Source organism: Pan troglodytes, chromosome 5 (genome assembly GCF_028858775.2).
Source record: "Pan troglodytes isolate AG18354 chromosome 5, NHGRI_mPanTro3-v2.0_pri, whole genome shotgun sequence".
Lineage (NCBI taxonomy): Eukaryota > Metazoa > Chordata > Mammalia > Primates > Hominidae > Pan > Pan troglodytes.
In genome coordinates, this window is record NC_072403.2 from 49,856,216 (window position 1) to 49,978,111 (window position 121,896).

General features: G+C 50.4%; 1 protein-coding gene and 3 long non-coding RNA genes across 7 annotated transcripts; 2 read left to right on the forward strand and 2 right to left on the reverse strand.

Annotated features, from left to right (window-relative positions):
• The first annotated feature begins 13,336 nt into the window (after positions 1 to 13,336).
• Positions 13,337 to 14,433, forward strand: LOC107975284 (uncharacterized). The gene is made up of 2 exons (XR_001718701.2): positions 13,337 to 13,450; positions 14,218 to 14,433. It is a non-coding gene; the product is annotated as an uncharacterized LOC107975284 (long non-coding RNA).
• A 21,583-nt stretch (positions 14,434 to 36,016) lies between these two features.
• LOC104006851 (uncharacterized) lies at positions 36,017 to 41,397 on the reverse strand. The gene is made up of 4 exons (XR_010158021.1): positions 41,320 to 41,397; positions 40,868 to 40,992; positions 39,496 to 39,785; positions 36,017 to 37,600 (listed from the first exon to the last, which is right to left on the reverse strand). It is a non-coding gene; the product is annotated as an uncharacterized LOC104006851 (long non-coding RNA).
• LINC03040 (long intergenic non-protein coding RNA 3040) lies at positions 40,836 to 46,354 on the forward strand. Of its 3 annotated transcripts, none has more exons than XM_003950854.6 (4): positions 40,836 to 40,977; positions 41,294 to 41,420; positions 42,329 to 42,403; positions 42,956 to 46,354. In XM_003950854.6, exons 1-4 carry the CDS (start codon positions 40,897 to 40,899, stop codon positions 43,387 to 43,389), a joined length of 717 nt encoding a protein of 238 aa, XP_003950903.4. In that variant the 5' UTR covers positions 40,836 to 40,896; the 3' UTR covers positions 43,390 to 46,354. The 3 variants fall into 3 exon arrangements, with proteins under 3 accessions (XP_003950903.4, XP_063669122.1, XP_063669123.1); XM_063813052.1 differs by having other exon boundaries at positions 40,854 to 40,977; positions 41,297 to 41,420; XM_063813053.1 differs by having other exon boundaries at positions 40,855 to 40,977; positions 41,251 to 41,420.
• A 14,004-nt stretch (positions 46,355 to 60,358) lies between these two features.
• LOC134810301 (uncharacterized) lies at positions 60,359 to 115,207 on the reverse strand. Of its 2 annotated transcripts, XR_010158022.1 has the most exons (6): positions 115,033 to 115,207; positions 83,951 to 84,054; positions 83,113 to 83,208; positions 82,285 to 82,392; positions 61,633 to 61,809; positions 60,359 to 61,081 (listed from the first exon to the last, which is right to left on the reverse strand). It is a non-coding gene; the product is annotated as an uncharacterized LOC134810301 (long non-coding RNA). The 2 variants fall into 2 exon arrangements; XR_010158023.1 differs by lacking the exon at positions 82,285 to 82,392.
• Between the last annotated feature and the right edge of the window lie 6,689 nt (positions 115,208 to 121,896).

A 121,896-nucleotide genomic window follows, 5' to 3' on the forward strand; every position in this document is an offset into this window, starting at 1 on the left:
TATATAAGCATATATATAAACTTATATATGTATTATATATAAGCATATATATAAACTTATATATGTATTATATATAAGCATATATATAAACTTATATATGTATTATATATAAGCATATATATAAACTTATATATGTATTATATATAAGCATATATATAAACTTATATATGTATTATATATAAGCATATATATAAACTTATATATGTATTATATATAAGCATATATATAAACTTATATATGTATTATATATAAGCATATATATAAACTTATATATGTATTATATATAAGCATATATATAAACATATATGTATTATATATAAGCATATATATAAACTTATATATGTATTATATATAAGCATATATATAAACTTATATATGTATTATATATAAGCATATATACTTATATATGTATTATATATAAGCATATATACTTATATATGTATTATATATAAGCATATATACTTATATATGTATTATATATAAGCATATATACTTATATATGTATTATATATAAGTATATATACTTATATATGTATTATATATAAGTATATATACTTATATATGTATTATATATAAGTATATATACTTATATATGTATTATATATAAGTATATATACTTATATATGTATTATATATGTATATATACTTATATATGTATTATATATAAGTATATATACTTATATATGTATTATATATAAGTATATATACTTATATATGTATTATATATAAGTATATATACTTATATATGTATTATATATAAGTATATATACTTATATATGTATTATATATAAGTATATATACTTATATATGTATTATATATAAGTATATATACTTATATATGTATTATATATAAGTATATATACTTATATATGTATTATATATAAGTATATATACTTATATATGTATTATATATAAGTATATATACTTATATATGTATTATATATATGTATATATACTTATATATGTATTATATATACGTATATATACTTATATATGTATTATATATACGTATATATACTTATATATGTATTATATATACGTATATATACTTATATATGTATTATATATATGTATATATACTTATATATGTATTATATATGTATATATACATATATGTATTATATATAAGTATATATACTTATATATGTATTATATATAAGTATATATACATATATGTATTATATATAAGTATATATACTTATATATGTATTATATATGTATATATACTTATATATGTATTATATATGTATATATACTTATATATATTATAAGTATATATACTTATATATGTATTATATATGTATATATACTTATATATATTATAAGTATATATACTTATATATGTATTATCTATAAGTATATATACTTATATATGTATTATCTATAAGTATATATACTTATATATGTATTATCTATAAGTATATATGAACTTATATATGTATTATCTATAAGTATATATGAACTTATATATGTATTATCTATAAGTATATATGAACTTATATATGTATTATCTATAAGTATATATGAACTTATATATGTATTATCTATAAGTATATATGAACTTATATATGTATTATCTATAAGTATATATGAACTTATATATGTATTATCTATAAGTATATATGAACTTATATATGTATTATCTATACGTATATATGAACTTATATATGTATTATCTATACGTATATATGAACTTATATATGTATTATCTACATGTATATATGAACTTATATATGTATTATCTACACGTATATATGAACTTATATATGTATTATCTACACGTATATATGAACTTATATGTGTATTATCTACACGTATATATGAACTTATATGTGTATTATCTATACGTATATATGAACTTATATGTGTATTATCTATACGTATATATGAACTTATATATGTATTATCTATACGTATATATGAACTTATATATGTATTATCTATACGTATATATGAACTTATATATGTATTATCTATACGTATAGATACTTATATATGTATTATCTATACGTATACTTATATATGTTTTATCTATACGTATACTTATATATGTTTTATCTATACGTATACTTATATATGTTTTATCTATACGTATAGATACTTATATATGTTTTATCTATACGTATAGATACTTATATATGTATTATCTATATACGTATAGATACTTATATATGTATTATATATATGTATAGATACTTATATATGTATTATATACACGTATAGATACTTATATATGTATTATATACAAGTATAGATACTTATATATGTATTATATACAAGTATAGATACTTATATATGTATTATATACAAGTATAGATACTTATATATGTATTATATACAAGTGTATAGATACTTATATATGTATTATATACAAGTGTATAGATACTTATATATGTATTACATACAAGTGTATAGATACTTATATATGTATTACATACAAGTGTATAGATACTTATATATGTATTACATACAAGTGTATAGATACTTATATATGTATTACATACAAGTGTATAGATACTTATATATGTATTACATACAAGTGTATAGATACTTATATATGTATTACATACAAGTGTATAGATACTTATATATGTATTACATACAGGTGTATGTAAACTTATATATGTATTACATACAGGTGTATGTAAACTTATATATGTATTACATACAGGTGTATGTAAACTTATATATGTATTACATACAGGTGTATGTAAACTTATATATGTATTACATACAGGTGTATGTAAACTTATATATGTATTACATACAGGTGTATGTAAACTTATATATGTATTACATACAGGTGTATGTAAACTTATATATGTATTACATACAGGTGTATGTAAACTTATATATGTATTACATACAGGTGTATGTAAACTTATATATGTATTATATACAGGTGTATGTAAACTTATATATGTATTATATATAAGTGTATGTAAACTTATATGTGTATTATATATGTGTATGTAAACTTATATGTGTATTATATATAAGTGTATGTAAACTTATATGTGTATTATATATAATATATATAAACATATATATGTATTATATATAAGTTTATGTACATAAACTCATGTATGTATGATATATGTTTATGTACATAAACTCATATATGTATGATACATAAGTTTATGTACATAAACTCATATATGTATGATACATAAGTTTATGTACATAAACTCATATATGTATGATACATAAGTTTATGTACATAAACTCATATATGTATGATACATAAGTTTATGTACATAAACTCATATATGTATGATACATAAGTTTATGTACATAAACTCATATATGTATGATACATAAGTTTATGTACATAAACTCATATATGTATGATACATAAGTTTATGTACATAAACTCATATATGTATGATACATAAGTTTATGTACATAAACTCATATATGTATGATACATAAGTTTATGTACATAAACTCATATATGTATGATACATAAGTTTATGTACATAAACTCATATATGTATGATACATAAGTTTATGTACATAAACTCATATATGTATGATACATAAGTTTATGTACATAAACTCATATATGTATGATACATAAGTTTATGTACATAAACTCATATATGTATGATATATAAGTTTATGTACATAAACTCATATATGTATGATATATATGTTTCTGTATATAAACTTATATATGTATTATATATATTTATGTATATAAACTTACATATGTATTATATGTTTATGTATATAAACTTATACATAAACTTATATATGTATTGTATATATCACTTATATATGTATTATATATAGTTTATATATAATATATATAATTATATATAAATAATATATAATATATAATATATATTATTATATATATTATATATAGTATATATAAGATATTATATATAAGATATTATATAATATATGTTATATATAAAGTATATATAATAGATATTATATAATATATGTTATATAGAAAGTATACATAATATATATTATATATATTATATAATATATATAACTTATATATTATATAATATATATAACTTATATATTATATAATATATATAACTTATATATTATATATAATATATATAACTTATATATTATATATAATATATATAACTTATATATTATATATAATATATATAACTTATATATTATATATAATATATATAACTTATATATTATATATAATATATATAACTTATATATATTATATATAATATATATAACTTATATATATTATAAACTTATATATATGTATTATGTGTATATAAGCTCTTCCCACTTTGGAAATCATTGACTTCAACTACAAGGAAGGGCATGTCGTCCAGCGGTTAAGTTTGTGGGCCCTGGAGCCAGGCTGCCTGAGTTCAAATCTTGGCTCTGCCACATACTAGCTGAGGGACTTCGGGGAAGCAATGTAACCTCTTCCGGGTTGGTCTTTCATTTGTAAAATGGGATGATGAGTATAATAGCAATTAAGTAGAATAGCCAGGGGCTCCTTGAAAGGACAAAGACAGCATGGCCACTCCCATACCATCCCTAGGATGACCACTGGGTGCAAGCCCATTGCCCCTTAGAAGATTCCTCATCCCCAACTTCCAGGCAAGCTAGACTCACCAACCAATCCATAAAGCACCTACTGTGTGCTTAGCACCAAGCGGGTAGGTTTGAAGGATGATGCTCCCCTGACCCCAGACATACACAATATGCAGACTGCTTAATGGGTTCACAGAGTCTCGTGAGAACTTCTCTCCATTGTGCAGGATGGGGTAACTGAGGGCCAAAGAGAGGACACTAGGTCTTTAGAACACAAGCAGGACTTGCTTCCCAGGGCCGGAAAGAACTTTGAAAAGGAAATGTCAAAAGCACAATGGCAATTCTGAGCCGAGCAGGGAGGAAGGAGAGAGGGGAGCTGAGAGGGAATGATAGTGCATGGAGGAGCAGGCTGTGGATGTGGGAGTGTATAAGCTGCAGCCTGGTGCTCTGCGAGGAGCTGCCAGTGAGCCACCAGCCTTTGCAGAGCAGAGAACTCAGGTGGTGGGAGAGCTGAGCCCAACTCTTGCAGATCACTTGGTTGCGGGGAGGACTCACTGGCTATCCTGGCTCCCTGGCCAAGCCCCATCCCCACGTCCACCCACTCCCACCTACCTTGCCCAATCTGCACTGGGCCCTGGAGGATGTTGCCAAACACTAGGTCATTGACCTTGGGTGTGGGGTAGGCACAGCAGGGAAGGTGGGGGGTGGGAGAGGGGCCAGCAATCCCTGTTTGACTGGAGCTGTTCCAGGGCTGCTTGGGCTGACCCGACTGCTCCCATGTCATTGCTGAGCTGTCGGGGCTGTAGAGTCACTAGCCTTACAAATCTGGAGGCAGCAGGCTGTGTGGACTCTGGCCTGGTGCCCCCTCTCTGTGGCAGTACCTGGTGTGTGTGTGTGGGGCCTTCCAGGTGCCTGACCCCTGCCCACCCCAACTTGCTGCACCCTCTCCCGGGAACATTCTCAGTGGAAGCTCATAATCTCCTTTTAAAAATCCTGGTTCACCCCAAACTGACTTGTAGAGGCCACTCCAACCTCCCACCTCGCCCACATTAGGATTCCAACCAGATAATTTCAAATGACACCCCACCCCCCAACCTCCTGCTGCTGACAGCTTCCTCCTTCTTCCTAGCTAGCTCATCCTCCATTCATTGTCCCCTCCTAACTCTCCCCCATCTCCCTCCCTCTTAGCCAGCTCACAGGCAGGACAGGGCAGAGATTCAGGAGGGCAAAGTCTTCACCCCAGGAATGAGGTGGTTTGAGTTCCCAGTTTTGTCCCTTATTGCTGTGAGACCTTGGACAAGTTATTCAATGTGTGTCTTAGTTTCTTCATCTATGAAGTGGGATTAATAATAGTACCAATCTCTTGGAGTCATCAGAAAGACTAGAGGGAGTGGTCATTATTATTAATTCCTTACCAACCTCCCTTCCCCCACACCCCTCCTCATCCAGCCTTCACCCTCTCTACTCCCCCAACCCCCAATATACACACAGGAATCGGGAATTACATAGAGGGTGAGACGTATACCAATGGCACTTCATCAGAACTACTGCCTTTCTGAGACCTGAGGGCAGTAGTGTGTTGGAGCCAGTCTGCTGCAGCTTGGACAGTTGTAAACTTTTCTTCCCAACTGCTTATCCATTGACTTCAGGTTGGTAGTCTGAAGTCAGCCATGGTGGGAGTATTTACACCACAGAAATTGGCAAATGCTACAAAAGAGGACTTTTTCACCCAGAGAGCTGGTCGTGAAACAATAACCAGCCACTGCCTGGGGGTCAGGGTACCCTGAACATTGACCACAGCAGCAAGCACCTGGGAAAGGGCTAGAAAGGCCCTGGATGGGGGGTGTGGGTAGAGCTACTCAGCCCCATCTCCTTTTTCCTCCCCTCCAGCCCCCTTCAGCCCTGTGCCTGGACCACTAAGGTTGCTTCCTGACTGAGGACCCTGTACCCACTCAGCCCCCTCCACTCTCCTCTCTACTATCTTGAAATAAAAACCAACCTTAGGCCCTCCTCTTAGGGTGAGGGTGAGCCCCCCAGGCCATGTAGGCTCTGGCCCCTTTCTTCCTGCTCTTCCTCTGAGTGCCTCCACCCTTATTCACAGGCTCACTCTTGTCTCAGAGCCTCTGCCTAGACTGCTCTTCCCAGCCTCCAAACCCACTTTCCAGGGCTGATCTGCATTCACACTTCAATGTTCTTCTCTGATCACCCACCCACCCCACCTCAAGAACAATGCTTATCACAGTTTTTATCATTTTTGTGTGTGCAGTTATTTCAAGTTTTTCTCACCCACAGAGATGGAAAGCTTCAGGAAGGGAACAGGTTCTGGCTTGTTCAGCACTAATCTCCCACACAGGGCCTAAAATATAGTAGGTGCCTGATAAATATTTACCAAATGGATGAATGAACTATCCCGTTGGAACACTGATGTTAAGCAGTAAGGGAATGCTTTTAAACCAGGAGGGAGGGCTGTGCTTACAGTGGAGACCTGAGCACAGTGCGGAAGTGCAAGTCCCTGTCCCATCTTTACTTACTGTGTGATGTGGGAATCTCCATTTCCTCTCCTGTAGGATGGGATCATAATAATGACAATCACACACTTGGCAAAACCCTGAGGTTGCTACGCCATCAAATGCAACAACAGACGTGAGAATCTTCTACGAACTGCCCAGCCAAGTCTGCAGAGGACTGACAATGGGCTTGGATTCAGATCCCAGCACTGCTGCTTAGTAGCTGGGTCAGCTTGGAGAAGTGACTCAATCTCTTTGAGTGTCAGTCTCCTCAAAGATGCAGTGCAATCTCTACCTCATAGGGAAGTAGGAGAGAGACAGTGTGTCTCAAGCACTCAACACCAAGTCTAGCACGGAGTAAGCCTGAAGCTCAAGTGGGCATCCACTGTGACTATTACCTTTATCGCCAAACATATTTTATACAGGAGCTGTGTAGCATTGCTTATTGAGAAACCAAAGAATGATGTTATAGTATATGTTTTTATAATACCCCTAGGACAGGAGGGTGGGGCAGACTTTGGGGAGAGACCTCCTTGAGCATCTCTTCATGCTAGGCACTGGGCTGTACACACATGGGGAGCTGCCAGCCATCTCCGCCTGCCCTAAGGTGGTTCATTCTACAGGCTCATTCATCTCTGGAAAGTAAAACCAGCCACAGTGGAAGGAGCATCTGAGGCAGATCCTGGCCACAGGCAGAACCCTGTGGGAATCAGGCCATAGGACATTTATGCAATATGGTTGAACAGGAACAGGGTAGTGGCCTCTTAGAGCTCAGCTTCAGATCACAGGGAAATGGGGTTTCCCATAGGGCCAGGGTAGGTTCAGGATGGAGGCCAAAACCACTTGGGTAGGCTGGGCTGAGCACTTGATTGGGGGGTCAGGAGAGGGAGGTACCACAATCTGAGCACCTCCTATTAATACTTGGCAGGCTGTGGCCTGGGCACTTTAAACAGCATCAAAGCAATCCTACCAGGTAGGTGCTACTAGCCCATTTTCCAAAGGAAGAAACTAAGGCTCAGAGAAGTGAGGCCAAAATATGCTGAACCAGAATTCTACTCCTTGAGCAGGCAGCTTTCCACTGACCCAGCCTGCCTCCCCCGGGGAAGGAACCTAGGTGCTGACGGGACCTGTCCTGGGCTGTCTCCAAGGAGAGAAAGCAAGCAACAGGGCCCAGGACCCTGGACTCTCTCCCCCAAGTCTCCTCCACTTCCAAGTAGAAGTGGAGACCTCTGTATGCCTCTAGAAGAATAATATTATTAAGAATGTTATTAGCTATAATTTAATGAGCGATTATTATGTGCCAGTGAGCTTTCATTAACTCATTTAATGCTCACAACAGCCCGGTGGCTGGGTCCCTGTCTACCTTTATATATGGATGAGAAACCAAAGTCCAGAAAAGCTAGCATTGATTCCTCTGGCGCCTCTTCTACTTTTTTGGAAAATAAAAATGCGTTGTTGCAATACTTTGGAGCATCAACCCAGAATCACATAACAAGAACAGAGGAATTAGTCAGTTGCAAAGTCCTCCCTTGTGTCTACCCCAAGTCCCTCAGGCTGCAGTGAGAGCTTGACATTCCCCAGCTTCTCTGGGCCAGCCAGCAGCCACCCCCTACCATGTGGCCTTGGCCCCTCCTCTGCTGGGAATCAGGAGGGGGGTGGTCCTCCTTTGTTCCCCAGGCTTGGGGGAGCATTCCTACCCCAGAGAGGCCAGCTGAGGTCACGGGTCTATGCCCCCTCCCCAGGCCAGCCTGACCAAGCTGGCAGCCCCGTCAATCAGGTGCAGCCTGCTCAGCAGCCAGCCTTTTATTTCCTAAATTAAAAGGGCTTGTGATTCCTGATTGAATTAAAGGCGGGAAGGTCAGCTCTGAGACCAGCAGGGAGATTTCAATCACGGGAGACCGGAGGCAGCCAGGGTGGGCAGGGGGGCAAGGCAGGGAGCAGACAAGGCTGGGAGCAAGAGTAGGGACGGGCACCACCGCTTCTCTCCCAGGCCAGACCAGTCAAAGCATGGTACAAGGGTGGCTAGTCCACAGCACCCACCCCCACAACCCTTTTGAAAATGTCAGTTTGAATTAAAGAAATTTCATCCTCTGATACAGCAGACAACCTGAACTGCTGGACTAGGCAGACTTGCTTGCGTATCTGTTAGTTAAAATGCCCTCAGAAAAGTGAATTCCACAGTTTCCCTCATTTCCTACTGTCAACAGGTTCTTTCTGACTTCTCTCTTAAACTCCATGTTGGATCTTAAGGAGACAAAGATGACGCTACTTGCTTTGAAGTTATAAAGGACAGTCAATCAGCTGCTTTTTCGGCACCTATGGCTCAGGCTCAGGGATCCTGCAAACTGCCAGTGCTTTCCTGCGACCTGGGTAGACTGGGGAGAGGACTGCAATGAACACAGTCTTCCTGGCTGTGTGCTTGGGGGAAAGCTCCTCATTTGCCCAGGGACTCAGTTTCCCCATCTGTGCAATGGGCAGCATAGTCCGTACAGGATTTGCTGGAGTACTAGCCTTCCCTGGATAGTCAGGGTTGAGATGTGCCTTTTTGCTTGGGCTAGCACTGAGTCTACCTTATATATAACCCTGGAGTCCCCCTGCCAAGAGTCAAGTCAGGAAGTACAAGGGCTTGATTCCTATCTCTGCAGGGCAGATATGGAAGCCCTGGGGTAAATGCCCCATGTCCTCCAAGGATAGGCAGGAAGAACAGGCTTGACCCATGGTGGGGCTAAAGTTAAATATCAGGATGAACTGACTTCCTCAGTGAGAGTGGTTTCTGGAACTAGATCACGGAGAAGCCTTTTCCCCTCTCCCTACCCGCTACCCCCTCCGGTCCCGTGCTATCTCCATGCAGGCAGCCTTAGATATAGGGGTTGCACCACAAGTGGTGGGACTGAGATCAGACGTGAGAAAGGACTTCCTAATGGTGGGCGAGATAAGGCAGTAATATACATCATCTAAGGAGGGGTGCCTGTGGGGCACGTTTAAGGAAATAGGGAATCATGGGCACCACCTAAGGCAGTGGAGGTAAGCTCTGGGCCTGGAGCCAGAGAGCTGGTTCCCTTCTCAAACCTTGCTGGTCTTGAGCAGGTCCTTTGCCTCTTCTGCGGAAGGGAGGTGATGATGCCATCTTAGCAAACAAGGCACGCACAGGCTTCTAATGGCAGAGTGACATGGGCGGCTGAGGGTCGGTTGTGTGGGTGGCTTTTTCCTGTATATATGAATTTTATATTCCCTTCCAAAAAGTCAGTAATATCTTTTTAATGCCTTGGCATAGCTGTGTCTTTCTCTACCAGCAGATTCACAATTCCTGTTCCATGTTCCAGACACTGTTTTAAGTACTTTACATATATTTAACTCATTTAACCTTCTCAATAACTGTCATGATCCCCATTTAGAGATGGGGAAACTGAGGCACAGAGCAGTCCAGTAATTTGCCCAAACTTAGCAGTAGCAGAGTGATGGTTTGAATCGGGGCAGCCAGGCTCTGGAACAACGCTAGCACTCAAGCTAGAACTCTCTGTGATGAAAGAGTCCTTCTGTATCTGTGCTATGCAGTGTGGCAGCCATGAGCATTTGCCATATGACTTATGTGACCAAGAAACTGGATTTTACTTTTACTTCATTTTAACTTAAGTAGCTACATGGGGCTAGTGGCTGCTGTATGGGACAGTACAGCTCTAGAGACCCTGGGAACACCAGGCAGGCAGGACGAGGTCATCACTGAAGATCATTCAGATTTGTCCCTCTCATCCTCCCGTTACCCTCCTCCTGCTACTTCCAGCCTAGACTTCCAGGAAAGTTCTCCCTTTCTCCCACATTCCCCTGTGAGAGCTTCCTTGTCCATCAGCAGGTGTGTGTTCCACCCACAGCTGCCTCCTTGTTCCTGACATGCTTGAAGCTGTCTTGGAAGACCAGGACAGCCCCATGCAGGGGCCTGGCCTGGTCCCTGGTGTCTGAGTGAGCTCCCTGTAGGGCCTGGCCTATTGGTGCTGGCAACCTCTCTTGACACCAGGGAGAGACCACTTCTCCCACGAAGGGGGCCCATCCCTCCTCGGTGGACACTTTGTGACCTGAGTCCACTGGGGAGACATATATGGACAGCACTCCCACACCAGGACCTCAAGCTGGAAGCTCCCTTCTAGGTCACACCCTGTCCTGAGACCTGAGGTCTCTGCAACTGATGGGGTGTCCTGACAGCTTCCTGCTCTGCCCCTCAGGGGCTGAGGCCCAATAGAGCGCTAGATGCTAGAACCGCAAGGAGTCAGTGGTGCTACGGAGGGCTGGAACTCATTCTGAGCCTTGAAGTAGGAAAAGTTGTAGGTGAGCTAAGCCTGTGGTAGGGGGCATATCCTGCAGAAAGAAGAGTAAGGTCAGAGGGGTAGAGGCACAAAGGTTTGGCTGCATTATCATATAGGAACAAGGCAAGAGTTGAAGCCACAGGGAGCTTGGGGAGAAGAAGCAGCTAGTAACGCTAACACCCCTGTTTTAGCACCTCTGCAGGCCAGCACAGTTCTAGACCCATTATGTGTGTTATCTCATATGGCTCTCAGAACTGCCCTAGGAGGTAGACAGACCTTACAAAGAAGGAAAAGGAGACTCAAGAGGGGAGAGGCACTTGCCCAAGTCACACAGCCAGCAGCCTGGCTTCACCGGCACTGCGCATACCTGGCCTGCTTCCAAAAGACACGTGGACTTGCTTCTGCAAACAACAGATTTTCAGGAGGATCATGCCAGGCTTGTACTTTCTTATTCTTTTCTTTTCTTTTGAGACAGGGTCTCACTCTGTCACCCGTGTTAGAGTGCAGTGGTGTGATCATAGCTCAGTGCAGCCTCAACCTCCCAGGCTCAAGCAGTCCTCCCACCTCAGCCTCCAGAGTAGTTGGGATTACAGGCCTGAGCCACCACACCCGGCCCAGGTTTGTACTTTGAAAAGCTCCCTGGGGCTGCTGAATGAGAATGAATGGGAATGGGAAAGGCAGGAGACAGGAGCTGGGCAGGAAGTGGTGGCAGTAATTGAGAAAAAGAGGGCCTGGCCTGCTATGTGTAGGAAGCTAAGTCAGCAGAGAGAGGGAGAAGGCCCCAAACTGCAAAGTGGATCCACAGGGTGCTGTTGGCTGGGGTGGAGCTGAGGAGGGACTGCCAGAGAAAGTGATGACTTGCGTTTAGATCATGTCACTTTTGAGGGGCCCGTGAGAACTTCAGGGATCTGGAGCTCAGGAAGGAAAACCTGAGGTAGAGGAATGGATTTGGGGGCCAGTGTTGATGGTTGAGACCTTGAGTGGGTTCTGGGAGAAGAGAAGCAGCCCCCATCTTACCCTGAGGACTCCCAACCTCCCAGGGACCAGCAGAGGGTTGGGAGCCCTTCAAGAACACAAAAACAGAGACCCAGGAGGACGGGCATCCTAGTAATGAGGGAGGTCAACATGGGGAGACCCAGGAGGACGGCCATCCTAGTAATGAGGGAGGTCAGCATGGGGAGGCCCTGAGCAGGCCAAGGAAATAAAAACTCAAACTGGACCCTCCAGATTTGGTGCCCAGGAGGTTCTAGCAGGGACAGCAGAGGGCAGGAACCAGGTTGGGCTGTGGGGTGAGGACAGCATGGAAGGCAGGCCATGGGGAAGGGGCGCAGCTCTCCAGGAAAAGGGAGAAGATGAGGCAGTGGTTAGAAGGGAGGTGGAAGAGCACCTCTGGGGTCCCTGGGTACACCCTGCCACATGAGTAGTCCCTGGAGCTTCAGGTCTGCGTGCCCTGGCTCCTTTATGCCAAGTGTGGCTTCTCTGACTTCCTCCCTCACACGCTCCGCAAAGCACTCAAAAAAGTGCTGAGCCCACTGCTGGCCCTGGAAAGGGTTTGCTGATTCACGGAGGTGGAGAGTCTGGCAGCCTGAAGATGGCAGAGGACTCCACCCTGCCTTGGGGAAAGAAAGCAGCCTGGAAGATGTAGGAGAGGCCACAACATTCTACTCATATACATCCTGTGCAGGGTGCAGGGCCAGAGATGGGCAAGAGCCGGTGCCAAGAACATATCCCTAGCTGGCCATCCTCTGAGGCAGAGGGAGCAGAGAGGTCCCAGAACTACTGTAGTTTTATACTAACTCTTAAAATTAGGTAGTGTAGTTCTCTAGCAGGTGAGGAATGAAGGAGGGTTCCTTGGGGGAGGTGCATTAGTGCTGGGCCCAGCGGATGGGTTCAGTTTTGCCCAGTGGAAATGGAAAGGGAAAGGACATTCCCGACAGCATGCACACAAGCAGGAAATCGAGAGGCCTTGTAGGCATCTGGCAAGGAGCCTGGGCTGGCTGGCTCCTCCAGCATCAGCTGTGGAGAGACATGACGCTGAAGGGAAGCTGGCCTCCAAGTCAGGGAGAGCTCTGAATGTGCAAGTAAAAGAGTTGGAGCTTTATTCTGCAGACAGTGGTGAGCCCTTGCAGGTTTTGCAGCAGGAGAGATCTCTGAGGGTATCTCCTCTGGCTGGGGCAGCTGTGGGAAGACCAATTGGTTCTTGATGGGAGGGAGGGGAGGGAATGTCCGTCAGGGTCTCCCACAGGGCAAGAACCCCAACCCCACAGTCAAGGCCAGGCTGGTAAAAATAGCTGGGAATCCCGCTAGATAAAAATAGCTGTGGGCAGGGGAACTCACCTGCACCAACAGGTAGGAAAAGTAGGTCATGGCTATGGGCCACCTGGGAGGTGAGCAGGAGGGAACAGAGCTCCTTCAGAGCCTACCACTTCCTCCTTCACCCGTGAAGACTCAGCCTCCTGGGCAGCTCTGAGCAAGGTCTGACAATGGAAGAAGGTCTGGAATTAGCTCTCTAGGCCTGTGGGCCACGTGCTATCTTTCCCTCTGGGGGCATTTCTACCTCCCAGCTAGCTTTGAGCATCTTCTGGCACCCTGCTTTGACTTCAGGAATCCACTTCCCAGCAGAATCTAGTGATTCGTTTCTTGGCGACATCACTTTCTAGACTCACTGAATTCAGAATCTATTAACCTCTTTATTGTAACTGTTGATTTATTGAGCATTTATGAAGTTCTATGCGTGGTGCTAACTTTTTCACAGTACAAGAATAACCTCTCTGAAATATGAATCTGTTCTCCAAGAGCCAAGCATCTCTCTCTCGGAACTTTTGTCCACACTACTGGGTTTTTAAAATTATCATACAGTAAAATTTACTGTTTTTCTTCAGGTATACAGTTCTATGGATCTGAACATGTGCAGATGTGTGTATCCTCCACCACCATCAGGATACGGGAAAACTCCATCATCCCCTAAAAACGCACTCATGCTGTTGTTTTATAGTTATATCCTCACCCCACCCATAGTCCTGGCAAATACTAATATGTTTTCCATCACCATAATTTTGTCTTTTTGAGAGTATCAAGTAAATGAAATTACAGTGTGTGACATCTTGACTGGCTTCTCTCATTTAGTATGAAAGTCTTTGACATTTATCCAAATATTGTTGCATTTATCAATATTGTTCCTTTGTACTATTCAGTGGTATTTCATTGTTAACCATTAACCCATTGAAGGACATCTGAGCAGTTTGCAGATTTTGGCTATTACAAATAAAGTTGCTATGAACATTCAGGTACAGGTTTTCATGTGAAGAGATGTTTTCATTGCTCTAGGGTAACTACATTAGGAGGGGGATTACTGGGTCACATGGTAAGTGTATACTCAAAGATGTAACTTTACAAGAAAGCGACGAACCATTTTACAAAGTGTCTGTACCATTTTACATTCCCATCAGCAATGTATGAGAGTACTAGTTTCTCTGTGTTCTTGTCAGCTCTTGGTTTTACATTTTTTAATGTGCTATTCTAACAGGTATGTAGAGGTATCCCATCATGGATTCAATTCACATTTCCCTGAGTGTTAGTAATGTTGAATATCTTTTCATGTGTTCGTTTGTCATTTTTATATCCTCTTTGGTGAAGTGTCTGTACAAGTCCTTTACCCATTTTTTTAATGAGATGGCTTGTTTTCTTGCTTTTGAGTTTTGAGAGTCCTTCGTATATTCTGCATACAAGTAATTTGTCAGATATGTGGTTTGCAAATATTTTTTTCCCAGTCTGTACGTTGTCTCTTTACTTTCTTGACAGTGTCTTTCTTTGACAGAGCAAAAGTTTTTAATTTTGATGCAGTTTGGTTTATGAATATTTCCTTCATGGATGAATCATGCTCTTGGTATCATTTTAGAGCTCTTCACCCAGCCCCAGGTCATAAAGATTTTCATATATGTTGTCTTCTAACAATTTTATAGTTTACATTTTACATTTTGATCTATGATTCATTTGGGGTTAATCTTTGTATTTAGGTCAAAGGTTTTTCTTTGTTTATGGATGACTAGTTGTTCCAAATTCATTTGTTGAAAAGATTATTTTTTCTCCATTGAATTGCCTTTGTACATATTATTCATATTTGTGTAGATCAATTTCTGAACCTTCTGTTCTGTTTTACTGATCTGTATATTCATCTTTTTGCAAATTTCACACTCTCTTGATGACTACTGTAGTTTTGAACTAAGTCTTAAAATTAGGTAGCATAAACTGGGCAAGGTAGCGTGCATCTGTAATCCCAGCTACTCAGGAGGCTGAAGCAAGAGGATTGCTTGAGCCCAGGAGTTTGAGGCCAGCCTGAGCAACATAAGAGAGACCTCATTTCAAAAGACAAAACAACTGTCCCCCTCAAAAAAAAAAAAAAAAAAAAAGAAGAAGAAGAAAGGAGATTGGGTAGTATGATTCCTCACACTTTATTCTTTTTCTCCCCAAAATTGTTTTAGCTATTCTAGTTCCTCTGTCCTTCCACAATGTTTTAGAATCTGCTTGTTAATATCTAACAAAAAAATCCTGCTGGGATTTTGATTGATATTGTGTTAAATCTATAGTCCACTCTGGGAAATTGACATCTTTATGTTGAATCTTCTGTCCATAAATATGGTATACCTTTCCATTTGTTTAGGTCTTCATTATTTATTGCAACAGCATTTTGTAGTTTTCAGCATACAGATCCTGCACATCACACTCGTCTCCTCCACTAGACTACCAGCCCCATGAGGCAGGGACCATGTCTGTATTACATACCACTGCGTTTACTGAGCTTCCAGAGGGCCTGCCTGGCATGCAGTTGGTCCTCACTAAATATCTCTGAGTGAATAACAGCACTTTTGCATTTGTCATCTAATTTAATCTACCCACAATCAGGTTAGAGATTACACTTCTTACTTCATGGAGGAGAAAACTGAGGCTTGGAAAGGAGGTATAGTGAACATATCTAGGATGTTCCTCAAGATTCTCGCCTCCTGGTGTACATGCCCTATAAAATTCCCTCCCTTGAGTGTGGAAAAAGGACCTATGAATACGATGAGATATCATTCCCGTGATTCGTTCACATTATAGAGCAAAGGTGGAGGAGTTTTGTAGATGTAATTAAGGTCCCTAATCAGTTGACTCTGAAGTTATCGCAAAGGAGATTTTCCCAGATCAGTCTGACCTAATCAGGTCAGACCTTTTAAATGAGAGTCTGGAGGACACAAGGTGGAAAAGTCAGAGGGATTCAAAGCAGCAGAGCTGCTCTTCTATTGGCCTTGAAGAAGCTAACTGCCATGTTATGGAGAGGGTCACATGATAGAGAACAGCAATATCCTGTAGTAGTTGAGGCCCTCAGTCCCACAAGGAACTTGGGAGAGAACCTCAAGCCTCAAATGAGATCACAGTCCAGCCAACACCTTGACTTAAGCCTGGCAAGACCCTGAGCAGAGAACAAACTTGTGGTAATTTGTTACACAACAATAGAAAATTAATATGGAAGCCTTTCCTAGGGACCCAGAGTTGGGACTCAAACAACTCCTGGGTTGCTGAGCTATGCTCTCAACTACTTATCTGTCTCCCAATGCCTTCTCCTCTTGGGGGGCTTGAGCCTTTTTGTTTATGCCTTTTGTTTTGTTTTATCTTTGTTTGGATATCAGGATTACAGAATCCTTGGTCTATGACAGTCTTATTAATGGTACATGCACAGCCCACTTTTATTTATGTTGGTTCGTTAGTTGGTTTTACTAATGCAATAAGCACCCTTAAACCCACCACCCAGAATAGCTAGTCCTTGACAATAACCCACATCTAACCACTGCCCCACATCCTGCCCCCGATTCCCCATCTGCAGAAATTGTCATATGAGTCCTGTGTTCATCATTCCCTTGCTTTATGAAGTTTAATGGCATAAAATTATTTTTTAAAGTGTAATGTTTTTTAATTTTATAAAAAGGGTATCATGCAGTACGTAATCTATTGGGACTTTTTCATCTCAATTTTCTGTTGCCAAGCTTCATCCATATTGCTCTGTGTTAGAGTATGTCATTCATTTTGACTGCTATGTAACATTTCACTATGTGACCACATCCCCACAACTCATCCATTCACTCTGCTCCTCATGGGCATTTGGGCAGTTTCCAGGTTTTTGCTATTGTGAACAGTGCTACTCTGAACGTTCTTGTGTAAGTCTCCTGGTTCAGTAATTTACCTCTCAGAGTCAATTTCTGCCTAAATAAACTAAAGGGGAAGGATTTTGTTTCTTTGCCACAGAAGATCCAAAAGACTAATAAAGCTTCTTGCTAGGAGCCTGCCCTTAACTGCACTCACCCCCAAACTGCTGCTTTCAGCAGATCCATCCAAATGTTGTCTGCCCCAGACACCCAAATCTGGGTCCACAAACCCCAGCCATCCACCAGGGGAGCATCAAGAGCACACAAGACAACTCCTCCTGGACTAAAGTTTCAATATCGAGAACTGGCTCTGAGGAAGTGTGCTGACCACAGGCATGGCTCATTCGCAGTTATGGGCAGGACTTTGGTCCCAAAGATATCTCATGTCACTGTGCACTCGGAATCTGCTATTCTGGAAAGCCCCCCAGCCTAAACCACAGCAGAGCATGCGATGACAGCGAGTGTGGTGACAAGTTAGCAGAGTGGGAAGTGAAACACAGCCATAGGCTGGTCCCTGCCCTGCCTGGCCTCGAGGGAGACCCTGATTGAGTCCCTGATCCCTCTTGGGCCAAAGTCTCCTCACATAGCTGAGGGGGGATGCACACTTAGTGAGATAAGAGGTTGATATCTGGTTAGATCTGGTTAGAAAGTGCGAGAGGGTGGAGAAAGTGACATCTGGTTAGAAGGTGTGAGAGGGTGGAAGGGGCTAAGAGGGTGGCCAGGGAGAACCCTGCCCAGGGCTGAATGGGAGGGCCCACATTGAGGGCTGATCTTCCCCACCTAGTCCACTCAGACTCACATGCTAATCTCCTCTGGAAACGCCCTCATAGACACACCCAAGAATAATGCCTCACCAGATTTCTAGGTACTTCTTAGTCCAGTCAAATGGACATGTAAAATAAAGCATCACACCATAGACACTTTCTTCAAACCCTTGGGGGTCAGCTATTAGTTCCAGAGGCACAACTGGAAAGGGCTCACAGGGAGACAGACCCAGGGTGGATTCCAGGGGCTTCCCTTGCTCCAGGCCTCTGCAAATGGATGCCTTGGGAAGGGCATGAGTGAGCCTCACAGCAGCAGGGAGGGCTCAGCCTGTTCATCTCTGAGGTCCTCCCACCTGGGTTTCTGTGGCTCTACAAAGGCTTTAGCCCATATCTGCCCCACACGCGTACCTCCCAGGCAGGCCTTCCCTCCATCCTCATCTTCTCTTTCCTTCCTTCTCATTCACTCAGCACGCCTTGAGAGAAGCACAGGGATTGGGGCAGTTAGTGTGGGGAGCGTGTACAGCAAGTTACACAGAAGAGTAGGAAGAACTCAGAATGGAGATGATGAGGCTGAAGGCCAAGGCTTCCTCTTAGGCTCCAGCCAGAAGCTGGGCTTGCCAGAAATTGATGCTTCTGGAGAAGGAGGAGGTGCTGATGACTCAGTGCCAGCCTGAAAGTCATGAAGGACGGGGGAACCAGCGTTTCCTCATACCCCAAAGGTCAGAAGGATGCATGGCTATCCCTGTAGTGGGTTCAGGCTATAGTCCCCGGTCAATCTAGCTTCCCACCCTTGTGTGTCCCTGGGTCCTGGCTGTAAGCTAACTGAGCCCGGTTTCCCGCACAGCAGCCCTGCTGTCCCACTAGCATCAGAAGAGGAAAGCAGGACTGTCTAAGAAGCCCTGTCTGCGGCGGTGTCCACAGGGGGCGTCTGCATGGGCTCCTCACTCCTGCATGAGCCCCGAGTAGAACAGTCTCTGAGCTTGTACTGCCTGCAGAAAGAATCGGAGGAGGTCAGTCTCTGCTCCTGAAGTTATGCATCAGGGAATGAGCAAGGCTGGGTGGGTCCTGTGAGTGAGAGGATGTGCTTGCACAAGGGACCAGCGTAAAATATGCTACTTATTTGGCGCACCAGCCTTGAGGTACACCCTCAGGCGTCAAGGTCTGGGGAGGTGCTCACATCTGGTAGAGTCTGCGCAGGCCAGTGAGGCAAATATCAGGTCATCACTATTTTGGGTTTCTGTGCAGGAAGGGAGCCAGCCGCGACCTGTGCTTTCACCATAGAAGGATAGAGAGCTTCCTTCTGTAGCCCAAGTTCCTACTCACCTCCCATCCTGGCCCCCACAAATTGGACTCTTTCAGAACAGAGGCCTCTGTCTTAGCCTAGTTTCCCCTAAAAGTGGAACCTGTGGGAGCTTTGGTCTCAGGGGCAACTAAGCTGATTTGGGAAGTGATACCAGGAACAGGATCAAAAGATGAGGGTGGGGAAAGAGTGAACAGGGTGTCAACCAATACAAGGATATGTTATCTAGTTGGCCACCCCTGTGATGGGTGTTGACCCCACAGAGATCTATTTAAGAGACTTACGAAATGTGTTTCAAAACAGTCTACCCAGAAGGGCAAAAAGGGATCCTTTAGCTCCTGTATCCCCCATTGCACAAAGGTGACTCCAAGGGAGTCCCTTCTGGTGTGCACTACTTAAGTGCTAAGCAGTTCCACAGGTGTCCACCCGTAGGACATCAGAGAAGTCTCTGGCAGGAAGTAGGAGGTTCTAGGCCAAGGCAAAGTGCCATTTAATTGCACCTTTGCAGAGCCCACGAAGCTTGCATGGAACTGGCCTCTAAAGCAGAGGTCAGAGTAAGCGATGGGCACAGAGAAATTTGGACCAAAGTGTCCAGTAAAGGTCCTTTCTTTGTGCCTTCACCAAGCCATCAGCAGCATCAGCAGCGTGTTACACGGCCAGCTTTTCAGAGTTGAAAAATATTTTCATAGAGTCAGAGAAAGCTCGGAGGTGGGACGTCATGGTGGGAGTCAGCAAATTCCAAGTACCTAGCAAGGTTTCAGAGCTCTGCTCCGCTTTGTCCAGCCTGAGGACCAGTCTGCCTTCTCTCCTTAAGGGCTTCCCTAGCCAGGGGGCCGGGAGCCAGAATGAAGCAAAGGCCATTCAGCCTGAAACTGCAGCCAGACCTCTCCCTGAAGAGCCTCCCTGCGCCCAGCCCTGCTGAGCCCTCTCTCCGCACACATTTCTTTCCTGCCCAGCCGGCCTCAGTTCATTTCTCAAGCAGCGCATGTGGGCTCCTCCACTTTCTCCCTGTTCAATGTCTTAGCTCCACTTTTTCCTGGGCTGCACCCCAGCCCCCTCCTGCATGCCCACCCACCCCCAGACATTGGCGCTGGCTTTCCAGGCCCCCTGTTGCTTGGCCCTTTCCAAGGCTGTTTGGGACCCAGCCCAAATCAGCAATTACAAGTACCCACTTTTCCTCCTCACTCACACAAGGTAGCCATTGTCCACTGTACAAGGGAGAACCATCTGTGCTCATGTTGCAGTAAAAAAGGTTGTTTACCCAGGGTCGTCAGCACAGCCTTCATGCTGTGTCCCCCCACTGCATGGCAAGTGCAGGCCAAACACGTGTGGGCCTCATGGGCCCACAGGTTAGGTGCAGAGGACAGACATGCAAGGCCTGGAACAGACACAAGATGGGCACAGAATGGGGATGCAGGCTTAGAACAGATACACGGGCAGCTACCACTTGAGGCCTTAGCAGGTATGGTCCTTTCTCAGCTGTGAGTTCCCTCTGCTCAGGCCCTTAGATGGATGCTCCCTCCATTCCTCCTTCCTACCTCCTCACTTAATCCTTACTATAAGGCCAGGAGAGTGGTTCACGCCTGTAATCCCATACTCTGGGAGGCCAAGATGGAAAGACTGCTTAAGGCCAGGAGTGTGAGACCAGCCTAGGCAACATAGTGAGACCCTGTCTCTAAAAAAATTAAAATTAGCCAGGCATGGTGGTGCGTACCTACAGTCTCAGCTACTCGCTTAGGCAGGAGGATCACTTGAGCCCAAGTTTGAGGCTGCAGTGAGCTATGATCTATGATCATACCACTATAGAGCAAGACCCTGATTCTAAAAAAAAAAAAAGTTCACAACCCTCTGCCCTCCAAGGTGGGTCTGATGATCCCATTTAATAGACAAGGATATAGGGGCTCAGAGATGTTCCTTAACTTATCCAAGGGGAGAGAGGAAGAAGGAAGGATGCAACAAGGTACCTATAGAGAACCCCAGGATAGCAGAGCTGGGAGAGCTAGACCTGAAGAAGTTTCTATTCTTCTTTATGGGAGAGGGGACAGTGAGTTGGTTAGGTTGTGTGGAGAATTCCTCACTGAGCTGGAACTTGGGGATTTGGCTCCAGGCAGGTGGGGCCAGCCAGAAGGGTTGCCCTGAGGGGCAGATGGTGACCTATGAAACACTCTCCCCTCCGCATTAGGGAAGGGAGATTTTCAGCCAGGACATCCCTGCCCTGGAGACAGTGATATGTGTAAGACACCTCTTGGGGGCATAGCTGCCCATATCTGGCTTCCCCACAGCCATGATCACCCTGGTGGGCTCCTGGGTGGGGAAGGGATTGGCAGGAGGATCACTTGCAAGGGAAGTCAGAGCTGTTTCCAACATTCACAGCAGTGTCCCAAGGCCCAGAAGCCCCCAGAAGGAGCCAAAGAGACTTAGTCCCCACAGGGCAAAGGTAACCCAGGGAGCCTGGGTGGTCCTGAGTGACCACCCATGGGCAGGCCGGGCATTTTTGTTCTTGGGAAACCCTGTAACTGAGATCCTGGGGGTCCAAAGGGACCTCCAGGGTCACGTCTCTCACAGCCCAGGCCCTGCCCTGAGGACATGGGTCGCAGTGAGAAGGCCCTCCCCTGTACAACCCCCAGGCCAGTTGCCAGAACAGCAGAGTGAATATGGTATCAAGAGGTCAGGCTCAAGCCTACACTGTCCAGCCTCCCCAGCCCTTCAAGATAGCCCAGGCCACAGAAACACCAAACCAGCAAACTTGGGAAAGGCCATTGTCCTCTGCAATGGAGCTTGAATCAGCATTACCCTCTCCAGTGTTGATACCTCATAGCCTTCTCTGTCCTCTGCAAAAGGCTGAACACCAGAACATTCCAGAGCAGGACACAAGCATCCGCCGCCCTTGTTATGCCTCCCGCAGCCCAGGCCTGGCTGCCCTGCATGGTCTTGACATCTTCTGACATCTCTGGGCAGCATCTGTAACAGGATGTTTCACCAGCAGCCTCTTCACCCAGCTGACCTTGATGGGGGGGCACATGGAGAGAGAGGAGACTGCCAGCCACCCCAGACAAAGCTTGCTGGTTCTGCCCCTACACTCTGCCCAGGCTCTACAAGCCTGAGCCAGAGCGGAAACTGGTTGGAGGCTGGAAAGTTTGGAGGAAAGCTTTCTGATGGGAGGTGATGGGGAGAGCAGCTGAGAAGGGGCTGGGCATGGTCTCCCTGGGTGTCAAAATTCTAGAATCAGTGAATCCCTGCAGCTCAAGACCTTGTGCCTACAGTGTCTGAGATGTGTGTTGCTCCATATGCCCTGGGGAACCAGCTTCTAGGTAAGCTCTCAGAAATCTCACAGTGTTGGAGTCACAAGACCTCTGAGATACAGCCCTCCAAGTTTTCTATGGCTGCAAAACAAACCATTCCCAAACATAGTGCCTTAAAACAATAATGGCTTAATTTCTCACAATTCTGGTGGTAGTCCTGGCTGTTCTGCAAGTCTAACCTGGGATTAGGCCACTTAATCAGCTGCATTCAGCTGGAAGGTCCAGAGTGGCCTCAATGGCAACTCTGAAGCCTCCGTGCTATCAACCGGCTTCCTTGCGCCTCCTCTTAGTGCCTGATCCTCCAGAGTCTCTCTCTCCAGCAGAATAGCCTGGACTTCGTTACAGCGTGGTGCCTGGCTTGGAGGAAGAGGAGACAGGGAGAGAAGGCAGTCAGGCCTCTCTAGGGTTGAGCCTGGGACTGGCACAGCATCATTGCATTTTTTTCAGTCAAAGCAAGTCATAAGGCCAAGCCAGATTCAAGGAGAGGGAAAATAGAAACCAACTCCTGGCAGTAGGAGTAGCAAAGACTCTGTGGACATCTCTCACCCACCTCGGACATTTATCAGTCTCTGGAGAGTCAGGACAGAGCCAGATTGCCTGACACAGACCTGGAAACTTAGAGATGGATGAAGTCCCCATTCCTGCCCCTGGGACTCTCTGCCCTCAGCCCCCAAACCATGACCTTCCTGAGTCCCTCTGCTCACAGTGATCCTGGAGGCCTGGCCTGGGGGTGGGAAGGGCTGGGATCGGAGCTGCACAGGGTGGTGGGGAGGAATTAGGTCCCTTTTCATACCAACTGTTGAGGCATCTGAACTTGATCTAGGGATGGGACTTTGGCTATGGGATGTGGGGAGAGGGTGCCCCCTCCACGCAGAGGCCCATCCCACAAAGGCTTGAGCAGAGCCTGAATGTGGACACAAGGCAGGCTCCACTTAGCTCTCCACGTTCACCTGTCCACAGGTAAGGCTGTGACAGATGAACTGAGGCCACCTGTCCTGGGGAGGCTGGTCCTAAGGGACCCCAGCTCTTCCTCTCCTCTTCCAGGTGATCTCCTGCACAGGTGCCAAGTTCCCACCACACTGAGCTGCATTCAGCAGGCCCAGATGTTGGGCAGCCAAGTCGGTCCCCTGAGGACCCACCCCTCCTGTCTGCTTTCATCTAATTTATTCACTCAGCCACTTGACAAATATTTACTCAGCACCCGTAAGATAACAGGCACTGTGTTCGTCGCAGGGGATATATCAAGTGAGCAAAAGAAAAAAAAACCCTATCCTCTTGGAGCTCAGATTCATGAGATGGTGGGAGGCAGTGTGTCTGTAGACAATAAACTAAATAAATCAGTAAATTACGGAGTCTTGTGGCTGCCATAACAAATCACCCACTTGGTGGCTTACAACCAACAGAAATGTGTTCTCTCACAGTTCCGGAGGGCACGCATCTGAGCATCACTGCTATCTCTGCCTCCATCTTCAGGTGGCCTTCTTCCCTCTGTCTCTCTGTGTCTCCTCTTCTCATAAGGACATTAGTAATTGGACTTAGGGCCCACTCTAAATCAAGAGAGCCTCATCTTGAGATACTTAATTATATCCGCAAAGACACTATTTCCAAATAAGGTCACATTGTGAGGTTCCTGGTGAACACGAAGTTTGGAGGGAGACACTATTCAACTCACTGTGGCCATATGCACAGGTTCTAGGGGTTAGAACATGGACATTTTGGGGTACCACCATTCAACCCACTGCAAACATATTAGAGATTTGGAGAAAAATAAAGCAGGGTAATACAGAAGAGGGGCCCTGTGGTGGGATTGGGAAGGCAGGCCGAGCATTCAATAGGATGGTTAGGAAAGACCTCACTGAGAAGGTGATATTCAAATAATGACCTCAAGGAAGTGAGGGGGTGACGCATATGGCTATCTGAAGGAAAAGCATCCAGGCAGAGGGAACAGGTAGCACAAAGGCCCTGAGGCAGGAGCGTGCCCAGTACATCTGAGGAATAGGAGGCTGGAGCAGAGTGAGCGAGGGCTAGACTGGTGGTAGGGTGGGATTGCTGGGGACTTGCAGGCCACACTTAGGACTCTGCCTTCACCCAGAGGGATATGGGAGCTGAGGCAGAAGAGAAACTTTGTTTTCATTCTCACTGCAGAGCTGAGCGTAGACTGTCTGGGGCCACTGGCTGAAGTGTAAATGCCCACTCCCCCGCCCCGCCAGGGCTGGACATGGGCAGCACGCCCTCCACGGCTCTGGGGTGGCTTCCCAGGACTGTGTCATAGACAGGCGCCTCCGATCCCCTGCCACTGGACCCCCCGCCTGCCCACAGGGCTCAGGTTTCTCCTCATCAGCTGTATCCACCAGAGCTTGGGAAAGTCGGCTTTCCAGGAAGATTTCATCATTTTCCATTCGGAAAAGTTTGCTGCTCCCACCACTCCCTCCTCTACTCCCAAGGCTGAGAAACAAGCACTGAGACTTTCTGGAGCTCAGAAAGGCCCATGGGCTGGGGCAGGTGAAGCTTCCAGCCTGCCTCATGGCCACCTGCAACCAGAACCACCCCATTCCCCAGCTGGCCAGACTCCCATCTCCTGGGGGATCCTCACCTGCCCCCACCCCATGCTTGCCCCCCATGGGATTCTCTGTGGACTCCCCCATCATAGTCTTCTGCCCTGGCACCTCTGTGGCCTGCTAAGGGGGAGGCCACCCCACCAGGCAGAGAAGGCACTGGAGAGAGCTGCGAGAGGAGGGAAGAGGGCTAGGCTACCCACCTCCAGGACTCTCTCATGAAGGCAGAGCCACTGATGGGAACCAAGCACATGCCTTGGCTTCTAAGGTGAGTGGAAAATTCCCTTAGCGCCTCTGCACCAGTGTTTTCCCCTCACCTCTATTGCCATTGTGGGATCTGTCAACAAATATAGAGTCTGTCAGTGTTTGCAGAGCCTACCAGCGTTTGCAGAGCCTGCCTGGTCACAAAGCCTATTGTTATTTGCTGAGATAGTTTCTTTCATTGCTCCAGGGGGCCCCACCCACTGCACAATGGTGACCAGTAAAGTTTCCTCTCTCCCTCACCCCTACCCTGCCCCACACTCCTCCCTGAGGTCTCCCCAAGTATCCACAAGGCATTTCCCCAAAGGCCCTGAGACTTAGACCTACAGACACCCCACAGCAAATCCACACACTCCCCATTGGACCTTCACTCATGAGCCCTGTATAAGCCAAGGTGTGGGGGGCCAGATGGGGCTCCAACCCCAAGAAAACAGAGAGGCCACCCCCTCCTGAGCTCAGGCCTGAAGGAAAGCATAATTTGAAGCCAAGCGGAAATGAACCTCTGTCATTTTGTAGCTATGGCATTTGGGCATCCACTCGAGTTTCTGAGTCTCAGTTTCCTCATCTATAAAACAGGGATGCATCAAGGCATATGGCTGAGGTAAGCTCAGCTGAAAGAAGACGGAGAGTCAATTGGCTGCCAGTGACACATCTAGTTGTGCCAGGCATGGGGCTCAGTTCATCCGCAAAAAATCTTCCAAGAGGTGAAAGAAACCCCAGGCTTTCCTGATATTAGCTCTGAGAGGTGAAAATAAGTCTATATGAGTCTGAGCAGGGACTCAGCTCACCCTGACCCTGACAGGGCAGAAATGTGTCAGGAACTTGGAGAGGGCTGATGTGGAAGCCCTCAGCCATTAACCCTTCTCCTCTGGCCATTCTCAATGTTGCTTTGACAGTGAGTGCAGGCGGAGGGATAGCTCTCCCTTACTGACTGTGAGCATGCTGAGGAAGGGGCTGTGTGTTCCCCTCAGACTGGGGCTCCCTGAGGATGGGGCCAAGTCTCCCCTCAGACTGGGGTTCCCTAAGGATGGGGCTGCGTCTCCCCTCAGACTGGAGATCCCTGAGGACAGGCCATGTCTCCCTTCTGAGACTGAGGCTCCGTTTGCTCTCAGCCCCTAGGCTCTCCAGCTGTACTCCTGTCTCACGGAACAACCACCCAAGAGAACAGGGTGATAGGGTCTGCTGAGCAGAAGTGCACAGGGCAGGTTGCGGGTACTCCTGAGGAGGGACGTGCTGATAAAGGGTAATCTCCCTGAGCACTTGGCTCAGGATAGACAAAGGCTGCAATCAGAGGGTTCTGTTTCGAGCTTCCAGCCAACTGTCTCTATCAAGTGCCTGCTGTGTGCAAACCCACTGACAGGTACTTTGGGAGGACCAAGAGGACTTATGCACGGTGTTTGAGCTCTTGGGAGAGAGGCTGATGCCTGGTAGGGGATGCACAGACACTCAGGGCTCCTGGGAGAAGAAAGGGAGTGAGTTCCTCAGTCAGGCAGTCTTCTCAAAGGAGACCCTGTTAGGGTCCAGTTTAGGGCAGCGGTCAGTGGCTTTGGAGCTTTGGGCCTGGGGGAGCTCCTGAAGACCCTTTTCCCATCCTGCCACCTCTCCCCCTCCCATGCTTATCTGGCAACCTTGCTCCATGTTTTCCCTGGAACATGTTCTTCCTGCTCCCCTCAGCCCCTACTTAAGGTTAAGCCCTCTCTTTTGCTTCTGTCCAGCAAGTCCAAGGCTGGGTACTAGGGCGCAGGGGAAGGAGCTTGCTCAAGAGCCCGTGGAGGGCCCCTTGGGAGCCACCTCCTGGCTCCTGAGCCTAGGAGTGTCTAGGAGCATCTTACAAGAAGCGTAGATGATGAGGTGTTCTAGAGAAGGAAGGGGGAGCCCAGGAGGAAGCTGTCTCTTCCATCTTCTGCCTCCATGCCCAAATCCTTTAGAGGGAGCAGGTTCTGTAACCCATCCAGCAGTGGGCTCTCACCAAATTGTCCCATTTCCTCTCCCCTCTCAGTAAGGTGAAACCAACTCATTCTCTTCTCAGCCCTGCCCTGGGTTCTGGAGCAATGAGGAACTGGGTATCCTCAGTTGGGGCTCCCCACTCAGCCCAGCAGGGCAGAATGGGCCCTGAGGGGCAATGATGATAGGGAAGGTGAATGTGACCCATCCTCACAGATCCCCAGTCCAAGGGGAGACGCAGCCCCATCCTCAGGGAGCCCCAGTCTGAGGGGAGACACAGACCCATCCTCAGTGGGCCTCAGTCTGAGGGAGACACAGCCCTGTTCTCATGGGGCCCCAGACTGAGGGGAGACCCAGCTCTGCCCCTTCAGGGCTGGTCTGACTTGACCTTCAACGTCTCAATCCCTATTCAGGGAGTGATGACCAAGAGGTCACCTGAGCCACCTCCTGTCTTAAGTCAGGGTCCTTTCACTCACCCCATGAACTGAGGACAGAACAGGCATGGGACAGGAAGGAGGCCTAGAGACCCCTGATCTAACTGGCCACTGCTTGGCAGGCCCCTTTGTTGTCACCTGTGGGTCCCCAGACTCTCCCAACATCCTGCTAAATAGCATTTCTCTCCATTTAGGAGTGACCCCCGGGAATGGCCTTGCCCTGTCCCGTCAACCCCTTCCCTTGCCCCAGACACTGATAGTGGCTGAAAAGCAGGCCCATGGGGTGAGGGAGTAAGGGAATCCTGATAAGCTGACCTTCCTCAGCTCCTGTTTTGGCTGAGGCAGGCTGGTGGGCTGTTTGGTCTGGTGGGCCCATGGTGGAGAGGGTCCCCTGTGAGGTAGGGGGTCGCAGGCTCAAGGTCTCACTGGGTTGAGACAGCCCATACCTTGACAGGAAGGCCAGGCATGAGAGCCCTGCTGAGGTTCCTTCCGCCAGGACATGGCCCCTCTCTGGCCCATCAGGACATCCACCTCACTCCATGGTCACCATCCCAGGAGATAAGGGGCTCCCCTGAGCCTCCCTCACAGCTTCTAGCACCCCACAGGGTCCCTCGGGTCCCCGTCACTCTCCTGTCCAGAAACCTTGCCCCAGCAAGGAAAAGAGGAGAAGGTAAGAGTTGCGTCCCCACAGGAAACTGAGGCACAGAGACTGGCAGAGACCTCCCCAAACCCCATCTGCCCACTCCTCAATGGTAGTGTGGTAGAGTGATGAAAATCTGGGGGACCGATTGGGGGAATTGAACATGAGCTGCATATTAGATATTGCAAACTGTTTTGTTCAATGTAAGAATGGCATGCTGGTTTATATAGAAAATTTGGTTTATTTTTTAGAGATGCATTCTTAAATGAGTAGAGGTGACATGCTATATGTCTATAATTTACTTTTTAATATTTCAGCACAGAAAAGATGAAGCAAATCTGGCAAACAAAATGTTCATTATGCTATTCTGGTAATTGGTACTTGTAGTTTCGTTGTACTGCTCTCTCCATTTGTCTGAATGTTTAAAATTTCTCATTAGAAAAAGACAAATGCTGTTCTAACCTAGGTTTGAATACCAATTCTACTTCTTTGCTGTGTGACCTTAGGCAAGTCACTTAACCTCTCTGGGCCCCATTCTCTTTAAACACCACTGTTGTGATGTTTAAACACAGTAATGGATGGGGTGCACTAGTACAGTGCCTCAGACATAGTAAGTGCTCAGTTAAAAATGGTTGTTTTTTATAGCCTGGGAAAGTAGCTCATGCCTGTAATCCCAGCACTTTAGGAAGCCAAGGCAGGAGGATCTCTTGAAGCCAGGAGTTTGAGATCAGCCTAGGCAACATAGCAAGACCCCATTTCTACAAAAGATAAAAAATAAAAATAATAGAAAAGGGTCATTATTTGTGAAATGAATGGAAAAGGTGTCTGTGCTTGTGTGTGTGTGTGTGTGTGTGTTAGAAGGAGTGGCTTCTCAAACTCTCAGCCTCAGTTTCTCAGCCCTCAGGAAGCAGTAGTTAATTACTTGGGTCAACAGCCACACCCTCAGTCCCTACTCCATGTCACGGGCTGTGATGGGTGCTGGCAGAGGGGAAGGATTTGGGGTGCAGGGCCCCTCTTCACAGGACCAGTGGACACTAGTTCCTTAGAAGGAACACTGAAGTTAGTGGAGCCCCTCCTCATTTTGCATCCAGCCTAGGAACAGAGCAACTCCGTTTGGCCATGTGCAGTCGCCAGCTTTGGGGACAGGCAGAGCTGAGGGGCTGCCCCCTCAACACCCCACACAAAGGAGCAGAGCAGGGAGGAGTGAAAGCCCCGTCCCGAGGACAAGGGCAGTGGGGCATGTGCCGGTAACGGGAGAAGGCCAGCCCTTTCTTATTTTGGGAGGCAGGAGGCAGCAGGTGGCTGGCTGGTGCTGGGACATGTGAACCCTCCTGTCGGGGGCCATGTGGTCAGCAGCAGGGCAGCCTGGCAGTGCCGGGCTCAGCCTAGGCCCCACATGAGCCCATCAGCCAGACACATTTGTGGCCACAGAGGGAGGGAGATCCAGTTTCTCCACAAGGGCATCCTCTGTAGCACAGCTTGGAACTGGGGGAAAGGACACCTGGCACCTGCCCCACCCCCATATTCCCCAAGGAAGCTAACTCCAGGGACCTGAGTGTTCGGAGGAACTCCCAGTCTGAGTGGGGAGATGCAATCTTTATACCCCAGGAGTTTCTAATCCATGGGAGACACAGCCTCTGCCCTGAGGCAGCCCTCAGTCTGAGGGAGAAAACACAGACCTGGCATCAGAGAGCTCCAAATCTGAGTGGAGAGGCCCATTCTGAGGAGGGGGTTGGCCACAGTGAGGGCACGGGGGCTGCAAGGGCTGGAGCACTCCATTAGGCTGGTGGAAGCCACAATGTTGCAGGTTCCTGCAGGAGCCAAGTTATTTTGGGTGGGCAGGAGGAGCAGGCAACTTTCCAGATTAAAATAGCTTTCCCTGGGTGTCATTCCTGAGACGTGTTCAGATCCCAGCAGCATGCTCGTCACACGGTTATGTTCCTCCTGTCCCTCCCAGTCGGGTGGGCAGGGCCAGGTTGGCAGTCCTGCCCAGGCTGGAGGAGGTAGGAAAGTAGAGATGAGCCTTGCTTCCTAATCAGGGCAGCACGGAAATGTGAATCCAGTCTCCGGGGCCACTGAAAGCTGCCCACCACTTGCCCAACTCCTTCTAAAGGGCCTGCAGTTCTAAGAACAGGACACAGTCTGAGCACTGCACGGTAGCGCTCACCCCCTCTTTCCCCTTCGCCATTCCTGCAGCTCTTGCCTTCTTCCATGGGCCACCAGCTCCAGCTATCTCTGATCCCTGCCCCCATGAACTCTCTGCCTTTCCTGCCCTCCCCCACCCACCACACAGAGGAATCCAGATGCCTTGCACACGTGACTCCTCTGAGCTGGGCAGAGGACCCTGGCCAGGCCCAGACAACATAAATACATCCTGAGAGTTTACATTGTGTGGGCCATGAGTACACAGCAGTCGGCCGGCTGCTGCCCCTGTTTACCCCTGTTTATTCCCTGGGGGTTCACGGACAGGGCGCCACCGTAGGAGGAGGGTGAGGGAATCCTTGGGTGGCTGCAGCTGTGTGGATGTCAACGTACTAAGAACCCCAGGAAAGCTTGTAGGCCTCACAGGCCACTCCCTCCTACCACGTCCCAGCTGCCCTCCCTGTTCCAATGAAGATGCCGTGATGCACGTGGGAGTCTGAGTACAGAGTGGCCTCCCTGAGTCTGTGGTTGGGGGGCCCCCTGGCCGTCCTTCCCCTTGGCCCTCAGCCCTGCCCCAGGAACCCAGCTCAAGCTTTCGTGGATTTTCTGAGGTCAGGCCAAGCTGGGCCTGGCTTGGGTTAATCATTATTCATGCTGTCTCTGGAACTTTTCCAGGATGTTTTCATTTTCTGAGCACTTCTGATCTCTCAGCATCTTCCCCACTGGCTCTGAAAAGCAAATTCTGCTGGGATTGTCCATTGTGTGCATGGGAAGGTTGAGGCCCAAAGGGTATGCCAGTCCTGAGTCCCACCATAGCTGTCTGCGGTGCTTGCGTTCAAAATCAGTGAGAAGCCAGCAGAGATGACTGCCTCATAGTGACCCTGCACAGAGATCCACTTTACAGATGAGAAACTGAGGCTCAAAGTGGTTCACTGACTTGCCCACAGTTACTCAGCTGGTGAAGTCGCCATTCAAACTCAGCTCTGTCTGGCTCTAACTTCCCTGCATGGTCCTTCTCACCCACAGCCCACCTCTTACCCAGAGAGCTCAGATGAGCAGGCAGGGAGACAAGACGGTTTTCCAAAAGCTCCACCCTTCCCTAAGATATTTCTATTGGAAAGCCAGAGTGCATTCATTCCTGTGAATTCTTTCTCATTGGTAGTGTAAACTCCTGTGCCAAAAATTGGTGGGGTCGGGGTCGGGGGGGGGGGGGGGGGCGGGGGGAGAGACTAATAATAATAATAATAAAAATAACAAAAGCTAATGTTTATTGAGCACTTGCTGTATGCATGCTTCTAGTCTAAGTGCTATATAGTAAATACAATATCTCACGGAATCCTCACTACAACTCTGTAAGACATGATATTATTCAGTCCTGTTTACAGCTGAGAAGACTGAGGCACAAAGAGGTATGGTGACTTGTCCAAGGTCAGGTATCAGAGCCAGGATTGGAACCCAGAGCCACTGTGCTGTGTGTAGGAGATCTGGGTGATGACTGACTTTGCAGAGTAGTTTAAATAGCATGGTTGTGCACAGAGGCACACACACAGAGCAAATAGTGAGGGGACAGGTGAAGCTGAGCCACGGTGTCTGGGAGTAACGTGAGTAGTGCAGGGTGGATTAGGGAAGGGTTCCTGGTGGAGATGGGATGTGTGGCAGGGCTTAAAGGATGTGAGAGATATAGACCATGCCCAACAGTGTGGGGGCCTGGGGCAGGATTATCCACAAAGAGTCACCCACATGACCTGAACATAGTAGGTGTTGAGTAACTGTTATTGGATGATTGGTGATAGCAACATGGTGGTTGTGATGGAAGTAGCAACAGAGGAGGGAGTGGTCTGATGGTGCTGGTGGCAATGGTAGCTATGTCAGTGCTGGAGGAAGTAGCGATGACGGTGTGACAGTGGAGGTGTTAGGTGGTGTTGGTGATGAAGATGGGAATGGAATTATCAATAAAGGCAAGAACATAGACACCTTTTACTTTACCAACCTGTACAATCCTTTGCAGCAGACACCAGCCTCACATATTCTTAATCCTCACAGCTACCTTCAGGTGGTATCCTCATTTTACAAACGATGACACTGAACCACAAGCAAGTCAAATCCTGCTTGTGCAAGGTCACAAGGCCAGTAAGTAGCAGAAACCCGATTGGCTCAGGCTCTCTGCCTTCAGGGCCAGTGGCTCTCAGCTTCCTCCCCACTCGGAGGGAGGGCAGTGTCATGATGCCATGGGTGGGTATCAAGGCGAGGGCATTCTGCACTCCCAACACAGCAGGCTCAGCTGTGCTCGGTTTGGAGGAGTGGGGTGGAGCAAGACTGAGTGAGAGCAAATGCAGTTCTAATCCTGGCCCCACCACCCATGTGCTGTGTGACCTTCTCTGGGCAGTGGCCAAGGTAGATGCCAGCTGCCAGGTGACAGCAGGCCTGCCGGGCAGAGCCAGTGGAGCCTGGCAGGAGCCACACACACCAAGGGGATGAAGTCAGGGGTGAGAAATAATCTTGGAGTCAGAGGAAGGCTTGCTCTGGGTGACATTCCTGGAAAGTTCTGCTCTGATTGGCTTGAGATTGGGGTTTCTGCATAGGCCTTTCCAGTCAGGAACAAGTTTATTAATAAACCCTGTGTCTGCCCCCTGCCCTCACCCTGGGGAAAAGGCAGGGCTTCCTGGAGCTCCTGGGGTGGTGAGTTCCATTGAGGGGGACAGGGATTGAGCCCTTTAATGGAGTGCAAATGCCCTGCAGCTCCCAGATGACATGCTTCTGCCATAGACGCGGGGGCTTAGGAGAAATGCCAACAGGAGTGGGTGGCATGCATGTGAGCACATGGGTGTGCAAGCATGCATGAATGACTGCACGCATAGCGAGGTGTGTACACATGAGTTCCTGAACAAGGTTATCAGGTTATCACGGTAATAATAGACTCCTGGGGGCTCCTGGGTGTATGGGTATATATGGATTGGCCTGTAAGAATGTAAACCTACGCTAGGTGTGGTGGCTCACACCTGTAATCCCAGCACTTTGGGTGGTCAAAGCAGGAGGATCTCTTGAGTTCAGGAGTTCAAGACCAGCCTGGGCAACATAGTAAGACCCCCTTCTCTACAAAAAAAAAAAAAAAAAAAAATTGTTAAATTAGCCAGGCATGATGACACATGACTGTGTTCTCAGCCACTCAGGAGGCTGAGGCCGGAGGATCACTTGAGTCCAGAAGGTCAAGCCTACAGTGAACTAAGATTGTGCCACCGCACTCCATCCTGAGTGACAGAGTGAGACCCTGTCTCTAAAAAATAAAAATTAAGAGTGTAAACCTGTGTCTCAGCTGCTGGTGAGTGTATTCTTCATGTGCCCTTGTGAGCACCTAGGTGATGTGCGGGCGGCTGTGGGAGGAGGACTGAGTCTGAGGGTTGCCAAGGCCCTCCCAGGCACTTCCCTCTGCAGCTCATTAGCACCCAAAGCCTAAATTTACTGCATTTGCTCCCCCACCCGTGGGCTCTGACCTCATTAGGCCCCTGCTCCTTTCCTCAGACAGTGGGGCTGGGAAGGAGGGATGGCTCCTCTATCCGCAGTGTAGGATCCCTTCAGGGAGGAGGGAAAGTCCTGGGGGCAGGGGCAGGGGAATGCCAGGGCACAAAACTTAATATAGTCACAGGGCAGGCCGAGGAGGATGTTGTCTCCTATTACACCTGCCACCTGGCCCCCATCACATGATCAGCTCTTGCTGGCAAGTCATGGGCAGAGTGAGGAGCATCTACTCCTGGACATTGCAGGAGGCCGCACTCCACTCTGCCCCCTCCACAAATGGAGCCCTTCTCCCAGCTGATCCTCCTGGGAAGGGCAGGGTCCAGCCAGCCCTCTGCTCAGTGTGGCTCTGGCATGGATCAGCTGGGTGGTCCTGACCCCCAGTGGACCTGGTCAGGAAGGGAGGGAAGCTGTGGGGACATCCCACTGATCTTAGCATGGCCACCAAGGGACAGCTTCCTCTGGTGCATACCCTCCCCCACTTCCCTTTTGGTCAGAACCATGGCCCCACACTATGGCATTCCTGTAGGCAGAGCCCTAGGCTAGAACTAGGGGTGACAGCCAGGGTGAGAAAGAGCAGGGGTAGCCAGGTCAGCAGCCCCTCCAAGACTCTCCAGGAGACCAGTGTGGATGCAAAAGAAGGCAGGTTCAAGGCCAGCTCCTCCTCTAAGCCCCTCCTAGATAGGGCTCAGACTGAGGGGAGACACAGCCCTTACTCAGGGAGCCCCAGTCTGAGGGGAGATGCAGCCCTGTCCTCAGGGATCCCCAGTCTGAGGGGAGACGCAGCCCCGTCCTCAGGGACCCCCAGTCGGAAGGAACTATCATGCTACTTGTCCTCTCTTGAGTTTCTTGTGTAACCCTGGGAGTTTTACTCAATATCTCAGAGCCTCTGTTTTCTTGTCTGTGTAATGGCAACATGGCCACACACCTCAAAGATGTTTGGTTCATGCCAGTCAGATCACAAAACCTGAGTAAAATGTAGCTATTCTTTTTCATTTGGAGTTTTCTTGTGGAAGAAATCATCGCATTTAGTCTTTCTTTGGAGAAGCCAATTGCAGTGGGATCTTGTGTACCTCCCAGTCCTCTCCCAAAGACTAATGTCATGATGGTCTGGCTGTCTTGACACACCTGGCCTTCCCAGGCAGCCCCAGGCTGGACATTTATAGTCAACAAATGTTATGGAAAGTCAGCCATACAAGAGGCCCCAGGCCTGAGGACACCAGTGCAGCAGGGGTCAAGGCAAGCCCTGCAGCCACCCACCCCAAGCCAGTTCACTCCACAGCTATGGATAAAGGGGGGAGGAAGGCTCCCCCTTCCTCTCACTAGCTACCTGCCCCCCACCACTTGTCTGTTGACTTGGGGGACCCTCGACAGCTTCAGAGACTGGCTTCAGGGTACCTGGGGGATATACCCTCTCAAACCTGCAACTGTCAATGAGGATGGGAAGCTGCCAAGAGGTATACATGTGTGTGTGTGTCCAGCCCTGTCACAACTGAAGAGTGGAATTCCCTCCCACATGCACTGAACGATGATACCATACATGGCTGTCCCAGGGACCAAGCCTTTCTGTCCCTGGGACAGAGGGCCTAGAGGGCCCAGACTCTAGCTATAAATGCCTCCAGAAAACAGTCTGGTGGCTTCTGGTCATTTGCTTCTTAGGTACTTTGTAAAATTTCTTTCTTATTGAGATGTTAGATTTGTGCATCAAATTGTACAAATCGTTAAGGGTGCAGCTTGGTGAATTTTATGTAATGCCCACATAACCACCACCCGGTGCAAGCACAGAATGTTTTCAGCACCCCAGGAGGTTCCCTGAAGCCCCTCCCAGTCAATTCCACCTTCCAGAGGTAACCACTATTCTGACTTCTATCCCCATAGATCTGCTTTGCCTGTTCTTGAATCTCATGTAAATGGAATCATAGCATATGCACACTTTTGTGTCTGCCTCATGCTGTGCAATATTATGTCTGTGAAGTTCATCCATGTTGCTCAAGTAACACTAGGTTTTCCTTTTGTATTGCTGAGTAGTATTCCATTAAGTGGATATGCCACAGTTTATGTACCTATTCTGGGACATTTAGGTTATTTCCAGTTTTTAATTAATATGATGCAAGCAGACACAGCATTCCTGTACGTTTTCTGGTGCTCCTAAATATGGCAACCCAAATCTTGAGAGCAGATTTTGAGGGCAACGCATGGTTAAGAACTCCAGGGAAGAGGAATTAAAAATGACTGGGCTCCTGCTCTGGGCCATGAGCTTTTGTGGATCCACTGGACCAATCACTAAGGAAGGAAGACAGAGAAAGAGCAGCTCCCAAGGGGAACTCCTCTGAGCTCATCACTGAGCCTGGAGCCAGCCGTGTGTGTGTGTGTGTGTGTGTGTGTGTGTGTGTGTGTGTGTGTCTGATTGGATTTGTTGCCGGGGCTGCCATAACACAGTACCACAGACTTGGTGACTCAGTAGTTTAAAACAACAGAAACGTATTCTCGCACAGTGAAGGAGGCCAAAAGTCTGAAATCAAGGTGTTGGCAGAGTCTGTTTCTTCCAGAGGCTCTGATGGAGATTGTTCCTTGCCTCTCTCCTTGCTTCTGGGGGCTGCCAGCACCTTGGTATTTCTCGGCTCGTAGCTGCATCACTCCAATCTCTGACTCCATCATCACATGGCCTTCTGCTCTGTGTCTCCATGTCTCTGTTTTCAAATCTTTTTCTCCTTATAAGGACACCAGTCACTGGATTTAAGCCCACTCTAATCCAGTAAGGTCTCATCTTAATTTGATTACATCTACAAACACCCTATTTCCAACTACGGTCACATCCCCAGGTACTGGGGGTTAGGACTCCAACTTATCTTTTTGGTGGGGATGGGGGGGCACAATTCAACCAACAACAGTGGTTATGGCTGTGTGTCTGTGTGTGTAAGACTGAGTGTGCATGAGTGTGTGTATTAATGTGTATACGCGTGAGGGGTAGTGAGTGTGTTATGCGCATGTGCTTGCGAGAACATGTCTGCGATGGTGTTTCTCGGTGTGCTTATGTGGCTGTGGGCATGTACATATGAGCATGTGTGTATATGTGCTTCTGTTTCCATGACTTGGAGACCCTGCTGGATGAGCTGAGAAGGGCAGCAAGGCAGGACGGTGGCAACAGGTTGAAGAGGTGCTTGGGGCCAGCCAGGTGAGCAGGCAGGCCTTGCCTCATGAATCTGGAAGAGTAGCTGGTGGATACAGACTCTGAGAAACAAGGACAAGGATGTTTGTTGAGCTGGGGTACAGGCTGGTAGGCCCAGGCAGTAGCTCCTGACAGCAGTGCCTGTTCCCAGGTCTTCTTTCAGGAATATTCCTAGAAACCCCCTCCACCCATGCTCCTGACCCTTGCATCCCATTTGCCTGGACAGAGAGGCACTGCCTGACTCCTCCCTTCCCAGGAATAAAAGTCAGCACTCAGTTACCTGTTGTGCCAGCCAGGTAGGGGCGGGGCAGGTAGCCAGTCCTTCCCTAGACCCACCCCCAGCCTAGTCCAAAGTAGCACCCAATCACCCATCCCTATGCCCTGCCATGCCTCTCAACTTGCATCTTGCACCTTGGCTGGGGCTGGACCCCAGAAATCAAAGAAAAACGGGGGGAGCATGTAGCAGTCAGGTAAGGTCCAGAATGAGGGCTTCTTATCTCCCTAGGGCAGCTCTCTTAGGCAAGCCCACCATCAAGTGACAGGATATTGGGAAGGTCTCCTCATAGTAATGTCAACTCAGGGCCTGCTCTGAGCCGGGTTATCTCATTTAAATTTCACAATCAGGCCAGGTGTGGTGGCTTTTGCCTATAAGCCCAGTATTTTGGGGGAGTGAGAGGTGACAGGGTGCTGGCAGTCCTCACAGCCCTCGCTCACTCTCGGCGCCTCCTCTGCCTGGGCTCCCACTTTGGCCACACTTGAGGAGCCCTTCAGCCCGCCGCTGCACTGTGGAAGCCCCTTTCTGGGCTGGCCAAGGCCGAAGCCGGCTCCCTCAGCTTGCGAGGAGGTGTGGAGGGAGAGGGGCGGGCGGGAACCGGGGCTGCGCGCGGTGCTTGCGGGCCAGCGCAAGTTCCAGGTGGGCGTGGGCTCTCGGAGCAGCCCGCCGGGCCCCAGCGGCCCTGGGCAGTGAGGGGCTTAGCACCTGGGCCAGCAGCTGCTGTGCTCAATTTCTCCCCGGGCCTTAGCTGCCTTCCCGCGGGGCAGGGCTCGGGACCTGCAGCCTGCCATGCCTGAGACTCCCCCCAGCTCCGTGGGCTCCTGTGCGGCCAGAGCCTCCCCGACGAGCGCCACCCCCTGCTCCATGGCGCCCAGTCCCATCCACCACCCAAGGGCTGAGGAGTGCGGGCGCACGGCGCCGGACTGGCAGGCAGCTCCACCTGCAGCCCCGGTGCAGGATCCACTGGGTGTAGCCAGCTGGGCTCCTGAGTCTGGTGGGGACGTGGAGAACCTTTATGTCTAGCTCAGGGATTGTAAATACACCAATCGGCACTCTGTATCTAGCTCAAGGTTTGTAAACACACCAATCAGCACTGTGAATGCACCAATCGACACTGTACCTAGCTACTCTGGTGGGGACTTGGAGAACCTTTGTGTCAACACTCTGTATCTAGCTAATCTAGTGGGGACATGGAGAACCTTTGTGTCTAGCTCGGATTGTAAACGCACCAATCAGCACCCTGTCAAAACAGACCACTGGGCTCTACCAATCAGCAGGATGTGGGTGGGGCCAGATAAGAGAATAAAAGCAGGCTGCCCCAGCCCGCAGTGGCAACCCGCTGGGGTCCCTTTCCACATTGTGGAAGCTTTGTTCTTTTGCTCTTTGCAATAAATCTTGCTACTGCTCACTCTTTAGGTCCATGCTGCCTTTATGAGCTGTAACACTCACCGCGAAGGTCTGCAGCTTCACTCCTGAAGCCAGCGAGACTACGAGCCCACCGGGAGGAACAAACAACTCCAGACGTGCCACCTTAAGAACTGTAACACTCACCGCGAAGGTCTGCAGCTTCACTCCTAAGCCAGCGAGACCACGAACCCACCAGAAGGAAGAAACTCTGAACACATCTGAACATCAGAAGGAACAAACTCTGGACACGCTGTCTTTAAGAACTGTAACACTCACCGCGAGGGTCCGCGGCTTCATTCTTGAAGTCAGTGAGACCAAGAACCCACCAATTCCGGACACAGGAGGATCGCTTGAGCCCAGGAATTCAAGACCAGCCTGGGCAACACAGCAACACTCCATCTCTACAGAAGTTGTAAAATTAGCTGGGCGTGATGGGGCGCATCTGTAGTCCTAGCTACTTATCCTAGCCTTGGCGAGAGGATCACTTAGCCCAGGAGGTTAAGGCTGCAGTGAGCCATGATTGCACCACTGCACTCCAGCCCGGGTAACAAAGTCAGACCGTGTCTCTAAAAATAAATAAATAAATAAAAATAAAATAAATTTGACAACCAAGTTTAAATGGTGTTCTCATTATTCCCATTTTACAGATGCAGTCACTGGGGCCCCCAAGAAGTTAAGTGATCTGCCTAAGATCACATGCCTTTGTTTATATGTGTTGGAATTTTTCAATTCTCTCCGGAAATCCACATCCTCCACCCCCAACCCAGACTCCAACACAACTGCTTCCACCACGGCCCACCTGCGTAGCCCACACATATCCCTGAAGTGCAGACTTCCTCCCATCCTTCCCCAGGAAGATTCCCTGGTCTGTGGGGTAGCGAGTGTTGGGGTGGTCTCTCCTTCCCTCCCATGCTTCTAGATTCCTCTGTAGGGTCCCGGTTTTGTTTTTGGTGTGGCAGCAAGCTCACTGCCTTTTTGAGTACTGTATGTCAGTGAGTTTGCACGCACACACCTGGAGGAGGGATGTGTGGGCATGAGGGGTATCTGGGCAAGTGGGCTTACTTGCCCACCTGGGGCACATGTGGGTACAGTGCAGTGGAGCATACATTGCCTAGATTGTAACCGTGTGTGTGCCTAGACACAGGCAAATGAGCCCATGTGGGTGTTCATGAAGGGCCTGCCCCCTGCATGTCTGGGGGTCTGTAGAATGAGTCCCCATTTCTCTCCCCTTCCCAAATAACTGCCACCATCTTCAGTTCAGACTCCTGGGCCCCAGGTAAGGGGCTGGTGAAAACCGCCTCTGACTGGGGACAGAGACACCTGAGTCTTAAGCCCCACCCAGGCTGCTAGTGCCCTTGAGCAGGCATCACCCCACCCAGGCAGCGGGAGTGTCCTCACCCAATGGGATAGGGTGACATGGGGGAGGAGGTTTGAAGCGGGGAGAAGGCAGCGAGGCTTTCAGCTCCCTAGATGGGAGGCTCATTACCCTAGCACTCAGTAGGTTGTAGGGAAGGGGGACTGAGCCAGGACTTGGCACTGACTACAAAGGGTAGGGGCAGCCCCCAGCACTCCCGCCGCGGCAGGCCAGGGGAGGGGCTGTGACGTTTGGTGGCCTCATGCAGCTGAGAGGAAGTAGCTAATTGCCAACCTGATGACTGGCGGCTGAGGAGTGGGGTGATGATGCCACTGGCAGAAGCAGGCGCCCTGGCCCAAGGAGGAGGCCCTTCAGCAACGGAGTGGGCCTGCATTCTGCGGAGGGTGAGACTGAGGTGGCTGCAGTCAAAGGAGAAGGGGGCAGGGGTTTGTTGAGGCTGTGACCGTGGGAAAGCGCTTCTCCAGGGCTTCCCTCAGCTTCAAGGAGAAAGAGTTCAGAGGCCCTGAGGGGATGAAGGGACTTGTGAAGGGGCTTCAGGGGGATGGGTTGGGGGGAAGGAGGTTCCTATTCTTACTCCCCTTCTGCCTATGCTCCCCCAATGTTCCTGTCTCTCCCCTCCCCCACCTTGGCCCCCTCTTTGGCCCCTGTGGCCAAAGTTGTTGAGGAAGGAGGGAGTAGATGGAGGGCTCTTTTCACCAGAAGACCCCCAGGCACAAGCAGCCCACCTTACCGATGGTCAGAGCATCCAGAAGAAGTGGCGAGACTTCAGCTGTCCTCAAAGCAGGAAGACAGAGTATTTCTGGCAGAAAGAACAGCACAAGCAAAGGTTAGGCAGTGGGGTCTGGAGAGGCTGGTGGAGGACTGGGGCTTGGCTTCAATGGTTATGAGAGGAGGTGGGCAGGATGTTCTGTACCAAGGGCCACACTGTCCCTTCCTGGAAGAAACAGTGGGTACCCAGCACCCAGAGCTTCTCCCACATGCTGGCCACCGCCTCTGGCCCCAGTAGACCTGGCCCTCAACTGCCTCAGCAAGCCTCACAGGTTGGGGACCCCACCCTCATTATTCTCAAGTGCATCAACCCCGAAGGACTGAAGCCCCGAGTCCCAATAAACAGGTCCCATCCATCCGTAGGCCAGTCCGCTGGGCCCCTAGCACCCTCTATGGGCAGGAAGCAACACTAATGGAGGAGGAGCCTCCAGCAGCCTGGGGTGGGGTGGGGGTGGGAGAGTGAGACGTGAGGGAGGAGACAGACTTGCCCTCTAGGAAGCGGACAGACCATGCCTCAGGAAACCCCAGTGTCACAGGTCACAGACACTGACCTTGAAGCGTTACTCTCATGGGTGAAATTTAGCCCTGTCCTCAGGAAGCTCCCAGTCTGACGGGGGACACATATAGTGCTCTCAGAGCTGCCTTCTTTAGGGTGAAACTCAGTATCTGGGCTTCAGGAAACTCCCAGTGTAAGGGGAGAGACACGACCCTGCCCTTAGGGATCTCTCAAATGAGGGATACCCACTGGACTTTCGGGAACCATCAATCTGTTTCCAGACATGGATTAGACATTTCAATGCCTCAAGGGCTGCCAGGAAAAAAAATACAAGACGTCCAATTAAATTGAATATCAGATAAACAACGAATAATATTTTAGCATAAGTCTGTCCCATACAATATTTGGGACAGACTTACACTATTTAAAGTATCCAGTTTAACTGGAAGTCTTGTGTTTTTATTTGCCAGATCTGGTAACCCTAGGTGCCTCCAGTTTGAGGGAGGAGAGAGGACACCCCCTCCACCCCGGACATAGGAAAGCAGGTAAACACCTCAGCGTGCTCCGGAGGGCAGGGGTGGGGCAGGAGGAGAGTCCTGGGGCTCCGGCTCGCGGCAGTTTAAAATTCCTTCCAGGCCAGAGCCCTAATCCCTCGGTGCACAATGGCCGCCTTCTCCCCCGCCGCCCGCGCCCACGCCCTCCCCCGCGGGGCCGTGGCAGTGCCACCAAGGGCCTCTTTAAGCCCCTTTGAAGCCGCGGAGCCCCGCGCCGCGGGAGGCCCCGCCGCTATGCCAGCTATGCCAGCTATGTCCCTGCTGCCGCCGGCCGCCACCGCTCCCCATTAATGCTGGCTAATCTGGCTAATAAATAAACTCCCCTCCCAGCCCCAGCCCCGCGCCGACTCCTCCCCGCCCCCGCAGAATCGATGTCAGGGCTCGACTAGAGCAAGCGGCCGCACTCCACCCCACTCCCTCGAGATGTAGCTGACGTTTTTTCTTATGGCTGCCCTAGGTCTGTAGCCCGTCTGGGATTCTCGGGGAGACGTGGGATTTGGGAGGTCTCCGCCTAGCCACTGCGTTTGCCTTCCTCTTTTCCAGTCCACCTGCGCACCAGGGGCAGGACACGTGGCTGGGTGCAGACGCTGGCCCGGATGTCGCGGAGGACTCGCGGGCCGGTAGAGCGCGCGGCGGCGGCGGCGGGAGGAGACGCAGGTCACGCCCCCTTCCCACCACCTCCCGCCGCCGACGGGGCGCGCGCGCCGAGGAGCCCGGGACAGGTGACTCCTAGAGGACTGCGTCTGCGCCTCCCCCGGCGGGAGTCCCTTCTTCGCGGCCTCTGCCGCCCCCTGCGTCCCCTCCTGGGCTTCCGAGAGTCTGACTCAGCCAAGCCGGCATCGCTTCGCCTCCTACAACACACCCCGAGCGCGAGAAGAAATTACAGGATTGCAGGGGCACGGCTAATGCGCTCTAATTACCCACCGCCGCTGTCATCCGCGGCGCTCCGCGGCGCTGGGCCAACGCGCCGTAATTAAGACGCCGCTCCCCGGTCCCGGAACCCTCCCTTCGCCACCCCCACCCACCCACCTCGCGGTCCCCAGGACCACTGGCTGCCGACTCCTGCCGCCCTCTGGGACTGGCCCTCAGTCCCAGGAGAGCTATGAGGCCTCACTGGGGGCAGAACTTGGGGAGACCGAAGCCGGCCCTTCCACTCCCCTAAACCTACAGTCCTGGAAGGTCTCTGCTGGAAGAGACTGGGAGAGTGGGGAGGGGCCAGGGACCTATTTCGTTGACAGAAACACTGAGGTCTATTGGAAAGTTAGCCTTCAGTGGGAGGAGTGGCAAAGGCACGCAGGGCAGCAGTACCCCCGTTTGGCACTTGAGGCACGGAGAAGGGAAGGGAAGTCCGCCCAGCCAGAACTCCCAGACCCGCTCGTTTAACAGTGGCTTTATGAGCAGCACGACGGACTCCCTCCCCTGGCGGGGAAATTACCTTCCTGCGAAGAAAGGTGACATCCCCGCCACAGACAGGGAGGCCCCGCCTACTGGCCAGCTGTGGCCTGCTGGTCACAGGGGAGCTGGTGAGGAGTGAGGTGGCTCTGGCCTCCCATGTCGGGTAGGGTGAGAGAGGCCCTGAAGATAGAAGCCAGGCCCGAAGGCCAGAATTAAAGGGGTAGCTTGGCCATCAGCTCCTTCCCCCAAAACCAGGCTCAGAGCTCTCCTCTATCAGCAATTCTTTCCTGAGGTCCAGGGTGTTGCAAACTCATGGCCTTGGGCCACGTTTTACCTTCAGTGAGGTTTTGTTTGGCTTGCAATGAGTACATGGGTTTTAGGTTGAATGTGAGAGTCTGCAGACGATGTGGGTTCTCCGACTGCCCTCCCAGTGAAGGTGGACCTCTGATTTAGACCGGCCCGCTGGGCCCGTGCCTTCATCCTTTTCCTCAGCGGCAGGATCTTAGTCCCCATGATTGCTGCCCCTTTGTGGTCTGCACGTTTCTTGGTAAGGGTGCCCAGTCAAGTGTCTCTGGGAGCCCCCTCTTCTCTGTCATCGTCAGGCTCCCCACTTGCAGTGGCCGTGGTGGCTGCACATGCTCCCGGATACCCCTCCAGCACTCCCTTTTGTCATCTTGAGTTTCAGTCCGTGACTTGGGTGACACCCTATCTTCTCCATCAGGGATGGCAGCTATTTTTCTGCCATGAGACTAGAGGTTGCTTGAGAACAGGAAATTGGATCTCTCCCTTCAGGCTGGGATTTCACTAAGGGCTGGAGAAGTGGGGAATATGGGAGGTTTATCTCCTATCACTGGGAGCGCTCTGAGGGCAAGGCTGTGTCTCCAATTCAGACTGATGGTTCCCTGAGGATGGGGCTGTTTCTACCCTCCGACTGGGGCTCCCTGAGGGCAGGGCTGTGTCTCCGATTCAGACTGATGGTTCCCTGAGGATGGGGCTGTTTCTACCCTCCGACTGGGGCTCCCTGAGGGCAGGGCTGTGTCTCCGATTCAGACTGATGGTTCCCTGAGGATGGGGCTGTTTCTCCCCTCCGACTGGGGCTCCCTGAGGACAGGGCTGTGTCTCCCCTCAGCCTGGGGCTCCCTGAGTCAGGGCTGTGTCTCCCCTCAGACTGGGGCTCCCTGAGGACGGGGCTGTGTCTGCCTCAGACTGGGAATCCCTGAGGATGGGGCCGTGTCTCCCTCAAAGTGGGGCTCCCTCAGGACAGCGTTGTGTCTCCCCTCAGACTGTGGCTCCCTGAGGACGGGGCTGTGTCTCCCTCAGACTGGGGCTCCCTGAAGAAAGGGCTGCTTCTCCCTCAGACTGGAGCTCCCTGAAGATGGGGCTGTGTCCCCCTCAGACTGGGGCTCCCTGAGGACGAGGCTGCATCTCCCCTCAGACTGGAGCTCCCTGAGGGCAAGGCTGTCTCCCCCCTTCAGATTGGGGCCTCCCCCAGAGGACAGGGACTGTGTCTCCCCTGGGACTAGGTTCTTTGTGTCTTCTGCATCAGACAGATTCCCATGAGGACAGGGCTGTCTCCCCCTCCAACTGGAGCTCCCCGAAGGCAATAGCCTCTCCCCTCAAATGGGACATTTGCACCCCACCCCACCCTCTGGCTCCCATGGCGCCCAGGCATTCCTCCCAGGACACCATTTGTCACGCTTTGATGAATGAAACTTACTAAGAATAACTCAGTCCTTGTAGACTCTAAAGGACAGGGGGAGGGAGAGGGAGGAGGCTGGTGATTGTGGGGGTGCTGGGGGAGGAAGGACACAATCCATTTATTCAATAGCATTTCCTGAGTCCCCAGCTGGGCACTGGGGGAGACACAGTGAGTGCCACAGAGCCCCCTACTGTGCCATTTCTGCCACTGACTGCCAGGGGTGTCCACAGGACCCCTGAGACAGAAAGTTCAGGTCCCTGCTTCAGAGCCTCCCCACCCCAGCAGTCATTACCTCAGGGCCAGCCAGCCCCCTCCATGCCAGTCATGAGCTCCCTCTGCCCCTCCCTTCAGTGGAGGGGAGACTTTGAAATCAGGTGCTTGGGGTGGGGGCGCTGCTCCCAGTGGGGGTGTGAGGAACCTGGAGGATGAATCCCTGTCCCCCGCCCTCCCCCTACTCTATTCTTCCTTACCCTGCCCCTTTCCACTCCAAAACCTCAAGCCTCTGGTTCACATTTGAGTGACCTTTCCAAAGCAACTGTTCTCAGGGGGTCCTTGGGAGCCGGGAGGCTGTGACCTTAACCCACTTCTTTGGACAGTGCCTTCCTGGCACTCCGCCCCCACCTGCCACCTCCTGAGAGGAACATTTCGGCTGGTCTTGGCAAAAACATCAGTCTATGATCCAGGCAGCCTGGTACAGTACCAGCTCTGCCACTGACACCACTGTGACCTTGGGAAGCCATTTACACATATGGGTCTCAGTTTCTCCATATGTAAAATGACTTTTGTTTAGTTTTCCTGATTTTCAAACCTTTTTTTCAAACAGTGAATCCTCTTGTTTAAATTGTAAATCATGTGGCACCTCTGTTCTCTGTGGTAACATAGGAAAAAGGTTGGGGGTTCTTTGGTCAAAATAGGGGTAGGCTTCATGCCCCAGCGGTTAGTCCATGACACACGAATGCACACATACGTGTGCACACAGATCAGCTCCTAGGCACTGCAGAGTCCACTTCACAAACGTATGAACTCTGAAATCCTTTCCTGCTCAAACATTCTGGGACCCTGACAGGACCGGGAGCTCTAGAACCAGGGGTGCCGACAGCTCTAAGGAGGAGGCTGTGATTTCAGACCCCTGGGCCTGGGGCTGGGGCTTGAGCCAGCAGGAGTTCCTTTCCACATTTGGGTCCAAAGTCACTGCCTGGGCAAACCCTCACTGCTCTCTGCCCTCCCCACCCATCCAAGCCAGAGGTCAGATAGGCTTGTCTGATGCTGAGCCCCCTTAGAGGGGTGGCGGGGGCCAAGTGGAGACAGAGTGTCCTTCCTCAGTGGGGAGGGGCAGCAGGTTGGGTGGCAGGCTCTGGGAGTTCTTCTCTGGAATCCCTCTCACATGCCTCGGAGGAGGGTCCGAGTGGTAGGGTGGGAGGGCCAGCAGGGCCCTGCAGTGGCTGAGGGCTGGGGGCTGACCCCAGGAAGCCCAAGGCGGGCAGCATAGGTAGGGGAGACTCAGGGAGCTGCACCACTCCATCCACAAGTGTGAGAATATGATGCCAACAGGGAACGCAGGTAGGACAGGGCCCATCAGACACTGATGACAGGAAGGCAAGAGTGAAGAGAGGAGCAAGTACAGCCCAGGGAAGAAAAAAGTCACCAATAAGAGGCAGGCCTAGGCCTGGGCTCCCAGCTTGGGGCAGCAGAGCAGATCCCTTCAAGGGAGAAACCACAGATATGCCCCAGCCTCTCCTTGATGCTGTGAGTCAGGGGTGCTTAGAAAGGTTCGTGTTCAGTTCCAAATGCCCAGGGTCACCACGAAGGAGGTGCTGCCCCCTCCCCTGCACCCCAAGCAACCTGCATCTGCATGGCCCTGGAGAGGCCATTGCTCCTGATTTCCCTCAGGAAACATGGCCAGAGAGCTGCTGTGAGAGTTTTCCCCGAGTCCCCACCTCCCTGAGATGTACAATGAGGGAAGGGAAGAGGTATCTCACCGACTTCTGTCCTTCCATCTCAAACAAAGACACACACACACACTCTCTCTCTCTCTCTCTCTGTCTCTCTCTCTTTCTGGCATTTGTCCCCAGAGAGTGCCTAGAGACTTCACAGCCTTGGCCCTGGAAACCCCTAGACAGCCGCTATGTTGCCAGGCACGGCTCTGGGCACTGAGGCTACAGCAATGAAAAAATCAGCCAAGTTCTCTGCCTTCATGGTGCTCACATTCTAGGCAGAGAAAGACAGATGATCAACAAGTGAAAAAATCATAAAGCTCAGGTCATGGTGTGGCAAGTATTAGAGTGGAGAGCGATGGGGTGGGGTGGGGGCGCTGTTTTATATGGGGTGGTCCAAAAATATCTTGGTGAGGTGGTGACATTTGAGTGGAAACCTGGACAGCAAGAAGCTAGTCGTGCTTTGGGGTCAAAAGGACTCCAAAATTTCAGTTTTTTAAACAGAAAACATGTGTTTACCCATAAACATTAAAGAGCAGGGAAATTAGAACTATGTTTCTGGAGCACCTATTATATGTCTAGCACCGTGATGGAAAATTCATAGACATCATTTCCCACCGCCCTCTTCAGAACCCTGTGTGTCACATAGCATTGTTTTCATTTTACAGATATCAAATGAGAAATCCATAGAGATTATTTCACACATTTAATAAGATTTATTGAGTATTCACCTCTGAAAACACTGTAATAAATCCCATATGGACCCTGCCCTCCTAGAGCCTACAGTCTGTGACAGCGAGGAGAAGGGTCAGGGAGGGCTTCCTGGAGAAGCCCATGTCTAAACTGAGCCCGAAAGGATGAGGAGGGGGTGACAATTGAAGTGAGTTGGCGGGGCCAGAATTTTAGGCAGAAGGAGCAGCCTGCACAAAGGCCTGGAGCCTGGAGCACACGGCTCCCTGCAGTTATAGCAGGGAAGTGAGAGTCGTGCAGGATGGCCCAGCCTGGAGCGGGAGTGGGGCAAGCTAAGGCTGGGGGGTTGGCTGGGGCTGGGCAAGAGGGGCAGGGTAGGTCTGGACTTCCTTCATGGGAGACCATGCTACGAAAGGGTTATAAACAGAGAAGTAGCAGGGCCAGGTGTCTCTTTAAAAGGCTTCCTGTGGGGGCTGAGGCAAGGAGTGGGCTGGGGGCTGGGAGAGGGGGTGTGGCACCAGCAGCAGTGAGACTGGTGGGCAGAAGTAAAGGACTGAGGAGGGGGTCCTGGCCAGGTTCCTGAGGAGGCTGGGGTGGTGAGTAGGACCCTGCAGGCAGGGTGGATGAGCCACTTGGTGTGGCTGTTAGGCGGGGCAGGTGAGTGGAGCCCTAGCCAGAGCTCTGATGACCTGGCTACCTCCAAGTGACAGGGTTACCAATGGCAAAAGGTGGATGCCAGCCAACAGCAAGGCCTATCAGGTGATTCCTACAGGCTCACACACTGTACCCACATGTACACACAGGTGTGTGCACACCACACAGACACACAAATACACATGCATCTGGCCCCACTCCCCCATCTGTATTGATAATGGGCTGGGAAGGGGCACGGGAGCTGGGGCAGAGATCACAGAACAGCAGCACCTTGCTTAGCTCAAGCCTCAGGCCCTGTGCACCTCTTTCTGGAGCCCCAGGGCAGATGCCATTCCATAGCTCAGGCCTGTAAGTCCCCCAACTCCTCATATTCCCTGAGAACCTGCTTGTAGGTACCTAATCTAGGATAAGCAGACTCCCTCCTGGTCACATTAACAGGGAATGCATCCCTAAGCTTCACAGCCAGCAGCAGAATCCAGACTCAAACAGACCCTGATGGGTGGAGGGAATAGGCCATACCAGAGAGATGAGCATTCACAGGACCAGCGCGAGGACGCGAGCTCAAGGTGAGACACTCAACAGCTCAAACACAGTCTGGGGGAGGCCACACGTAAGAACAATTTGTGTGAACATTACTGGGAGGAGCCTTGCCCCTCAGGGAGCAATGAGCGTGCAGACTTGGGCTGCACTAATGGGAGGGCTGAGTCCAACCAGAGAGGGGCTGCTCCCTGGGCACCAAGCTGGCCAGGCCCTCCTGGAGCAGTGGGTCCAGACCTGGGGACCTCCTCAAGGGGACAGTGACAAAAAGAGTGACAGGGTGAGGAGGAGTCCAGAAACCCCATCATCTAAGGAAGTGCCACAGGGGTGTTTCACCTCAAGAAAGAAAGCCCTTTCTGTGGATGCTATCCCACTTTTACATGCTCTACCTGATGCCTCGCCCTGGTCTTGGGGTTGCACTTAATAGAGGCAGCTTTGCAGGTACCCATTTGGTTGATCTGTGGTGCCTCCCTAACTAGGCTGTAAGTTGCGTGAGGTCAGGGGCTGTATATGCTTTTTACCATTGTTTTCCTGGTGCCTGTCCCATACTGGAAGCTCAATAACTGTCTATACATGGAAAGAAGAAGGAAAGAGGGAAGGAAGAAAAAGGAAGGAAGGAAGGGAGGAAGAAAGGAAGGGAGGAAGGGAGGAAGGGAGGAAGGGAAGAGGGAGGAAGGGAGGTAGGAAGGAGGGAGGAGGGAAGGAGGGAAGGAGGGAGGGAGAAAGGGAGGGAGGAAGGGAGAAGGGAAGGAGGGAGGAAAGTGGGGAGGTAGGAAGGGAGGGAGGGCGGAGGGGAGGAGAAGGGAAAGGGAAGGGGGGAAGAAAGGAAGAAAGAGAGTTGAGCATGCCTTGAATGCTCTGAAGGCTGCCATGCAAAGGAGGGTTAAACTGGTTCTCCAGGAGCAGAAGAAATGCCAGCAGAAGGTGAACTTAGGGAGTCAGTTTTTAAATCACCGACAGTAGGAAATCTTAAAAGTCAGATGGTCACAATGTCGATTGGATGATCCTAAAAGACTACGAGCTTCTCAGGAATGAGTTTAAGCAGAAGCAAAAGTAGTGCTTCACAGAGGTGCTGTTGCTTCAATGAAGGAACCAATGAATGGTGAGTGAATTAATTAATGAATGAAACTTTACCACTGAATACTACAGAGAATTTCACATGCTGGACAGAAGACTGGAGACCTCTGACGTTTGTCTCAGAAGTGAGTCTGTGAGACTGGCGCTATGCCAGACCCCAGGTAGGCAACGAGCCATGGGCCCTGTCCTCAAAGAGCCCAGTGAGAGACGCACGCAGCACACGCACAGAGGCAGAAAACACACTTTGAATCTCTCTAGCAACCCCAGACAGGTCATGCTGGAAGACATTCATAGCAGTGCAAGGAGAAGTGTCTTGAGAGAAGCTCAGCCCTGACTCCGCTCCCCATACCTTCTCAGCTTTCTCAAGGAGGTAACTTTCTAGAACCCCCTTTGGGCCACTTTCCCAGGGGTGACCCTTTGGCACACGTCTGTCCTGAGGTCGTGGCCTGTCTGGCAGCCTCCTCCTCAGGGTTAGGAGTGGGGTTGGCACCTGGCCATCCTGCAGAGGCCAGGGGTAGGTGCTTCAACAGCCCCAGCTCTGGGACATGTGCAGGTGACCTAGTTCCAAGCCCCCACTGGCAGGTTCAGAAGCCTGAGACATATGGCCAGGCCCTGACCCCTTGCCTGCAAGCTTCCTAAGAGCAGGGATCATCTCTTACCTGCCTCGGTCTCTCAGTGCTGGCACAGCATGGCTACTCAGTGTATGTGAGCTGAGTGGCAGAGTGCCAGGGCTGGCAGAGCTGCCACGAAAAGGGGTGCTGTGCTCAGGGAGATGGAGATGGGGTGCCTTCCTAGTAGGGTGCAGTAGCACTAGGCAGGGACTAGGAAGAGCATGCAAGTCCCCTGGGCCCCCTAAGGCCAGCACCGGGTCAGACTTGTCTTCTCTCCATGTTCAGGGTCTACCCTGTCTCCAGCAGCCCCACTGTGGCTGGTGACCTGTCAGTGACTCACAGCCAGCTGTGGGCACAGAGTGGAGAAAGTGGCCTCCAGCTGAGCTCATGCACTAGCAATTAGCCCTCTACACCTCCTCACCATGGAGAGCCTCCCAGCTTCCACGCACGCACGTCCCAGGCTGCCCTTTCCCAACCGCAGCGTGGCTCTTGTGCTTATTTTAGCCTGATGAAGCCTCTTGAAATGTCAGAGCTGCAACCAACCAAGCTAGGGATCATCCAGTTCAATCCTTTCATTCAACCAGGGAGAAAATGGGGATTCAGAGAGGGAGTGAGAGATGCGCTTCAGGTCACACAGCTAATTGGTTGTGCAGCCAGAAATGAACTGCAGGCTTCCGGAGCCCAGATCCAGCTGTCCTTAACTCTAGGGGGCAATGTGCTTCAGGTAGCCCCTCACCAGACTTCTGGAGCCACTGGAGCCAGCACACATGTGTTTGAATCCTTCTTGGCCACTTGTCAGCTGTGAGACTATGGGCAAGTTACTCAGCATCTCCAGGCTTCTGTTTCTCCACCTGTAAAATGAGGATAACAGTGGCATGTCCCTCCCAGTTTGGTGTGAGGAATGAATGAGTTCATATATCTGAGCTGCTAAAAGCAGTGCCAAGCACATAGCACACACTCGAAACACATTAGCTGACATTGTGTAGTCACCAAGACTTGGTCCCTGGTGTGGAAAGTTTAAAAATTCAGTTTTATGTGTTTGTCCATGGGTGAGCAGATTCTGGGAGACCAGCCATATAACCAGACTTCTGGAAAACTGGTGGTGCTACTGTGGGGACAGGTGTTGCTGTCAGAAAGACCCACAGTAGACACAGAAACTGCCTTCCACTTTGGCAGTCACCATCTGAGACCCACAGATTGCAGACATCGAGGCAAAGGCAGTTTGGAGATTCTCAGGGCTATTCAAGCTCGGTGAGCCTGAAGAAGTGCCCTTCTGAACTCAAGAACTGGGCCTCTGTTTGTTAATCTGAAAAATAGGGGAAATCATAGCCTTGGGCTCACTGGGTGGTTGCAGGCATTAGATCAGGTGGGACAGTACCTGAAATAATCCTTTCTAGCCTTCCTCCTCCCTCTTTCTTTGTCACGACCCCCATCATCTGCTTGAGGCCAGTTCTCTCGATTCAGAGCTGCCTCCCCACGGGGCCCAGTTGGATAAACACTGACAAATTCTTCCCCTTCCAAGTTCCTCTTTTCCCAGTCACCAAATCTCTGATACCTCACACCAGATGAGTTATGGTCCCAGAACATGTACAAGATTGGGGTGTTCTCATTCCAACCCTGGAGATCCTTGTTGAATGGATGACTCAGTGAATCAACAACTGCAACGATTCCCAGAACTTCCTGAAAACTCACTCTGAGCTCTTAACATTGGGCAACACTCTGGTTTCCCCCAGAGCCCCACCACAAACCACCTCTGAGGAGAGGCGGCTCTGCAGTTGCCTCATCGCTCTTTGCTGCCCTTCATCATGCTCATTTACACGAGAACTTTCTCTGCCCTTACTTCTCCACCACCCAGTCTGGACAACCAGGTGTGTTTGCATTCTCCCCAGCAGGAGGGCAACACAACCGTTCTGCTGTCCATAACCACTGCTGGCATGCCTAGTGGTTAGTCTTGAGCCCTCTCCATCTGCCCAAGTCACAACTGTCCCCCTACCCACCCCACCCAACTTCCTATGATTGCCTGCATAGGACAACTGACTCTTCTTGCTTGCTATTCCAGCTCCACTAATAGCCCATGACCCCCTCTTAGCCCCAGCCAGCCCCACCTGTAGAGTCCTGCTACGAGTGAGCCATTCCTCCCCAGGGGCATCACCTATTCGCTGCATTCTGTTCTTCAGGACAGACTGGAGCTCCCCAGACAAGAAGGCCTAACGGGCTGGGAGCGGTGGCTCACTCCTGTAATCCCAGCATTTTGGAGGCCAAGGCGGGTGGATCACCTGAGGTCAGGAGTTCAAGACCAGCCTGGCCAACATGGCGAAACCCCGTCTCTACTAAAAAAATACAAAAATTAGCCAGGTGTAGTGGTGGCGCCTGTAGTCCCAGCTACTCGGGTGGCTGAGGCGGGAGAATTGCTTGAACCCAGGAGGTGGAGGTTGCAGTGAGCCGAGATCACGCCACTGTACTCCAGCCTGGGCGACACAGCCAGACTCCATCTCAAAAAAAAGAAGGCCTGAGCCATTTGAGAGTTCATGCCCCTTTGAAGGCTGGGAATCTGAACACTAGTTCTGCCCTCAGGAGCCAGGATATGGCCTGGGCATCATCTCCAGCTTGGTTCCAGCTTATTCCCCACCATTGGCCCGCTGTCCAGCCCTCTGCATGTTTCTGGGCCACCAGTGGTCCCTACACGCCAACCAGAGGATTCCAAGAGTATCTCACCTGGAAGATCCTAAGGAATCACCCAGTCTAGTGGAGATGGTCTCTAGAGTGTTTGAAAATGTTTTGGAGTCTTTTTCATTGTAATAGTGATTAGAGATGTTCTGGCATTGGGTGCCCCAGGCCGGGCATGCTAGATCCCACAATGGACAAGGCAGTTTGCATAGTGAAGCACTGCACCCCTATTCTCCTTGGAGAAACACCACTTCTAGTCCAAAGTACTTCTTGTACAGTTGTAGAAACTAAGAGCCAGGGAGGATAAGGTACTGGCCCAAGATTACGCAGCAAATTTGTCTCATAGGTATTCTAATAATGAGGATCCAAGAGTTCTGTTTCTTGGTGATTTCAATGGTATCTAGCCTCAAAATCCACTAGCAGTCACCAAGTTTGGGGCATGATGGGAGAGATGAAGACTAACGTGAGGCATTGGGAAGACTTTGTAGAGGTGTCATTTGGGCTAAGCTTTGAAGGATGACTTGTGGACCTGTCACTCTCGAAAGTGGGAGAGGGCACAACAGACAAAATGGTCAATAGTGGGGAAAGGACTAGAGCCTAGGAGTGAAGGTGGCTGAGGAATGAGCACAGGCTTTGGAAAGGAGAGCAGTGGAAGATGGAGGATGAAAGGAAGGTGACCTGAGGCTAGATCACAGGGACTTTGCGTGTCAAATTGAGTATTGGGGTTGGTTCCAGGACCCCTGTGGATACCAAAATCTTGGAATGCTAAAGTTCCTTATATATAATAATGTAGTATTTGCATATAACCTATGCACATCCTCCTATACACTTTAAATCATCTCTAGATTACTTATAATATCTAATACAATGTAAATGCCATATCAATAGTTATTATGCTGTACTGTTTTTATTTGTATTATTCTTATTTTGCATTATTTTTTGTTGTTTTTTCCTCAAATATTTTTGATTTCCAGTTGGTTGAATCTACAGATATGAAACCCACAGATATAGAGGGCCAGCTGTATTTTGAGGCCAAGTTATCAGGTGCATACAAATGTAGAATTATTACATCTTCATGGAAAATTGAACATTATATCATTGTGAAATGTCTGTATATCTAGCAATGCTCTTTGCTTTAAAATCTATTTAGTCTGATTTTAACATAGCTGCACTAGCTTTTTGTTTTTGTTAGTGTTACATGTTTTATCTTTGACTTTTACTTTATCTCTATATTTCAGGTACATCTATGTACAGGCTGTAGATAGATTTGGATTCTTTTTTCTTTTTATGAGACAGGGTCTTACTCTGTTGCCCAGGCTGAAGTGCAATGGCATGATCACACCTCTCTACATGCTCACTGCTCACAACAGGCATGCATCACCACGCCCAGATAATTTTTGTATTTTTTGTAGAGATGGGTTTTCTCTATGTTGCCCAGGCTGGTCTGTAGCTCCTGGGCTCAAGTGATCCTCTCACCTTGGCCTCCCAAAGTGCTGAGATTATAGGCATGAGCCACTGTGCCAGATTTGGGTTCTTATCCAAAATAAGTCTGAAAATCCTTGCCTTTTAATGGGAAAAAATAGTCATTTTATATACAATGGAATTACTGTTTATTTGGACTTAAACCAATACTAAGTGCTATGTGTCCTACTTACCTATGCTCCTTTTTCTCTCCTTTCTTTGCCTTCTGTTGGAATTATTTTATTTAATTATCCCCCTTTTAAAATATAATTTTTTAGTAGCCACCCAGAGATTACAGCATGCCTTTTTAACAAATCCTAATGTTAATAGATTCTTTTACTCTCCCCAAAATAAATTCAAGAACCTTAAAAACCTTAACTCTTCCCAAACACCATTATTATTATTATTTATATGTAGCATATATTTGCTATTTATCCACATGTATACCATTTTCATTGCTCTTTATTCTTTCTTGTATCTCTATTCTTCCATTTAGAATTATTTTATTCTGCCAATAAAATGTCCTATTAATGCAAATCTGCTGGTAATTCATTGTCAGTTTTATTTTTCTAAAAATATATTTCTTTCACCTTCCTTCTTGAATACTTTTTTCTGGGCATTAAATTATAGGCTGCCCATTTTATTTTAGCCCTTGTAACATTTTTATTTATGATAAGAAATGTATATAGTCATGCACCACAAAACAACATTATGGTCAATAACATACAACATACTTAACAGCAGTCTCATCAAATTATAATGGAGCTGAAAGTTCCCATTGCCTACTGACATCGCAGCCATCATACGACATAGTGCCTACTGACATTGCAGCCATCATACGTCTTAGTGCAGCATGTTAGTTATGTCTTTGTAGTGATGCTGGTTTAAACAAACCTCCTGTGCTGCCAGTCACATACAAGTATTGCACTTAAAATTATGTACGGTACATATTTGATAATGTTCATAAATGACTGTGATACTGATTTCTGTATTTACTATACTATACTTTTAATCATTAGAGTATAATCTTCCTACTTACTAAAAAAAAAAGTTAACTGTAAAACAACCTCAGGCAAGTCCTTCAGAGGTATTCTAGAAGAAGGCATTGTCATCAGAAGAGAGGACAGCTCCATGTGTTATCAGCCCTGAAGAACTTCCAGTGGGACAAGGTGTGGAGGTGGAAGACAGTGATATTAATGATCTTGACCCTGTGTAGGCCTAAGCTAATATGTGTGCTTGTGTCTTCATTTTTAACAAAAAACTTTTAAAGGTTAAAAACAATTTTGACAGAAAAAAAGTTACAGAATGAAAGTATTTTAAAAGAAGGTATTTTTGCACAGCTATAAATGTGTTTTTGTTTTAAGCTAAATGTTAATACAAAAGAATCAAAAACTTTTTAAATTAAGTAGCCTATAAAGTTAAAAAGTTACTGTAAACTAAGGTTGATTTATTACAGAGGAAAGAAAAATTTAAAAATAATTTTAGTGTAGCCAAAGTATACAGTGTTTATAAAGTCTACAGTAGTATACAGCAATGTCCTAGGCCTTCACACCTACTCACCATTCACCCACTGACTCACCCAGAGCAACTTTCAGTCCTTTAAGCTCCATTCATGGTAAGTGCCCTCTGCAAGTGCACCATTTTTTATCTTTTATGTTGCATTTTTACTGTACCTTTTCCATGTTAAGATATGCAAATACTTACCATTGTGTTACGATTGCCTATAATATTCAGCACAGTAACGTGATACAAAGGTTTGTAGCCTAGAACCACATAGCCCAGAATAGTAGGCAATATCATCTATATTTGTGTAAGTACACTCTATGATGTTCACACAATGATGAAATTGCCTAATGATGCATTTCTCAGACACATGACTATATTTGGTCTTCATCCCAGTTTCCTGGCACACAGCTCCTAAAACCTTTGGAATTTCTTAAGTGATAAGTATCTTTTGTAGCTAATGAGATATCTGGTGACTGGGGGCTTCTGGATAGCCTCAGGATGGGGCTGGTTGCCAGGGGAACCAACCATGTGATTAGTCTTGTAATTTTCAGACCCCCGCCCCAACTTCTGGAGAGGAGAGAAAGGCTGAAGGTTGAGTTGATCACCAAAGGCCAATGTCGTGATCAATCATAAAAACCCAAAGGGACTGGATTCAGAGAGCCTCCAGATTGCTGAACACATGGTGGTTCCTAGAAGGTGGTGTGCCTGGAGAGGACATGGAAGTCTACACCCCTTCCCTCATACCTCGCTTTGCGTAGCTCTCCCATCTGGCTGTTCATCTGTATCTTTCAAAATAATTCTTTGTGATAAATTGGCAATAGTAAGTAAAGTGTTACCCTGAGTTCTGTGAGCCTCTCAAGAAATTTAATTGAACCTGAGGAGAGGGGAAACCCCCAATTTAAAGCCTGCTAGTCAGAAGCATACCTTGCAACCTGGCACTTGTAATTGTCATCTGAAACGGGAGGCAGTCTTGTGGGACTGTCCTTAGACCTATGTGATCTACATTAACTTCAGTTAGTGTCAGTATTGAATTAAGTTAGTGTCAGTATTGACACTCAATTGGTGTCCACTAGAGAGCTGATTGTTGGTAGGGAGAAATCGCCACATATATGCCAGAAGTGTTCCATGTTGAGAAAAACACTTTGTTCTTTTCCATTTCATATGGGGCTCTAAAGAATTCCATCATATTCTGGCTTCCATTGTTTCCATTAAGAAATTAGCTGCGTGACTAATTGTTGCCCCTTTGAAGGTAATCTGTTTATTCATCTAACTATTTTAAAGATCTCCTTAGCTGGGTGCTGTGGCTCAGGCCTGTAATCCCAGCACTTTGGAAGGCTGAGGCGGGTAGATCACTTGAGGTCAGGAGTTTGAGACCAGCCTGGCCAACATGATGAAATCCCATCTCTACTAAAAATACAAAAATCAGCTGAGCATGGTGGCGCATGCCTGTAATCCCAGCTAATTAGGAGGCTGAGGCAGGAGAATTGCTTGAACCCGGGAGGCGGGCAGATCACGAGGTCAAGAGATCGAGACCATCCTGGCCAACATGGTGAAATCCCGTCTCTACTAAAAATACAAAAATTAGCTGGGCATGGTGGCGCATGCCTGTAGTCTCAGCTACTTGGGAGCCTAAAGCAGGAAAATCGCTTGAACCCAGGAGGTGGAGGTTGCAGTGAGCCAAGATCATGTCACTGCACTCCATCCTGGGTGACAGAGACTGTCTCAAAATAAATAAATAAATAAAAATTTAAAAAAATAAAGATCTCCTTATCTTTGATGATCAGGTTTTAGTTTTACTCTGATAGGCTTAGGTGCAGGTTCCTTTTTATTTCTCTTGCTTTAGGTTATTTGGGCTTAACTGAGTATATGGATTGATATCTTTCATCAGTTTTGGAAAGGTCTCAGCCATTATCCCTTCATATATTGTTTTTGCCCTATTCTCTTTCACATTCTAATTGCTTTCTCTATGTCTTTTAGACTCTCTTCTATATTTTTCATTCTTTCACCTTTCCATGTTTCATTCTGGATATTTTTTTCTCTTTTTTTGAGATGGAGTCTCACTCTGTCACCCAGGCTGGAGTGCAGTGGCATGATCTCGACTCACTGCAACCTCTGCCTCCTGGGTTCAAGCGATTCTCCTGCCTCAGCCTCCCAAATCGTTGGGACCACAGGAATGCACCACCACACCCAGCTAATTTTTGTATTTTTAGCAGAGACAGGGTTTCACCATGTTGGCCAGGCTGGTCTCGAACTCCTGACCTCAAGTGATCCACCCACCTCGGCCTCCCAAAGTGATGGGATTACAGGCGTGAGCTACTATGTCTGGCCTGGATATTTTTTCTAATCTAGCTTCTAATTCAGTAATTCTTTCTTCAGCTATGTTTCATATACTTTTAAACCTATCCATTGAATCCTTAGTCTTGGGTATTATAATTTTCAGTTCTAGAATTTTTATTTTTTTAACAAAGTTTCAATTCCCTGCCAAAATTCCCAAATCATGTCTATTTCCATCATGTATTTTTATCTCCTTGAACATAATAAGCATTGCTGTTTTTTTAATTATAAAATCTGCATCTGATAATTCCAACATCTAGAGCCCCTGCTGTATATGCTTTTATGTTTGTTCATGTTGTCCAGTCTCATGTGTTTGGTTTTTGGTGTTGGTTTTGGTTTGTTGTGTGTATGTGTGTGTTTTATTTGTTTTTTTGTGAGTTGTTTTTGTTTGTGTGTGTGTGTGTGTGTTCTGGACATTGCAGGTGCAAAGTTGTTTGTAGAAATTATCTGACACCAGGATGACATCTTCTTCCAGAGAGGATTTGCAAGACCTTGAGGGCACTAGCAACATTGGATCGCCTTAATCCAATTTCAGGAATTGAGATGAGTCTAAGCAGAGCGGCAGTCACTGTAAGAACCTGTCTACTTCCAATTTATCCTTAGTCCTCAGGCACAGCCCTTTGGGGTCTCAATCCAAAGCAAGGAGGTTTACCAAATACTCCTCTTGGTAGGCCTTGTCTCATATCCCCAGATCCTCAAAAGCGCTGATCAACCTTTCAACCTCTCAGTCACTCACTCCCTCCATTCCCAGAGGAAAAGCATTTAAAAGCCAAGCTCAGCCAGGTGCAGTGACTTAAGTCTACAAGCCCAGCAATTTGGGAGGCTGAGGCAGGAGGATCACTTGGGCCAGGTGTTCCAGACCAGCCTGGGCAACATAGCAAGACCCTATCTCTACAAAAAAAAAATTTAATTAGCTGAGTGTGGTAGTGCACACCTGTGACCCCACCTACTCAGGAGGCTGAGGCAAAAGGATTGCTTGAGCTGAGGAGGTTAAGGCTGCAGTGAGCTGTGATCACATCAGTGCACCCCAGCCTGAGCAACAGAGTAAGACCCTGTCTCAAAAAAAAAAAGCCAAGCTCACCTCCCTAGTCTCAGTCCTCTCCATATCCTAGCTCAATAATTGTCTGCTATCTTGTTTGTCTTATTAGTGCTCAGATGCTTCAAATGGTCTGGTGTTGTGGTGGTAGTGGTAGTTTTTTTAAAAAATATATAGCTCTTCTAGTTGCCCTCAGCAAGAAGATTGATCACCATTACCTAGTCTGCTGTTACTAAAAGCAAGCACAATGATGTGCAGGAAGTTTCTGAGACACAACCATGTTAAAAAAAGCATTTTGTGTTTTAAAGCTAACAGTTTACACAACACAGATTAACACGTCAAGGATTGTCATAACAGAGTTTATTTTTCTGAGTTAAAAAGTTTCAAGATTTATACGATTTATTGACTTTAATACCAAAGAGGATGAATCAGGATAATAGACTTAATAAGAGCAAAGTTAAATGGTGAACTGGTTTCATGTTTTGAAAATAAAATTAGATTCTGTGTTCATTTTTAAGGACTCATGACCCAAGAGAACTGACAACACTGGTGGGAGTTTCTAGGAAGGGGAGAGGAGCCAAGGGCTTGCTCTGGGGTGATGGGGAGGAGCAGGCAGATCTTGGAAGAGTATGGTGAGTTCAGCACTAATGGCCTTCATCCAACATGCTGAAGAGTCCAGCAGGAGAGGCGTCAGGAGCCAGGGGTGGGGTTCTAGCTGGGTCAACTAATGGACAGTGAACCAGAGAAATTGACTTGGGAGCTGCTTGTGGCCAACTGGAATTGGAACAAGGGGAGCTAAACCACTCTGATGGCGAGTGCACAGAGAGAGGAGGATGCCCTCAGAGCACCAACCTTCAGGGGCAGAGGGCTTGGTGAGGGATCCCTGAGGGGAGCAGAAAGACTTTCAGATGATGAGAGGTTGAACCTGCTGGGAAGAGGCTCTTTGGAAGTCTTGCTGGCCCTAGAACCAATTTCCCCCAAGAAGTTGAGGCTGAGAGGAGGAGGCCTCTGCTGACTTGGTGAGCGCAGTTTCCATAGGGTTTGGAAACAGAAGGCTGCTGAGAGGGCCTAGGAACAAGTGGGAGGTCAGGAAATAGAGGCAGTGTGTGTAGACTTCTTTTTTAGAATGCGTGGGGCTCTGAAGGAAGGAAGGAATTGAGGTGGTGATTCAGGGAAGAGCTAGTGGGAACAACTGGAGGAAGTTTGTGGGCAGAAGGGAAGGCTCTTGGGCAGACAGAGGGGCTAAAGAACCCCATGAAATGAAAAAATCGGAGGGAGTCAGTGCCCACCCTGGGTAGCAGTGTTCAGATCCCTACACTCCACAATAGCTCCTGTGAATCCCATTTTTCCGACGAGGAAAGTGAGACTCAGAGAGGCTGACTTGCCCAGGTGACTGCTAGAGAGAGATAGGCCTGGGATGGACACCCAGGTTTGTCAAGTTACGAAGCCCATCTCTCAACCTCTGCCCCCTCTCCCCGTGCTCATCATGGTTTCAGGGTTTTCCATGACTGTGACCACCCCCGTCACCACTACACTGTCACCGTCATCATGCCCACCGTGGCCTCCACCACTATGACCACCTCCATCACTGTCCACCCCACCACAGTAATTACACTCACCAATACAAGATTTCCTGTGCAGGGCACATGCAGTTTCTGTCTTTAGGGGTCTCCTATTCTGAGAACATGCAAACAACAGAACAGGCGAGCAGAGACAGTCAGCCAGAGCCTCTGCAGCATGCGGCTGGCCAGGGGCTGTGCTGGTCCTATAGTCAGGCTTGAGCTTCCAGCTTCTTTCTGAGGAGAGGGCATGTCAGAAACTGGTTTTGCCATTTGCTCGTCTTTTCCCATGGCAAACTCCATGGGCCTCCTCCATCACCCATCCTCACCCCACCCCAAATCCTCCATTCATTGTCTCTGAGCTGAGAAAATTAAACACATTTTTTCCAAGGGAAAATCCTTAGGGAAGGGAGTGTGTGCAGAGGGATTAGGGGCTGGGCTGAGGCCCAGCCATTCTTGGTCCTCCTCCGAGACTCTTGGCTTCCTGCAGGGACATGCTCCCCACTCACCAGGGCCCCCTTCCCTCCCCCAGCACCACCACACCCCTCCTTGACACAACCAGGGATGGGAAGCCCAGGAGTACGGCCTGAGCCTGCCACCTCCATGTCTCACAGGGCAAGACCCTCCCTAGAGCTGCCCACAGGCCCTCTCCACCAGGCCTCAGGCCTGGAGAGAGAGAGGTCTGGGATATAAAAGGGAGATGAAGTGGGGATGAGGCAGGCCTGGGGATGCTCAGAGAAAGTTTCCACGCTGAGCAGCTTGTTCTGAGCCACGCTGCCAATTCCCCCTCCTCACTAATCCCAGGATTAGAGAAAGTGGAGTCCGGGAATACAGGAGCCAGAGTCTGGGGATGGACACAGTGTGGTGAAGGGAACCAGACAGGCTTGCAGTGGAAGCGCTGCTTAGCCTGTCACATGCAGCCGCTGTGTGGTCCAGACAGGCCATTGACCTCTCTGAGCCCCACGCCCTTGTTTGTCAAGTGAGCATCATTTAGATAGAGTACGTGTCAGCTGATGTGTTTGGGAGGCAGTGGCTAGTTGCATTGGCCGTTGTTGTGAGCTCTAAGTGCAGGAAAGAGGGGTTAGGAAAGTGTGTGGCTATTTCTTGCCCCTCCAGACATCACCCCTGGCCTCTTGAGCCCTGGAAGGCCGAGCTGCTCACTGGGGAGAACGTGTGTTGGCATCAGGATGGCCGGGTGGGACCTCCGCTCCACTGTGTGAGCCCGCGATGACTCATCCTCACCAGGCTGCCATTTCCAGGTTGCTATACCAAGATGCCTTATAGGCCTGCTTCCAGGACTGAGTGAGAGTTAGCATAGGCAAGGGTCTAGCCCAGTGTCTGTGGGTGTCTGCCTCACTTCCCTTTTTCCTTGGTCTGAACCCAGTGAGTCCAAGCCACTGATTCATTCTCTGTACTCACAGGGGCAGACAGAGGTCCCAGCAGTCCTTATCTTGCCCTATGTTTGCCATACCCACTTGCTCCTCTTCCCCAAAGCCATTTTTACCTGTCACTGTCCTTGCTCAGGAGCCTAGCATAAGCTCCCAATTCTCACAAACCAGGCTTCTCAGCCTGGCATTGAAGGCCCCAGCATGCCCGCCTCCAGCCCCATCCTCTCTGACTGTCTCACCAAATGTTCCTCACCCCAAGCTCTAACGTGGCCCTGGCTGACCTCCCGCCTCCCCCGGTCCCCACAGCACTCATGCCTGCCGCCTCCTTCCTCTGTCCTCCCTAGACTTCCGAGCTGGGCCCCGCCTCATTCATCTTTGAGTTCCTACGGATGTAAAAAGTCACAGACAAACCAAATCTCCAGCAGCAGCAGAGAAGAAGCCTATCAATAACAGGCCATAACGCAGTTATCAGGCGGATTGGCTTTGGGAAAGAAGCAGGTAATCGAATCTCCCTTCGGGTGCCATCTGTCTCCATTGCCCCTGCCTCACCCACTGGATGCCCACCTGCGTCCGGCGGCCAAGCCAGCGGGCCTGGCGGTAATGCAATTACATCATCATTCCATTAAAGGGAGCTTGGGTTCTTTGGGGACAAGGGGAAGGGTTCCAGAAGGACAAGCAGGAGAGGACAAGGACAGGGTCAGAGGGAAACAAATGCAGGAGCGACACCCACGGCCAAGATAGATCTGGAAAAAAGTGCAGAAGAGTATGCTGTTCTCAATATTCCTGTTTCTTTTGAATTCTTACCCATACCTTCTCCCTTTCAAGTTTCTGGGACTGCTGCTTTGTGGGAAGGTCCCTAGCACATAGAAGGTGCTGAGACACATCAGCCCAGACTTTGGCACCAGGCTGCCTGGGACGGAACCCCACCCTGTCCCTGGCCAGGTGTATGACCTGGGGCAGGCTAGTTAACCTCTCTGTGTCTGAGTTGGCCCCTCTGTAAAATGCAGATGGTGAGAGCAATAGTGGTAGTGATACCCGTGTCACAGCTGGCTGTGAGGACTCAACGAGTTAATCTAGTAAAGTCTTAGAGAGGGTCTGGCCTATGGGACTCCCACATGGTCATCCATTCAGGTGGGATGGCTGCTCCTAGAGGGCTCCCTTCAGGGGCGGCCAGAACCCTGCCTGTGTACAGTGAAATGGTGCAGGGATGATCTCTTTACAGTGGGCAGTGGCCGGCAAGAACTGAGCTCCACTTCTAGGATCATAACTGAGCCCTATTCCTCACTGTCTGTCACAGGGGCCGTGTAGGGACAGCAGGCAGCTGGTCCCTGGGCTTCAAAGCCAGCCCATTCCTAGAGCTTCTCATTCCACTGGTATGGGGTGAGACCCAGGCATTGGTAATTATTTCAAACTCCCCAGACAAGGCTGACAAGCAGCCAAGGGTGGATACCACCACCTCTGGCCTGGGAGACCAACATGAGTGTGGTGATAGTGCCTGGCAGAGAACCAGCCAAGAGAGGTCAGCAAGACCAGGAAACACAGGCACCTGAGGACCCCAGACCCTCAAGGCCACCAACCTTGAGCAGGCAGCAAAGGGTGGCATGGAGTCTCTGGCTGCCAATTTCTCATTCAATTATTCCACAGATGTTTACTATCTGCCTGGTCGGTGCTGGGGCCTGGGCAAGGCCCTTGGGCTCCAGAAAGGCGAGACGCAGTTCTGTCCTTCAGGCCACAAGGTCTAGTGGGGGAAGCAGTGGCAGTCCAGAATAAGAGCAGCAGCTGCTGGGGCACAGTATACCCTGAGAGAGCTAGAGCTGGGGATCACGGGGCACGTATACGGATTTTTGACATTGACACTATACTGAACATACTCTTAGCATTCGTATTTTTCAGCAATAACTTCCCACCTTAATAAACAGTCATGCACAATAAGATTTTTCAAGGCCACATCGTATCACACCACGTGGGTGCTGTAATTTATCTAGCCCTCCCTCTGCTGCTGGATATTTAGTTTTTTCAGAGGCATCACTGAGGAGGGCTTATTTTCCTTGCACAATGAGATGCACAAAGGTGGCAGCAGGCTACTGCTGATGTTACAGCCGTGTGTGCTGCCATCCACAGCCCAGGCTCCCTCTAGCTTTCTGCCCCTCCCGCCTGAATTTGTGGCTTCCTCCTTCTTGCTCAGAGAACGGCTGTTGGACTTCCAGCCATCACATCCACGTTGCAGGCAAGAAAAGTGGGGAGAGAGAAGAGCAGAGCATGCTGCCTGCTGAAAACTCCCCCCTTTAAGCAAGAAAACCATACAGTTGATCCTGCAAGGACATGCTCCCCACTCACCAGGGCCCCCTTCCCTCCCCCAGCACCACCACACCCCTCCTTGGCACAACCAGGGATGGGAAGCCCAGGAGTACAGCCTGGGCCTGCCACCTCCATGTCTCAGGGGGCAAGACCCTCCCTAGAGCTGCCCACAGGCCCCCTCCACCAGGCCTCAGGCCTGGAGAGAGAAACATGGCCAGGGCCATGTCTAGGCCCACCCTAGTTGCAAAGGAGCCCGGAAAGTCTAGCCTTTGCTGGGCACACTGCTGCTGCCCTGAAGAGAGCTGGAATTGTATTAGGAAGGAGGGTGGGGAGGAAAAGCAGGCACCTAACACCGTCTGCCACCTTGATCCTATAGCACAACAAACTGAATGCCTTATTGTGGATACGCAGCCTGGGAGGCAGTGGGTCCCCCAGGCACAGATTATCCCAATAGAGGTTAGCTGATGACTTTGCCAGAAATGTCTTGGCGAGGATTCAAACAAAAGAAGGAAATCAAGAGGCTCCACAGCTCTTTTTGGCCTTAGGGCTTTGGGGGAAGAGTCCCACACCCTTAATTACGTTATTCTATAACTTGAGTTTAACGGAGAAAGTATGATGAATTGGAAGTCACAGGTTCTAACCTCACTCTACCTCTCACTGTGCAACCTGTAGCAAATTCTTAAATTTTCTGAGCCTCAGATTCCTCTGCTATAAAATGGGAATAAAGTAACTTACAATTATTTGTGATTAATATGTGCTGGACACTATGTGAATTATTTACATGAATTATCTTACTTAATTCTGACAGCTCTATGAGATGGTTGTTACTATTTCCCCCATTTTACAGACAAAAAACTATGGCACAAAAAGGGTTAACAGTGAAACAATGCTCTTCCCCACCCCCCTCAAGCATTATTGACGTATAGTTGACAGATAAAATTGTATATTTTTAAAGTGTCCAATGTGATGATTTGATATATGTATATATTGTGGCAAGATTCCCGCCATCAGGTGAGTTAACACATCCACATCCCTCACGTAGGAGGCAACATTTATTGCCACTGCAGCCTCCTCTCTGCCAGAATCTGGTGGAGTTAACTGTGACACACATGTGAACTGTGACATGCTTTACAAATAGTCCATGTTGGAGCCTTCTGTGCTGCCTTAGGACTGTAGACTAGAAGAAAAATAACAAATTCACTTATTCATTTAAGAAATATTTCTCATTCAACTGCTACACTCCAGTACTCTCTTAGGGCAGATATCAGTAACCAAACAGAAAAAGCATTTGTCCCTCAAAGAGCTCACATTTTAGGCCAGGCACGGTGGCTCACGCCTGTAATCCCAGCATTTTGGGAGGCTGAGGAGGGCAGATCACGAGGTCAGGAGATCGAGACCATCCTGGCTAACACGGTGAAACCCCGTCTCTACTAAAAATATAAAAAATTAGCCCGGCATGGTGGTGGGTGCCTGTAGTCCCAGCTACTCGGGAGGCTGAGGCAGCAGAATGGCATGAACCTGGGAGGCAGAGGTTGCAGTGAGCTGAGATCGTGCCACTGCACTCCAGCCTGGGCGACAGAGACAGACTCATCTCAAAATAAAATAAAATAAAATAAAAAAACTCACATTTTAATGAAAAGAGACACAGAGGAAACAAAATCATTGAGTTTATGTTGATACATACTTGATAGATGGTGATACATGCTATGGAGAAAACTAAAGTAGAAAAGGAGAGTGTTAGGATGACTAGGGGCTGCTATTTTAGATGAAGGGGTCAGAAAAGGCCCCTTCTGTGCAAAGGGGACATTTGTAGGAAGCAAGGGAGCCCATTACATGGACACCTGGGGAAGGTGTCCTAGGCAGCGGGAACAGCTGGTGCAACGGCTCAATGTGGGCACTTGATTGGGATGGTTGAGAAACAGCAAGAAGGCTCAAGTGGCTGGAGTGGATTGGTGGATTGAGTGAGCCAAGAGTGGGGAGAGGAGGTCAGGGGGCAATAGGGTAGGGGCTGGTTAAGGTTTTGTGGCCACTATAAGGATGTCGGCTTTTGCTTGAGGAAATGGGAGCCACCAGCGGGTTCTGAGCAGAAGGGTGACATGATCTGATCTGCTTTTAATAGGATCACTCTGGCCACTGCTGAGAATTGGCTAAGCAAGGGGGCAGGCAGGAAGACCAGTTGGGGGCCATGCAATAATCCAGCTGAGAGAGGTAGGTGGCTTGGCCCAGGTGGTCATGGTGAGTGGGTGAGAGGTGGTCAGATTACGGATGGTTTTTGTTTTTGTTTTTGATAAGGAGTCTCACTCTGTCGTCCAGGCTGGAGTGCAGTGGCGCAATCTTGGCTCACTGCAACCTCTGCCTCCTGGGTTCAAGTGATTGTCGTGTGTCAGCCTCCCAAGTAACTGAGATTACAGGTGTGTGCTACCAGGCCCAGCTAATTTTTTGTATTTTTAGTAGAGACAGGTTTCTCTATGTTGGCCAGGCTGGTCTCGAATTCCTGAGCTCAAGTGATCCATCCACCTTGGCCTCCCAAAGTACTGGGATTTCAGGCATGAGCCACCACACTTGGCCAGATTATGGATGTATTTTGAAGATAGATAGAGCTGATAGGATTTACTCATTGATTGGACAAAGGGAGTAAGGGAAAGAGAGACAGAAGTCAAGAATGACTCCGAGGTTTCTGGGTCTGAGCAAGCTGGAGGAAGGAGTTGTCATTTACTGAGAGAGGGAAGACTATGGGGAATGAAGATTTGGGAGAGAAGATCAGACGCTCAGTTTTGGACATACTGATTTTGATCTTCTCATTAGACCTCCAGGAAGAGATGTTAAGCAGACAATTTGAATACAAAGTCTGGAGTTCAGGGGAAAGTCTCAGGCCTAAGATATAAATGAAAGGGTCATGAGCATATAAATAGTATTAAAGCAATGACAGTGACTTAGTTTACCAAGGGAGTAAGCACAGAGGTGACACAGAAGATGTGCCAGTACTGAGCCCTAGGGCTTTCCAGTGTTCGGAGGTTGAGGAGACCAAGAAGGCACAGCCAGAGAGGTGGGAGGAGAACTGGGAGAGGGCAGTGTCTTGGAGGCCAAGAGAAGAAAACACAGACGACTTATCTAGAAACAGCCATAAAAGCTTTCAAAAAGTTAATGCCCTTTAACTAAAAAATGCGCTTCAAGAATACATTGTAATTAAATACTCCTGACTGTGCACACAGATTGATGGCCAAGGATGTTCTTGACAGTGTGGGTTATAAAAGTGAAAAACAAAAAACCACCTGAATGTCTAACGATGGGGTCTTGGCTAAATAAATTAGGATACATCCATGTGATGGTACAGCCGACAGCCAGGAAAACTCACTTGTTTTTTTTTTTTTTTTTTTTTTTTTGAGATGGAGTCTTACTCTGTCACCAGGCTGGAGTGCAGTGGCACGATCTCAGCTCACTGCAACCTCTGCCTCCTGGGTTCAAGTGATTCTCCTGCCTCAGCCTCCCAAGTACCTGGGACTACAGGCATGCACCACCACGCCCAGCTAATTTTTGTATTTTTAGTAGAGACAAGGTTTCACCATGTTGGCCAGGATGGTCTTGATCTCTTGTCCTAGTGATCCTCCCACCTCAGCCTCCCAAAGTGCTGAGATTACAGGCGTGAACCACTGCGCCTGGCCTGAAAACTCACATTCTGTGGAAAATTTTAAGACTCCTGAAAGACCTGCATGCAGGTTTGTCTTCATGATCTATTATTAAGTGAAAGCAAGCTGGTTACAAATCATTACAGTCAACAAGGTCTCTGTATCAGTCAGTTAAGAACATGGGAGCCACTCTAGGCATTGCAAGCAGAAAGGGATTTAGCCCTGGGAATTAGTGTATACAAAGGTGTGGAAAGGCTGGCTTGGTTTCTTTGCTAGCTTTTAGGGTGTTAGGAAGTTGCTGAAACCACAAGATACCTGAGCCTCTAGCACCAAAGCAAAGAAAATGCCTGGAGGCTTCTCAAAAATCTCCTATCTGCTAAAGCCCACACAGCTGCCCACAGCTGCCACCAGGAAAATATTATGATTTATGCTTATTTTCCATCTGCCAAATCTTGTGAAAGTGCCTCTCATTGGCTGGCGAGGATTCTGAGGATTGTAGCTCCCTGGCTTCCAGCCCCTGCTGGCCAGGGAAGCATAGGTTAGGGGAGAGAAATTATATCAAGTTGCCAGCAGACAATACTGCACACTTTACAAATATTTCCTTACAAAGATAATGTGCCTGGAGAAAAGACTGAATGCATAAATGCTGTGGCAGGCCAAATAACATCTCCCAAAGATGTCCACACCCTAATGCCTGGAACTCGTGAATACATTATGTTACTTGTCAAAAGGGAGTTTGCATGTGATTAAGGTTAAGGACCTTAAAATTGGGATATTTTCCTGGGTCATCCAGGTGGACCCCATCTAATTGCATGAGCCCTTAAAAGCAGAGAACATTCTCTCTAACTTTGCCTTCTGCCGTATCTCCCATCTTCCCCTTTTGCCACATCTCTCTTTTGCTTCTAGCATAGTTTGGAAAGGATCCCTCCAAGTCTGAGGATCGCTGGTTCTAGGGAGGGGAGGGCAGGGGCTGTTGGTGTCCCTAAGCTGCTAACACCAGGTGGTATCTGTCCAAAGAAGAGGCTTTTCTATGGAAATTGCATTGTTTTTCCAAAAATCAGTCATCTTGCCCTCTTGGCTCAGCCTCATACAGCACATCTGGGATGCGTTTACTAGAAACTTCCCCCGGAGGCCTGAGCCTGGTGCAGAAATTGAGAAGACTGGAAATGAGTAAGACTCACGCCAGGGCACTTAACAGGATCCACCAGTGGCACCTACTTTTCCACAGGAAGCCACACAAGTCAAGAATCCACCGTGATTTTGCAAGATGGCTCCAGGGAAAGCCCTCCTGGGTTGTGCCTCAAATGCCCAAAGGGCTCCTCATTCTGCCATGCACCCCACCTCATTCTGAAGGCCTAGCCCTTATTGTGTGTGCACATCCAACCTCCAGGGCCCATCTTGCCTCTTTCTATCCAAGTCCCTGCCTTTAGTGCCTGCCCAGGGTCCTGGATCCCCCAAGGCTGGGACCCGCCTTGCTCTTGCCTTTCTTGTCAGAAGCTGTACTTCTGTCCTTAGCCCCAGTCTGATGGCAGGAGACCCTTCCTGCTGACCAGCCTTCCCACTATATTCCCAGTCTCCCATGGCTGGGAAATAGGGTTGGCTTCAGTTGTCCCTACTGGGATGCACCAAAAGTAGCAGGAAAAGATTCAAGAACCCTTTAATGCTCACAGCTTCGTCAGCATCCAGACGTCGTTCAGTCCCCTGCCTCCAGAGCAGGGTGTCCACCACTCACTCTTGCTGGCCTCCTGTCAATGGCTGACCATGCTCTTCTCACTTTGCCTAAAACTTAGTTTACCCCCACACCTGTCTATATGCTCTATTTTCTCTCCTGATGAAAGAGGGGAGAATGTGTCTATACTCACTCAGGTATACAACACAGTTACAAAACCACCTTCCTTCCTCTTAAATGACTGCATTAATTAAAGGTTTGTAGGCCTGGAAGATGCTAAGGTTCTAGGTCAAGGAATTTCCTCTTCTGTGCTCCTAGAGCTGATAGTTGTAAGGAAAGGAAGGGCAGCTCAGGGAGGACATCTAAAGGGCCCTCTTGTCTCCTGGTTACCTGGCCTCAGCACATCACCCACACCCTCTGCCACTTCAATCCCTGCCCAGAGGGGACACTGGAAAATCCCCTCCCTCCCTCCCTCTAACCCTCTCCTCTCTCCAACAAGCCCTGGGCACAATGTTCACCCAAGAGTGATGATGAAGTCAGCCAGGTTCCTAAGAAAGGGTCATGGCCAGAGGACTTCGAAACTGCTTCAAGAAATGGAGGGAGGGTGCCGTGACTTCATATGTTTAGGATCAAAGAACAGTCCTAGGGATGCTGGAGGAGATAGGGGGGAGGACGGGGTCACTGCTTTCAGAAGCTGCTGCATGAAGGCTGCATGCTGCAAATGTTAAGAAATAGCCATGCCAGGCTGACCTCTTCCTGACCTCCTGCCACCTTCAGGGCTCTCCTTTAGCCTCCCTGTCCTAGTGTAAGAGTAGCCACCTGTGCCTGCATTGAGTCCACTAGCCTGGGAGAGGCCCAAAGTTCTGGATCATGCCTCCCTCAAAAGACTGGGGCTCAAGATAGTCCTGAGGGTGACAGAGGTGCAGGGCTTCCTCAGGGGGCAAGCAGAAGAGTCCTGGTTTTCTTCCAAGGACCCCTGCCCCCTGCTGTTCAGTCCTCTCCAGCCTTCCTCCCTTCCCCAGGCCTTCTCATCCCCCTGCTCGTCTCCACATACTCTGTCAGCCTTAAGGAGGCTCTTGTGGATCCTCATTCCTTCGGGACAGGAGGCCAACAGCTACGTCCTGAGCCTCAGCTCTTCCCTGGCCATGCCCCCGCCTCACACCTCCAGCCCTGATTTTGTGCCTCTGCTTCCAAGGGAGGAAGATGAACGACGGAGGAAGTTCTGAGTTAAGGAAGGGAGTATTGATGAAAGCTGTGTTGACAAAAGAATGTGTCAAGACTAAGTATGATTCTTTCCAGAAGTACAAGAAAGCCAAATTCTGGGAAACTCAACATAACCTACTATATTAACATGTAAAATAGATTAATTTTCCCAACATGCTTAATGGGGAGACTCTCAAAGCAGTCCCGTTAAAGTTGACGTCAGCTCTCCCCATAAACTATCACCATTAGTATTTAATATTGTTCTGCAATTACTTGACAACGCAGTTAGATGAAAAATAAAATAAGAGGTATAAATATTGTAAAAAGAAAGCAGTTATTATCGTTGGATGATATTACTCTATACTTGGATATTCCAAGAGAATCAGCTAAAGAACTTTTAGTAATATCAGGAATTTATCAAAGTGGCTAGTTTAAAAACAAGATTTCCTAAATACAAGAAATAACTAATAAAAGAATATGGAAAAACATCCCATTAATAAGGTTAACAAAAACCTAACATAAAACACATAGAAAAAAATGTGCAGATACATGGAAATAGCTGTAAAACCTAAATGAGGGACATACACATAGACTTGAATCGATGGAGAAAGACCTTTTTCTTGGATTAAAAAGTCAGTAATATTGTAAGCATGTCAGTGTCACCATAATTAAACTATAAATTCAGCATACTTCTGTACAAAATATCAGCTGCTTTTGGGGGATAATTTGACAAAATGATTACATACAAATTCCTCTGGAAAAATAAATATAAATGAATAGAACATTCCTGGAAGGAAAAATAAGTAAACTAACAAGGAAAGAGTAGCACTATAAAACATTTTTCAAAAATATTATACAGCTACAATAATTAAAATAGTATGGGACTGGTGCCTGCATACAGATCAATTGGAAAGAATAAAACAATTTTAAATAGGCCCAAATAAACATGAGAATTCAATTCAATAAATTGAGATACTAGTCAGATATTTGGATCAAAAATAAATAAATCTGGATTCGCTACATCACTCCTAATATGGACATAAATTCCAACAGGATCAAAGATTTAAAGAAAGGAAAACATTTTAAAAATAGTCATAAAAGTGCCAGAAGAAAATATGTGTAAATGTTTTCATGAACCTGGGATAGCGATTTTCCTAGTCATAGAACAAAACAGAAGTCATAACAAAGAAGATTAACAAATGTACCTACACAGACATTCAAGGAAAAAGCTCCATAAACAAAATCAAAGGACAAAATAAGAGAAAAGTACCTGCAAGATGTATGACAAAGTGCTAATTTTCCTAATTTAAAATAAGACATTTTTTAAAACAGTAAGAAAAAGATTAAACAATCCAATGGCAAAATATAGGCAAAGAATACAAACAGGTCATTCACAAAAAACACAACTGGCTAATGAAAATATAAACAATGTTCAATCTCACTAATCATTTTAAATGCAAATTAAAACAAGATCTAATTTTTCATTTATCAGATTGACGAAGATGAAGAAGGTGATACTATACAGCGTTGCGGAAGACGTGGCAACACAGGCAATCTCATGCAATGCTAATGAAATGAAAATTAGTACACTCTGCCGCAATTAGGCGTTAGCTATTATATTTTATTTTAGTTTAGTTTATTTTTTGAGATAGAGTCTCACACTTGTCGTCCAGGCTGGAGTGCAGTGGCACGATCTCAGCTCACTGCAACCTCTGCCTCCTGGGTTCAAGCAATTCTCCTGCCTCAGCCTCCAGAGTAGCTGGGATTACAGGTGCCTCCCACCACGCCCGGCTAATTTTTTTGTAGTTTTAGTAGCGATGGGGTTTCACCATGTTAGCCAGGCTGGTCTTGAACTCCTGACCTCAGGTGATCCGCCCGCCTCAGCCTCCCAAAGTGCTGGGATTATAATCGTGAGCCACTGTGCCCGGCCTGGCATTATCTCTTAAATTTTAAATGTTCTGGCCAGGTGCGGTGGCTCATGTCTGTAATACTAGCACTTTGAGAGGCCAAGGCGGGCGGATCATGAAGTCAGGAGTTTCAGACCAACCTGGCTAACATGGTGAAACCCATCTCTATGAAAAATACAAAAATTAGCTGGACGTGGTGGTAGGCATTTGTAATCCCAGCTACTCGGGATGTTGAGGTAGGAGAATCGCTTGAACCCGGGAGGCAGAGGTTGCAGTGAGCCGAGATCACGCCACTGCACTCCAGCCTGGATGACAGAGCAAGACTCCATCTCAGAAAAAATAAAAATAAATAAATAAATAAATAAATAAATGTTCATATTCTTTGACCCAGCAGTTTAACTTCTAGGATATTATGCAACTGCCCAAAGATATATGTACAAAGCTGTTCATGGCAGCATTGTTTATAATTTTTAAAAAGGGAAACAAATCACAGCTTCATTTATAGGGAGGTGGTTAGGTAAATAATAGCACATCCACAGAGCAAACTACTCTGCTGCTATTGAAAAGAATAAGGGGCTGGGCATGGTGGCTCATGCCTTAAATCCCAGCACTTTGGGAGGCCAAGGCAGAAGGATCAACCACTTGAGACCAGGAGTTTCAGGTCAGCCTGGGCAATATAAGAAGACCCTGTCTCTATTTAATAAATAAATAAAAATAAAAAAGAATAAGGAAGCTTTATGTATATACCATCATGGAAGGAAGTCTAACATAAGTGAAAAAACAAATTGTTAACCTTACGTGTAACATATTTTTAAAATAATATGTTTTAATCATGCCTGGGCCCATCCACTTCTCTTTGGAGGTCCCTAAGGAAGCTTAATACATAAAAACAGTGGTAAAGGCAGGCAAAATATCACTTTAATACTCACTGGGGTTCTGGCCTCCAGTGGGCAGGACAAAGGCCCCTCTGACAGTGCACACAGAAAGGATCCAGTGGTTCCTGGGGCTCCCTCTACCTTCACATCCTGTCACTCTGCCTGGGCCCAGATCCTCCACCTTGCCGTGCATGCACACAGGGGCCACTGCTTGACTCAGAAGACCCCCACCCTCTAGTGGCTCTGGAATCTCTTCCTTCAGGGTGTGAAGGCCAGGGAGACAGGCAGGGGAAGGGGTTGACCCACCCTCTGGGGTCAGAGGTGCTGAGCCTCCCGGATGCAGGGGGTGGACCAGAGCCAGGAATTGCAACAGCTGGCCACGGGGTTTGTGGGTGAGTGGGCAGCCTGCTGTGGTGAGGAGGGGAAGGATTTGTGGGAAACATGGTTGGCAGAAATAGCCAGGATGGCATGCACCGGCAGCCTCTGGGGAGGGGACCCTTGCCCTCAGCCAACTCCCTCAGGGTCCATCCTGGGGCATTGCTGGCCACCTGGCCACCCTACAGGCCTTGAGTCACTTCCTGTGTTTTTCTTTCCCCCCAGGTAGGCTCTTGACTCACAGCCCTCCTTCTCTTCTTCCTGTCCTTCTGTGGCTCAGGGCGCAAGGACAAGACCCACCTGAGGGTCAGGAGAAAAGTTAGGGGAGCTTGGCTTGGGATAGGTGCCCTCCCACCCAGACCTCTTACCTCAAAGGTTACCTCAGTCAGTCAGTCCCCTGTGTCCAACCCAGCCCAAACAGGGACTCACTGAGTCCCTCCTAACTCCTTCCCTCAGAGAGAAGGGCTGGAGTGCTCAGACCTCCTGTCTGCAGCTTCAGCAGCTTCTGCCTTCTCTCCCAGTCCTGTACCCTAACCCAGCTCTCACTCTCTCGCATTACAACAAACTCCCTCAGGAGTTCCGTCTTCTCAACAAATATTTTCTAACTGAATCAGAGTCAAGGTAAATCTCCAGAGTAGGATCACAGGGCCAGCTGGTTGAGCAACACAGAAGCAGAGTCCTCTCCACTGGGGACACTTTGGTACTCATGGTTGGTTGTCTACTCAGCCTCTGTCCCCACACCCCTTTCCTCCTTTAAAACCCAACCCTCTCCGCCTCCTCCACAGTAACGCCCTGTGCCTCACCAACCAGTTAGCGAAGACTCATTCTCTCTAAAGGAATGGGTATGTGGCCTAATGTTGGCTGATGAGAACTCAAGAGTAAGTTTTCTAGGGGCACTCCAGGGAAAAGTTCTCCTTATTTGAAAAACAGACCTTGAGAAAGATATGGCCCCTCTTCAACCTCCAGGCATATTATGTCTGGATGCGATGTCTGGACTTTGAGCAGCCACCTTACAAACATGAAGGGCGCTATAGCACCTGAGAAGCAAATCAACGCGCTGAGGATAGCAGGGCAGAAAAACAGACAGAACCTGGATCCTTGATTATGTGATAGATCCACTCAATTACCCTCCCTAGACCCACGGTCCCTAGGGACTTTTCTCAGGAAATGAAAACTTCCTGTATTGTCTAAACCATTTTGAATCAGGGTTTCTGTTACTTGCAGTCAAAGAGCCCTGAGGATACAGCTAGATATTTGGCAAGTATGGATGAAGAAACCAAATGAGTAGTTGTGAGCAAGGAGGGTGCATGGCCTGAGGAAGGAGACCACATTTCCAAACCTCTGGCTCATGTTTAGCCTCATGACATGAGACCAGGCCAGCTGGATGCTGAGAGAAGCAGGAGGAATTTGGATTGTGTGTGTATAAAGATGTAAGAAACAAGAGCTGGAGTGAGGGTACCTCTGGGAATCTGTAGCTCAGGTGTGGTGAGGGAGAGATACAGAGATGTTCATTACAGCATTGTTTACTCATGATTCCAAAAAGAGTGGAAGCAACCCAGAGGTTTATTTATAGAGAATTGATTAAACAAATGTTAGTATGTCCATAGAGTGGGAGCTGGGCATCAGCAGAACCTCAAAAGAGGAGGCACCAGCCAAGTGGGAGCCCTGGATAGGGTCGTGTGGTCCACCAACTGTGGACCTCCATCGAGCACCAGGTCTTCTCCTCACCAGCTTGGAAGGAGGAGCCTTTGGCCAGGCTCCTGGTTCAGTTCCTGTCACATATTTCTTTGCATTATACATTCCATTCCCTGACTCCGCAGTACAGCTCTGACTCCCCAGCACTGCCACTCCCTTCTCAAGGGCAGGGACTCCCTCTTCTGTGTCTCAGGGCTGCCCTGGGCTAAGCATAGTGGTTGGGGCCTGATTACATAGGATCTAGGAGGAAGACAGCTTCTGTTAGAGGTAAGGGAGGAGGAAGACTGTCTAGAAAAAACAGTCAGGAAAGTGGAAGGGCCAAGGTTTACTGAGCAGGACCATTGCTATGGAACCAGGAGAGGGACAGAGATGGGAGGGGAGGAGATGAAGAAACAGACTCTAGATGGAGGGCAACGGAGCTAGGATGGGGACAGGAGAGCCAGAGAGGAGATTCAGCCCCTACAGCACCATGGGAGGGCACCCAACTACAAGCCACGGTAATGCATTTCACCCCCAACCCAATGCCGACACACATGGGTGTGCAGAAACTTGAAATGAACATTTCGCAAAACTACACTTCCCCCTACAACATGTAAAGCACTCTGTTTTCTATTCTATTCTACTTCATGTTTTTCAAATGCTGGTCACAACCTACTGTTAGGGTTGTGACCAGCCAGGGACAAAGTCCGTGAGGAGACCAAGCACAGGCATTTAGACTCTTTATAGCAATTTTTTCTCTTGAATCCCACAATACAAAATCGGAGTTTGGGCCAGGCGCAGTGGCTCAAGCCTGAAATCCTAGCACTTTGGGAGGCTGAGGCGGGCAGACTGCCTGAGCTCAGGAGTTCAAGACCAGCCTGGCCAACATGGTAAAACTTCGTCTCTACTAAAATACAAAAAATCAGCCAGGCATGGTCACAGGTGCCTGTAATCTCAGCCACTCAGGAGGCTGAGGCACAAGAATTGCTTGAGCTCGGGAGGCGGAGGTTGCAGGGAGCGGAGATCGTGCCACTGCACTCCAGCCTGGACAACAAAGCAAAACTCTGTCTAAAAAAAAAAAAAAACTGTACTTTGTCTTATTTTATCTTTCTAATCATTTCTTTGCATTATACAATATTATCAGTTTATGAGAAATTGGAATTTTCTGTGAGACAGAGTCTCGCTCTGTCGCCCAGGCTGGGGTACAATGGCGCAATCTCGGCTCACTGCAACTTCCACCTCCTGTGTTCAAGCAAGTCTCATGTCTCAGCGTCCCGAATAGCTGGGATTACAGGTGTGTGCCACAACACCCAGATAATTTTTGTATTTTTTAGTAAAGATGGGGTTTCACCACGTTGGCCAGGCTGGTCTCGAACTCCTGGCCTCAAGTGATCTGCCTGACTCAGCCTCCCAAAGTGCTGGGATTACAGGCATGAGCCACTGCGCCCGGCCGACAGATTGGGATTTAAAAAAAAAAAAAAAAAACTAGTCGTTCTTTCAGGTAGCTTGAAAAGCACTGTGTTGGAGGATACGGGCCCTGCCTAGCAGCTCACAGTCCAAGATGGAAAACTCCTCTGGCCTTTCCACACTGGGGAGGAGCCTGCAGGCCTGCCTTCCACAAATGCCCCCTTCCCTGCCTATCAGAATCCTCCAAGGCTCAGTTCAACGCTATCTCTCCAGGAAAACTTCTGAGATGGCACCCGCCTGCACTCGCTGTTGCCCTGGAGCTCTCACAATACACTGCCTGCACCCCTTTACCCTATTTCATGTTCTCGTCTGGGTGGCCGTCAATGGACCTGCTTAGCATAGATTCAGGCCATGGGTCTGACACAAGCACAGTTTTGCACATAGTAGGTACATCAAAGGTAAGAGAGAAAGAGGAGCACAGACAGGGTGGGAAAAGGAGGGAGATGGAGGGATGGGCGCTATGGATGGTCACCAGGGATGGGAAGTCTGAGTCCAGGTTCTTCTGACACCGCAAAGTCAGAGGAGGGCCATAGGTAGAAATCCTGGGTGTATCCTAGCCTAAGTGGTTCAAGGAGGGGAGCAGCGTAGGGTGCCCACTGGAGCAGGAAGAAGGGGGTTGCTCTGAGCCAGGTTTCCCCAGGCACCATGGAGCCTGTCCTGAGGAGGGAAACAAGAGGTGGGTCTGGGGAGAACTGGGCGGGGCCTGGGAGCTATTAAGTGTTTGCCTCAGGGGAGGCAAAGCGGGGAGCCCTCTGAAAGTGGTGCTGGGGGATCTTCACCGAAAGGGCAGAGAGTACGCTAAACCCAGGCAAGCCCGCAAGAGGTCATTTCATCCATCTTCCTGCCTCCATCCCAAACTCTGGTAGCAACATCTGGACTTTCCATCCTAACATGCCCTGGAGCTGGGACATACTGACTCCCTTGGATGGTTTGTTTCCCTCTGCCCTGGAAGCCCCTGCCATCCCCACATCATTTTGACAGTGTCTTAGGTTTGAAATTTTGCTGTGTGACCTCAGGCAAATCAGTTGACCTCTCAGAGCCTCAGTTTCCTCATCTGTTCAATGGGGATAATAGCACTGGGGTGCTATTGCGGGAACAAAGTGAATAATGCATGGGAAGTGCCTGGCAGGTGGTGGGTGTTGGTCAGTACCCCCTCTTGCCCCAGGCTGCTCCCTGGGACGGCACTTAGCCAGGAAACTTGGATATCATGTAGTGTGTCTGCTGTGGGTCCAGCAGTCTGGCAGAGCAAGGAGGAATGGGCTATCTGAGATGGACAGTGGGTAACCAAAGAAGGCCTCCAAGAGGAGGTGAGTTGCAGACAGGAACTGATGCCTGAACTATGGAGTAAAGAGAGAGCAATCTTCCCACGTGGGAGACCTGATCTCTGCTAAGACTCATGAGAAAGAAAAAGCTGGGGTAGGAACACAGGGCAGAACAGCCGGGCCAGTTCCTGGAATGGGGAAAGGTGTGCGGAGGGGACAGCTGGCAGAAAGGGCCACCGGGAGCCATTTCTGAGGGTCAGCAAGCCTGGCATGCTCCTGGCCCTGCTCAAGACGGTGACGAGTCAGCAGGGAGGAACTCCCACTGAGCCAGGTGAGCGGCCCTGGCCTCAGGAGTGAGGCTGCCAGCTTGCCTCCAGGAACTGGCAGCAACCCTGGCAGGGACTGGGGCAAGGGCCTGGGGAGTGGAACAATGTGCTTTGTGTGCGCTGGCCATGGTGGGGCTGGCTCTTGAAATTTCCCTAGAATAAGCTGGAGCCCAGGGGCAGAGCTAGGGCTGCCTCTGCTGAGAAAGCCTAACCCTGCAGTCTACCCAGGGCGACAGGAGCCCCCACCCCAGCCCTCACCCCTCCATCTTCAACCAGACCCTTCACAGCCTGCCCCACCTTGGCTCAACCAGTAGCTCCTCCACACTCATCCACGCCCTTCACTCCCGCCTGGGGCACATGCACCCCCCTGCACCCTGTGCTCAGTGCATGCACCCCCCCACCACACACACACAGGCAGGGGTCACCCAGTGTCCAGTGGGTTTATGGAGAGACGGGGTTCCCCTTGTACTAGATAGTATGAAGAAACCATGATGTGGGGGGCAGAGAGCGACAGACACAGAGAAAGACAGGAGGGCCCGATGGGAGAGTTACGACCAGAGAACAGGACAAGAAAGAAGAAAGGAACAAAGAAAGGGGTAGTAGAAAACAGACACAGAAAGACAGAGGCAGTGAGGGGAAGGACCTCAGAAGAAGAGCAGGACACTGTCCTGGGGGTTCCTGGGGCTCTGGTGGTGGGCAGTGGTGTGCTCTGCCCTCAGCCCTACAAGCCCCCAGCGCCCTTGGTCACCCACTCTGGGCCTGCCACCAAGATAGTTCCTAAACTCCCTCCTCTTCTCACAGTTCCCTCCCCCGGCCCTGTGTCACGTTCAGGTAAAATATTCAGGCCTCACCCACCACTTCAAGAGGGAGGAAGTCCTGAGCTCCCAGGGCCAGGCCCTCGGCTTCTGCACGGTGCTCCACACAGCTGTGTAGACTGCAGGGCCCTCTGACATCTGTCCATCCCTGGTGTAAGCAGACCTTACTTGAGCCCCAGGCCTATTGACCCCCAGGGACAGCATCTCTACCACTCATTCACAGGAGCCCCCAGAATCCAGCCAACATAGCTTCATTTTCTCCCCAAAAGGCATTGCTTGCTTTTTGGAGGAAACACTCTTCCCGGCTTTCCAGGCCTATCATGCCACCCCAGGACCACTGACTGTTTCCGTTGTCCTCGCCTCTTCTCTAGGAGCTCATTTCCTCTGCATACTCGGAGATTTTCATCTCCTGCCTCCTTCAGATGCCCATAAAGAGGGCAGGCATACCCAGTCTGGCTCAGGTACCCGGGGAAGCTACTGACTGGCCAGAGAAGGGTCTGGTCTCCTTCCTCCTTTGTTTCTTGCCTCTCAACCAGTCCCCTCTCCATGACAAAATATTGTCTTCAGTCCCACCAACAGTTTGGAGGTGGACATTTTGCAGGGGAGGCTTAAACCCTAACTACTACATGCTCTTCACCTTCCCTCAGCTGGGTACACAGGGTTTCCCCCTTAGGGAAGCAACTGTATTGCCTCTCTTCCAGAAAATTAAAGCCACCCAGGACTTCAGTGCCAGGCCCTTTATTATGAATTCCTCCAACAGGCCTGGAATGAAAGCCAGGCTGCTGACTAGGGCCGGCCCTCCAAATCCCCTCGGACCCTAACAAGGAAGAGAGCTATCTTGCACAATGCCACTTGCCAGGCCACCTGCAGCCCCACAAGTCCACCTCCTCATTCTCGTTCCAGGGCACTGCCAGGGGCCATCAGAAAGAAAGAGGGCTAGGGATGGGAATGGAGACTGAGCCCTACAGGTAGGGAGGGCAAGGGACTGAAAGAAAAGGAGAGCAAGAAGGAGGGAGGGGAAGACCGAACCAGAAAAAGATGTCGGGGGTGGGGGTTGGGGTGGGGTGGGATCTGTGGAGAGAGAGTGGAAGAGAGAAAGAGATGGGGAGAGAGACAGGGAAAAGAGAAATAAGAGTCATGGTAAGAAAGAGACAGGAACAGAGAGAGCCTAGGCTTCTCCTGGCTTCTCTAGACCTCTCCAGTGGGATTTAAGACCTCAAGCAATCCTGGAGATCAAGATGGAGGCTTGGCCTGCAGCTTGAGGATCAAACTGTCTCCTGGAAACTACCCCCATGCCCTGGACCCAGCCTCTGTGGCCCAGGACAGTAGTGGGGACAGGTTAAGGCTAGGGAGTGCCTTTGCCAGGCACTGGGAAAAGACACTGCAGGCCCCAAATTGTGGTTAATCTCCAAGGACACGCAAGAATGCAGCAGGAGAGACTAGGATTAGACAACAGGGAGAACTCGATGACAGCTAGAGCCCCGGGATTCATTCCCTGCAAGGGCAGGGAGGTTGAGGGGGCAGAGGAGGAAGGAATCTGCAAGGAGGTTGCTGACGTCCTCCTGGAAGGCTAGAAATGAAGCTCAGGCAGCCCAGTCTTCTCCCACCTCCCTCCACCCCCAGCGATGAGTCAGGGATTCCGCAGAATGCTGAATTCCTGTCTTCCTTTGGGCAATGATACTTGACACTCTCCTGGGTTTTCTCTCCTGCCACAGAAGTAAAATCTTCAACCATTCTCAAGGACTTCTTTCTCCTCAGCTCCCCAGACAGGCCCCTGCTTTCCTGTGAGTCACTGTATCTTCAAAGCCCCTTCCTGCCTCAGCCTACCTCAATAGCTCTCAGGCTCCTGGCTTTGCACGTGTTGTTCTGTCTGCCTGGAACACTCTTCCCAGAACTAGCTTCTTCTCATCCACCAGAAACCAGTTTAGATGGCACCTGCTGAAACAGATCAGCTCACAAAGGCCCGGCACAATGCCTGGCCCACAGAAGCATTCCTGAGTGCTGTAAATGAATGAACTGTGAATCAATGAATACAGAAGATTCTGAGGGGCAGAAACCACATGCCCTACCCTCAGGAAGCCCACGATCTGATGGTGGAGACTCAGCCTCTGCCTTGGAACCCCTCAGTGAGCAGAGCTGTGGAACTCAAAGAAAGGAAAGCCTTGCCTGGTGCCTGCAACCAGGTTCCCTCTGAACTTCAAGGCAAGGAAGTCTTCTTCTATGGTCAGAGCCCAGCCCACACCTGCTACAAAGGCAGGGCCCAATAAACATTTCTGGGAGGGAGCAGAGGGGAGGGGAGGGGAGGGAAGGGGAGGGGAGGGGAGGGAATGGGAGAGGAGGGAAGGAAGACATCTCATGGCCCTTTGGCTTTTCTTTGAGGGCTGCACTCTGGTCAAGAGGCTCCCTGGTGACCAGGGCCAACTGGCCCTTTCCATCAGAGCCAGGCACTGGAGAGCACAGTGTGGGTGCTTGCTCCATATTTGAGAGCAGAATAGAGCTGGAGGACTCTGGGCATCGAGAAGCCAGGCCCCAGGCCCCAGCGACAAGGCTACCTCAGTTTCCAGACCCACAATGAGAGCAACCAGAGGAGGGAAGGGAGAGGAGGCAGGCTGCCACAGGGCCAGGAAGAGGCAGCTAAGGCGGTGTGGGACCCACCTGGGGTGAATGGATGGCTGAGCCTCCAGGGTGGCCTCAAGGGTTGCAGGGGAGACCAGACAGGGCTAAGGGTTGCAGTCCTGGTGGGATCTGAGCCTGGGGAAAAGGGAGAAGCTGGGGAGGAATCCTTCCACCAGCCCTTCAAGGCGAGCAAAGCCCCCTGCACTCCCCCAGCCCCAGCGAGAGCAGCTGGTTAGTGGATCAGGATCATTGCCTCAGGAAGGCAGGGGAGTTTCTGTGAATGAATCTTTTCCATGCTCAAACCAAAACCTAAGTCCCTAGCCCAGCAGGCAAAGCTGCCACTTCCTCTCCAGAACAGCAAAGACCTAAGGCACTGGGAAGAGTCCTGCCACTTGGGGCACCTCCCTTCAGGCCACCCTGGGGGTGGCTGCTGTGGCAGAAGTGGAGGAGAGACAAGTCAGGATGGGAGACTTTCTCCTGAGCTGACCTCTGTGTTCTGCTGTGATATCCCTGCCCCAGGAGACAAAGTGCCACAGAGGGTAAATAGTAGGGGTGGAATTTAAACCCTGAGAAAGAGAGCAAAAAGTTACAGACTTCCTGGGTCTATGCAGGGATAAGAGCTAAGTGCCAGGGAATGAGTAAGTGCTGAGGCATGAAGCCAGGGTTAGTGGGTCAGTGACCCACCCCATCCACCTATTCCTTAGCTGGCCATCATTAGGGAAATGATGTATGTATTTAACCAACACGTACATAGTGCAAGGTAAAGCACAAATACCTAACAAATATTAATTCAGTGATCCCCCAGAACAAACCTAGGAAGAGAGCACTATTGTCATCCCCAGTTGCAGATAGGGAAACTGAGGCCCAAGGAGGTTACCTGACTTGCCCCACATCACACAGCTGGAAAGTGGCTGAACCGGGATTCAAACCCAGACATGATGCTGCCCCAGTTGAGTCTTGCTGCTGCCATGATTTCAAGGCCTGGAAGGGGTCAGAGAAAGTCAAAAGTCAGGAGGCCAGCATCAGAGTAGGGCAAGGACCTCCCCCAGCAACGGCCAGAGCCTGAGAGAGCAGCTGATGTAATTGCACCCCTTGTTGCGGGGGTGGGGAGTTGGCCCAGGCCCAGGGAGTGGCCAATGGCAGGGCCCCTGCCTCCCTCAGCTTGCCAGGGAGAAAAGGAACCCCTCCAGGGTATTTCTATTATCTGGAGGAGAAAGTGAGGTGGGAAGAAAAGTTGGCTGGAAAGCAGACTCAACTTGCAACTTGGTTTAATAACCAAATCCCAGTTCTCCCTGTGAGCCAGGGCTCCCTCCCACTGTCCCCTCCAGAAAAATCCAGGCCAGGCCTGGGTCTGGGAACAAAGAAGCCTGTCCCCACAACCCCCCCTCCCCCAGCTCCCAGCTCCCTACTAGAGCCCCAGAAGTAGGGTCCATTTCTCCTGGAACCTGCCATGGCCCCTCCAGGCCTCCAGTCCCACTCTGGCTGGTCAGGTGGAGAAAACTCTTCCCGAGCTCAAAGAGAAGAGGAGGATCCCAGAGATGGGTGACTGCATTTTCCACCCTGAATATGAGACTGTGTGGGTTGGAAAAATAAACGGCACTGGTTGGGGAAGGGGGAGTGAACTGTTTGAATGAGGGCTGTCCTGAGAAATGCCGGTCATGTGGTCCTTGGTCCAAATGAAAGGTCAGAGCACCCACTGCGCAGTCAGAATGGCTGGGGAGCGGGAGGAAAGGGGAGGAGCAGAGTGGGCAGTCCTCATACACACTCACACACAAACATTCACATACATCTTCACACACACCCACGCTCACACACACATATATTCATATACACATTCACACACATCCATATGCGCCGTCACACACACACATATTCATATACATCTTCACACATACCCACGCTCACATACACACACACATTCATATACACATTCACACACATCCATATACACCTTCACTCACACCCACACACACAAACATTCATATACATCTTCACACACACCCACGCTCACATACACACACACATTCATATACACATTCACACACATCCATATACAGCTTCACACACACACACACACATTCATATACATCTTCACACACCCACGCTCACATACACACACACATATTCATATACGCATTCACACACATCCATATACACCTTCACACACACATTCATATACATCTTCTCACACACCCATGCTCACATACACACACACATATTCATATACACATTCACACACATCCATATACACCTTCACTCACACCCACACACACAAACATTCATATACATCTTCACACACACCCACGCTCACATACACATACACACATATTCATATACACATTCACACACATCCATATACACCTTCACTCACACCCACACACAAACATTCATATACATCTTCACACACACCCACGCTCACATACACACACACACATTCATATACACATTCACACACATCCATATACACCTTCACACACACACACACTCATATACATCCTCTCACACACACACACATCCATATACACATTTACACACACCCACACTTATACACATTTACACACATCCATATACACCTTCACACACGCCCATACACACATACACACACATTTATATACATCTTCACACACACTCACACACATTCATATACACACACACGTTCATATACACATTGCCACACACCCACTCATACACACTGACACACACTCATATACATCTTCACACACCCACACTCATATACACCTACCTACATTCACATACACACACTCACATACACATTCACACACATTCATATACATTTTACACACACACACATTCATATACACATTCTCACACACCCACACAAAACACAAAAACATTCATATTCATAGACACATTCACATACATCTCACACACCCCACACACTTACACACACACATTCAAATACAGTCTCATGCACACACATTTATATACATATTGTCATACACACACTCATACACACTCATATACGCTCATACATTTATATACACATTCTCACACCTCGACACACTCACATGCACTTATCTATACACTCATACATGGAGACACTCAGATACTTAGATACACACAAACACGCAGACACACACTCCAACACTCCTACACACATACATTCACCCCCCTCACACACTCACACATGTATATACACTCACATCCTGAAGCACACTCAGACACACATACTAACTCTCAGAAACACACTTATCCCTCAGAGGGGGTAGGACCAGCCTAGGAAAGAGTCCTTCTGGGAGAATGGCATGGCTGGTGACTGCCAAGGGGTAGGCAGAAGCCTAGGACTGGGCAGGGAGCCCAAGAGTAGGGGGTGGTGCTGTGGGCCACTGTGCAGAGGCCAGGACTGTGAATGAAATGGGCACTGCTCCTGCCCCCTCCCAGGCCTGCCTCTGGCCAGGCCAGCCTCCATCCCGGCATTGTCTCAGGCATCTTGGGCAGGGTTCCCAGAGCTGGCTGAACCAGGGGCCTGGCCAAACAGCCCTCCCCTGCCCTCCCATTCCTCTCTTCTTGCAGGGAGGGGGTGGGAAACCTTCCCCATAACCCTGGCATTTCACCCCCAGCCCACACAGGTGGCTTTTGGAGAAGCTCAGGTGCCAGAACTTGACCTGAAAACTCCAGGTTCCACAACGCCCCCTGCTTCCTCCCCAGGCCAGGAAGCCTTGGAAGTCCAGCCCCCACCAACCTGTCCCCTCAACTATGACATTCATTTCTTTTTTTTTTTTTTTTTTTTTTTTTTTTTTTTTTTTTGAGATGGAGTCTCGCTCTGTCACCCAGGCTGGAGTGCAATGGTGTGATCTGGGCTCACTGCAACCTCCGCCTCCCAGGTTCAAGCGATTCTCCCACCTCAGCCTCCGGAGTAGCTGGGATTACAGGTACCTGCCATCATGCCCAGCTAATTTTTGTATTTTTGTAGAGACGTGGTTTCACCATGTTGGCCAGGCTGGTCTTGAACGCCTGACCTCAGGTGATCCACCTGCCTCGGCCTCCCAAAGTGCTGGGATTACAGGTATGAGCCACCACGCCCAGCCCCTGACATTCATTTCTACCACATCCCAGGTATCCCATCTGCTCTCCTCCACAGGCTGAGTTTAGTGCAGGGCAAACTGTCTCCCTCCCCACATCCCCCACCCAAAGCAATGGGAACTACTGGCATTTTAGTCTTAAAGGCCAAATGAATCACCTGTGTGCATGTGGTGTGGGCAGGAGGGGCAGGCATTAGTAGATTGATTTGAACCAGTTCCCTCTTTGAGAACTGGCTCTCTCCTGCCCTCTCCAAAATGTTCTCCACCAACCCCTCAACATGCAGTCCTGGCAGGGTGAGTCCCACTTCTCCCCATTGGTGCCAGAGAGCTGAGCCACCCTCACAGTGGCTGTGTCCCAGCCAAAGGAAGGGACCCTATGGGCAAGAAGACCAGCCATCATCCGGAACCGGGTGTCCTCCCTTAAGGGGACTTGGGCAACACCCTTTACAGGACCTTGTAGGGTAACAGCAAGAGGATCACCATGCTGTCCTCACAGGGCTTGCATCTGGGAGGGGCTCTTCCTCGTCTTGGAACTGAGCCTGGACAACTGAGGTGCCCTCCAACCTGTTCTCTACCTGAGCCAAAGAGGTTTTTTCCAAAACACAAATCGGATCCCATCCAGCCCTTGCTTAAAACCTTTCAAAGGTTTCCCAGTGCCCTCCGGATAATTCCTTAATGCAGCACAACACGCAAGATCTGCCATTGCACCTCGCCTCCTCTTCCCCTCCCCATGTCATGATCCTCACCCATTGAAAGGAATGCCACCCCTCTCCCAGTTCTGGGATGCTCACCCCCACTCCCAGCTCACTCATCATCCTGCAGATCTCAGCTCCACCTCTCCTGGAAAGTCTTCCTAGATCCACCCCCGGGTCTCAAGCTGAAGCCTCCTCTCTGCTCTAGGGGACATTGTATCTCTTCTGTCCTGGCACTGATCACAGTGTGTTGAAACAGTCTGTTTGCTCCTCAGCCTTCCCATCTCAACCAGGAGCTCAGGAGGGAAGGGATACATCTGTCTTACTCATCATTAAGCTCCTAGCCCCAAGCACAGCACCTGGCACAGAAGAGGTGCTGGATAAACTTGAATGAATGAATCGATCAATCAGTCAACAGCACATCACTACCCAGGGCCATTTTGCACACCTTCCAGGGCTGGCCTGAGGCAAGCACGCCCACACCCCTCTGCTCACGCCCCTCAACCCACTGCTTCATATGGCACGGTAAGTCTGGCTCCCCACCCTCTGGAGAGAATCCTCTGTATAGACCCCTTCCCCTAACCAAGCCCCACCACCTTCAAGGAAGGCTGAGCTCTAATCCAGGACACCACTCCAGGAAGTCCCTGACTGCCTCCACAACCTCACCTGCTCCAAACTCCTACAAAGCCTTTCACTGGGGCCACCCTTTGGCTTATATCACAATGTACTTTTTTGGGTTCACTGTCCGTTCCCCTAAGGCTCTTGGCCTCCCATGAAGGCTGGGGCCCTGGCAGACAGAACCAGCAGGTGCTACCTGGGCTGCACTCTGAGGCAGGCCCTGTGCTGGGTCCTCTAGAAAGATAGGCCAGCCTGGCCCTGCTGAGAACTCGGGATGGAGCAGGCTCGGGAAGCCAGGGGTTCTACTGTTTCCTTTCGCACCCCAGGCCCTGCTGGGGACCAGGACCTGGAAATGAACATCAGAGGAGGAAGGCCTCAGTGTGGAAGGGTATCAGCCAGCAGGCAGAATCCAAGGAGAGGAAAGAGCTAAGATTGGGCCATCAGAAGCCAGACTCCCAGTCCTGGGGCAGGAACCCAGGGGGGTCAGGGAACAGTCCCAGCAGAAGAGAAGGTGAATGGGAAGCTTCCCTCCATCTGCCTTGGCTGCTGCTCAGCTGGGAGAGGCTTCTACAGAGGTGAAGGACTCACTAAAAGTGTAGGGCTATGTGTATGTCTTCCCCAAACCCCTGCAGCAGTTCACCAGCCTCTTGGCAGTGGCGCAACCAACCCCCTGCCCAAATCACCAATGCTCTCGGTACCAATCAGCAGAGGTTAGATGCACGCTGGCCTAGTGCGTGCTGGCCCCTGGCAATGGGCCAGAAGTACAGAAGATTTGGTGCTGGCGTGACCGGAAGACTCTCTGCACAGACATCCTCACGACCCCCTCCACACACAAACACATTTTCAAGCTTAAGGATGGGGCTTGAGAAGGTGGTCCATTTCCCCTGGGCAGCCATGAGATGGGGACTATGTCCCTCACTCACACTGGGCCATCCATGCTGATGCTGGCCAGGAGACCCACGTTAGCTTCTGACTTTGCCATCAACCTGCTGGGTAACCTCAGATAAGCCCCATCCTCCTCTCTGTAAAGTGGGTGCAATAATCCCTGCTCAACTCACCCCACAGTGTTGCCATAATGATCAGATAAGGTTGTGCCTATGAAAATGCTCAGCGAACTTTAGAATCTACAAAATGAAATGTTTCTGATTATCATTCTTGTTGTTATTATCATCTAAGGAAACTAACTCTGCTGCCTTATTGAAATACAGTAGTTTCATCTCCCTTCGAGATCCCCTTGCTCAGCAACCATCATGGCTCCCCTTTGCCTACAGGACAAAGGCCACATTCTGTGGTCTAGATGTTCATCTGGCCTAAGCCTACTTTCCAGTTTTATCTCCCTTGCCTTTTAGTCTCACTGGTCCTTTTGGAGTTCCCCCGGCACATTTTTTGTCTTTCTGCCTCCATGCCTTTGTCCATGCTGTTCCCCCTCCTGGAACGCCCTCCCCCATTGCCACCTATGGAATTTAACTCCATCTTTCAAGACCAAACTCTCTCTCTCAGCTCAGCCAGAAGTGCTCTCTCCTTCTCTGTAAGGGACGTGGCTTTCATCAAATGCCATGACACTTTCTGGCACAGAGTTAGTGCTCACAAAATGAAAGTTGCAATGACCACGCCCTGCACTCTAAACACTGACTCATTTCATCCTTACTACAACCCCATGGTTGTGTACTATTAGCATCCCCATTTTCCAGATAGAAAAAATCAAGGTGTAGAAAGGCTAAATACCTTGCCCAAAAGAGCATCAGACCAGGGCTTGAACCTGATCAGCTGACTTTGGAACTCGTATGTGCCTCTAATCATGAGGAACTGCACCATGTCTGCTTATTCAGTTTTGCTGTCCCCTGCCCAGCCCAGGGCCTGGCTTGGAGCAGGTGCTCAGTAAATATTTGCTGGCTTCAGCACTCATTCCTCAAGCCTCCTGTGCACAGTCATCTCACTGTCCTGGGAGTCTCTTAAGGGCAAGGCCCAGTGGCTGGCTCAGAGGGGTCCCAGGAAACGTGACCAAATGGCTCTACTCACCTGCATATCCATACATGTCCTCATGCATCAGAGTGCCAGACTAAGGCTGGAAGAGATGGGGCCGCAACCCTTGGGCCAGCAGCACGAGGCTGTCTGGTAGCACACTTGGTGACCAAGTTGGCTGCTGGACAAGGTCAGAGATTAACCCACCCTCTGTGGTCATGACAGGGTGTCAGGAGAGCCCTGAGCAGGGTGGGGAGGGAAGCAGGAATAACTCTCAAAGTCTGAGTGCAAGGGGCTCTAGGAACCACCTAACCCAATTATTCACTCCCATTTAACAGATAAGGAAGTTGAGGCACTGGAGTTGGAATGACTTGCTCGAAGATGAAGAGCACAGAAAAGGCTTGCAAAGGTGCCAGCATTTCTGGGCCTTTCCTCCTCATCCTGTAGGTGGGCACGGGCCCCCTCCTCCCCCTTGGAGAGCTTGATAGTTACCCCCATGTAGCCCAGGAACCAAGAGGCCTGAGCTCTTCGGTGATCTCAGCCCCAGAGAAAAGGGTGCCCTCAGACAGCTTTGCTAGGCTGCTGTGCCCAGCCAGCAGCAGCCCCTTCAAAGAGAACAGGGAGAGAGGTTGGGAGAAGGCCAGCCACTAATTGTGGAAAATAAATCAGAGACATCTAAACCACACAGTTGAAGAAGGGCCAGTTGCACACAGACATGTTTCCTTTTGTGTTCTTGCTCACCAAGTTTAATTGTTAATTGAAAGCTGGGAGTTATATAAGTTATGGGGATAACAAAGAAGGAGTTGGAACAAGCTGTTGAAAATTACCCACTTGCTGAGTGGTTCGTGAGGCGAGGAGGGGTCTCAAAGCAGCTGACCCCAAGAGGGCAACCAGAACAAAACCATCCCCTAAGAAGAACTCTCTCCATCTGCAGCCGCATGATTCCTGGAGCTTAAGAGCAATGAATGTGTGTTCAAGCTGCTGATTTCCCATGAGTGCACATGGAAATTCAAAAGTAATGCCATGATATTGATTATCAGTTTAATAATCAGACAAAACCTCCCACATATCTGACCCTGCGCCACTTGTAAGCAGGGCTGTGTCTCCCTCTCTGAGGGGGATCCCTGGGGACAGGGCTGTGTCTCCCCTTAGACTGGGGCTCCCTGAGGACGGGGCTGTGTCTCCCTCAGACTAGGACTCCCTGAGGCAGGGGCACGGTTTCTCTATGAAATCAACCTCACCTCACCAACCTGGGTTGATGAACCAGAGACCTGCAGCCACCTGTCACCATTGGAAAATGTCAGGACACACCCTCATGTCAGAGTGGGAAGGGTTAAGACAGGGCTTGGAAACTGCAGTTCTCAGGAACACCTTTCTCATCAGCCAGCCCTTCCTGTCCTGACTGCTGCCAGGACTTAGATTGGCCTCTGATGGGTTCCAGCTGACAACTAGGCCTCCTGCATTCTGACCCTCAGGCAGTGGTGTCCTGTAATGACCCACCACGGGTATTCCCAGCCGCCTGAGCCAGGGAGGGCTGGCATTAGGATGGAGTGGGATGCAGGGAGGGAATGGGCAGCACTGCCATGGGGAGGAAGCAGAGTACAAGGGAGGGGACGCTGGGGCCTGAGGCCCTGGGACCTGGGGTAGGAGGAGACGGTGGGGCCTGGGGTAGGAGGGGATGCTGGGACTTGGGGTAGGAGGAGACAGTGGGGCCTGGGGTAGGAGGGGACACTGGGGCCTGGGGTGGGAGGGGACGGTGGGGGCTGGGGTGCCAGAGACTCCCTCTGGCCACCTGGCCCTGTAGCCTGGAAGCCCAGGGTGGGGTGACATGGGCTGCCCTTCCCACATGGGCTAGTTTCTTTTGCTGCCACCAGACCCAGGGAGAGGCCTCCTTATAGCCTCCAGCCTGGGCAACAGTCCGTGGCTCTCCTGAACCCCTCTCAGCCATGAGTCATTCCCAGCAGTCTGCATGAGCCAAGGCAGCAAACCCCATCCCACAGCCTGCAGAGAGCCTGGGACAAACTGCATGACCGGCCAGATGCAGGTGCCCAGCACAGGAGCATCCAGCCTGGTCTGGATGGGAAGACTGAATCTTGGATCTTCAGAAATCCCGGCTTTGGTTTCCCAAACACTGTCTCTTCCCCACCCCCACCTCCCGGCTCCCTCCTTGCCCGGCTCACTGGGATTGTGGTGCATTTCTCATCTTTACCTTGTCTCTCACCCAGACCTCCTCGAAGCATCCTCGGGCCCTTCGGGACTCAGCTCAAATATCTTCCACCCTGGAAAGTCCCCTGTTCACCTTTTCACACCCTTGGCTGCATAGGCCCGCACCTCTTCCTTGTTAGACAGGGAGCTGCAAAGAGCAGCCGGGACTCCATTTCATCCTTTTCTGTCCCCTAACAGTCAGAGCAGCGCCTGGCCCATAGGATGCGCTCGTGATAGTGTTTCCAAAGACGGATCCAGCCAGGAGTTAGCTAAAACCACTCAGACCCTAATAACCAATATTTGCTGGTCCCAGCTGCTGACAAAGTCCCAACTATTCCTGGACAGGCCAAGGAGGCTCTCTGCCTAGTACAATGACCTGCTACAATGACCTGGTATCACACTCCCCAAGGACCACACGCAAATGGCACCACTGATGTGCCTGAGCCTTCAAGGTGCCTCAAAGCTGTATAGTGGTGTGTGGTAAAAAGCAGAGAAGGCTTCTTACTCCCCTTCTGTTCCTCTCTGAGAACATCCAAAACAGAGCTGCTGTGCCCGGCATCTTTTAGAAGGTTAGAAGACAGTGTGTGGTCAGTGTGGGGGACTGATTTCAACATCATTCCACCCCCTGCTGTGTGCCTTACTGGCCTGCAGAGACAGGAAGAGCCAAAAAACTACATTTCCCAGTCTCCTCCCCTGCTGTTGGGATTGGGATATAATTCGGGTTTAGCCAATCAGATGCACGTGCATGAAATTTGGAAGGCTGTGCTTCTGCAGCGCCAACTGCTTTCTGGGAATAAGAAGGGGTGTGTGGTGTTGTTGTTGTTGTTGTTGTTGTTGTTGTTTTGCTGCAGTACGGGCAGAGGGGGTCAAGAGGAGAGACACAGTGTGTCTGGCTCCTAGCATGGACCCCAGCAGGTGCAGTGTGGAGCTGGCAGCAGTGGCAGCCTCCTGATCACACTGCAGTGTGGTTCTGGGGCTGGTGACCTCATGATTGCCAAAGAGGCAGCAGCTCCCTTGGTGGCCCAGTTCTGCAGTGTGACTTTGAGAGCTGTTCCTGAAAGCTCCACCTCAAGCCTATGTCTTCGACCCTGCCAATAGTTGTGTAGCCATTTCATACTCTGTGATAAGTCCCTTTCACTTAAACCAGTCAGAGCAGATTCTGTTCTCTGCAACAGAATCCTGATGGACACACAATGCTTTATATCCTAGTCCTATACAGAGCCACACAGCTCTTGGTAGCAGACTGAGACTGGGCCCAGGGTCCAAGCTCCTTGAATAAGGCCTGACTGTGCATGTGTGCACGTACCAGGGAGGCAGGGGGCTCATCCGGCCCCATCCTCCCCTGGCCCCACAGCGGGCACTCACAGAATTCCTGAGGAGAAGACAGGGAGAACCCAATGCCTGTGGAAGTTTAAACAGCAGTGTGTGGGCTCAGCAAGCACGCCAGGGCTACCTGGCTAGGCATGCTAGGGGCTTGGAGCAGAGTTCAAGTGCCAGGGAATGGAGCCGATCTGTAGGTTTGGACAGAGGAAGTGGAGGCTGGGATGGTGGGCTTCCTGTGGCCTGCTCTCTTTCAGACCCAGATATGAGTCTACCAGGGAGCTGGGCCAGAGCAAATCCAGTGACAATCATCAGCCTGGCTTAAAACGGCCCTTGTCCTACGACTGTCCACCTGACTCTCTCTTCCCTTTGAATAAGTTCTTTTCTGGGAGTTTCTTTAGATCTTATGCATGTCTGAATTCCATCCAAGGAAGGTAAATAGATTCTCATTTCATCTCTCAACTCTGATCAGTTAGTAGTGACGACCTGGACCAGTATATGAGAAAAAGTGTGAGGCTACTTCTGGACTCGGAAGGGGAAAGTGCTAGGATTGGCTAGTGATGCCTACCGTGGGTGCAGAAGCAGATATTGAAATGTGCATGCTGTGTGATCGCTTACATATTTGAGGGAGAAATGAACAAAGGTGCTTCCTGCTTAAGGCAGACTGGGATTCATCTAGCCATACACTCCCCAGACAGCTCCTGGCCCTGATGCCACCCCAAAGGTTCCTGATACCACCCACCAATTTCCCCAACTCAGCATTTGTTCACTGGCGCATTTTATCAACTATTTCCAAAGCTTACTGATTCCTTTTCCCCAATGTAAGCTCTCTCCAACTCTTATAGTCCCCTACCCTGTGCTCCAGGTTCACACTAACTCTCACGCCCACCGGGGTTCTGATCTCTTGGGAGCTGACCTCAGGAAAGAGCTGAAGCTGATAGGGACTGATTCCTTGAACTAAAGTAAGTGCAACCCCCTCCAGGAACATTCCTGACCTCTCAGGCTCCCCACAGGCCCTCCCTCTGTGGTCTTGCTCACTGTCTCTGGTGCCCAATCAGTGCTGGGCACTCAGTAAGCGCTTGATAAGCCTGTGGATCAGTGAGAGGATACTCAGAAGTTTGGGAGTGACCTCACCAACCACTGGCTTCCCTTTTCCCATCCTTGCCTCCTGCCTATTCCCGTACTCAGATACCTTTGTTGACACTGACATTTGGCTTCCCAAATCTCCAGGAAGCCTGCACGCAATGGGGCACCCTGCATCCCATCTGAGTCACCACTGAACCCAAATCTGGCCTGCTGCAGAAGCTAGCTGCTGGGTGGGACAGAAAATTGTGCCCTTTGAGGGGCTCTCAGGCTCCCCTTTGAGGGAAGGCAGCCATCTCCTGGGCACTGCAGAGGTCAGAGTGGGTGGTAAGCCATTTTTCAGGGAAGAAAACAAGCTGAGCCTACCCCATGACATCCCTACTCGGTTCTTGCTCACCCGCCACACTGTTTCTGCTAAAGGAAAACAGATGGTGTGGTTAATTGGGATGTCTTAGTGGGCTCTGGTCCTCATTAAGGCTGAGGGTGGGGACAATGAGTGATATACCAGGTCATAAACAGCGGCTCAAGGGGGCAGGTGCCCTGATGCTTACAGCCCCAAGGACTGAGGGAGTAGTGGACAAGGCCACTGGTCTTGGGCAATGGGATCAGGCTGGAGTCCAGCCTCTCCCTGATCACTGGGCTCTGAGCCCAAGGCAGAGCCCAGTGACAACTCCTGGGGGGTCCAGATGCTCACAGCTGGAGAAAGTGAACATTGACTGGGGTGGCAGTGTGGGGCCGGGTGAAGGCAGCAACTGCGGAGGAGCAAAGAAGCCCAGGGAAGGGTGGGCAGGAGCTGCTGGAGTCAGAGAATGCCCTAGAGGCAAATCTGGGGCCTGCCTCTTCCCGCCAGAGTACCAGAGCCTGACTCAGATAGCCCAGCCCCAGAACCCCACAGAGGGACATGAAGGGAAGGCACAGCCATCCCTCTCTCCAGGGGGCCCCATGCTAGAGAGAGGCAGTGGTTAAGAGCCAGGCTATCTGGGTTCAAGCCCTGGTTTTGCCAATCACTAGCTATGTGATGCTAGGCTACTGCCTCAATCCCTCTGTGCCTCAGTTTCCCTGTGAAATGGGATAACAATCCCCCTAGATAATTGCAGTCGTTAATGAACTCAGAGCAGCACCTGGCACACAGTGCTATGTGTTCCATTTAGGTTATTATTCTTAAGGCAAGAATCCCTGTGTTGGTGAAATGTGGGGGATACTCACTCCTCCCTGTCACCAGCAACAGCAGAGTCTCCTGGAAGTGTCTCCTTGCATAACCATCCTTCCCAACCTCTGAATCACCTCCCTCACCCCGCCAGCATCCCCAAGTGATGGGAGGGACAAGGGGTCCAACCGAACCCTGCCCAGAAAGTGAATGCGCCAGATGCATATTTTTATTTTTATTTATTTATTTTTTTGAGACAGAGTCTCACTCTGTCGCCCAAGTTGGAGTGCAGGGATGCGATCTCGGCTCACTGCAACCTCTGCCTCCTGGGTTCAAGCAATTCTCCTGCCTCAGCCTCCTGAGTAGCTGGGACTACAGAAGTGTGCCACCACACCCAGTTAATTTTTTGTATTTTTCAGTAGAGATGGGGTTTCACTGTGTTGGCCATGATGGCCTCGATCTCCTGACCTTGTGATCTGCCCACCTCGGCCTCCCAAAGTGCTGGGATTACAAGTGTGAGCCACTGTGCCCGGCCGAGCCAGCTGCATTCTGAGGACAGTAATTATTGGGCACCTGCTGTGTGCCAGGCCTGATGCTGATGTTTTATCTGCACTTGCCCCATTTAGTCTTCAAGGTAGGTATCGCTCTCCCATTACACAGATAAGAAAGCTGAGGCCTAGAGATGAGTGTCCAAAGTCACCCAGAGAGCAAACAGGGAAGCTCGGGTTGGAATTCAAGACTCCCATCCCTCAGAATCTGTGATCTTTCCACAGGAGCAGGGTGTGCTCCTTGGCCGTTAATGTCACAAACACTGGGGGGGCTTTTTTTTAATGCAGCATCCTAAGACCCTCCCTAGAGCTAGAGAAACAGAGTCTCTGGGTGGGATCCAAGAGTCTACCCCTGAATAAAATAGCTGCCTCTGGCCTTGGACCTCCTTTAACCTAACACAGCTCCTATTGCAGACAACTGGACCCTGAAGAAGGAGAAAGGAGATGGAGCCCAGTCAATCTGCATGCTTACCTCCAAGGGGATGGATGCAACACGACTTCTGTGCCCCCTTCATCCCCAGGATCCCTCGCTCTCTCCTGGTGCTTGGGCCCCAACAGGCAGAGTGGGACAAAGGAGGGCAAGGAAACATCTCCAATATGTTTTCCAAAGCACGGTGGGTGAGAGGAGCAAGAGGGTCAATGGGGCCTACCTCCTCTGTCCATTGAGGGATGCAAGTGAAATGCGGAGGGACTGATACCCTGGACAGTACCCAGGGACTCCATCAGCTGGGGGCGGAAGACCAGTTCTGGGGGTGGGGGAGGTTCTTTCAGACTGGCCCTGCTGCCTGCAGCACAAGGAAGACCCTCTGTCCACTCCTACATCTCCCCCAAACCCCCATGGATGTGATTGGACAGCCGCCCCAGGCACTCTGTGCTGCGGGGGCAGCAGACGCTTGGTCCTCAGTGAGGAGTGGAGAGGGATCAGCATACATCACATCACACTTGGCACAGCCCCCATTGGTGGGCAGCATGCCACCGTGTTGGTGAGCTGTCTCCCTGCAGAGCCTTCACAGGCGGCAAGGGAGGGGCTTCCAGGGGAATCACTGCCTATCAGGAGTGGCACAGCCCCAGGAAGCCCCCCGGACCATCCCTAGTTCCTGCCTTGCCTGGGCCCAACCGGAGCTGGGCTGAGGAAGGGAAAAGGGAGAAGGGCACTGGGGCTGGGAGATGAATTCCAGGCTGGGCCATGCTGGGGACCTCAGGCCACAACCAAGGGCTCGATCCCAGAGGGAGAGGCCTCCCACTAATCATATTCAGGTGACTGGAAGCTCTGAGGCTCTGGACCCTGCTTCCTGGAGATGTTAGGGAGGAGTCCCTTGGCTCTGGGCCAGTCCACAGACTTCTCCCCAGAGGCCCAAGGGCTGTTGAGGGGGGGATAGAAGACCCACTATCAACTCCCACGTCCACCCACTCCCAAATAATGCCTCAGTCTACAAGAAGCCAGGTCCCATAGAGTTGAGGGAGCTCACAGTCTGAAGGAGGAGACACTTCCTGCTGTCTGGGATCTGCCAGTCTGAGGGCAGAGACGTAGCCACTCCCTTCCAGAACATCAACCTCCCAGTCTCCTCATAGTCTCCAAACAGGACTAACACTCTTCTGTCATCCCTTTCATCCTGATCTCAGTCCTTCCAGACTCAAATCACTGCCCTCCTCATCCTCAGAGCCTTCCTGGATGACCACACAGCCCCAATCCTCCACACTGGCACTCCTAGAGCAGTTAATTTGGTGGTGGACAGATAATTCCTAATGGCATGCAAAGAACTCACATTTCCTAGGCACCACCTGTACCAGAGGCCTGGTGGCAGGACCTTGATCATGCAAACATGACATATGATCCAGGCATGCAGGGAGCTTCCAGTTCAGGAACATTAGGATGGACCAAGAAGATACAGTGAACTGTCAGTTAAACATCATCTTTTCCCAGACATTTCTGTGTGTGTGTGCGCGCGTGCGCGTGCGTGTGTGTCCCCAGCTAGGCTGGGACTTTGTTAGAGCAAGACAGGAACTGAGCTTAAATATCAGGCCACACCCCCATCTAAACTAAGTCCCTAGGATATTCTCCCAGAGCCCCATGTAATTTTCCCTCTTGGCACACATTACAGTTTGTAATTCTTTTTGGTGTGACTATTGCTTTAAGACTCTCCTTTTCCAGGCTCTATAAGAGCAGCTGAGTCCATGGCTTCACCCGTGTATCTTGAGCACCTGGCATATTTGATGACTGAATGAATGATTTGAATGAAAGCACCACATTCCTATTCATGCCCTTGCCCCTAGCACACAACCTGTAGGTGCTCAGTGCTCAGATTTGGCAGGATGGCAAAGTAAAAAGAAGCCCATCTTGCCACAGCTAGGAATTCAAGGTCAACCCCAGAGCAATCCCAAGGCAGTTCATCAAGGAAGACTTCCTGGTGGAGGAGGACATGGACTGAGGACTTTCAGCCTCACATCTGTTCTTCCAGTTCATCATCTGTTTCTGGCAGGAACTCCTGAGGACAGAGGTTACGTCTGGGTCTCAGGGCCATCCCCAGCACACCCCCATTCAAGCTGCGCATGACCTGCCCCACTGTCGACAGCCAGCTGTGACTCACAACTCCTGAGCCTTTCCTCTTGGCCAGAGATCGTGGAGTAGATATTACAGTAACATTACTAACCACAAGTAGAGGCGGTGACCGTACTTACGCTCAGAGCACCTCCCCCCACCCCTGAGACCAGAGCAATGACCTCACACTCATGTTCGGCAGCAAGCACGGACAGTCCTGCCCGGAGGCAGGGGGATGGCCCACATGGCCCTGGTCTTCCGGAGAAGCCCAGCGTCTGGCCTCTTCCCCTCAGCGCTGGTCACATTCTCCCCACCTTCCCCTCCAAGCAGCCCACCTGGGGTAGGTGCTGAGTCCCCTGCTGCTGCCTCGCCTGGGTGAAAGCAGAGTAAACAGTCCCCCTCTCCCCCGCCTCCCTGGGGAGGGCTGGAGGAAAGAAAGGGAAGTGACAAAAGCTGCCCTATCCCTGTCCTTCCTCACTGCTGGGTCTAGGACACTTATTCTGGGGAAAGTGGCGTCTGAGGATGTGGCTGCAGTGGCCAGTTGCTGGCGCCAGCAGAAATCCCCAAGCCCGTCAGTAGACTCTGTTCAGACGCGTTCGCTGACCATGGCACTGAGTAAGTGCTGAGGAGACACCTGAGGACCCAGGTCACGCCCCTGCCTGCCCTCTCCTCCCAGACAGGCCCCTCCTAGGGCTCAGACCATTCCAGTTCCTCTTGTCAGACCCTGAGAAGGCCCAGGGCCTCCACCCCTACAGGGAAGGCTCAACAGGAAAGAAAGAAACACACAGGAACTGGGCTCAGAGCCCAGCTGCGTGCTCTTGGGCAAGTTACTTAACCTCTTTAGGCCTCAATTTCTCAACTATAAAATGGGACTAAGACTAGCTGCCTGTTGAGCTGTTGTGAGATAAGTGAGTGCACTGGCCTGGATCTGCAGACGGTGGACAACAGCCAACGGCAGCCGGATATGGCATTGTGCTGCTGCCTTTAGCAGCTCCAGGCAGTAACTACTGAGTATCAGGGAAGAACTGAGACCTCAGAGAAGGGAGAGAACCAGGATTGCTTGAGGCAGGGCGTTGGGAAGGCCCCACTTACCCTCTGGCAATTGCAATCTAAAAGGAACAAAGAGGCTTTGTGGCAGATCCTGTCTCCTAATATCCATTCCTCGTTTATTTCCCAACTTTTAGCCAGACCCCCATGGAATAAAGACTATACTACCCAGCTTCCCTTGCAGCTAGGTATGGCTAGATGACTGAGTTCTGGCCAATGGAATATAAGTGTGTGACTTCTAGGAAGCTTCCTTGAAGGGAAGGGGCATGTCCTTCTTCAGGCTTTCTTCTTCCTTCCTGCTGGCTGGGGCTCCAGCAGCCATCTTGGGCAATGAGGTGACCCTGGAAATGGAAACCACACCTAGCAGGTCAGAAAGATAGAAGGAGTCTCTGACCACATCCCAGAAATATTTTACATGAGCAAAAAATTCACTATTTATCTTGTGTAAACCAAAATTTAACTGATACAAGCTTCTCCTCTGGTGAAATAATCTCGACTCATGTGTGGCTGGGCAGAGTAGGATGGATGAGGTGTCTAGAAGAGAAGAGTTACCAGGGGTGTGATGTCCCCATCCAGGAGCACTTCCTCCTACTTGCCCTGTGAGGTCAGGAGGAACCCTGTTGGGAGGACTTGGCTCCAGGAGGATGGATGGATGGATGGATGGATGGATGGATGGATGGATGGATAGATGGATGGAAAGGAGGGAAGAGCCCAGGTAAATGCATGAGATGAGGAGAAATACCTAGGAGGAAATACCCTGGGAAAACACTTCAGATGACAGAGAGCCAGGCTAGGGGTGTGGGGATAGCAGAACAGGATGGCCTACCTGACTCACTGCCCAAGTCGGACTCTCAGTTTTCCCACCTGTGCTTTGGGAATGGGCCTTATCGCCTCACTCAGGGCCAGCGTGAAGTGATTCAAAAACCAAACCAAAACTAAACAGAGAATCAGTGTAGCATTAAATCCATTGTCAGCCCAGACAAAACCCTTCTCTGTGCCTGGGATTCCTATAAAGTAAGGATAACCGTGGACCCCACCTCACCTGGCTGTTGTGAGTATTCAGCGAAAGGGCTACTGTAACGTGCTCATCACAGTGTCTGGCACAAGGCAAGTGCTCAGTAAGCAGTCAGTGCTATTATTGCTGCTGTTGAAATCCTGCCCTGGGGTGTGAGGAACAAGAAGCTGCCACTTGATTGGTCTGTGGCATGAGTTAGGGAAAGAAACCTGGACTCCTCACTCCAGAATAATATCTCCAGCGCTTTGGGGACCGAAAGGACCAGGTAATGCCTTGGGAGCACCACCCCATAAACACACATCAGGATCCTGACGGCATAAGATGGAATGGGGGTAGTAGGGAGACCTGGCAGGGTGGGGGCAGCCAAGGCTTAAGTTTTGGTACCACTGCCTGGGACCCCTGGAGGGACAGCTGTCAGGTCAGGCCCTGACCCCCAAGCTCTCCTCCTTGGCCAGGCCAGGTCCACATTTGGTCACAAGAAGCTGGCAAGAGGCCAGACAGGGCCACAGAGGCCATGGAGAGGGCAAACACAGGCCCGACGGAAAGGGGGAATAAATCGGGCTTGTTCTGCCTGGGCAAGAGCAGGCTCAGGGGTGACATCAACGCCATGATAAGCAGTTAGATGAGTTAATGCCCAGGGATGCTTTTCCTAAAGTTCCCCAGAGAAAGTTGGGGGTTAAATGATGAGTGTGTTGGCAGATTCGTACCCTCAAAAAATTACGAGCGTGACCACTGTTAACAATGAGCAGGGACTTTAAGAGGAGAACTAAGGAGCTGTCATTTCTCTCTGGAGAAGTGAAGGAGAAGAAATGATCTTACATTAAAGTAAACATGATTCCGGATGACCTAAGGGAGAATTCTGACTGCCCATGACATGAGCTCTCTGTGCGCAAGGAGCTGTGGACTGAGTCCAGAACTGAATAGGGCACACAGCTTCAGTGGCCTGTCCTGAAACCCCAGCACAGCCTCCAAGTTCTGGGCTTCTGTTCCCACCTGTGTTAAATCAGACAAGGTAACAATTATGGATAGGGATTTAGGAATCATACAGAGATCAGTTTGAAGGCACTTTGGACAAGTTACCTAACTTCTCTGTCCTTTGTTTCTTCCTCTGTTTGGAAGAAAAAAAAAACAGAACTGGGTGCAGAGGGTTGCTGGGAAGATTAATTCAGTGGATGCCAGCTTAGAGCCTGGCACCCAGGACGAGCTCCATAAATATTCTGTAGTGGGGCTATTTTTCTCCTGTCTGGGCAGGGATTGGACAGTATCTCTTGAGTTCTTTTCAAGTCTAGAATGCCTTGACTCCACAGTCCTGTGACTCACTGATTCTGCTTCTGGGGTCTGAGGACTGGGATGAGTTGGTTGCACAGCTCTGCCCTGCAGGGCCCAGGCCCAGCACCTGGACATAGCCCAGCCTATAGTCTGCACCATTTTATTTCTACCAGTGGACTTCGCCTTGCCCATCATGTGCCCTCAGCCTCATGGGCAGCCTTGTGGCCACAGGTGGCCCTGCCAGCTGTCCCTGACCTCTGCTCGGCACCTTCACCTGGAGCAGGGCAGTGCAAGCCCCTCCGGCTAACTCCTTCCTCACACCTACGTTCCCCTGACAATGTCACATGCTGTGCAAGTTGGCAGGGCCAGAGGGGCCACAGATGCCAACACAAACACCATTCCTGTGGAGGGAGAAGAGCCCATGGGTGTTATTTTTAACCTGCTGATTAGAGGCCACAGCTCTGCCCCTGGGAGTCCTGGGACTAAGGGCTCTGAGGGGCATGTGAGTTGTCAGGCCTCACCTCAATGACTCCCAAGGGTATTGGGCTGCAGAAACCCCAGCCCTTCTACCACTTTGATGGAGAAGTGGGAAAGGGAGACACAGATCAAGACATGCCCCATCTTGCCCACTGGTTTCAACTGGGGCTGAACCCAGCCAGGAAGAGCAAATGTGCCACGAATCACAGAACATTAAACCTAGAGATGGGTCCTCTCCAGTCCCTGCGTTATACAGATAAGGAAACTGAGACCTGAGGGAGGAGGCCCAAAGTCACACTGCTGGTCAACACTAGCTTCCTACCCCCTTGCCCACCTGTTGTAGACCTGGAGTTTGACAAGGACATTTCTATAACTCTCCAAGGCCACATCCTGGGGGTCACCTTGCTCCACCCTCTGTCCAGGTGACCCATCTTGCCTCTGCCCTCTCCCCAGTCTGCCCTACCCCAATGGGCTGAGCTTCTGACAACCCCATGATGAGGGCCCCAGGCCCTGGCTCACCCTGCAAGGACTTCCTAAGTGCCCAAGCAGTGCCCCCTAGAGGCCAGTGGCAGCACTGGTCAGCACAGCGGGCAGCGCCATCATGGCTGGAGGCCCAGGCGAAGACGTGCAGGCCAGGGCGTGCCTGTGTGGGGGGAACAGGACCGAGCTTCTGCCAAGGGCCCGCTGCCGGCTGTTGCTGAGCTTGTGCTCGCCAGAGGGGTGGGGGCGGCAGGCAGACAATGGACCCCATGGCCCAGCCTCCTGGCCTTGGCCCCTTGAGCTGGGCAGGCAGCCGCTGGCCAAAGCAGCCGCCTCCATTGGTCCCTCACGTAGCCCACGTCCTGCCTGCTGGGTGGCCCTTATCACCGGGTACGTGCCAGAGTTCCACATGCCCACACTCCACAGTGGGGAGGGGACTGGGGGCCCAGGAGGAATGGGACCAGTGGGAAGTTAGGCTTCCTGTTTCCCTGCATCCCATTCCCAAAGAGGGGCTTGAGCAGGCCCTGAGTACCCCTTGATGAGTCTCTCGTTCTCAGAGAGATCTTAGCCGCATCTCGCCAAGTCCCAACTCTCAACAACTGTTCTCCCCTTGGACTGAAGGGGTTGGGTGGAAGAGAAGAAAGAAAGAGGCCAACAGCTTCATTTGAATGTTCTAGGTCACCAGTTCACAAATACCAACTGTTCCTCTTAACAAGCTTATACAAGAAGTAGTACTATACTATGCTTATTACTATCTGGGGAAACAGGCACAGAGAGGTTGAGTGACTTACCCACAACCATACAGCTGGTAGGGACAGAGTCAGGATTCAAATCCAAGCAGACCGACTCCAGAGCTAAACCACTCCTCAACAAAGCAGGGTCGTGACTGGCTGGTGCTCAGCCCTCTACCCCACAGAAATGATGGCTTTGGGGTCAGACAGACATGGGCTCAGGCCTGGAAATGCATGCTCTAGGGCCAGTGAAGGCCCTCTCTGGGCCAATGTTTCCTTACCTGTGAAATGGGTGCAGTGATGCAGTGAGGAAGGTACAGCCACATGTGCCTCACTGGTGGAAGCTGCTGCACAAATCCTCCTCCCCTTCACCCAGCAGAGCTCAAAGCCTCCTTTGACTGAATAATTAGAATGTCTTCTGCCTCGCTGCCTGAAGCCCACCATCCCAGCCTCCACTTCCTCTGTCCAAACCTACAGAGCGGCTCCATTCCCTGGCACTTGAGGTCTGCTGCAAGCCCCTAGCATGCCTGGCCAGGTAGCCCCGGCACGCTTGCTCAGCCCACGCACTGTTTAACCTTCCACAGGCACTGGGTTCTCCCTGTCTTCCCCCCGAGGAAGACTGTGAGTGCCCACTGTGGGGCCAGGGGAGGATGGGGCCGGATGAGCCCCTGCCTCCCTGGTATGTGCACACATGTACAGTCAGGCCTTATTCAAGGAGCTTGGACCCTGGGCCCAGTCTCAGTTGGCTACCAGAGCTGTGTGGCTCTGTACAGGTCCTTTCACGTCACTGGGGCTGTTTCCTCATATGTCAAATGGACATCTACATCCCGGCTGGTAAAGACACAGTGAAGCCACATCTGGGACACACCCCTCCCAGAAAACTTCCTCGTGATTTCTGCTAGCAGATTAGGACTACAGCGTGTGTGGGCAGGGAAGGGATCTGGCTGGGAGGACAGGAGAAATGGACATAGACGTCAGAGAAGGCAGGAAGCAGAGGGGTTTCCCCACCATGATGAGGCTGCCCAGGCAGGGGAAGAAAGGCCATGGGGGCTGAGTCACTGGCTGTGTCTAATCTGCTGCCTTCCCAGCCACTGACAATGAAGTGACCACAGGCGGATCACAGGAGATCACAGGAGGGAGGTGGCCAAACAGGACAAGAAAGGGAGCTGCAGGGACTCTAGAGGAAGCAGCCTGAGAGGCAAGGCTCAGCCCCTGCCCTCAGAGGGACCCTGAGCTGATGGGGTAGCAGACACAGCTGCTGCCTTCAGTGAGCTCCCAGTCTGACGGGGGAGACATTCTTTTCTCTCAGGAGAGAAAGGAGCTCTGCCTTCAGGGAACTCCCAATCTGACAGGGAAGTTTCATCACTTTCTGCCTTAAGGGAATTACAACTGTGACTGGGGACTCAGCCTCTGTTCGCAGGGAACCCCAGCTTGAGGTGTCTATGTCTGAGGGAGCAGGTGCCTGAGTGAGCGCTGTGCATTTGTGTGTTGACACCCTTCCTGGCTTCCTTCAGACCCTCCAATCTGATGGGAGAGACACAGCTCTGCTCTTAAGGAGCTCCTGTAAGATGGGGGAGACATAGTCCCCACATCAGGCGGCCACTAAAATGAAGGGGGAGACTTAGCTCCTGCCCTCTGTCCTCAGGGAGCCCTGTCTGCCCCCACGGGCACTCAGGTTAAGCATGCATGTGTGTGCACATGGGAATGCAGGCAGGCCCTGCTCTAGCCCTCTCAGGCACCACTCCCCACCATGCCCACCTGAGAACTCCTCAAAGTAAGGAAGGAGAATCCTTGTTCGCGCCCAGGCTAAGGGGGCTTCCACAGAGGGGCTTCTGGGAGCCTAGAAGACAGAGGGTGGGGGAGACAGAAGTGCTACCACATCTAGGGTGGCTGGGCTCACTGTCCTGAACAGCTGAGCTGCATCTGCCTTCCTCATCTCCAACTCCTGATCCCTGATACACCCCAGCCTCACATGTCCGCTGAGACGCAGTACATGGTATCTCCCACACGTATGCGCGGCTCCAGCACATGGGAGAGGGTGGCTGGGGCTTGGAGCTAGAAGGAGCCTCTTCTTTTCCTCCCCCTGGCCCTCATGTTGCCTTTCACACACCCACTCTGGGTGATGGGAGGGGAGTGACCAGTCCACCCCGAGTCACTATGACTTGGTCTCCCCACCTGGAACCCTCATACTCGGTTCACAGTCTCCATGAAGGGACAGTGAGCAGACAGGGAGTCAGCGGGGAGGAGGCCCACAACAAGTCGGGAGCTCCAGTTCACCCACTCAATTCCTTCCTAGGGCAGGAAACCTTCAGGAGAGCAGAGGACGGGGCTGGGTGGGAAAATAACATGCAAGGGAGGAAGCAGGGAGCACAGGGCATTTCCCCTCAAGTGGGAGTTCCCCGAGGGCAGGGCTGTGTCTCCCCTCAGACTGGGGCACCCTGAGGACTGGGCTGTGTCTCCCCTTAGACTGGGGCACCCTGAGGACCGGGTTGTGTCTCCCCTTAGACTAAGGCACCCTGAGGACGGGGCTGTGTCTCCCCTCAGACTGGGGCTCCTTGAGTCAGGGCTGCGTCTCCCTCAGACTGGGGCTCCCTGAGTCAGAGCTGCGTCTCCCCTCAGACTGGGGCACCCTGAGTCACGGCTGTGTCTCCCCTCAGACTGGGGCTCCCTGAGTCAGAGCTGCGTCTCCCCTCAGACTGGGGGTCCCTGAGTCAGGGCTGTCTCCCCCCTCAGACTGGGGCTCCCTGAGTACAGGGCTGTGTCTCCCTCAGACTGGGGCTCCCTGAGGATGGGGCTATGTCTCCCTCAGACTGGGGCACCTTGAGGATGGGACTGTGTCTCCCTCAGACTGGGGCTCCCTGAGGATGGGGCTGTGTCTCCCTCAGACTGGGGCACCTTGAGGATGGGACTGTGTCTCCCCTCAGACTGGGGCTCCCTGAGTCAGGGCTGTCTCCCCCCTCAGACTGGGGCTCCCTGAGTCAGAGCTGCGTCTTCCCTCAGACTGGGGCACCCTGAGGACCGGATTGTGTCTCCCCTCAGACTGGGGCTCCCTGGGTCAGGGCTGTCTCCCGCCTCAGACTGGGGCTCCCTGAGTACAGGGCTGTGTCTCCCTCAGACTGGGGCTCCCTGAGGATGGGACTGCGTCTCTCCTCAGACTGGGGTTCCCTGTGGACAGGGCTGTGTCTCCTTCAGACTGAATTCCATGAAGACAGGCACTGTGTCAATCCCATCAAACTAGGTCAGAACTAGATCTCCTTTAGCATCTAAAACAGGCAACTCATCCACCATCCCCAATATCATCTGGGGGTTTTCAGACTGGGTGGGGTGGGGCATCTACTTCCCACCAGGCCACCCTCCTGAGGAAGGACAATCATGCTTACTGGCAGGGGCTTCTTCAGTGAGCAGCCTGTTCCCAGTTCACCCACTCACCCCTCTGGGTGGTCTCTCCCACAGTCTAGCCCCAGTCTCTCACGTTAAATCACCATGGGTAGCTGGGCAGGCGAGACCCACAGGATGTGTGGGCAGGGCCTGCCTGGGCCTGGTGGGGGGTGTATAGCTGAGAGCACAGGCATTTTGTAGCATGATCTCATGCCCACTGCCCTCAGCTAGGGGCTCTTCAGGACCATTTGAGCATGGGGAGTGGGCAGACAAGCCTGGGCAGCTATGCCCGTGGCCTGAGGAAGCCAAGCTTGGCAGGTTCCTGCTTCCATGAGTCCAAATCAGCACAGGAAGTGGGTCCCAACACCATTAGCTTTCCCTTATCCTATGCTGTAGCCACCTGGATTAGCAGAGGGAGAGGCCTCCTACCCCAGTGGGTCCCTGTGAGGGGGCAGCCCGACCTTACAGTGTATACATTTGGTAGTGAAGGAAGCAGGAAACAGCTGGACAGGCCTGGGAATCCCTCCCCACTCCCTAATCACCTTTCAATAAGAGGAGCTGGGCTTTCCCAGCCCTCTATCCCCCACTCCTCCCTGCCTCCTCTTGACCTCCTGTGCCTTTTTCAGGGAAATAAAACACAGAGCCATGTGGAGATTGGGGCTGGACTTCTGTGCTCTCCTTTTTCCATTGACAACCCCATCTCCAGGCTGGCAGGATCAGAGTCGGTGCCTCCCACCTAACACTGACAATTGGGCATTGCCATGGCTGAGGGCACCCTAAGATATCAACCCCATTACACAGATGGGCAGACTGAAGTCTGAGGCTGTCACAGAGTCAGGACAGATCATGTCTTGGAGGTGATGCAGCCAGGCTTGTGGTCAATACCCACTCTGCCTGAGTCAGGGTAGCTCCTCTCTCGGCCAGACTGCGAGCTCCCTGAGCTCAGGGACTGGTCTCCAGCTTCCTGAAAGGGGTTTGCTGGGTAGGATTGAATGAGGGCATGCTATGTACTGACCTGTGCTGGTCCTGGGGTGGGGTTCTGTGTCCCCATCAGCCTAGCCAGTTTAGCTGCAGGGCCTCCTCACCTCTGGACCCTTCCTTGGCCACAGGTCTCCCTAGTTAGTTCCTGGAACCCAGACTTTCGGTGCCTGGGGAGGGAGGGTCTAGGGTGGCATGGGCAGCTGTGCATCCAGGCCAGAATGGGCCACCTGGAGAAGTCCCCAGGGCCTGGTGCAGGAGCCCGCTCCCCCAGCTGGCAGAAGGACAGGTGGAAGCCCACCTGCTGTCCCCTGCTTCTGGGTCCCAGTCAGTTGGCTGAGCCAGGCCCAGCTTGGGCAGGTTCTCCCACATCCAGTGCCCCCTCCCCCTCACCCCACCCTGGCCTGATCCCTTTTTCAAGTACAGTCTTTGCTCCAGCCAGATGTCTGAGCACAGTCTTGTTCCCAAGAAACCCATGCCCTGCCCCACAATCCTACTCATCCTGCCCTCTCTCCCTCCTGTCCCCATAGGAGCCATCTCCCCAGGGCCACTGGCTTACCACACTTCCTGCAGCGCTTTGACCCTCTAGGAGAGCAAGCCCCTCCCCAGTCCAGGGAAGGGTCTCAGCAGAGGCAGCAGGGAAGGGGCAAGGATCCAGCTTCCCCAGTAACCTAGCATGCCTCTGTCTTCCAGCAAGTCACCAAACCACTCTCCTATCTGTCCCTATTGTCAGCCTATCCCATCCCTCAAGGCAGCAAGTTCTTAGGTTGGCTTCCCACTGTGGGGGCAAACACGCGGCCTCACTCTTACTGGAAGCCAAGACTTGCTCCAATTGGGCTCGGCAGGAGAGAGTTCTCAAGAAGCCCAACCCTCAAATACATACTCTGTAACCTAGATGGAGGCTCTCACAGAACCTGCCAGATGCAATCACTAACCCTGCTTTACACACCTAAAGGTAGCTTTTTAAACTTTAAAAAATTTGTGATAAAATACACAAAACATAACATTTACCATTTTAACCATATTTAAGTGTACATTTCAGTGGCATTAAATACATTCACATTAAATACATTCACATTACATACGTTCACATTACATATGTTCACATTGTTGTGCAACCATCAACACCATCCATCTCCAGAATTCTTTTCATTTTACAAAATAGAAACTCTGCTCATTGAACACTAACTCCCCATCTCTCCAGCCCCTGGCAACCACCATTCTACTTTCTGTCTCTATGAATCTAACTACCTTAGTTACCTCATTAAAGTGGAATTATACAATATTTGTCCTTTTGTGATTTGCTGATTTCACTTAGCACAATGTCCTTAAAGTTCATCCCTGTTACAGCATGTGTCACAATTTTCTTCCTTTTTAAGGCTTAATAATATTCCATTGTATGTATGTACCACATTTTCTCTCTCCATTTGGGTAGCTTTTTTTATTTATTAACTACTTTTTTTTTTTTTGAGACGGAGTCTCGCTCTGTCACCCGGGCTGGAGCACAGTGGCTTGATCCCGGCTTACTGCAACCTCCGCTACCCAGGTTCAAGCGATTCTCCTGCCTCAGTCTCCAGAGTTAACTACTTTTTAAAAAAACCAAAGTAATATATTCTCGTGGCAAAAAGTCTGAACAGTTCAGAAACACATAAAGTGAAAAGTGGACTTTTCCATCCCTTCTCACTCTGGTCATGGACAGCCTTTTCTGGTGACTCTGAAATTTTAGAGGCAGAAGGGCTAACTGGTTTTTATCCATTTTTTACATATACAGTGACATACTCCTCATCAGTACTTCTCAAACATGAGTATGCATCAGAATCATACAGAGAACATGTTAAAACCACAGACTGCTGGGCTCCAGCCCTAGTGTTTCTGATCCCGTAGTTCTACGGTGGCCCAAGATTCCAGGTTTCTTTTTTGTTTGTTTTTTCAGACAGGGTCTCTCTCTGTCACCTGGGCTGGAGTGCAGTGGCGCCATCTTGGCTCCCTGAAACCTCCACCTCTCAGGCTCAAGCGATCCTCCTGCCTCAGCATCCCTAGTAGCTGGGACTACAGGCTAATTTTTTGTAGAGAGGTTTTGCCATGCTGCCCAGGCTAGTCTTGAACTCCTGGGCTCAAGCAATCCTTCTGCCTTGGCCTCCCAAAGTGCTGGGATTACAGGCATGAGCCACTTCAACTGGCTGAAGATTCTGGATTTCTAATAGGCTCCATGCCCATGCTGGCAGAGGGCACACCCTTCATGGAGTAGCACCACCCAAGCAATGTCTTGCCACTTGCTTTTCTACTTAGTGAATATCAACACACAACCTCAACCTCACTCTTTTCAACCACTGCATACTATTGGTGTTTGGATGCATCATAACATATCCAATCCGTGCCCTATTAATGGACTTAATGTTGCTTCCAGTTTTTCAGGTTTGGAAGCAAAACTGCAATGAACACACTTGTATGTATACTTTGAACACTTGTGACATTTATAACAGTGCATCTGATAAATTCCTAGATATGGAACCCTCGAGTCCATGGTTTGTGAATTAATTCTTCTCATGTATACTGCCAATCCCCTTCACAGGTGCAACTGTCCTCCCCCCCAGCTCTGAGGATGTCTGTGTCCACACAGTGAGGGGTTGCCCATTTTAGTTGTTGTCAATCAAATTGGCGAAAAGAGAATCTTCTCATGTCTTCATTTTGATTTCTTCTATTTTGACTGAGGGTGAGCATTTTCACCTGCTTGTTAACCATTAGTATTCCCTTACCGGTTTATGTGCTTTGCCCATTTTTCTATTCGTTTTTATTTTCGTTATTGACTTGTAAAAACTCATCGGTCATCTATGTTAAAAATATTTTTCCAGACGGTTGTCTTTAGAATTCAGGATATTACATTAAAAACACATTTTATTTTCAGAGACGGAGTCTCACTGTGGTGCCCAGGCTGGCCTCAAATTCCTGGGCTCAAGTTATCCTCCCACCTCAGCCTCCCAAGTAGCTGGGACTACAGGCATGTAACACAACACCCTACGTCATATTTTAATACAGCCAATTTTTAAAAATTATTTCCCTTTGTGACTCCTAGGTTTTGTGTCAAACTTTCCCCAATCCAAGAACATACACTTTTAGACTTTCGGATGTTTTCTTCTAGTAATTTTATGGTTTCCTTTTTACATTTAAATCTTTACTCCATCTGGGATTTATTTCAGAATAAGAGATGAAGTGGGGAGCTGGATTTCTTTTTTTTCCCCCTTAACAGCTAACCAGTTGTCCAATTTGATTGAATAATTCATCTTTTCTCCTCTGATCTAAAATGTCACTTTATCATATATTTAATTTCCATTTGTTCACGGGTGTGTGTCTGGCCTCTACTCTGCTCCTTTGATCTGCCTGTCTGTTCCTGTGCCAGTACCCAACTATTTTATTATTGGAGCTTTCTACAACATTTTAGTAGCACTAGTCGTCCCTTATAATACTTCTTTTTCAGGACTTTCCAAGCTCTTTTTGCATGTTTATTTCTCCAGATGAACTTTAATATAATTTGTCAAGTTCAAAAGATCTTGTTGTTTTTCACATCTTCCAACAGATGTGATTTTCGGACGTCTCAGCCCACAGCCAAACAGAAACAAGTTGAGAATAGGGTGGGTTTGGTGGTCTGCCTTGGAGGCAGGCAAAGTGATGGTAACAGAAGTGATAGTTTATACGGAGAGAGTTGATGAAGTGATAAAGTACTATAAAAGTAGACACAAGAACTATGAAAATGTAGCCTTCATGGAATGAGCCGTTGGTGTGGGGCCAAAAAAGGCCTTGGATTTTCACTGTATTACAACCAGGATACTGATGGACCCTTGTAACCACAACCCTGAGTCATGAAGACTCACATGTTCTGTAACCTCTGATTAAAAGCCCGGAAAGCGTGTAATATCCACTAGTGATTCCTATCCAAAATATCTCTTTTTAAGGTTTCAGATATTAATGTCTGGAAAACTAGTATGAAATGGTTCATTCTTGGATGGTGACATAAACATGACATGTTACTGGCCTCTTTACAGTTTTCTCAAAGCCCACCTTCAAATTCCAAGGAGCTGCCAGCTCCGGGATTTGAATTCACTCTATCCATGGAAACAAAGCTGAGGGAAATGTCCCCAGACTTTCAGCCAGTTCAAACACAATAATAAAGAAAGGTTTATCTCATACATGCCTCCAACATATGAGGCATGTTATAGGCAGATTATATTTTAATCCTCAACAGCCCCGCTGGGTGAATGCTGTACTCCCATTACACAGAAAACTGAGGCTCAGAGGGGTCAAACAACTGGGGCCAGTTTAAGTTAGTACGTGACAAAGAGCTCTCAGCTACCTCCACCTGCACATTCCACAGACCAGTCCCCTTCAGTTCACTCCCACAGGGAGGTTCAAAACACCACCGACCCCATTCAGACATCCCTTTGCAAGGCCCTGCCACCTGTCTTGCCCAATGCCCACCTAGCCAGGAGAGCCAGGATGCACAGTGGGGAAGGTGGAGTGAGGTGCCAACGTAGCCCATCCAGGGAAGGAAGACAGCCCCCCCCGGCCACCCACTTGCCAGTGGCCCAGGTGGCAGGCCAGCCACTTGCCAATCCCCTTCCTGATCAGGGATTCAGGAAGTGAAGAGAGTGCCCCTGAAAGTCTGGAGACACCTCCAAGATGAAGGCCCTGCCTGCCATAGCCTGACACAGCCTCCCTGTACTCCCTGGGTTGTCCCAGGACGCAGACTCTGTGCTTACCATACCACACCTTTGTCAGTGGTGTGGGCAGGGCCCAGCAGAGTCCTGGACACCCCAGGGAGTAGGAGCTGTGCAGGTGACATAGGAGGGGGTGAAAGGGAAATGAACTCCCTTGGGAGTTCCCCATCCCAGAGGAAATAAAAGTCAAAGCACTCCTTTGTTTTTTCTTCCCAAGCCCTTATAAGGGGCTTTATGGGGGCTTGCCTAGGATTGAGGTGCAGCAGAGGCGGGCGGGTGAGGGCCTCCAGGCTGAGAGATCCTGGGGCAAAAGTGAAACTATATGGTCATGAACACGGGCATGTTCTGAACTCTGTAAACCCCTAGCCCAGGACCTGGCTGACTGTACCATCCGTCACCCGGCACCCCGTAACAGAAGACCCTACTACGCGCAGAGGACAGTACTATTGGGGTGGCAACTGAAAAGGGTCCTGGCTGGAGGCGGGGTTTGCTGGAGGGGTAACAGAGCGTGCGCGGAGTGGAGAGGGTACGGAGGCTCACCGCCCAGCATCCCCAACCCCGGCGCTCAGAAGAGCGGCGCGCTCCGGAGCTCGGCGCGCGCGATCAAAGCCGGCGCCGCACGCGCACGCGCGCCCGCAGCCGCTCCCCCGCCCGCGCGGCTCCGGCTCCCGCGCGCGCGCACTTGAGGCCTCCCTTGTGCGTCTCCTCCATTCGCTACGTGCAGAATGGTCCGTCGGCAGCAGCTGCAGCGCTGGGTGGGAGGGGGAGGGGAGGGGGAGGCGGCGCCCAGGTCTCGGGGAGGGGCCGCGGCGGCCCTGGAGATAGAGGGGTGGGGGCGAGGGGGTGGGCCCCCGCAGCGGGGAGGACAGAGGGAGAGTCCGGGTGGGCTCGATGCTCAGCCTTCCCCCTCCCCCGCTCCCGCTTCTCTCTGCAAGGCCATTACGGCCATCTCCCGGCCTGAGCCTCCTGGAACCAAGCCGACCAAGAGGGGTTTTCTCCGTGTTGTCTCGTCCCCCAAGCCCAGAATCCAGACCCAAGAAAGAACCACTCCTGCTGACCCCTCCTCCCGCTACCCGTCCCAACCGCATTCCCAAGCTTTCGTGGAGGTGACCCAACAGCAAGCACTTCCCCACTCCGCCTTTCATGGGGTGGGGTCCCTAAGAGGTACTGCAGACTAACTCCCCTTTTCATCTCTTATCCCACCTGGAGGAAGAGGCATGGCCAGGATGGACACCAGAGCACATTTCCCAGCATTTCCAAGGGGAAAGGGCAGCATCTCAGCATGCAGACTCCAACATGGCCACAGAAAGGTCGAGTGGCGCAGAGGAGCAGGCTGCTGCCCAGGCCCCTAGGGCCACTTCCAAAGGAGTGTGACCACGACTAGGTTGCTGTGGACTCACTCGCATTACAGGGCTGCGCCCTATACACCTGTTTGTAAAGGGTCCTCCTAGAATGTAATGGTGAGGGACCACCAAGCGGTGGACCAAGGATTCCAAACAAACCAGCTCCCTGCCTTGCCAGGAAACCAGATGTGGCCCAGATGTCCATAGCAGTTCCTCCCACAGGGTGGGACACCAGCTATTCTGTGCAACCCCTCCCAACCCTTCTTCCAGGGTCAGGGAGGAAAGCTGGCAACCTCCGTTGTCCCTTCCCATTTGGGTTGCTAGAAGGGAGCAACTCACTCATCCTCCTCTTCCTGCCAAGAGCCACCTTACCTCTCCAGCAGCCACCTAGGTTCAACCTGTGGTCTAACCTCAAGCCCTCTGCTGACAGGTTAAGTCAAGATCGCCGGGAAGGAAGGCGTCCAGTTTCATTACACACACATACGTACACACACACCCGACACCGACCCACGCGCCTGGGCTCTGCACAGTGGCTAGACCCCAAAAAGCCGATTATCCTGTTCCCTCCGTGGTGGCCTCAGTCTTTTGGCGGCGCCCTCTGCTGGCCACTAGGAAGTGCAGGAAAAAACAGTCTGCCCATAGACGCTTGGTGGATCTGGGAAAGGGGACAAGAGGCAGAGAAACAAGTGAAAAGTGGGAGCTGAGAGCAGCGCTGGGCTGGCCACAAACAAGCGAGGCATGGTGACGCCTTCCTGGAGGTGGGGAGTTTTGAGCCAGCTTTCCATGGGCCTAGGGAGACAAGCCGAGCTGGCAGATAGGGGCTCAGGACACCCCAGGAGTGGCCCTTCCTGTGTGCTGAGCCCTATCCCTGTCCTGGATGGCTCATACACCCACTAACTCATATGGCTGCTGTGCCCTGCTTGGGAGTCCTTCCTGTCAGCCTCTATTGGGGTGGTGGGTGGGGAGGAGCAGCCATGGAAACCCTGATCCTTCTAGTCATAGTCTGGCTCCCTGGGGCTGTGAGAGGTGTCCCCAAAGAGAAGCCTCCAATTGACAAACCTCTGCCCCACCCCACCCCACATACACAGAGGATGGCCCAAGCCCAGGTCCCTGGCATGGTGGGGCAGGGGCCTGAGTCACAGCCTGGCGTGACCCTGCCCAGTCCCCAGGAGTGGCCAGCTCGTCCAGAGGTGAGACCCAGGTCAACAATCCATCAGTCTGCCTCCTGCCACCAGGTATCCTCCCCATCACGTCCTACACGTGGGGTGGGCCAGGACAGTGCTGGGCAGAGCTAGTGTTGGGCCTGTGCCTGGGGGCCACCAAGGGGGCCCGGAGGAAAGAATGGAGGGGTTTTCACCTCCTGAGCAGCAGGAGGAGCCAGCTGGGGTTAAAGACAGGAGGGACTGGTTGGGCCTACAGGCATTTGGAGTCTCTCCCTGCCTGCTGGGTGAGGGAGGCAGCAGGTGCCAAGAACTGCTAGCTTCTAGGACCTGACCCTCAAGTTGCTTCTCCTGCTGAGGGGCTTCTAGGGTCACCCTCAGGGCCTTGACATCTGCACACATCTGCACAGGCCCTTCACCAGGGACTTAGCTCCAAAGGCAGCTCCTGCTCCCAGCCTTCACAGGCCCCCCTAGGGCCCAAGTCCCCAGACCCAACCTCAGTCTGCAAGCTGGCCAAGTCAGAGGTCCTGGCTGCCTGGACCACTCCCAAGCAGTAAATGGCACTGTGGGCTTCCTCCATCCTGTCTTCCCCGCCCCACTTCATTGATTCACTGACTTCCAACTTACTGGCCAGGCCCCCTTCCAGACCCTGCCTGGATGAAGAGGACTCCCAGAAGCAGTGATTGAAGGCCTAGGAGGATACAGAGAGCCAGGTGCTTTAATTGGAGGTAATTAGTTAATTTACTCTGAAAGCAATGGGGCAGGGCGGGGACAGGGGGAGGAGAGGGGAGGGGAGGAGGTAGGGGGCTGTGACCTAACTGGGCTCAAACTCTCAAACTCTGGTCAGCCTCCTTCTGGACCACAGCAAACCTGTGTGTACCCACCCACTTAGGAGACCCTCTCCTGGGCCCCAGGTCAGAGCAAGACCCAAAGTGGACTAGGGTGGCTCTGCAGAAAAAGCAGGTGCCCTGGGGTGGTGGGAACAGGCCTTTTGAGGTTAGGGAGGTGTGGACTGGCATGAGGGAATTGGAGAGGTGCAAGGAGCTCTGGGATGGGAACTGGTCCCTCTCCTGTCACGTATAATTCCATCCCTCCCAAGGTCATTGCTGTCACCCAAGTTAGGGGCCCAGCCCCCTCCTTTGGTCAGTGAAGTCCCAGGGCAGCCCATTTTAAATACAACGGGGCCTGAAGGCTAACTTCTGTCCTTCCTGCTTCGGGAAATCATTCCAATAACCGGGAAAAAGGGGGGCCCGAGGACAGAGCCCCTGCCGGGCCCCAGGGGGCGTGTCGTCGGCTCCTTTGCGTCGCCGGCCGGCGGCGTGGCGGGGACTCTGGCCGGCAGCCTCCCGCGCCGTCCGGAGCAGCTGACCCGCTGGCGGTGGGCCAGGTCGCGGCGGGGCCTGGAGGCAGCAACGTGCGGCGCGGCATGTCGCGGGCGCCGCGGCAGGGAAATGTGGGGGCGGGCCGGCGCGCCCCCTCTCCCCCGCCTACGCTGGCCCATTCATAAAACCTGCAGGCGCTGCCCGGCCTGGCAGCCTTGGTCTCCTAATTGCAAACTCATTAAGGAGTTTGCATCTCATTTGCATGGAAATCATTTCCTGGCCCTAAACAGAGAAACTTCCCGCCCCTCCACCAGCCCCTCTCTGCCCTGCTTTACCCATGCACAGTCTGGGAGAGGAGAGGGGGCATATCTCTGACCTGCGCCCCTTCCCTGGCCTCACCACCACCCTCCCACTTTAGGAGTTGGGGAGGGGATTGGCAGAACACCCACCCAGCCAGGAGCCCTGCCTGTGCCCCAGGTGAGCCGGCCCTGCCCTAGTGGGTCCAACTGAGGGGAGGTGCCTGCCAAGTCATTTGCCCCCCGGCCTGGCCGTGCCCAGGGAAGGGAGGAGGCGGTCGGCAGTTGGCCCCAGCAGCTGGTTGTACCTGGCAGGAGGTGGGTGAGGCTTTTCGTGCCCAGCCTCACGTACGTGCCCTGCCATAGGCCGTGCCCCCACCCCCACACCCCTCACCCCACAGAACAAGCGCCTAGTGACTGCAGAAACAGACACTCAGTCATGGCACACAAAGGCACCCACACCAGGCCAGCCATCATGGCTGCCCCCCTGGCAGCCACCCTGGAGGGCAGACAGATGCCTTCACAAGCCATTTTGTCTTTCTCCAGCTTGGTGCCAGGACTGGGGGTGGGGGAAAGGGTTTCTCCTGAGACTTCTCTGAGTAAGGGGGCCCACAGAGGGGTTTCCTTATGTACCCCAGCTGTGGCCTCTTGCCTCCCCTCTCCTGTAACCCATGTTTACAGAGGCCTCCAAGTGCTGTACCCTGCATGAGGACCTGCCCAGGCGAGGGGGTCACAGGAGCCTCCAACCCAGGAGGGGAAGTGGGAGATAAAGCCCCTAAGGAAGGGACACCTAAGTGACTCCCCAACCAGGGTCTGTCCTTCGTGTCCCAAGTGTGTGTAGTGGAGGGAGTGCTCCCCAATTTCCTGGGGGTTGAGGTGGGGCGGTATTCTAAACCTTTGGAAATGGAATAGAACTACCTAAAGTATATGAAATTAGATACTACTTGGGACACTATGTCTTGGTTCTGTATGTCCTGGGACAGTGTAAAAAGTGATCACAAAATTTTCAACATCACAGTCTAAAATAAAAACCTGCCTCTTGTCTGCCTCCTCAGACATAAACCTGCTTACGCTTCCCATCTGCCCACACTCCCACCTGCTGTATCTGAAGTTTCTCCCTTCCTTTGCTAGGGCATAAAGGGGTGGGCAAGGATGTTCTGGAACACTGACGACACATCCGTCCTGAGTATGGCTGGACTGACCCTACCCTCCCAGCTCCTGGAGCAGTTGGGTTCCAAGTGCCATATGTGTGCGTGGTTCAGGGGTGCTGGAAGAAAGTTTTAGAATGCCTATTTATTTTTCATCTAATCCTTTTTTCATTTAGTGTGAGTGTGTTTTACAAGGTAAACTATATAAAAACATACTCATCTGACAGGTGCGTACTCAACAATCTTTTTTATTGCTAAGGGCACATGATCAAAAAAACTTCGGAGGTCACTGGCCTAGACTTCAGGTGGGGCAGCTGTGGGCAGGGGATGGCTTGTCTTGTCCATCTAAGTATCTAGCCTGACACATGACTAGTTCAGAGCCTGGCAGGGAGCAGAGGTCAGGGACACAGTATTGAATGAACAAAGTCCACCCCTAGAACTGACAGATGAGGAAACTGAAATAATTCTGGGGCGGGGAGATTGCTCAGAGGAGGACATGGGCAGGTTGAGAGAGTCTCCCCTCATTGCTGCTATGTCTGCAGCCTGCCCGTGTCCAACACCCAGCACCCACACAAACCTTACTTCTACCCACCCCAGGGAGCACAGCTCCCTCCTCTGCCTACCGGCAGAGTGGCCACCTGTCTTGAGCGTCTTACTGGATCCTGATTAGCAGAGCCAGACAGGGTTGTCACCTGCCATATCCCTCTACGTGGCAGAAAGTCTGTTGCCAGCTTTGTATCCTAGAACTCTCTGGAAGTCAATCTGGTGTAGGAGAAAGAATTTAGGCTCCAGACAGGCATCAGTCCTCATCCAGCTTGGTGACCTTGGGCACAACACATAACTGGTATAAGCCTCAGTTTCCCAATCTGTATCTTGGGACCAATATTTGTACTTACTGTACAGAGTTGTTGTGAATGTTGAGTAGCCCACTGTGTGTATAGGCTCTGGCATATACTAGGTGTTCAGTAAGATTCCTGTCCCTCTGTGTGCAGCAGGTGCCCCATGAAGAATCTGTTGAATTGTGATTTGACATCAGCATGGGAAGGAGAATTCCGAAGGCAGACAAATGAGCCTTTGCTCCCTCCTCTGCCTGCTGGCACGGTGCCCACCAGTCTGAGTTCTGTCCTGCACCTTCCTGCAGAAATGAAGCAGCCACTCTGGCAGCCTTGGGTCCCCTCCAGGTTCATCCACTCTGTGGTGGGGTGTCCTCCTCCTCTTCTCCCTTACAGCTCCTTTCCCTTTTTCTGTGCTGCCTTCACTTCAAGCATGAGCTGAGGGTGACTCCTGGTGGCCATTCATATAACTGCAGAATCCTGACCATTGTCATCGCCATCTGGAAGTGCATGAAGTCGAGTGTGCAAGGAAGCCATTCTTCACACTTTCCCTACACCTCCCAACTCCCTGTCAGGGCCCTGGGGAGCCTCAGGGGTGGCCACTCCCCGGGGACTCCACCCTCCGAAGTTCCACCTCTAAGGGCTTCACTTGCCTGATGGGTGGGGACGATCAAGGAGGCCTCTGCCCAGATCCTGCAGCACCAGGCCTGGCTCCAGGCAAAAAGCAGGACAGTGGCTACTCTTCCCTCAAGTGCCACTGAACACTTTGCAGGCATCATTTTGTCCAATTCTTATCACTGGAGCCCATTATCACAAAGAAGAAACCAAGGTTAAGCAACTTGCCAAGGGTCACACAGCTCCTCAGTGCCCAAATGGTGAAATGAATACAGGTGACACTCAGTGGGACACCAGACCAGCCCCTGGGGGACAGAAGAGGCCTATAGGAAGGAGCCTGCCATGGGGTTAGAAGCCTCAAATTCTGACCCGACCTTGCCCCAACTAGTGGGGTGGCCTCCATCAAGGGCCTCTGCTCACTGAGCCTCAGCCTCCTCGATGGCACCATGGGGCGGAGGACAGAGCAGGATTCTCAGATTGGCTGTACATGGGAATCACTGGGAGGATTTTTCAAATACCCATGTTTGCCCAGCCCTGACTAAGGAAATCAAAATTGGTAGGGGTTGGCTAAGACATAGGTAATTTTAAGAAAATATTTCTAGGTGATTCTATAGGCAGCCAGGGTTGAGAATGGGTCCTCTAGGAGTTCCCCATCTTCAGACTTCCCAGCCCTCTAGAGGTCAGCTCCCCAGGGCTCCCCTCTGTCCTAAGGGCTCTCCAGATAAACTTTTTTTTTTTTTTTTTTGAGATGGAGTCTCACTCTGTTGCCCAGGCTGGAGTGCAGTGGCGCAATCTCAGCTCACTGCAAGCTCCGCCTCCCGGGTTCACGCCATTCTCCTGCCTCAGCCTCCTGAGTAGCTGAGACTACAGGTGCCCGCCACCACACGCGGCTAATTTTTTTTGTTTTTTTTTAGTAGAGGCGGGGTCTCACCGTGTTAGCCAGGATGGTCTCAATCTCTTGACCTCGTGATCCGCCTGCCTCAGCCTTCCAAAGTGCTGGGATTACAGGCGTGAGCCACCGCACCCGGCCCAGAGAAACTATCTTAGCTTGTCTACCCAGACCCACAAGAAGCTGCCTCCCAACCACCCAAGGGGACATGGGCCCATCAACCCTTTCCAGAGCGGGCACAGTAGGCTTGAGACTCTTGAGTCTCTGACCCCCAGCCTGGCCTCTGGGGTGGGGGGAGAGAAAGTCATAGGGAGCTTAACCTCAACAGGATGAAGGCGCCATAATTAGGGTCAGGCGGTTGGCTCAGCCTGCGGAAATCCCCAGCTTAGTAGGGATGGGGAGTGGCACTGCAGCCTGCGGGAGGGTTCAGGGCAGAAGTGAGGGGGCAGGGGGAGCCCAGGCACATGGAAACCCAGGACCTAGGCCCCAGTTGCATCCTGAGAGGGCCCACTGGGGGCTTCTCAACACAGTTCACTCCCTCCCTGGGGTTGCTGAACCCCAGGGAGGGAGGGAAAGGCTGACCAGCCCCCCAACCCCAGAGACCCTACTGCTCCCTCAGGCTGGGGTGCATCAGGATCATCCCCCTACCCCAGCCTTTGTCAGGAGGAGGAGGGCACCGGTGGGAAAAGGCTACGTGAGTGTTCCCAGGGCGACCCAGGCTTCTCTCCTGACTGTAATCCTCAGGCCTTGAGAGAGGGATCGCTTTCCACTGTGGAATGTAACAAAGGGGACAAAATGGGGCAGGGGAGGGGGGCAGAAGCCAGGGAGGGAAGCTTGCAGGGTGGTACTTTTAGCCCCCAAAAGGCCCTGAGCAGGAGGCAGCTGCACAGAGAGAACCCCCCTGCCCCCATGACTCCCTGAGCCTGTCATCCAGCTCACCCCAGGGCACAGGGTCTCATCCTGGGTTGTCCAG

What these genes read in the sequence shown, in the direction of transcription:
- LINC03040 (XM_003950854.6), top strand. Translation starts at nt 40,897, where the DNA reads ATGATGCCACTGGCAGAAGCAGGCGCCCTGGCCCAAGGAGGAGGCCCT. An exon ending in GGGCCTGCATTCTGCGGAGG is followed by an intron (nt 40,978 to 41,293) that starts GTGAGACTGAGG and finishes TCTTTTCACCAG; the next exon opens with AAGACCCCCAGGCACAAGCA. An exon ending in CCCCGGACATAGGAAAGCAG is followed by an intron (nt 42,404 to 42,955) that starts GTAAACACCTCA and finishes CCTCTTTTCCAG; the next exon opens with TCCACCTGCGCACCAGGGGC.